Source organism: Bubalus kerabau, chromosome 10, assembly GCF_029407905.1.
Source record: "Bubalus kerabau isolate K-KA32 ecotype Philippines breed swamp buffalo chromosome 10, PCC_UOA_SB_1v2, whole genome shotgun sequence".
NCBI lineage: Eukaryota > Metazoa > Chordata > Mammalia > Artiodactyla > Bovidae > Bubalus > Bubalus kerabau.
Genome location: NC_073633.1, coordinates 17,861,431 through 17,982,793, shown reverse-complemented (window position 1 = coordinate 17,982,793; position 121,363 = coordinate 17,861,431). Strand labels below are relative to the sequence as shown.

The 121,363-nt window shown below is 51.2% G+C and overlaps 1 protein-coding gene, 1 long non-coding RNA gene and 1 other non-coding gene across 4 annotated transcripts; 1 reads left to right on the top strand and 2 right to left on the bottom strand.

Moving 5' to 3' along the window:
* Positions 1-38,887: 38,887 nt before the first annotated feature.
* On the bottom strand, positions 38,888-116,093 carry SMAD6 (SMAD family member 6). 2 transcript variants are annotated; one of them, XM_055536773.1, is made up of 4 exons: positions 114,237-116,091; positions 106,442-106,498; positions 102,653-102,730; positions 38,888-39,838 (listed from the first exon to the last, which is right to left on the bottom strand). In XM_055536773.1, the coding sequence occupies exons 1-4, from the start codon at positions 115,051-115,053 to the stop codon at positions 39,297-39,299; spliced, it is 1,494 nt and encodes a 497-aa protein (XP_055392748.1). In that variant the 5' UTR covers positions 115,054-116,091; the 3' UTR covers positions 38,888-39,296. The 2 variants fall into 2 exon arrangements, with proteins under 2 accessions (XP_055392748.1, XP_055392749.1); XM_055536774.1 differs by lacking the exon at positions 102,653-102,730 and having other exon boundaries at positions 114,237-116,093.
* Positions 87,426-87,498, bottom strand: TRNAS-GGA (transfer RNA serine (anticodon GGA)). Its single transcript has one exon. It is a non-coding gene; the product is annotated as a tRNA-Ser (tRNA).
* Positions 92,322-95,587, top strand: LOC129620929 (uncharacterized). The gene is made up of 3 exons (XR_008698875.1): positions 92,322-92,551; positions 92,957-93,073; positions 95,210-95,587. It is a non-coding gene; the product is annotated as an uncharacterized LOC129620929 (long non-coding RNA).
* Positions 116,094-121,363: the final 5,270 nt, after the last annotated feature.

The following is a 121,363-nucleotide window of genomic DNA, read 5'->3' as shown; positions in this document are numbered from 1 at the left end:
GCTGGGTACATCGCCCACTCTTTGCCTCCAGGCCCAGAGGGGGCTCAGGGTGGGGCCCGTGCTTCCCTTTCCCCACTCCCAGATCCCATCCTCTCTGGCGTCCAGTCTTCTTCCACAGCACGGACCCCATGGCCCCAGTACACTGCGACCAGCACTTCTGTGAGACATGACCAGGGGGTCCACAGGCTCTCCTCCCCCAAGCATCCAGCCCATTAGGCCTCAGGCCCCTAGGACCAGCAGGGACAGCTCTCCTCAACAGCCCCCTAAGTGCCTTAAGAGCCACCTCCTGGCCTTGGTTTATAGCATTCCCTGGCCTGGGGCCCCTTTCAGCCACCCGGCCCAGCTGTCTGGGCCCAGGTCCTTCTCCCTGAGGCCCCACCACTCACAACTCTGTCTCTTCAGTGACCACAAGCTCCTCTGGGTATCGCAGTTTCTCCCGTGGAGGCACTGGGTAGGAGGGAGCCTCCAGAGCAACAGGAGAGCTGGGAGTGAGACGTGTCTGCCTGGCGAGAAGCTGGTATAAAGGCAAGTCCATGGAAGCAGCCAGGTTGAAGCAGTGAAAGCCTCAGGAGAGAAGGAGGAAGATCCTGGAAGATCTTGTGGCGGCAGAACCCGCCATGTGTTTCATGTACACAGACCTCTGCATATGCTATTCCTTCTAGTGGGAGTCCTTTCCTATCATCTGTCCTCTATGTGGCAAACTTGGCCAGTTGTGATCTCCAGTGTCTATTCCTCAAGTCCTCCTTAGAAATGGAACCCCCAAGTGTTAGCTAGCTGGGCATATGGCCACCCAAAATAAAGAATATGTTTCTCAGCCTCCCTTGCAGTTAGCTGGGCCATGGGATTGAGCCTTGACAATGGCTTCTAAGTGCACTGTACAACTTCCAGGAGTGTCCTTAAAAACACGGCTGCTGGAGCTCTGGCAGCCACCTTGTACCAGGAGGCACGTGCAGGCTCAAGGTCAAGCATGTGGAACAAGAATATAGGAAGAACCTGGGTGCCTGTCACCATGGAGAAACTTATGAGCCCTGGGCTTCCCACCACCAGATTTCAACTTGAGTTAGACACAAGCTTCTATCATGTTTAAGTCACTGTTATTTTTGTGTTTGTTTTCATTTAGGGCCAAGTGTAAACTTAATCGATACAGTCAGAAAACTCCTTTAAAACTTTTTAAAACCCAGCTCAATTGTCACCTTCCTCAGGAAGACTTCCTAAATCCCAGATAAAATAAACCCCTCCCAGATATGACCATATTCTTATTTTTACTTTTATCCTTTCCTGTTTAGGTGTCAGCTATACATCTCCAGAACACTGAAATATCCAGCTCAGAGCCCTGCAACCTAGTAATACTAATAGTACTGAAACAATAGATGATATTTATTGAGGGCTTACAATGAGTCAAGCACTATTTTAAGAGTTTATATATATTATCTCATTTAATCCTCACAGGAACTCTATGGGATAGGCACGAGTATTAACCTCACTATAAAATGAAGATGAAAAAACCAAGGCACAGAGAGGATAAGTAAATTGCCCAAGGTCACACAGCTAGAAATTGGACTTAAATCCAGGAGTCTGACTGCAGAGTTCAAGTTCTTAGCTTATCATTCTTATCATAGGAACTCTGTTAGCTTGTGATAGGCATGCCTTGAAGTGGGATGTGGGGGAACCATACAACTCCCCTCACCTTCATTAAAATGAGGAAAACAGGAGGAGCCCTCGCCATCTGCCTGGGAACCATGGCAACCAGGGCTCAGGGCTCTGGAGGGGGTTAGAGGTCCCAGGGACTTATGGAACCCAAGCATCCACAAGGCCACCTGTTTCAGTTATCTCTGCCGTGTAACAAACCAGCCCAGAGCTTAGTGGCTTGAAATAACTGATTTACGAGTTCTAACCGTCCGTAGGTTGGTTGGGTGTATCTCCTGCTTCCTGTGGCATCGGCGTGGTGATTTCAGCTGGGAGCTCAGCCACGAGGCCTCCCTCTCAGGCCTCTGCTGGGGCACCTCAGCTCCGCTCCACGTGGCCTCTCTTCCCACATGGCTCCTGACACTCTTGTCTGCTCAGGTTGCCATGCAAGGCCGCTGGACTCCAAAACACAGAGAGAGGGGCTTCCCTGGCTGTTCAGCGGTTAGGACTTCACCTTCCAATGCAGCGAGTGCAGGTTCGATCCCTGGTAGGGAAGCTAAGATCCCACATGCTTCACAGCCAAAACACCAAAACATAAAACAGAAGCAATATGGTTTAAAAATTCAATAAAGACTTTTAAAAAATGGTCCATAACAAAATATTCTTTAAAAAATTTTTTTAAAAAGAGAGAGAGAAAGCAGAAGGCCTAGGCCATTGAAGGCTAGAGCTGGAACTGGAGAGTTACTTCTGCTGTGTTCTCTTTCCAAAGAAAGTCACAGGGCCAGTCGAGGGGAGGGAAAACAGGCCCTCCTCCTTCTGGGAGAAGCACAGTATGTATTCAGTAGGGAGAGAAGGTACCATCCTACCTCACAAAATTTCAGGAAGGAGTCCCAGAAGGACATGGCACTTGGACAGAAAGCCTGGGTCCCATGCTGCCTGGCCCCCATCTTGCTCTGCGACCCTGGGAAGGTCACTACACTTCTCTGAGCCTCTATGGCTCAGGGATACCAGCATCCCAAGGTGCAGTGAGGATCCAAGGCAGCGAGGGCTAGGGAAGCTCTGGGAGGGGACGGGGCTCCTCAGCATCATGCCCTCAGTCCATGGTGACGCAGTTTGGCCCACAGGTAGTCTCAGACTCCAGAGGTCATGGCCTCCCCAGCTACAAAGGCCTGTCCTAGAGGAGCCTCAGAACCGAGTCCCTTGACTTTAATGCTGGGAAAGGCTCTGGAGCGATGCAGTTCTGATTATCCTTTCTCTAGGGAGGGACTGTTGGGGGTCGGTCCCGGGTTCCATGTAGAGAATGAGCAAGAGCCCCACTGAGAAGGTCAGGATCAGGGCAGGGAGGTGGGGGACACAAAGGATGGACCAAATACAGAGGACCTGGCAATAGAGGGGCAGAACAGGTGTCCAGCTCCCTGTCTGAGTTTGAGCTGCTGTAACAAAGTATCATAGATGGCGCGCCTTCAAAACAACAGAAATAGACTATGTCTCAGGGTTCTGGAGGGTGGAAGATCAGGGTGCTGGCGAGACTGGGTTCCAGTGACAGCTTTCTTCAGGGCTACAGATGGCCAGCTTCCTGTCATGTCCCCACACGGCAGAAAGAGAGCGAGAGAATTCTCTGGGGTCTCTTTTAAAAGGCACCAATCGCATTCGTGAGGGCTCACCCCGCCTGACCTAATCACCTCCCAAGGCTCCACCTCCTGATACGATCACATTGTGGGGTGAGGATTTCCACGTATGACTTTTAGGGGGCGCTGCATCAGGTCTCAGTTGCAGTACACAGTATCTTCACTGTGTCCTGCAGGGTCTTTCACTGAGATTGCACGAACTCTCCAGTTGTGATGCGTGGTCTCAGTAGTTGCAGACAGGGCTTAGTTGCCCTACGGCATGTGGGATCTTAGTTCCCCAACCAGGGATCGAACTGGCATCCCCTGCATTGTAAGGCAGATTAACCCACTGGACCATCATGGAAGTCCCTCAACATGTGAATTTCGAGGGGACACAAACATTCAATCCACTGTACTCCCTCACAATTTGTCAACCTTCCATGGCTCCCTGTTGCCCACTTAGAGACCGTGGCACTCAGGATTTGCCACCATTGGGTTCCTTGATGGAGCAGTCCAGGCTCACTTCCCACATTGCCCAACATGTACTGGCCACACTGGGTGGCTGACTTGCCCTTCCCCAAACACACCTTATAATTGTCCACCTCGTGCCTATGCCTGCTTTATCTGCCTATGACACTGTCTTACTTCTTGGAGATTCACTCATACTCTTCTATGACTCATGCCCTGACCTCTAGGCTCAGAATTAACTATTCTTCTCCTGCTTTGTGCAGACTCCAGCAGAGCCCTTAGCTCCAGCATCTACAGCCAACTGGCTGCACACACATCTACATCTGTCACGGACTGCCTCAGTAATGCCACGTAACAAACAACCCGGAACCTCAGTGGCAAACATTCTCTTACCTCATGAGTTGGTTCATTCAGTTAGCTCAGCTGATTCTGGCTGGGGTCAGCTGCTGACCTACCATGGCCTTAGTCACTCAGCAAGCTAGCTGGCATGTTCTCATGACCACGGCAGAAGAGGAAACTGTGAGTGCTTTGTCAAGCCTCTGCACCACGTGGGCTAACATCCTATCAGCCAAAGCAAGTCACAGAACTGAGCTCAGCATCAAAGACTGGGCAGAACATTCCATCCTGGGGTGGAGGGCATTGCAGACTTACTGTGTAGAAGAGGTGGATACAGGGAGGGGTGAAGAACTGTGGGACTATGAATACAATTAATCTTCCATAATGTCTGTCTCTACAACTAGATCACGTGTTCATTCCTTGAGGGATGATTTCTCTTCACTGGGCTAAATTTTCTGTCCTAGGTTGATTGGACATTGGCAGGAAAAGGACCAGAGAACTCAGCCATTCCTATCTGTGACCTTGAAAAAAACTTTTTTCTCTGGCCAAAGTCTCAGTCTCCTCATTTGCAGAAAAAGGAAGAAGGAAGCCTGCCCTCCTAGGGCACAGAATCAGAGGAACAATTGAGATTTGGGCTCTGCTCAGTTTCCCCTTCTGTAAATGGAGGTAGTGATGGTTCCCACCCCATAGGGATGTGGCAAGGATCCCGTGAGTCAATATCAAGGGCTTAGGGCCCTGCCAGGCTTGCAGCAAGTCCTGGCCTTCAGGGGGAGTTGGTCTTTGCTGTGAACTTGGCAATAGCTCATCTCTTTCTTCCTGGTTCCTGGTAAGTGTTGTAATCTTTGTACTGATGCATCCAGCTATTTGATCTCTTTTTAAGGATTTTATTGATGTGGATCATTTTTAAAAGTCTTTACTGAATTTGTTAAAATATTGCTTCTGTTTTATGTTTTTTTGGTTTTGTGGCCACAAGGCGTGTGGGATCTTAACTCCCCAACCAGGGATCGAACCTGTACCCTCTGCATTGGAAGGTGAAGTCTTAATGACTGGACCACCAGGGAAGCCCCCCAGCTATCTGTTTAGGGTCTTTTCCCCCAGGTATAGTGGGCGCTCCACAAGGGCCAGCACCACACTGTGCTGTATCCCAGCGCAGGACACAGAGAGAGTGCCCGAGAAGTGTTTGTGGGATAAGTAGCTGCATGAATGAAGAGGTGGATGAGAATGAGAATGAGGAAGGGCACGGTTGGGCAAGGGTAGAAACATCTGCCTTATTGGGCCCAGGTGGCCTATTTCAAAGTCCATTAACAAATCCAATCTCTTTCCCTCCACAAATCTTAGATTTACTGAGAACCTGCCCCACCCACTTCCAGACCCCATGCCAGGGGTTGTACCTTCTCCTAGGAGTTGAGCCCTGAGGAGAGCTGACTGCTCTGCATTCCTGCTCCTTGGTTTCCTGAAGCCTGAGGTCCCTCCACCCAACCAGACCCACTGACCGCCCTCCCTGTCCTTCACAACACCCGGCCAGGGAAGTGATGTGCCTGCTGCTCCCATTTCATAGAGGAGGAAACTGAGGTTACTAAGGGATTTAGCAGGTCAACTCTGCACCACACAGAAAAAGCCAGACTAAAGCAGCCCAGATGAGTGGACCCTGAGCAGAACCAAAGCTGAGGGACCCAGGGCCCTGCCTGAGCTTCCACCCCTGGAGAGAAAGAACCTGAGGAAGGGCCAGCAGAGATGGCCTCAGCCCTGGTTTCTGCCCATAAGAGTCATGACTGCAGAGCATCAGCAGCATTCAAAGTGCCCGCCCTTGACCATCACTCCAGCCGGGAGGTGCAACACTCAGGCCAGCCGACTGGATGCCTCAGCCTGACCACTCCACCCCCAAGGGGTGTCTCCATTATTTTTGTTGACCACATTGCTGATGGACAGTTATGATGATCTTGGATTATTAGATATGGGATATGAGGATTTAATCTATGTCATCTGAGGGTAACACCAACCTGCCTCTGTGAGCCTCTGCTAGGACCTTTCATGCATATTTAAGAGCCTCCCACCCCCACTCCAAGGTGAGGCTCAGTATTTCTACTGGGAAATGAGAATCTGAGGCTGGAGATACTAAATTATTAGCCAAGGACTTCCCTGGTGGTCCAGTGATTTAGACTCTGTGCTTCCACTGCAGGGGGCGCAGGTTCTATCTCTGGTTGGGGAACTAATATCCTACATGCCTTGAGGCTAAAAAGAGAAAAAGGAAAAAAGAAAACAAAAGTATTGGTCCAAAGTTACCCAGCTAGGCAGTGGCAGAAGCTGGAATATCTTAACTGGCAGTGACTTTGAAATCATCTCTCACTAATCTGTGCAGACATAGTTGCTTGTTCTGCCCTGGGGGAGGGGATGGGGAGGTCATTCCCTTTCAGTGGAATTTTTCTCTCCTCAGTGATTTGTGTGGCAAACACAAAGCTTTCAAAATGTGCAATCCACTGGGGCGGGGGAGATAGAATGGTTCCTTGGTGGACGTCCAGCTCTCATTCGGGGCTCAAGGCTCCGCTCTAAGGGGCCCTGGCCTTTGCTCCATCCCCTGGTATCAGGTAGCCCGCCACTCTGAGGTCACACCAGGATCTGCCCCAAGTGCCCTGGACTTCACCTCCCTGGGGTCCCAGACACCGTCCTAAGTGTCCTCTGAGGCTAGCAACCTCCAACTCTTCTCTCATGCTCTGAGGCCGGTTGCCTCTCTTCTCCCAGGGAGATCATATGTGCTCACGTAATGGAGCTGTGGTTTCCACTCCAGACTCTGATGCCAAACTCCACGGGGTTTCAAATATCCCCAAGGCCTTGGAGGAGGAAGGCCGCTGAGCATGGCCGAGGAAAGGGCTGCATCTGGTCCGCGTTACCCAGTAGCCGCCACTGCCTCGAACCCTGTCTGGGAGCTGGGCCGGACGGGGCGGGAGCCAACAAGAGAAGGCTCAGCTCCCTGCCAGCCTCCCTCCAGCTGCCCCAGCCCTTCCCTTGAGACTGCAGAGCTAAGAAGGTCCCTCCCGACATTTAGGCTAGATGTCCCATCCGGGAGGGTGGCGGCTGAGGTCCGAGGTGGTAAGGGCAGCTTCGTGGCAGGACTGTGAGACATTCATGGCTTCTGATCAAATCAAGAGTTCTTTCCACTGCCCTGCAGTCTCTTCATCTGACCCTCATGCTGCCTCAGAATAGCATAGACAGGACTTCCCTGGTGGTCCAGTGGTTGGGAATCCATCTGCCAATCCAAGAGACATGGGTTTGATCCCTGGTCCCGGAGGATTCCATATGCCACAGGGCAACTAAGCCCGTGCACCACAACTACTGAGCCAAAAAGAAATTAAATAATAAGCAAATAAATTAAAAAAAAAAAAAGATGGCATAGACAGGCAGCTACTGGTGGCCAACCCAGGGGGAAGCAGAAAGGGGTGCTAGGGCTTCATGTGACTGCAACACAAGATGAGGAGAACACCAGTGCTGCAAGAAGTGATTCACAGGGGTGTGAGAGCCCTAAGCCAAGAACAGGATGAAGGGTTCTCAAAACACATGCCTTTTGACTTGCAAAAGCTACCCCCACCCAGGCTGTGGACTGCGTTCAGCCCACACTGCCCGAGCTCCTGGCCCAGCCTGGTCCTCTCTCCCACTGGGCCCCCGCGTCCTCCCACTGGGTTCTCACAACAGCCCCATCTCATGGAGGCGGGGACTGGGGCCTCCCCTCTCTGAGCACAGACTCTCTGCTGGGCTGGAGCGGGGGGAGCCTGGCTACTCAGTCCAGCGGCTTCTCTCCTCCTCTGAGCCTGAGCAGGGCGGCGGGGCCTCCCTCCTGGGATGGGCTGGATCTGCTGCCCGGAGCCCCCCAGAGCTTTGTCCTGGGGCTCCACCCAGGGTCCAGCTGGGCGAGGGGCAGAGAACAGAATGGTTATGACCTGATCTTGTTTGTGCGCTCGTGCTTGGGCCCCTGAGAAGACTTCAGCACAAAGTTTCATGTAAATAAGGAAGAAAGGAGGTGGATTTTTGGAACTGAGTTTCCTCCTATCTCCCTATCCACATGCCAATGACCTAATGACTTAACCTTTTCTAAGTAGGAAAAATGTAAGTTGTGCTAGAAAAATGCAAACACTGCTTATTCTTTATCCTCACTTTCTGTCAAAAAAAAAAAAAAAAGAGGAAGGAAGGAAGAAAAAGAGAAAGGAAGAAGCAGGGGAGGGAGGGAGGGAAGGAGGAAAAAAACAAATAAAAAGTCCCCCAATTCATGAGAGTACAGATTAGAAAACAGGGGATCAGGAAATCTTGATACTGCACGGTTCAGATCGCATCTCAGGAACACAGAATGATGTGGGTTTCCTGCTCCACCACAGAATCTTTAAGAAAATGAAGTCCTCCAGGCACACAGCCCAGCCTAAAGGTAATTCTCTAAACCTTTGGTTATATATTTTAAAAATTTCCCCCATTATGCTTCTGAAACAAAATTAAAAATATTGGGAAAACTGGAAGTCAATGGCCCATATTCATACTATCCTAAGGCAATTAAACACACACACATATACTCAATCACACACACTCAATGCTCCCATACACAATCATACATGGGTAATTCTATGTATACCTTTTTTCACTTTGCTGAAAACTCACATTTAAATCCCGGCTCTGAACACATCACTTAAGCCCTCTGTGCTTCAGTTTCCTTATCTGTAAAAGAAGACTGGCAGTCCCACAAAGAGCATAGGAGACAATGTGTATGGAACATCTGGCGACGCATTGCCGATCACTGTTCATATTGCTGATGTCTGCAGGCCCCCTCAGGAGCTCTGGGATACCCAGAGAGCTCCCACACCCTTATTTATCCCACAGCCACTTAGAGGGTATGTGTGTTAGGCCGGGCCCTGTGACAAGGGCCCAGAAACAGACACGGCCAGGGCTTGCCCTCAGTCCAGAGCTCAGTCCAGGAAAATGGGCAGATACATAAACTGATGCAGGAAAACTTGGGTGGTGAGAGCGGTGCTCATCATCACCACACAGGCCGGAGCTGTGGGACTCTGCACAGAGGGTGCTAGAGCCGCCGGTTCAGGAGAGAAGAGGGAGTGTGTAAAACTGGCACGTGGGAGGGCACCACAGCAGAGGAAACAGAAAATACAAAGACCCCAAGGTCCCAGAGAGCACGGCCCATCCTGGGATTAGCCAGCCTTCAACTCCGGCTAGAGGAGCAGATGCTGACAAGAAACAGGATGCCAGGAGGCTGAGTCTTGAATGACATTTGAGGAGATCTGGGGTTCATCCTTCCACCAACAAGAATGCTTTCAGCTATAAGGAACAGAAAACAGTGATGCAACTGGCTTAGCAAATAGGAGATGTGAGCTCCCCTGTGTCAAGAAAATGGGAGGAAGCCCATCTTGGGTTAGTAAATTCAGCAGCTCATCCACATCTTCAGGGTCTCCATTAATTCCTGCCTTTGCTCTGCCATCTTCTGTGTCAGAATTGTCTCCTCATGGACCTAAAGTGCTTGCCATCATTCCAACATCACATGCAGACACCACAATGTTCAGAAGTGGAAGAGGGGCCACGGTATATTCCATGGGTCTCTCTCTCTCTTCTGTCTTTCTCTCCCTCCTTCTCTCCTTTTTACAATCAAGGAACTCCTTGCAGAATTCCCCAAACTTCCCTCCACCTCTAACAGGCCAGAAGACATCTTATGTGTAACCCTGAAACAATCTCTTGCAGGAGGGGCGGGCCATCATGGGTGGCTCCCCTGGAGCTGGCCTCTCCTGAAGCTGCAGTGGTGGAACAGGTGGACAGAGGAACAGGGCAGCTGCTGAGAGAGCAAGGGAGAAATGCCAGGGTGGATGTGGACGAGGCAGCGGGAGGTATCTGCTGAAGTCCTGAAAGCACTGAGGACTCATTAATGACCACTCTGTGCCTCAGTTTCCTCAACTCTAAAATGGAGATAATAGTTTCTAACTCACAGGTTTACTTGCGAAGATAAAATTGCATATCCCCTGTTAAGCCCGCACAGCAGTGCCTGACGCACATTCATCAATCAGTAAGAATCTGTCCCTTATCGTCGCTACATTATCCTTCTTTCTAATCAAAACTCTCATTCTCCAAGTTCAGTGAGGTCCCAGGATGGAAGTAAATCTAGCAGTGTGACAACTGGGAAGTTTCCTGGGCCTCAGTTTCCTCATCTCTATGTCAAGATGACTGGGCTAAGTAACCTCTGCTCCCTGACCATCTCTGGGGTCCATGATCCATTCCAGCCTGCTCACCATGCCTCAAGCACACTGCTTTAGCCACCCTCCAAGCCTCGCTCAGGCTGTGTTCTCAGCTTGGAACGGACCCCCATCTTTGGGACATCTCCAAACGCTCCATCTGGGGAAATCTTCCCACCCTGTGTTCCAGATTTCAGCTGAGCTGAATCAGCCTCACACTGTACCCCCACCAGCCAGAAGCCCACGCACCTGCTCCCTGAGGGGGTGTGGAATGAATTAGGAGATTGGGACTGACAAAAACACATAACTATGTATAAAAAGACAGCTAAGAAGAACCTATTGCATAGCACAGGGAACTCTACTCAATGCTCTCAGTTCCGTCAGTTCAGTCGCTCAGTCGTGTCCGACTCTTTGAGACCCCATGCGCTGCAGCACACCAGGCTTCCATGTCCACAAAAACTCCCAGAGCTTGCTCAAACTCATGTCCATCGAGTTGGTGATGCCATCCAACCATCTAATCCTCTGTCATCCCCTTCTCCTCCTGACTTCAATCTTGCCCAGCATCAGGGTCTCTTCCAGTGAGTCAGTCCTTCACATCAGGTGGCCAAAATATTGGAGCTTCAGCATCAGTCCTTCCAATGAATATTCAGGACTGATTTCCTTTAGGATTGACTGGTTTGATCTCCTTGCAGTCCAAGGGACTCTCAAGAGTCTTCTCCAACACCACAGCTCAAAAGCATCAATTCTTCGGTGCTCAGTTTTCTTTATGGTCCAACTCTCACATCCATACATGACCACTGGAAAAACCATAGCTTTAACTAGACTCACCTTTGTCAGCAAAGTAATGTCTCCGATTTTAATATGCTGTCTAGGTTGGTCACAGTGTTTCTTCCAAGAAGTAAGCATCTTTTAATTTCAAAGCTAGAGTCACCATCTGCAGTGATTTTGGAGCCCCCAAAAATAAAGTCTGTCACTGTTTCCATTGTTTCCCCATCTATTTGCCATGAAGTGATGCGATCAGATGCCATGATCTTAGTTTTTTGAATGTTGAGTTTTAAGCCAGGTTTTTCACTCTCTTTCACTTTCATCAAGAGGCTCTTTAGTTCTTCTTCACTTTCTGCCATAAGGGTGGTATCATCTGCATATCTGAGGCCATTGATATTTCTCCCAGCAATCTTGATTCCAGCTTGTACTTCTTCCAGCCCAGCGTTTCTCATGATGTACTCTGCATATAAGTTAAATAAGCAGTGTGACAATATACAGCCTTGACGCACTCCTTTTCTTATTTGGAACCAGTCTGTCATTCCATGTCCAGTTCTAACTGTTGCTTCTTGACATGCATACAGATTTCTCAGGGGCAGGTAAGGTGGTCTGGTATTCCCATCTCTTGAAGAATTTTCCAGTTTGTTGTGATCCACACAGTCTCCTGAAAGATGAACTCCCCAGGTTGGTAGGTGCCCAATATGCTACTGGAGATCAGTGGAGAAATAACCCCAGAAAAAATGAAGAGACGGAGCCAAAACAAAAACAACCCCAGTTGTGGATGTGACTGGTGATGGAAGCAAAGTCCGATGCTGTAAAGAACAATATTGCATAGGAACCTGGAATGTTAGGTCCATGAATCAAGGTAAATTGGAAGTGGTCAAACAGGAGATGGCAAGAGTGAACATCAACATTTTAGGAATTAGTGAACTAAAATGGACTGGAATGGGAGAATTTAATTCAGATGACCATTATATCTACTACTGTGGGCAAGAATTCCTTAGAAGAAATGGAGTAGCCCTCCTAGTTAAGAGTCCAAAATGCAGTACTTGGGTGCAATTTCAAAAACAACAGAATGATCTCTGTTTCCAAGGCAAGAGCACAGTAATCCAAGCCTATGCCCCAACCAGTAATGCTGAGGAAGCTGAAGTTGAACGATTCTATGAAGATCTACAAGACCTTCTAGAACTAACACCCAAAAAAGATGTCCTTTTCATCATAGGGGACTGGAATGCAAAAGTAGGAAGTCAAGAGATACCTGGAGTAACAGGTAAATTTGGCCTTGGAGTACAGAATGAAGCAGGGCAAAGGCTAACAGAGTTTTGCCAAGAGAATGCACTGGTCAGAGAAAACACCCTCTTCCAACCACACAAGAAAAGACTCTACACATGGATATCACCAGATGGTCAATACCGAAATCAGATTGATTACATTCTTTGCAGCCAAAGATGGAGAAGCTCCATATAGTCAGCAAAAACAAGACCGGGAGTTGACTATGGCTCAGATCATGAACTCCTTATTGAAAATTCAGACTTATATTGAGGAAAGTAGGGAAAACCACTAGACCATTCAGGTATGACTTAAATCAAATCCCTTATGATATACAGTGGGAGTAACAAATATATTCAAGGGATTAGATCTGATAGACAGAGTGCCTGAAGAACTATGGACAGAGGTTCGTGACATTGTACAGGAGGCAGCGATCAAGACCATCCCCAAGAAAAAGAAGTGCAAAAAGGCAAAATGGTTGTCTGGGGAGGCCTTACAAATAGCTGAGAAAAGAGGAGAAGCTAAAGGCAAAAGAGAAAAGGAAAGACAGTCCCATTTGAATGCAGAGTTCCAAATCAAGGAGAGATAAGAAAGCCTTTCTCAGTGATCAACGCAAAGAAATAGAGGAAAACAACAGAATGAGAAAGATTAGAGATCTCCTCAAGAAAATTAGAGTTACCAAGGGAACATTTCATGCAAAGATGGGCACAATAAATGACAGAAATGGTATGGACCTAACAGAAGCAGAAGATATTAAGAAGAGGTGGCAAGAATACACAGAAGAACTGTACAAAAAAGATCTTCATGACCCAGATAATCACAATGGTGTGATCACTCACCTAGAGCCAGACATCCTGGAAAGTGAAGTCAGGTGGGCCTTAGGAAGCATCACTATGAACAATGCTAGTGGAGGTGATGGAATCCCAGTTGAGCTATTTCAAATCCTGAAAGATGATGCTGCAAAAGTGCTGTACTCAGTATGCCAGCAAATTTGGAAAACTCAGCAGTGGCCAAGGACTGGAAAAGGTCAGTTTTCATTCCAACCCCAAAGAAAGGCAATGCCAGAGAATGTTCAAACTCAATGCACTATGGTGACCTAAATAGGAAGGAAATCGAAAAAAGAGTGGATGTATATACACCTATGACTGATTCACTTTGCTGTACAGCAAGAGACTAACACAGCACTCTAAAGTAATATACTCCAGTGGGAATTAATAAAAACAAAATGGGCTTCTTATAGACAACAGATAGTTGAGTCCCATTTAGTTATGCCTCTGATAGTCTCTGTGTTTTATTGGTATATTTATACCATTCATATTTAAGGTAATTACTAATGGAATTGGATTAATATGTACCATGTTTATAATTGTTTTCTATTTGTTACACTTGTTTATTTTTTTAATCTTCCTCTTCTTCTCTTGCTTCATCTGGTTTTGTATGGTTCCATTTCTCCCTGCTCTTAGCACATCAGTTAAAATTTCTTTTAAAAAACCCTTTTAGTTGTTGCCCTAGAGTTTACAATATACATTTACAACTAATCTATAGTTATAATTTATAGTCTACTTTCAATAACTATATTGCTTCATGATCCCTTATAGTAGGGTATTTCCAATTTTTTTCCCATCCCTTATAACATTGCTGGTATTTATTTCACTTATCCATATACTATAATCACCCAATACTTATATTGCTCGGTTTTTGCTATTATTTTTGCTATTTTTACTTTGAACAGTTGTCTATTAGATCAATTGAGAATAAGAAAATGAAAGATTTTTACCTTCATTATTCCTTCTCTGATATTCTTCCTTTGCTTATGCAGATCTGAGTTTCTTACCTACTTTCCTCCTCTCTGAAGAACTTCTTTTCACATACCTTGGAGGGCGGGCCTGTTGGTGACAAATTCCCTCAGTTTTTGTTTCTCTGAGAAATTTTACTTTCCTCTCTTGAAGTATAATTTTTCTGAATACCGAATTCCAGGTTGATGCCTTTTTTTCTCTCAATACTTTAAAATCTCCACTCCATTCCCTTCTTGTTTGCATGGTTTCCTGATGTAATTCTTACCTTTACCCACCTGTGGATAAAGTGTATTTTCCCTCTGGTTTCTTTTGGGATTTTATCTTTCTCTTTGGTTTTCTGCAGTTTGAACAAGATTTGCTTAGGTATAGATACTTTTATCGGAGAAGGCGATGGCACCCCACTCCAGTACTCTTGCCTGGAAAATCCCATGGATGGAGGAGCCTGGTGGGCTGCAGTCCATGGGGTCGCTAAGAGTCGGACACGACTGAATGACTTCACTTTCACTTTTCACTTTCATGCATTGGAGAAGGAAATGGAAACCCACTCCAGTATTCTTGCCTGGAGAATCCCAGGGACGGGGGAGCCTGGTGGGCTGCCGTCTATGGGGTCGCACAAAGTCAGACACGACTGAAGTGACTTAGCAGCAGATACTTTTATATTTTGCTTACTCGGTATTCACCAAGCTTCCTAGATCTATGATTTCATGTCTGACATTAATTTTGGAAAATTCCCAACCATTACTACTTCAAAAATTTCTCTTCTTTTCTTTCTTCTCCTTCTGGTATTCCCTTTATGCATAAGTGAGTGAGTGAAGTCGCTCAGTCGTGTCTGACTCTTTGCAAACCCATGGACTGTAGCCTACCAGGTTCCTCCCTCCATGGGATTCTCCAGGCAAGAGTACTGGAGTGGGTTGCCATTTCCTTCTCCAGGGGATCTTCCCGACCCAGGGATCGAACCCGGGTCTCCCACATTCCAGGCAGAGGCTTTAACCTCTGAGCCACCAGGGAAGTTATATGCATATGTTACACCTTTTGTAATTGTCCCACAGTTCTTGTATTTTTCCATTCTTTTTTCTGTTTGCATTTCAGTTTGGGGAGTTTATAAGGACATATCTTCATGTTCAGTGATTCTTGCCTTGGCCATGTCCAGTCTACTGATGAGCCCATTAAAGACTTTCTTTATTTTGGTACAATGGTTTTGATTTCTCAGATTTCCTTTGGATATTTTCTTAGAATTTCCACCTCTTTGTTTACATTCTCCATGTAGTCTTGCATGTTATTTACTTTTTTCCATTGGAATACTAACCAAAGTTATCAATATTTTAAAACCTCTATCTGATTACTTCCATAACTTTGTGATATCTGAGTCTGGTTCTAACACTTGCCTGTCTCTTTAGACTGTTTTCTCTTGTCTTCTTGTATGCCATTTAATTTTTTGTTGAAAACCAGATATGATATATCAGGTTATAGGAACTTAGGTAATGAGGCTTTTAGTGTGGGGCTTTATGTTAATTTGGTTAGGAGCTGACCTGTGTGTGTTTTCCTCCCCTGTTATCTTTGAGCTTCCCTAAGAACTCCTTCTTAAAAAGAAGCTGTGTCTTGCAGCTCTTTCAGTTGTAATCAATTATAATACTGATGATCTGTTATATTAGCAGTAAGATGTTGGGAAGGGGAAACAGACTATATTCTTATCACTAAATCTCTGATTTTCAGTCGATCTGAGTCCCTGGCTGCGACCTTTTTAAGTATATCTTAGCCTTTATTTCTTCTCTTAAATGAGACAGTATGGCTAAAGACGGCTGCAGTTATTTAACTGCCCTTCCTCTAGGTCAGACAAGGCTCTGGTAATGTATGTTTCTCCTGAGGGGTAGGCCTTTGTCATGGCATATTTTAAAGTGTTTATTTCTGCTGCCCAAAAGAGGGTACTTTTCTCTGATCTTTTCCACGTGAACCTGGAAGGGTGTGGGGTGGGACAAACTGGGAAACTAGGATAGGCACTATACATATACACTGCTGCTGCTGCTGAGTCGCTTCAGTCATGACCGACTCTGTGCGACCCAATGCACGGCAGCCCACCAGGCTCCCCCGTCCCTGGGATTCTCCAGGCAAGAACACTGGAGTGGGTTGCCATTTCCTTCTCCAATGCATGAAAGTGAAAAGTGAAAGTGAAGTCTCTCAGTCGTATCCAACTCTTTGTGACCCCATGGACTGCAGCCTACCAGGCTCCTCTGTCCATGGGATTTTCCAGGCAAGAGTACTGGAGTGGGGTGCCCTTGCCTTCTCCGTACATATACACTACTATGTATAAAATAGGTAACTAATGAGAACCTACTGGTTAGCACAGGGAACCCTGCTCAATGATCTGTGCTAACCTAAATGGGAAGGAAATCTGAAAAAGAATGGAGATAAGTATATGTATAACTGATTCACTTTGCTGTACAGCAGAAACTAACACAACACTGTAAACCAACTATATTCCAATAAAAATTTTAAAAAAGGAAAAAAATATGGCCAGATGATCTAAATAGACATTTCTCCAAAGAAGATGTATAGATGGTCAAACAATCATGAAAAGATACTCAACGTTGGTAATTATTAGAGAAATGCAAATGAAAACTTCAATGAGATACCCCTTCACACAGATGAGAAAGGCCATCATTAAAAAGTCTACAAATGGAGAAAAAGGGAACCCTCCTACACTGTTGGTGGGATGTAAGTTGGTGCCGCCACTGTGGGAAACAGTATGTAGGTTCCTCAGAAACTAAAAAAAAGAATCACCATATGACCCAGCAATCCCACACCTAGGCATATATCCAGACAAATTTATAATTCAGAAAGATATATGCATCCCAATGCTCAGAGCAGCACTATTCACAATAGCCAAGATATGGAACCAACCTAAAATGCCCATCAACCAATGAAGGGATAAAGAAGATGTGGCACATATACACAAATGGAATACTATTCAGCCACAAAAAGAAGGAAATAATGCCATTTGCAGCAACATGGATGAATCCAGAGATTATCATACTAAGTGAAGTAAGTTAGAGAAAGACAAATACCATATAATATCACTTAAGGTAGAATATAAAATACATGCAAATGCACTTATCTACAAAGAAACAGACTCACAAACAGAAAACAACGTATGGTTGCTGGGGGGAGGAGCTCGGGGAGGGGTGGAGTGGAAGGTTGGAGCTGGCAGATGCAGACCATTAAACATAGAATGGCTAAACAGTAAGGTCCTACCGTAAGCACAGGGAACTGCAATATATTCAATATCTTGTGATAAACCATAAATGAGAAGGGTATTAAAAAGGATATACATATGTATATGTATGTATAACTGAATCACTTTGCTACACAGTAGAACTTAAACTTGTAAATTAGCTATATTTCAATAAAATTTTAAAAATAAAAAATCTTGAAAAAGGGATATGAAAAAGAATATATATACATATATACGTAACGGAATCACTTTGCCATATACTACCAACTAACACAACATTGTAAATCAACTATACTTCAATTTACATTTTTTTAATTAAAAAAAATTACCATTCACGTGTTCGTAATAGTTATTAGCTTTGGCGGCTTCTGCTTAGGTAAGCTGATCTTAGCTGTGATCCTCTATATTCACCTGTCTCTCCAGATTTTAAAGCCGCAGTCTGCCCTGGGACCTTAATTCTCTGATGGATCTAAAAGTTGTTGACTTTCAGTTTGTTCAGCTTTTTCCTGCTGTGAGGATGACAGGGACATCTTCCAACTCCTTTTATACATGGGTGTTGAAACCAGAAGTCCCCCTATTGGGGTCTTAACACATCTGCCAAAGGCCTGCCTTCCAGTCAAGGCACACAGGGACGGGCAACTGTGGTGGGATGGGGTGCAAAGCCAGGAGCAGCTAACCTCCGTGCAGGTCCACTCAGAAGACCCACTCTGGGACTTGCCTGGTGGTCTAGTGTTTAAGAATCCGCCTGCCAATGCAGGGGACACAGGCCCCATCCCTGGACTGAGAAGATTCCACATGCCACGGGGCAATTGGGCCCATGTGCCACAGCTACTGAGCCTGCACTCTAGAGCCTGTGCTCTGCAACAGGAGAAGCCACTGCAGTGGGAAGCCCGCACACGGCAGATAGAAAGTAGCCTTGGCTTGCCACTACTAGAGAAAGCTGGCATACAGCAACGAAGTCCCAGAGCAGTCAAAAATTCATTAATTTAAGAAAAAAAAAAAAGAAGACTCTCCCTGCTCCTTGCAAGAGTGAGGTACCACCAGGGAAACTGAGGTTCTCGTGAAAGAGCCTAGAACCACATCCCTAGGACCCATCTGCTTCCCAATCCTCTGCCAGTTCTGACCTTCTGGATCCCTCTATCTCCTCCAGGGACTGGCTTGAGCTGTAGTAGAGGCAGAAGCGTGGGGTTATGAGGGCAGGCTGGCCAAGAACACCCCCTCCAGCTCTAGCTCCATCCTTCACTAACTGTGGCCTTGGGTTGGTCACTGCACTTCTGCGGCCTCACAAGTCAGTCCTGCCTTCTCTACATCCCACCCCAGCCCAAGGGCCTGCCAAAGGAGGGAGGGAAGGCAGGCTGAAAGCAAGTAGCTAATGTTCCTGTAGTTATGTGCCAGGCACCGTTCCTAGTACCTGGTGTGTATTCATAGATTTAACCTGCACAACAAAAATGTATGATCCAGGAAATATTGTTAGCCTATTCCCTGGTGGCTCAGACGGTAAAAGCACCTGTTTGCAATGCAGGAGACCCAGGTTAGATTCCTGGGTCGGGAAGATCCCCTGGAGGAGGAAATGGCAACCCACTCCAGTACTCTTGCCTGGAAAATTCCACGGATGGAGGAACCTTGTAGGCTATAGTCCATGGGGTCGCAAAGAGTCGGACACGACTGAGTGATTTCACTTTCACTTTATTTCATGGAAAAGGAAAACCAAGGAACTAGAAGTTTGCAACAATAATCAGAGTAAGTGGTGAAGTCTGGGTTTGAACGCAGAGTGCATATTCTTCCTGGGTGGCTCAGCGGTAAAGAATCCACCAGCCAATACAGGAGACATGGGAGACGTGGGTTTGATTCCTGGGTCAGGAAGATCCCCCAGAAGAGGAAATGGCAAGCCGCTTTAGTATTCTTGCCTGGAAAATTTCATGGACAGAGGAGCTTGGGGGTCTACAGTCCTTGGGGTTGCAAAGAGTCATACAGCGCTGACCACACACACATGCATGTTCTAGGAGGAAAGGGTGAAGGAGTTAAGACCCTCAACTCTGGGAAGAGGGCTCATCAGAGGGAGAGTCCCTCCCACTGTATTAGTTTGCCTGTGGGTTTTAAGGGCTGGAGGCTCCCTCCAGGGTCTTCTGGGGATGCTTGTGCTAACAGGGGAGCCAAGACAATGGGAGCTGGGCTGAGGCTGGTGCAGATCCCAGATCCTGTTATCCTGTCCCTCTATGTGGCAGGACAAGGCTGGGGGACACGTCTGTGTGCCTCACCCTGCTTCTCCAACCTGAATGTGCACACGAACCAGAGGATCTTATTAAAATGCAGATTTGGATTCAGCAGGTCTGGGGCAAGGCCCTAGATTTCGAATTTCTAACTGTCTCCTGGGTAATGTTGATCCCTGCTGGCCCAGGGACCACATTTGGAGAAACAAGACACTACAGGACCCTGCCTCTCAGGCTCCACCTGCCTGATCCCTCCCAGTCCTGGAATGAGAGCTCTCTCCACCACCACCTTTCAGGAGGCAGCATAGTCTCTGAAGGGCATTTAAGAAAAGTTACACAGGGAAAGGTCAGCCTCGTAAACCCACTCCAGTCTTCTTACCTGGAAAATCCCATGGACAGAGGAGCCTGGGGGGCTACATCCATGGGGTCACAAAGAGTTGGATACGACTCTGTAAACCAGTTAATCAATATGGGCCAAATCTGAGTTGAGCCCAGGATCTCCCATCACTTACAAGGTCCCAGAACACTGGCTTCTGGCTAAAAAGCAGTGCTTATGGCACCTGTAAGATGGAGAAATGATCACAGAAGATGATGTCACGGGGTTGACGTGGGGAGTGAATGAGCAAGCATGCATCAAGCGGTTAGCCTGGGGTCTGGCACACAGAAGGTGCTCCTTAAGCATTACCTCTTAATTTGGTCAATAAATAACCAGCAGATGTGGGTTTGAAGCTGACTTGGAGAAAATGAAGTGCAGCGGTCCTCAAACCTGAGCGCACATCGGAGTCGCCTGGGAGGGCTTGTTAAATCTCGGCTCTCTGGCCTCTACCCCCAGCGCTTCTGATCTACCAGGGCTGGGGTGGGGGCCTGAGACTCTGCATTTCTGACCAGTCCCCAGGTGATGCAGTGCCACTGATCCAGGGACCAATTTGGAAACCCTCTGACCTAGGGGAACTCCTGTCCCTACCCCAAAAGGAGGGGTTTGGAGGCCAGGCCTGAGCTGGCAGTGCCAGGGCACTCACACCAGGAGGGGGTACCTTTCCAGCAGCCTGGGCTCCAAGGACACCAGAGAGGGGCTCGTCAGGGGCCTGAGGCCCCTCCGCAGGCCTCTCCTCCAGGCCGGTTCCCTCCTGCCTGGCCCTGCGCCCTGGCCCTCAGAAGGCCCCTCCACCCAGCTTTGTTTGCATTCCTGGAGCCTGCGTCAGCTTGGGCAGTGGGCATGTCTATGCGGGCAGGCCTGGCGCAGTCCTGACGGCTGGCCCTGCTCCCCAGGCCTCCTGGGCAGGCGCTGCAGTGGCCACGCTGGGCTCACTTAGCAGGCCTGGTGACTCACGCTTCCTCCCGGATTCCGGGAAATGCTTTCCTCCTGTTGCTGCTGCTGCTTTTTTTCTTGTTTAATGAGAAGTTCTCTGCAGACTTCCATGGCAACCTCAGGATGGAGAGGCAGGGGGAGAAGGTGGACAAATCCATTCCCAAGAGGGGCCCCAAGAATTCCCATCACACACACACATACACCCTTGCCAGCCCTGGCCGGAGCCCCCAACCCACCATGGAGCTCTGGTCCAGGAGGGCTAGCCCCAGAAATGCTTGCTTTTATTAAAAAGGAATGGCCTCACAAAGGCACGACTGTAGGAAAGGTTGTAATTTGCCCAAATAAAACTTAATTTGATCCATGAAATAGCTGTGGTTTATTGTGTAATAGACATGCTATGTGTTTCAGTTTAATAGAAGCCAATATAATAGGGGGCCAGCCGGGGCCTCCAGAGGCCAGCCTCTTTCCCACCACGCACAGTAGGGCCACACAGCCCGCCCTGACGGCGAGACCCTCCACCAGGAGCCGATGGAGAAGGGCTGGCCACAGACTCCTGGCCCAGACCACAGAGGCCCACGGGAGAGACAGCCCAGGGACAGAGGAGCAAGAGCACTTGAAGGAAAAGAAAAAAAAAAGAAGAAACGAAAACCACCCTTTTTCCAAAGCAAGACTGTAAGTGTGAGTCTGAGGAGGGGGCTGTAGGGATTGAGTCACTTTCCTGTCCCCTGCTGGAGTGGGAGGGCCCCTTCCAGAGGCTGTGGGAGAAAGGATTGGTCTGTCAGCTGGCACGGGTAGGGAAGGGAGCCTTTAGGATGGTCCCTGGGGAGTAGGTAGCTGGCTCGGCCTCCAGAGCCTCCGTACGCAGGGGCAGGGCAGAGGAGGTACAGGCTGGGGGGGAAACCCAGTGTGGGGGCGCTGAGTGGCTCACGTGGGTATGGCGGGGCCCCGGAGATGGTTCAGGCAGCATTCCCTGCCCCCGCCAATCCTGAGAGCCCAGACTGACGGCCAGAGGGAGTAAATAAGCTGGATGGTGGGTGCTCAGTCGCTCAGTCGTGTCTGACTCTTTGCAACCCCGTGGACTTCAGCCCACAAGGCTCCTCTGTCCATGGAACTTTCCAGGCAAGAATACTAGAGTGGGTTGCCATTTCCTCCTCTAGGGGATCTTCCCGACCCAGGGATCAAACCCGCCTCTCCTGTATCTCCTGCATTGGCAAGGAGATTCTTTACCTCTGAGCCACCTGGGGAGTATAGTAAATAAGCCACACAGGGTCAAATAGCCAGGGAGCAGCTCAGCTGGGTCTCAGTCCATAAACCCTGATGACATGCTGGAGCTGGGTCTGGGACAGGGACCAGTAGATGGTATGCCAAAGTGGTCTTCCAGATACCAGGAATATTGGCCAGCTGACAGAGACCAATAAAGAAGGGGAAGGGACGTGGGTAGAAGGAGCGGGGTCTCACATTTTTCTGCCATTCTCTGTGAGCTCGGCATTGCTCTCAGCAAGTCATGTGCATTATCTCACTTAATCCTCTTGACAGTCCTATATAGTAGGTAATATGTGTGCTCAGTCGCTCAGTCATGTCCAACTCTTTGTTACCCCAAGGGCTGTAGCCCACCAGGCTCCTCTGTCCATGAGATTCTCCAGGCAAGAATATGGAGTGGGTTGCCAGGCTCTCCTCCAGGAAATCTTCCCGACCCAGGGATTGAACTCACATCTCTTGAGTCTCCTGTGTTGGCAGGCAAGTTCTTTACTACTAGTGCCATCTAGGAAGCCCAGATATACTAGATATTGGTGGTTCCATTTTTCAGATGAAGAAATTGAGGCCAGGGTGGCTTGTCCTAAATCATAGTTACCCGTGGACCCTCTACTGCCTCCTGTGGATGAAGACAGCATCCAGTTACCAGCTCCCCCTGCCCCACCCCATTTCCTAGTTCTTTCTGGCCCCTGGGTCCAGGTTGATCCTGATTCATTCTCCCCACGAGTGCTTCCCTAACAAAGGCCTTTATTTGGCTCAGTTTGACCTTTGACAAACCTCTGAGCCTCAGTTTTCTCCAGCCAGTCCATTCTGAAGGAGATCAGCCCTGGGATTTCTTTGGAAGGAATGATGCTAAAGCTGAAACTTTGGCCACCTCATGTGAAGAGTTGACTCATTGAAAAAGACTCTGATGCTGGGAGGGATTGGGGGCAGGAGGAGAAGGGGACAACAGAAGATGAGATGGCTGGATGGCATCACTGACTCGATGGACGTGAGTCTGGGTGAACTCCGGGAGTTGTTTATGGACAGAGAGACCTGGTATGCTGTGATTCATGGGGTCGCAAAGAGTCGGACACGACTGAGCAACTGAACTGAACTGAACTGAACTGAACTGAACTGAACAATTACACATACCCCACAAAGGCTGTTGTGGAGATTAAATGAGATATCATGTAAAAAGCACCTGAGCCACGATTTCGCCTTCAGAAGATATTCCTTAAGTCCATCCATTTCAAACAACTCCATTGAGAATACTATATGCCAGGTAAATTCTGGAGAATACTATATGCCAGGTAAATTCATAGTTTAGGGGGACGAAACACCTAGATTTGAATTCCAGCTCTGCCATTTACTTGCTGAGTATCTGGAGGTTACTTTAGCTCCCTTAGTTTCACCATCTGTAAATTGGACATAACATTACCTATTTCACAGGGATGATGGGATAATTAAATGAGATTATAGATGGCACATAATAGATAGTGCTCAATAAATAACAGTTACTTCCTCCTCCTCATCCACATTATTATTCTCTTTCTAAACTCTCTTTTATGGCATGGCCTCCAGTGTGTAGCAACAACATGTCTAATGCAATGTTGCCCCATAACCCTGCTTGACCTGTGTCCCCTCTCCCTCAAAGGTGTCTCAGTCTATCTATGAACTAGGGTTTCGGTGCTGAGGCTCACAGAACCGTCTGTATCCCGAGCACCCCAGAAACCCATCACACATGAACCTAATGACTGAGAGAATGGAAAGCAGTTTCCCTGGAAGCATGGTCTTCTGTTCTTCCAAGGAAATGTCCTTTTTTTGCCAACCCCACTGTTGAGCTGAGAAGGGCGGGTCTGTGCGGCATCCAGAGGGACAGCAGCCTCATTGATCAGGGTGGGGTCTTCCAGGCAGAGCAGCCGAAAAGTCTCCTCTGAAAGCCAAGTGAGAGAGGAAATGCGCCCCATCACCTCTCTGGGAACTGCGGGCATGCGCCTCTCTTCCCCTCCTACCCTGCTAACTCCCACCTGGACCTGACAGATGGCAGCAAGGCCAGGGAGCCCAGTTAGAAAGCCGTGCTGTGGCCTGGCCACCTAAAGCCACAGTGTGGGGCTTATACGAGATTGGAGCCATCGAGACTGTGGTTTAGCTGTGTGTATGTGTGTGTGTGTGTGTGTGTACACTTTTCCCATTATGTCTTGTGAAGTTTTCCCAGGACTTTGCAGAGGTGCTATAGAGGTCCTGGGAGATAGTTGAGAGGTGAAGTACACTATACAAATGTAAGGTTCTGACTTTCCTGGCAGTCCAGTGAAGGGGGTGCCCTTCCATTGTAGGGGGTGCGGGTTCCAGCCCTGGTCTGGAAACTAAGATCTCACATGCCATGGGGCACCGCCAAAAAATGGGGGGAAAAATGTAAAATTCAATTTATTGTCATTTAATACAAACTTCAACTAAGCAGAATACTGGCAGATAGAAATGTTTAATTAAGACTTAACACCAAATCCCTTGTGGTTCAATGTTTATAGTGGAGAGTCTGGTTTTATAATTATAATTTATAATAAAGTTTAATATAATATAATAAAGATAATGCATGCTCATTGTAGAAAATTTAAAAAACATGGGAAAGTATTTTTTAAAAAACAAATGCTAAAACTACCCCTAACTCCACAACCCAGAAATATTCACTGGATATATTTTATATACATGTTTATGCATTAATATCACAATATTGATATATATGTGTCAGGGATGGAATTTCAGTGCTTACTATATTATCTATGTACATATGGAAATGAAGTACTTTACATATGTATAGATTTATCACTAGGTTTTTTTTTTTTTCCCATTTGTCATTATATCATAAATTTTCCAAATAATTGAAAAGATTCTAAAACATGATATTTTTCTTTATAACACATGCTGATGGTAGGATAAATAGTTCAGAAAAATAGAAATTGGAAAGAAAAAACTCCCCCAGCTCACTTTGATCTTCCCTCCCATTTTCTCAGGCACAATTGCCATAACAATTAAACATAAAAAAAAAAATTAAACATGATTTTTAAAAGCTGCATAAAATTTTGTCACATAGATGTTCCATCATTTCTGTAATTCCTTATATTAGACAGTTAGACTTTTAAATTTTTTACTGCCATACCAAATGAATATTTCTCAGGAAAAATCCCCAGAGGCAGAACTGCTGGCACAGAGGGCATAACATTTTTAAGGCTTTTGATCCATATTGAGAAACTGATTTCCTGTAAATTGCTCCCCCGCCCCATTTGTTGGCCCATCAGCATAGAAGTACATTCATCTTATTTACCTCACTCCATCTCAGCCCCGTTGAGGGCTATTTTTCTTATAGTCTGGCCAAGGTGATAAGTGAAAAATAACATCTTGCAGTTTCAATTGAAGTTTTGTTTTCTAAAGAAGTTAAACATATTTTTAGACACTTTCAAATATAAACTTAGTCACATTTTTTCCCTTCATTAATTTTCTTTTCATGTCCACTGTGCATTTTTTTTTTCCTATTGAGGTTCTTAATTTTTTTCTTTTTTATTTGCCAGGGCTCTTTACATATGTGTTGTTATTTTAATTCTATTTATGGGATGTTTTGATATACAGAAGTTTTTAATCTCAAGCACACAAACATATACATACATCTTTTTCTTTATAATTTCTTTATAATTTCTTCCATGACTGCTGGTGCTTAGGGACCCTTCCCATCCAGAGATTAAAATCATGAACATTTTATTATAGTTATTTCATGGTTTGTTTTCACATTTTGCAGTCTCAGCCACCTGGAATCTGTTCTGCTCTATAGTGTGAGCTGAAGGTGGAGCTATTCTCTCTCCTCCCCACTACACTCATCCATCTCCTTGGTTTCCTAGGCACCACTCATAAAGCAAAACCTCCTTTCTAGAAGTGAAAGTGTAAGTCGCTCAGTCATGTCTGACTCTGTGATCCTGTGGACTGTAGCCCACCAGGTTCCTCTGTCCATGGAAATCTCCACGCAAGAACACTGGAGTAGCCTTTCCCTTCTCCAGGGGATCTTCCTGACCCAAGGATCGAACTCATGTCTCCTGCAATGCAGGCAGATGGTTTACTGTCTGAGTCACCAGGGAAGTGCTTTCTAGGCGATTCCGCAAAGTGTAGCAGCCGCAGACACTGCCATCACCACCTGAAGACGGCCCAGCCCTCCAGTAATACCTTCTGTGCACAAAAGCACTCAACAAACGGGTGACCCAAGGGCGCCTGGATGGGAGAAGACAATCCTCACCATGCCATTTATAACACATGTGCTTATGTCCTACTGTGTTAAGTACTTATAAGATATTCTAAACTTTAAAGGAAAGGAGTTTGACAATGAAGCACCAGAGTGGGTGAAAGGCATCTAGAAGAGGGAATGGCATAAGCAGGGGCTTGGAGGGACCTCCCTGGTAACCCAGTGGCTAAGTCTCCACGCTTCCAATGCAGAGGGCTGGGGGGTTCAAGGTCTGGTCAGGGAACTAGATCCCACGCATGCCGCAACTAAAGATCCTGTGTGCCACAACTAAGACCCAGTGCAGCCAAATAATAAATAAAAAATATTTTTTCAAAAATTAGCAAAGGTTGGTTCAGACTTGGGAGGGTGAGGGGACTGAGAAGGGCCTAATACATCCCATAAGGGGCTTGGACTTTGATGGGCAGCCAAAGGATAGCTTTTTGCAGAGGAACAACTTACTAAGCTGCATTTTAGGAAGATCCATCTGGGCGCAGCATAGAGAGGGGAACAAAGGGAGTTCCTAGAGGCTGGTGGAGGGATCTGCTACAAGAGGGTGACGGCGATGCCACAGAAAGATCGTGTGACGGAGCCAAGGTGGTCTGGGGCTGCCCCTTCCAAGCCTGGAAGTCTGTCCTCGAACAAGTGAGCACTGGACTCCAGTCACTGTGAGATACCACCCACCAGGGACGATTCTGAGCCCCTTTGCCCTGGTCCCCGTCTCGGTGCGCTTGGCTTCTCTGGGGGTGAAAGTCTAGGATACAAAAACCTCGGAGCCCAAAGGCCAGCAGATTTTGAAGCAGGAGTGACCTCAGTCGAACCCTAGCTCTATGCCTTATTTCCTGTGAGACCTCAGGCAAAGCACTGAGCTCTTGCTAGCCTCATTCTTCCATATCTATAAAAGGGGACAGCCATATCTGTAGAAAGTGCTAGCATGAGAGTCCAGTGTGAGTATTCCATTAGTGGGAGGGGGACTCAGTTTATGTCAGTACCATACCACTGCCCTAAAGGTTAAGTCTCCCACTTAACCCAAAGGGGTGGCCAGGTTTAAGGGCCAGGAAGGCAGGTGGTATCGGAGCGGATAAACAATAGTTTATAAAAGAACACTGGGCCAGTGTGTGTGTCTGACAAGCCCTTTCTGCTCTGCTTTCTTTCCCTCCCAGCGCTCTGTTGCTGATGCCGCTGCTGCTGCTGCTGCTTAGTCCCTTCAGTCAAGTCTGACTCTGTGCGACCCCGTGAACTGTGGCCCACCAGGCTCCTCTGTCCATGGAATTCTCCAGGCAAGAACACTGGAGTGGGTAGCCATTTCCTCCTCCAGGGGATCGTCCTGATCTAGGGATTGAATCCAGGTCTCCTGCATTGCAGGCGGATTCTTTACCACTGAGCCACCAGAGAAGTCCTCCCAGCCCTCTATCAAGCCCTTATTCTCTTCTAGGTCATGTCTCAGACCACGTCAGTGCTTGCAACAGTTCCCATCTTGTTTTCCAAAACACTTTCCTGCTTCCAAGTTCATTTATTCCTTGCAACCACTCTGGGAAAACAAGTATTAGACCCATTTCATAGATAAAGAAATTGAGACCACTCCCTTGTAGGGAGAAGGTGGTAGGAAGCCCTTTGGCTGCTTTATGCTTCCCCAGCCTTCTCAGCCTCCCAACCATGGTGTTCAGAGTCAGGGCACCGGCTGAGAGGCATGAAATTCTATAAGCCAGGGTCTTCGAGGTACATGAAAGAATCCCAGCACCTTAGGTGAGGGAAAGCTAATAAGCACTGGAATAAGAGTCAGGCAGACTCAGTCACAACCCAGCACCACCACGTGGCTGTGTGACCTTCAGGCAATCACTTGACCTCTCCAAGTTTTTGCTTCTCATCTATAAAACAGGCATCATCCCACAGATGCTAAAGCATTGCTGGGAGTGTGAAACAAGAGAGCTGATGGTGTATCAGTTATTTACTGCTGTGTAACAAACTACATTGTTTTTAGAAAGACTATCTCCCCAAACTAGTCAGTCCAACCTGTCCTATTGGTCAACACCATCGGTTCCGCCAGATGCCTGAGTGATGGGAGCTGGGTGAGGCAGACATTCCAAGGCGCTGACAGGTGTTCTGCATAGGAGCTGCAGGAATAGGGGCTATCTCATGCTCTTTCCCATAACTTCTTGGTTTGGGAAGGTTAAGAGAAATAGTGATCAAATCGTGGTCAGTGCTATTTGGTGGTAGCTAGCTAATCCAGCAGTGCATTCTTAAATGCATGCGCACCAATGTGGCAGGCTGCACGGGGCGCTGCCCATTGTGAAGAAGGTCCTGATAGGCAAGGTGTTCCCTTCCCAGGTGCTGGGTTGCTGCTTTTCCTCCGCCACCACAAAAGCTGTGTGTTCTCTCCCAGTATCTATCTTTTCCACACTCACCCTCTACTTGTACCCAAACCTTTCACCCAGAAGGGCCAGGTATATTGAGTGACAAGGCACTTAAATAAAAACTAACGAGAATTCCATCTGAATCCCCTTTTGGTCAGACTACCAAGCACAGGGTGCATTCACTAGGCCGGCCATTTAGAGAAACTAAGAAGTCGTTGGCCCAGGAATGGTTAGGGCAGAATCTCCATAAATCCACTCCCCAACCCTTTTCATCCTGGTTATTACCCAGGAGGTGACCCAGAGTTGGGTGATCCCTTTCTGGGGACAGTCACAATCAACGACCAAGCTGCCTTATTCAGGTGTGTGGACCAAGAGGAGGGGAGGGAGAGAAAGTTGGGAATGTTGACCCAACCAAGGCCATCCCTGTGAACGGCAGGGAGCAGGGACGGTCATGAACACTTTGACCAGCAGCCCATTGTCAAGTGTCTTCTGCAGTAAGTTTGCACCATTGTTAAACTGTAAATGGCCCTGAATGCGAAAACATGACCCAGATCAGCTTCGGGGCCAAAATGTTGTGGCTGGAATTGGCTGATCTGACTGCCAGTGACAACATAACTTAAAAATGTGTCAACAGCATGGAAGCATACACCCACAGCCCCAAGACGGGGTCAGAGGTCTGAAGCAGTCAATCTCCCATAAGCAGCCAAGGTTCATGCTTACAGGTCAACTTTGGGCAGCAGTCTCAGGCCTCGTGGACTGTGTAGAAACATGCCATCCTTTTCTTGCTCAGGTCTCTGAAGGTAGTCATGTCTGGTAGGGGATAGGTTCAGGCAGCTACAGGGGCAGGCTGGTTAGGGCAGGCATGCCAGTCAGTCTCATCAGAGAACAGACCATTTCCAACAGGCGTCTGCAGGAATGACCCACAAAGTTCAATCAGCAGCCTCAATTAGTGGCAACAGTTTGTGACCCTATAGAGAGGTGTCTTTAATTTGCCAGTTTGTAATTCTCTTAGTGACAAATGAAACAGCCAGGTCATTGGTTAGATCTAAGAGACAGCAAAACTATAACAAGCTCCATCAAGAGGACTGTTGGCTGGAGCTATGAGAACAGTCATTCTGCCCACTGAGCACAGTGGCTGTGCCCATTCGCAGAGCTGGCACACTGATGCAGAGTAGATGCCACCACCCAGTGGACCCCATTGGGACAAACCCAAGCTGCAGTAGTAAGAGCCCTGATACCAGTCCATTCTCCATCTATGGTTTCCTCCTGGATTTTGTCTGAGGGAAATTTCCCCAAGAAGTCAAAATTACCTTAGAGCAGCCAGGACCCACTTATAGACTCCTGACTGTCACCTCTGCCTGGATCTAAAGTCGGTAGGATACACTGGATGAGGGGCCGAGTAATCATTCTTCCCTAAGGAGCGTGACTGTCCCACCCTCTTGTCTCAAGCGAACCAGCTGAAGTTCTAAGGATCCCTCTCTTTCCTGTCCATGTCAGTGGTGAATTTCTCTCCTTTCTCAGTGTAAGTACCCATCTCCATAACTGCTATCTAAAAGGCAAGAACAACCTCCATCCCCCAGGAGAAACTCTAGTGAGAAACTCTCGTCAATAAAAGGCAATAAAATATAGGGACATCTATTGCTCAGAGGGTATAGCGTCTGCTTGCATTGCAGGAGACTTGGGTTCAATCCCTGGGTCAGGAAGATCCCCTGGAGAAGGAAACGGCACCCCACTCCAGTATTCTTGCCTGGAAAATCCCATGGATGGAGAAGCCTGGTAGGCTACAGTCCATGGGATCGCAGAGTCGGACAGGACTGAGCGACTTCACTTCACTTTATTGCCCGATTGGCCATACATCTTGATCAATATATTTGCTACTGAGTTCCATGGACTTCCTCAAAATTCCATTAACTGCTTGTAAGACCCTCCTCTTTGCTCATCCAGAAAGCCATGTCTCTCTCAAGATCCCTCCTGCATCACTGTCAAAGTCTATGAAAGGATCTGAGACTACCCAATTTGTAAGACAATAAGTTAGCTTGCCCTGTTTCCTGGATGCTGATGGAAGACACGAGACTCCTGGTTCAGAGACAACAGGTTTCCAGTGCTCAGGGCACTGCTGGCAGCCTGTCCGCACTGGTTTTCTTGTGGTGCAAAGAGGGACAAGTGACAACTTCACACCCAGTAGGGTGCTTCATAGGAGCAGAATCCTAAGCTTGGGAACCCAAATCTTTTATAAGGGTTAGTAAAATGCCTGTCCCTTGCACCAGAGGGAGACACTCTCTCTAAGGCTCTTGGTTGTCGTATATCCTTGAAGAAAGAGTCTGGAACACAAGCAGTCTGTGCCTTTGCTGCCAAGATTCTTAGAGAGTCCCATGGAGAATTATCTCCCCACACTACAAGCTTTCTCATTTGGTCTCTACGTGATAGAGGATATCATTCTCATTTTATGTATGAGAAAACCACAGCCCAGAGGAAACACATGAAAAGTTCAGAGAGAGTGGAAAATGGTGGAGCCAGGATTCAAACATCAAAGCTTTCCACTTCTCTGCAAAACCGGCCCAAATTCCTCAGCAACTGCAGTTCAGACAGAAGGCTTGACCGAGAAGGTGGCAAAATCTCTCATTCAGAGATGGTTTTCGTGGCTCTTCTCACCCTAACCATGACAAATTCCAGAACAGACTCACCTCAAAGGCCTTTGGCTTATCCTGGTCACTTGGGAGCCCACCCCTGAGGCTTAGAAACTGTCCCAGGGGATGTTTGATGACATCGCCTGCTTAAGCTAGGGCCAGGCCGGCCAGAGCCCTCCCTGAGTGGAAGACCCCTGGGACTCTACAGCCTCAGACTCATATAGAATGGGATCCCAAATATGCAGACTGATTCCTCAGTTTAAAAATCCTTGTGTGGCTCAAGCTGTTTCTTCCTCCCTTCAAGTCGTGGCAGGGACACCCCTCAGCACAGCCAGGGCCTGGCAGAGACCTGGGCTGTGCGCCCAGATGGGGCCAAGGGGCCTAAGGGTCAGACCTCAGCCCCGGAGCCCCAGAGTGCGGAGAGCTTGGGAGCCAGCCGAGGCCTGTCACCAAGGCGCCACTCGGCTTTCTGGGGATCCGATGTGGTTTTTGACGTGTATTGACATTATATGTTGGGCAGCACAAAGCTGGGGATTCTTAAAGAGTCAAAAGAGCTGTCATGAGGGCCAGAAACGGCAAGCATCGTTGCTCCACGGGTGGACTAGGAGAGCGAAGCGGGAACGGGGTGGGGGTGGGGTTGCCACTTCCGAAGGATCTGCTTCCAGTACACATGCTCAGAAAGCACCAAAATGCTGCCCGTTTTAGACAATTTAAGGAGCTTAGCCAACATTCTATGGACAACGGAGAAGATCTTTTTTTCCCCCTTCTCTACAAAAACTCATGAATAGATGTGTTTCGTTTGCAGTGTTAAGGAAAGCCGACTTGGACCGCATGCATGTATGCAGTGTTGTTTATACGCATGTTTTCCTAGGCATTCCTAAAGCTCCATTTTGTTCATTGCTCAAAGATGAGAACTAGAAAGTGAAACTATGATCAATAAACATTCCCAATTAATGTGCTGGTTCAAGCAAAACCAACCCCCAAAAGCTGGCAATAAATATAGTATTTTAAAAATTCAACAAATGCTAAATGGGACTATAAGCAGGTCCTATTCTAACCACTTCACAAATAGAAACCCATTTAATTTCATCTTCCTAACCATCCTAGAAGGTGTCCATGCTAACAAATGAGGAAACTGAGGCACAGAGTCCTTAAATAACTTATCCGAAGTCACTTAGCTGGAGGCAGACCTGGGCCTGGAGCCCCAGGAGTTGCCTCCAAAGCTTGTGTGCTCAGTCAAGTTCAGAAGTGCACCATTCATTCGCAGGATGAGGGGGGTGGGGGTGGGTAGGTAGGAACACCAGCTCTGGAACCAGAGATCTTGGTGGGAATCTTCCATCTGATACTTACTAGCTGTGTGACCTTGCTTAACTTCCCTGAGCCTCATCTATAAATCAGGGATAAGGATTAAATGAGATAATACAAAGTGCCTAGTATATAACACTCAGATGGTAAAGAATCTGCCTGCAACGCGGAGATCCAGGTTTGACCCCTGGGTGGGGAAGATCCCCCAAAGAAGGGAATGGCAACCCACTCCAGTATTCTTGCCTGGAGAATTCCATGGACAGAGGAGCCTGGAAGGCTATAGTCCATGGTGTCACAAAGAGTCAGATATGACTGAGTGACTAACACTTTAGTATATATTAATAAGAAGTCCCTTAATAAATGAAAACTGTTATGGTTATTACTAAACAAAGTAAGGGTTCTATTACTAGCAAATGTCCCAGCTCCTCTCAGCAGATCCAATATGAAAGCACACCTTAGGGCTTCCCTGGGTGGCTCAGTGGTAAAGAATCCACCTGCCAAAGCAGGAGACAGGTTCGATCCCTTGTCCAGGAAGACCCCACGTGCTCTGGAGCAACCGAGCCCGTGTATTACAGCTACTGAGCCTGTGCTCTAGAGCCTGGGCTCCGCGAGAAGAGAAGCCTCTGCAATGAGAAGCCGGCACACCGCAAAGAAGAGTAGCCCCTGCTTACTGCAACTAGAGAAAAGCTGGCACAGGAAAAAAGTCCCAGCACGGCCGAAGATCAACAAACATAAAGTCCACCTTAGGTTTGGGGTGGGCAGCAAGCGATCTCTAGAAGCCCTGGGCTCCTCCAGAAGGCATCATCAAGACATCTGGTTTAGACCTTTCATTTTTGAGGGGAAATTAAAGCCCAGGGAGGGGCCTTTCCTAGCACCATTCAGCCAGGTCTCCCACAGTGCCCCCAGGGAGTCAAGGAGGTCACATTAAAAACCATCTGTATCCTCTGCTCAGCCCATGAGCTCCTGGTCTCACACTCAGAAATTCTAGGTATTTCATCTACACTCCACTAGCCTCACTCTGACCTGCATTGAAAACAGCAAGGCTGAGAGGCTGTTTCAACTCATATTCCCAGTGACAGTCAGCCTTCACTGGACTCCCCTTTCCCCAATATCCTCCACTGAGCCCACCTGGGCCAAAGTGACACACAGCTTCCTCTGGGTTATCCAGGCTGCCGGAAGTCAGCAAAACCCTCAATCTCAGGGTGAAGAATTGTAAAACTTTGTCTTCATTTGCCTTTTATTAAAAAGCATAGGGAACACAACAAGGAGAATATTCTTAACGCCACAGAACCACACACTGAAAAATGGTTAAAATTGCAAAGTTTCTGCTATGTGTATTTTACCACAATAATGACACTAACCACAAAAACACAGAAAAGATGAAAAAGTTCTGGGGAGGGTTGGTGGTGCTGATTGGGCAACAGTGCAAATGTACTTAATGCCACTGCAAAATGGTTCAAGTGGTCACTTTTACACTATATATGTTCTTTTTTTTAACCACAATTAAAAACAAACACAACCAAAAAATGATTTCTACCACTAACCTTCTTGCCTCTCCTCTGCTTTGGTCAGACTAATGCAGGTTTCTCAGAAGCCTTTACAGCATCTCTGAGAGCTCAGCTCTGAAAGGAGCCCCAGGTCAAGGGTTTGGCCTCCACTGGCCGTTGCCTTGCTGTGTGACCCTGGTTAGCAGCCTGACCTCTCTGAGCTTCAGTTCTATGACAGTAATATAACTAGATGCCCTCTAAGGGTCCTCCCACTCTGGACATTTTCTGATTCTGTGTTCTAAATCATTAAAGGGATGCCCCCTTCCAAATCAGGAATTCTTGCTACCACAGCCCCAAGAGGGTAAAATAAGACTATAGGACTGGGGCTTGAGGCTAGTGGAGGGCGTGAAGGTTCTTAGAGGCCTAGAAAAAGTCAGCTAGGGTTGTCATGGAGACGCATGGTACTAATAAACATGCCCCCCTCTGGATGCCTGCTCATTCCTGCAGAGTTTATAAAACACACCCACATCTAGTACTCCCATGACCCTTTCACTCCACAAACATCCAGAAAGCCCATCCTCTGTGTCCGGCACTGGGCTAGACCAAGGCCATAAGACATCTCTGGCTTCCAGGAGACTCCTAGGGAGGAGAGAGGGGACAGCAGCGTGGTCAGATCTTGCACTGGGCAGGCCAGGGCATGGTCAGGAGCAGGGGGCAGTTTGGGCAAAGGCCTAGCGGGGAGAGAGGGGTCTGGAGTGTGGCGTTTGAAGGTACTGGGCCAAGAAGACTCAGGGCAGGGCTAGGTCCTCTCAGAGGCAGTTCTATATCCTAAAAACACAGGCAGTCATCGGCGAGGTCACCATCACATGGAGGAGGTTCACTGTCAGATTTGGGTGCCGGGGCTTCCCTGGTGGCTCAGTGGTAAAGAATCTGCCTGCCGATGCAGAAGACATGGATCCAACCTCTAATCGGGGAAAACCCACATGCCGTGAAACAACGAAGCCCATGCACCACAGCTACTGAGCCTGTGCTCTAGAGCCCGGGAGCTGCCCCAGAAGCCCAGGCGCCCTAGAGCCCACACTCTGCTACAAGAGAAACTACTGAAACGAAAAGCCTGTGCACTGCAACCAGAGAGCAGCCCCTGCTCCCCGCAACTAGAAAAAAGCCTGAGCAGCAATGAAGATCCAGCACAGCCAAAAACAAATAAATTAATTGAATTATTGGTTAAAAAAAGATCTGGGTGCAGACCATGACTCTGGGTGAGGAGTGGATTGAAAGGGGCGGGAGAAGGAGGGAAGCCTATTCAAGAGGCCACAGCAGCTGTTGATGGAGGCCCGGGGATCCTGGACTATGGACGTCCAAGTGGGTCACTGACTATTCCTGCTGCGGAAAGTGAAGTTCTCCCAGGTCAGCTGACTGCCCCAAGCCAGGAGTGAGTTAGGAGATCTGAATTTGAGACCTCATACATGCTGAGACCCTAACCCGAGCTTTCCTCCACAACCTGAGCTACTTTCTAGGCCTCAAGGCACTTGCTGAGAGCTTAATACGTGCCAGTTGTGAGTGCCTGCTGCTGCTGCTAATTTGCTTCAGTCGTGTCCGACTCTGTGCGACCTCATAGACGGCAGCCCACCAGGCTCCCCTGTCCCTGAGATTCTCCAGGCAAGAACACTGGAGTGGGTTGCCATTTCCTTCTCCAATGCATGAAAGTGAAAAGTGAAAGTGAAGTCGCTCAGTTGTGTCTGACTCGTAGCGACCCCATGGACTGCAGCCTACCAGGCTCCTCCGTCCATGGGATTTGCCAGGCAAGAGTACTGGAGTGGGCTGCCATTGCCTAACAGGCATTAATTCATGTAATCCTCCTGACAACCCTAGGATGGAAATACTCTTGTAATTCTGATGAGGAAACTCGGGCACAGAGAGGTTAAATAACATGCCTCAGATCACTTTATGTGGTAAGTGGCAGAGTCTGGATTAGAACAAGGCAAGTTACAGCCAAAGACAGCCGGAACAATGAAGCCTCTGAATGTGTGGGATGGAAGCTTCCGGAACATGATAGTGGGAAGGGATGGGGGAGTTCCCAGAACTGAACAGAGGTGTGTGCACACCCTCTGGAGTAATGAGGGAATCTGTGTTCAGACATTGAGGAAGCAGCCAGATCAGGCGTTCTGAGATCTGGGGTTCAGGCTCAGTTCTGCCCTGAACTTGCTGTGTGACCTTGGGCTCCTCATAGCTCTCTCTGAGCCTTGCGTTTTCTCAGCTGAAGCCTGAACACAAGATTTCTAGGACTCCTCACCCCCCAAGCTGTACTTCTCTGGCTCATAGATCCATCCTTCCACACCCTCACCCCCAGACACTTACGGAGACTAAGGCAGGGAAGGGACAGGACGTAGGGGTGGGCTGTGCAGTAGAGAGAGAGGGGCAAAGGAGGGACTAACCCCTCTCCACAAATCTAGCCAATAGCAGGAAATCCATTCCCCCTCTGTCCCCATCCTAGGCCTGGGCCTGGGGGCAGTAAACCCCACCCACCGCACTTCCCAGAGCCTGCAAGGACCCGGCTCCCACCACGCTCTCCAGAGACAGGGCCTTGTTTAGAAAGTGTCTTCTGGAGCCTGAGTCACCAATCCCTGGGTGGTCTGGGGAAACCACAAAGTTTCTGCCGGCACCACGACTGGGAAAGGGGGAGGATGGAGGTCCTGCTGCCACTTGTGACCTCAGCAACTCAGCCTGTCCTGTATGGGACTCGGTTTCCCCCTGTGAACTGAGGGACCAGAATTGCAGCCTCAGACCCCCGCGAAGAAAGGCAGCCGTGAGGCCTCTCCGCAGCACTTGAGGCCATCCAAGGAGCTCAGGGAGGTTCTCAGCCTGCGCAGAGGGCAGCAAGACTGCTGCAAGGTTGAGGCCCCTGGGTCCCCAGAGTTCAGCCCTCCAGACTCAAGGGCGGTCCCCAGGGGGCAGGCCCACTCCAGCAAAGCCAGTCACAACCAGCACGAGAGGATGTTGGACAGGACGCCCAGCCCACATCTGAGACAGAGACATGTCCTGTCCCCCAGGGAGCTTGGGCACAGGACAGTATTCCCATAAGCTTCCATTTTTCCATCTGGAAAGTGGGACTGGCCAAGAACACCCTCGCAGAGGTTCTCGCTCCGCGGGTAGTAAGGACTCACAGACAGTTCACGTTGGTAATCACTGACTTGAAAAGGAGACAGATAGTGACTCCGAGCCCATCCTCCCAACACAGCACAGCTCTGCTCACTACGCCCCAGGAGGACCAAGGCCTGGACAGCGGGGACAGCAGAGGAAGGGGGGACTCCTGGGAAGCTCGGGTCTGGGGTGGCAGAGTGGAGTGAAAGGGACTGGGCTGGCTGACCTGGGTCTGAGACAGAATTAGAGGGGTGGAAAGGAGTCCACTGGCATAGAACTTTGGGAAATGAAGTAAAAATAGTGTAGTTCTTGGAAGATGTGGTGGCCATGATTCCTCCGGGCATTCACACTCTTGTGTAGCAACACTTCCCCCCGCCCCCCACACACACCCGCCGCCAACACACACACACCCCGTAGCAAGAATGGTTTGTGTGACCAATAGAACATGACAGAGTGATGGAATGACGCTTCTGAGATAAGGTTAGAAAAGACAGCAGCCTCACACTTGGTCTCTCTCTTTTGGATCAGTTGCTCTCGGGCAAGCCACGTCATGAGTAGCCCAATGGAGAGGCCTACGTGGTGAGGAACTGAGGCCTCCAGCCAACAGCCACGTGAGCAGGCTTGGAAGTGGGTCCTCCAGGCCCAGTTAAGCCTCAGATGACTGCAGCCCTGGCCGACAGCTTGATTGCAGCCTCAAGAGACCCTGAATCAGAACCACCCAGCTAAGCTGCTCCCGCATTCCTGAGCACAGAAACTGTGTGATAATAAATGGTAGTTGTTTCAAGCTGCCAAGTTTTGGGATAATTTATTACGCAGCAATAGATAATACACAGGACTTCTCAGAGCATTTAATAGGCTAATGTAAATCTCCAAGAAAGAAGATATACAATGTAACATTCCCCTTAGTTATTTGGCCAAGAAGGCCTTCTTTTTTTGAGTTTTCTCAAGAGAGGAAACTGATTTAATATGGCTCTGGTCCTACAATTAGATGTAAGTTCTAACCTTGGTCAGTTTCATGAGCTAGTCATTTACCCTTCCAGAACCTTTAACTTTTTCCCTTTTATAGAGTAGAAAGAAACCACCTGCCTTTGCATCAATCATGAAGACAGCCCCAGACGGGCAGGTTCTGACCTCCTTGGTGAGGGATCAGAGGGTAGCTTATTTAGGTCCTAAAAGGGAGTTTCACCCTGGGGCTCAGGGAGCTTCCACAAGGCCATTAAGTGGGTCCAACACCCACCATCTCAGTCTTTCTTCCACAGATCATTTCCCCAAAGTGGTGAGAATTAGTCTTCTAGTTTGCAGACAGCTCAGAGATGGGAGATATGGACATCAGACTGAGAGCTGGCGTAAGCCAGAGCATGAGCCTCCCCATCAGATTGGAAGCGCTTACCCAGGATGGATGGGCCACAAACTCCCCCTCCTCCTCCTGAATCCTGTGGACACCCCACAGCCAAGGGAGGGAAGGAACAATAGAACCTTCTCTGGTCTTAAGAACAAACATGGGTCCTTCCTTCCTTTTCAATATAATTCCCTCTATTCTTTAACCGCTAAAAGACTGAAATCAAGTTTCAAATGCCTGACTGGTCAGAAACCCACGGAAACCCTGCACATCTCTCTTTGTTAAAAAGAAGACAGTTTTAAAAAAAAAAAAAAAAAACTATAATGCGAATACTTTATTATCAACGAGTGACTGGTATTAGCTTTTTGTCTGGGCATTAATATTTCAGAAACCAGACACCAAACCCAGGCTTTTCCACCTGGCTCTGCTGTATCATTTTCTTTAAAGAAAAAAAACATAAAGAGAAAGGAGGAAGAGAAAGAAAATATATCTGTATTATAAGCCAAAGTGCGTCTTTCTTGTTTTGTCCATATACACACATTGCACCATACATAAATAATTACATTGTAAAAATGACTCCATAATTACAAGTATAATATATATTTCCATATAATATATAAAACTTTATATTAAATCTAGGTAGATGATATCTGGGGGGGGGGTTCGTCCGTGGGGGCTGTGTCTCTGGGCACGGGGCCCCCCCGGCGGCGGGGCAGGTGGCGGGGGCGCTATCTGTGGTTGTTGAGAAGGATCTCGAGCCAGCAAGGGCAGGAGGTGATGAACTGCCGGGAGTAGCAGGGCCCCCAGCCCTTGGCGAAGCTGATGCGGACGCTGTTGGGGTCGTAGGGGCCGTCGGCGGCGTCGGGCTCGGGGCCGTGCTGGAGCAGGCCGGAGCGCTCGAAGTCGAACACCTTGATGGAGTAGCCAGGAGGCACCTTGCGGACCACCAGGGCGCGGCCGCCGGGCGCGTCCAGCGTCGGGGAGTTGACGAAGATGGGGTGCTCGCCGCGGTTGTAGGCCCACACGCCGTCAGGCTCCTTGCTGAGCAGGATGCCGAAGCCGATCTTGCTGCGCGTGCGCCGCACCGACTCGCTGCGCTGCTCCAGGTTGAGCTGGCCCAGGCAGAAGCCGCTGCCCTGAGGTAGGTCGTAGAAGATGCTGACGGCCTGGTCGTACACCGCGTAGAGGCGGCCCACCCGCGTCCGGTGCTCCCAGTAGGCCACGCTGCACCAGTGGCTCGGCTTGGTGGCGTCCGGAGACATGCTGGCGTCTGCGGGGCAAGCACAGGGCACGCAGCTGTTATTCCTGGGCAGCGGAGGTGGTATGGCTCCCTGGCCCGGGGAGAAGGGGGAGGTGCCTGGAGCTTCTAGCACCCCACAGACATGCGGAGCGTCTACTGCGGGCCAGGCTGTCCTCAAACTTAAGCCGCAGGCCCCTCGCCCAGCCCCACCCACAAACACACACAAAGGCAGGGCACCTACTGTGCCAGGTGCCACGGGCACCCAAACACGAGCCACACCCGGCTCCTGCCCATAGAGTTTTACAAGCCGGCGGAAGAGGGACACACACCCACACACCCAAGGGAGGGGCTGAACGGTGAGCACCTACATTGTTCTGGGTGCTGTGCTCTGCACGCCTCATTCCACACGTGACTCTCTGCGTCCTCCTGAAATGGCGAGGAGGCCACCTTCTCATTTTACAGATGAGGATCTGAGACTTGGCAGCCCAAGGCCACCCGGCTGGCGGGTGGCACCACCAGGATTTGAACCCAGTTAGTCCAAGCCTCAACTTGAACAGAGTGGGGTGAAGTGCAAGTTAGTCGCTCAGTCATTTCCGACTCCTTGCGACCCTGTGGACTATAGCCCGCCAGGCTTCTGTGTCCATGTGATTCTCCAGGCAAGAATACTGGAGTAGGTTGCTATTCCCTTCTCCAAGGGATCTTCTGGACCCAGGACTTGAACCCAGGTCTCCTGCATTGTAGGTGGATTCTTTACTGTGTGAGCTACCAGGGTGAGGCAATGGAGGGGTATAAATCACCCCTTGGAGGGGACTCAGGCATCAGAAGGCAGGATAGGGTGGGGTGGGGGACGTGGCCCCCGGTATCTCTTGCAGCTAGGAATCACTGCTGCTCAATGCTGACGGCTCCCAGCCTCAGCCTTGAGCGTGATGCAGAGTCTCCCAGCAGCCCCCACCCCCAGCCCCTCAGGTTGGCTCTCTTGGCAGGAAGTGCAGGTCTTCACCAGAACTGCAGCCGCTTCTGTGAGACAGAGAAACGAAGGGTCTCTAAGTGGGAAAGGAGATCGCTCCTCAAGGGCTCCAGTTTCCCAGCTGCTCCTCTCCAGACCCCAGTTTCCCCAGTGACAGCAAAGATGTGGCCTGGATGAAGACTGGAATCCCTTTTCACTCCAGCTGGGAGCACCTCTATGCGTCTGTGTGAATTTAACAATTTCCAGGTATAGCAAGGGCCCCGTCTTGAAGGGCAGCCCCCTCCTCCCTGCCCTCAGGCATGGCCGGCCTCAGATTCTGAAGCATTTTGACGCCTGGGCTCTCCTTTGAGCTCACGGCTCTGAGAAGCAGACCGCCCGGTGGGGTGATGTGTTCCCACTCAGGCCCCCGGCTGGGGCTTTGGCAGAGGGAGAAGGTCTGCTGGAGGCCTGATGAGGACACAGTGAGGCCCTTTATGACTCAGCTCCTCCCAGAGAAACAGAGCAAAGTCCAGTCACACCTGAGGGAGAAAGCACTGCCAACAACTTCATTCAGGAGCCTGGGTGAGGTCAGCTCTGTCGGCCTTCAGTCCAGTCCCGCCTAGACGTCCCAGAGCAGCAGGGTGACCGAGCTCCTGACATTCCCTTATGTTCTGGGAGGCGCCCCCAGCAGGGAACTGTGCACCTGAAGGGCTTCCTGTTGCTCTGCTGTGGCCTGGGGCTGGGCACAGTCTCAAAGGGTGGCATTAAGGTCCCACCACAGGGCCCCAGGCTAGCCCCTGAGGATGTATACTTTGTCTCATGGTCCCTACGCAGACCCCTCTAGCTGTGGTCAGAGTGGGAAAAGCAGGCCCTGCTCCCTGCTCTCAGCTGACCTGCGCCTCAGCCAGTGGGCACTAGGCCAGTCCCAGCAGGTGGGCAGCCAGGAGTACCCCCGCCCTTGTCCCTTTCTCCATCCATCCATCTGGCACTGGTCTGAGAGTTGTCAAGATGCAGAGAAGCAGCACCGTCCCAGCCTGGCTGTGAAACTCCGAAACCAGCCTCCTCGTTAGATGAGAACTCCATCAATGCAGCCGGCACAGAGGTGCGGGGGCAAAGAAGCTGTGCCTGGAGAACGCTGCGCGACAGCACAGGCAGCGGGCACCTCTGAGTGCCCTCCGTAAGCCAGGTGACTTCCTCACGACGGCCTTGGTGCACCTGCTACCAGCCTTGTCCACAGGTGTGGAAACAGGCCCCGGGAGGTGCCATAACCGGCCAAGGGCACACTCTCAAGAGTGCTGGGGCTGGCATCAGTGCCAGGCCACACTCTCGAGGGGAGCTCTTCTCCATACTCCAGACAGGCCCCCCACCTTCTCAGAGCCTCAGTTTCCCTATCTGCAACCATGACAGCTCTCGTGGTCTGTGAGTCCTAGAAGTGCTTACCCACAAGCTGGTGAGTCACGAACGAAAGGCCTCCATCCCCTGAAGACTCACACAGTCCTCCTGAGGGAGGGAACACTGCTGTCCGCCTCCTCAGATAAGCACAGAGGGGCCACCCTAGTCATAAAGGGGCAGCTCTGCCCCAGGGTGTAGCCACTCATAAAAGCTTAAGAAGCAGTTTAACAGAGAGAAGAGTAATGGGACCCCAGGGGTGGGGCACTTCCTCCCTCGCAGCTCCTAAAAGGCTTTTAATTCAAGGCCAAGTGGGCCTTCCTGTCCCCCTCCTCTCAGCACCTCCAACCCCAGCCAAGCCAAACCAACTGTGCCCTCATCATCTAACCACCCCCCAACCCCGATCAACACCTGTGTCTCGGGTCTTGTCCCAGTCGGTGCTCCTCACGGGGGATGGAACCCTATGCATGGGGATAAACCACCCAGCCCCTGAGTTGCCCCGGGCCCCAGCCTGCCCCAGCTGTGGTGCTCAGGGACACCGCCTAGTCCAGGCCTCACCTCCTGTGGCCTCTGGATGAGCAGTAACACCTCATCAAGCCTGGGCTCTGGGCCAGGTCTTCCAAATTCCAAGGGATGGACTGCCGCCTCTGGGAAGCCCTCTCTGACCTCTCCCTCCTGTGCGCCTAGAGCCTCAAATGCAGCCTCGCTGTTGGCCTGAGCAGGTGTCTGTGCTGTTGGTCAGCGTCCCTGGCTGGCCTCGACTCTCAAGGAGGAAGGGGTGGGTCTTAGTCCTCTCTGCGTCTGTCGCAAGTCTGCGTGTATCCCCAGGGTGCTCTTGGAACACCCTGCAAGGGAAGGAGGAAGGAAACAGAATATATGCCAAGTGTGGGCACGCTGCCGTCACCCTGCCCCTCACTGGAATCCTTCCCAGTAGGCGGGGCTGATGGCCTCAGGCCTGAAAGGTGCTGGGCAAGGTCTAGGGTCTCAGGTCTGATCCTGAGACAGCAGCCCATCATGAGCCTGTCACCATGCCTGAGGCCTCCTCGTCTCCACCTAGCTCCAGGGTCTCTGGGCTCCAGAGCTTGAGGGTCCCGTGGCACTATTTCATCCAGGGAGCCCCAATACTCTGGAATTTCACAAAGCAATACACTGTTTAATGGGGGTGGGGTGGGAATATTACAAGGTCACTACAATTTTATTTTGTCACATACAGACTGATTAAAAACCCCAAGACCATCTACTGTCACTAGCGCAAAAGAAAGTATAACTTGATTCTCAAAAAATAGAGTATTTTAAAAATCAAATCAGAAAATCTAAAAATACATTTACATTGTAAGAAATTTTCTTGTTTCTTTCACCATAGACCAGTGAAAACTCAGTCCTGAGAGTGGCCTGTGGGAACCATCAATTGAGTCCAGTGTTCTTGTGACCCAAAGATGGTGCCCAGGGGTTGGGGGGGTACCAGGTGACTTGCCCAAGGACACACAGCAGTGGGTGGCAGAAGTGGGACCAGAACTAGAGACCCCAGAATTCTAACCTAATGCTTGTCCCATGATCCAAAAGGTTTCCGAGTGAGACAGACCTAACTCTCACCACTGACTAGTTTAGTGGCCATGAACAAGTCACCGAATGTCCCCAAGCCTCAATCTCCCCATCTGTAAAATGGACTTGTTCATAATGAGTACCTCAATTACACAGTCCCTCTTTGAACTTTCTGGCAACTCCAGCAGCAGATCAATTTGGAGCAGAAAGAAGCAGCTGTTTATCTGTCCCCATGCTGGCCTAACCCTTCAAAGGCCAGGGCTCCTTACGGGTGTTGGGGGTCATGACCCAGGATCACCACCATGGGGGGTTGCGACAGGACGATGGACAACAGTGGCCTTTGCAGATTGTCAAGCACTTCACCAGTGTTAAGGTTTAGCTCCCAGCCTGGTACCTGAAGTGCAAAGAGGTGCTCATTACGTGAAGAAATCAAAGTGAAGCGATGACTAGCTGAACATGAGGGACACAGATGAGCGCTCCTGCGGCTCTGTTTACACACACACGTGTATTCACATCTAATGCTGCGTGTTCACAAGCTGACAACGCTCTCTGCGAGTAAGCAGGCAGGTACCCCCAAACCCAGGGTCCCCTCTCCACTCCCCTCAGACCCAGAGCTCCACTCCATCCACCATGCCTCTCCTCTGCAGCCTGGGCTGCCTCTCAGGATGCGAGGCGACAGCCTCTTGCAGAAGATCTTTTTCTTCTCATGGCTCCAAGGCTGTGGTCCCGCCATCAGCCTAATTAGGAACCAGCTCCTTAATTGCAAATAAATACCGGGGAGTCAGACCCGAGTGAACAACATCAAAGATGACCGCTCTCTGACCGAAACTCCTGCTCGCTACCCCCTGCTCAGGGCCTGGCCTAGTTCCCAGCCAGACTCTGGGTCCCGGCTGGAAGGGTTCCGGGGGGAGGGGGAGAGGAGAGGCGCGGTCTGGCGTGATGTCTGGGGCGGACTTGGAGGAGCAGCACCAGACCGGGGGTCAGGAGTCCTGCAGCCAGGTGTCCTGTCTCCTGGCCCCGATCTGCAGGCGCGCTCTCTTCTCCCAGCCTCAGTCTTCCCCTCTGAACAGTGAGCTCTACGCATCTAAGACTTCATGAATGTTCACAGCAGCTCTACCTGTAATCACCCAAACCTGGAAAGCAGCTCAGATGTCCATCAGCAGGAGGATGGATGTTAATGGACTAAATGCTCATGTGTGTCCCTCCCCAAGTTCAGGTTGAAAATGCTAATCCCTGACGTGACAGTATTAGAAGGTAGGGTCCTTGGGATGTGAGGAGCTCATGAACAGATCAGAAAAGAGACCCCAGAAAGCCCCCTCACTCTACTATGTGAGACTATAGCAAGAATACAACCATTTATGAACCAGGAAATGGCTCTCACTAGACACCAGATCCACCAGCAAGCATCTTGACCTTGGATTTCCCAGACTCCAGAACTGTGAGAAATAAATATGTATTATTTAGGCCACCTAATTCAGGGTATCATTGTGATCACAGCCCAAACAGACTATGATAATGGATCAACAAAAATAAGGCACATCCATTCAGTACAAGAGGGCTTCCCAGGTGGTACAGTGGTAAATTCCCACCTGCCAATGCAGGAGACGCAAGAGACTCAGGTTGGATCTGTGGGTTAGGAAGATCCCCCGGAGGAGGAAATAGCAACCCACTCCAGTATTCTCGATGAGAAAATCCTGTGGACAGCGGAGCCTGGCGGGCTACAATCCATAGGGTTTCAAAGAGTCAGATACAACTGAGCATGCACGCAATATAGTGGAGCACAATTCACCAGTAAAAAGTAATAAACTGCTGAAACACGCCCCAACGTGGGTGAATCTCAGATGCATCTGGCTGAGTGAAAGAAGCCAGACCCAAAAGATGTGCTGTTTCCACTGATACGAAATTCTTAAGTAGACAAAATGAAGTAAAGTGACAGAAATCAGAACAGGGATTACCTCTGGGGAGTAATCCCTGGGGATGAGGAAACTTTCTGGGGTGCTGGAAACATTTGCTATCTTGAACAGCAGGAACTCGGGTATACACACTGTCAAAAATCATGACCTATGCACTAAAGAGCTGTGCAATTCATCGTAGGTATGACGCCTTGAAAGAAGGACAACAAAGGCCAGCCCTCTGTGGCCTGTCCTAAAAGTGGTCTCAGCAGGGCTCCCAGGGGGCCCAGGGGACAGGCCGGACAAGGGTGGCCTGGCCTCTGGGTGGCGCCCACATTCCTGCCACCAGAGGGTGGTGGATGCCTGTCGTGGGCAGGAGGAGACTGGCCCAGCGGTAGGTCCTCTCCCCTGCACTGCAGCCAGCCCCTCCGATGGCTGGCATTCCTTCCTCTGGGCCTCTTGACCAAGTGAGGGTCCTGTGAGCCCAATGTGTAATTTTGTGGGGATGCTGAGGCACCTATGGGGCCAACTGTAGTCTGGGGAAGGCGAGGAAAGCTGAAATCCCAAAGAAAGCCTTTAGCTTCTTTGAATCAGCAGCTTTCTGTCAAAACAAAGGGAGGAACGTTCCTGTGTGCTCCCCCATGGGCCGCACACTCCAAAAGCCTGAACACACGCAATGCAGCCTGTTTCCCTCGTGACTTCCCCTTTCCACCGCGCCAGACTGCCTTGGACTTGCCCACCCTGGGAGGCGAACCACAGAAGTGCCCAGATTAAAGTCTCCGGATGGCTTAGACTCCAAGGAAGGGAAATGTGAAGGCTCAGGGCATTCGCAGGAAGCTGGCCCCGAGTCCCCCAGTCTCCAGGGCCTAGCTGGGCTGCTCAGGCTCCTCCACGTTCAAAGCTTCGGCTGCTGCTTCACACCCCCTTGGGCCACAGCAGCCTCACTGCCTTTCCGGGGGCTGGCCCAGCCACACCTTAAATGAACAATGAAACCAGGGCAGACCCCACCGAGAGCTGGGAAGGGAGGCTCAGAGAAGCTAAGTGACTTGCCCAGGGTCACCTAGCAAGTTGGTGGCAGAGCCAAGGAGGAGCCTAGGGCTGGCTTTTCCAATCCCCTTTGCACAGAGCCCTGTTGGGGCCGCCTGCCCTCCTGGAAAACTCCTTTCTTCTGTCCCATGTTATGCCCGCAGCTTTTAAGTTCCCATCCAACCAGGAGCTTTTTCATCTGAGGCTCCCAGGCCTGGGAGTAATTACGTGGCCCTGCATCTGGTTAACCTAACACCCCTTTAAAAGCCTTGTTTGCCCATTAGATAAGTAGTTTTTGTTATCAAACTAAAGGGGGAAAAAGAAGTTTCCACTTAACCTTCCTTTGTCATTTTAAGCTGCAGAAATGGCTTCAGGTTTTGCAGCAAGTCTAAAGATGCAGCATTAATTAGAGACTCTTTTTTTTTCTTCGTTAAGGGAGGGGGAGACCCGTCCTTTATTCACTGGGATCCGGCAGTAAAAGCAGAGAAGGAATGTGCACAGGGCCATGTTAATGGTCAACAGCTTAGAACGAGCCTCTCCGCTGAAAGCTTTCCAAAAGCAGGGCCCAGCTGACAGGAGTTTCCTCTTATTCGCTCCCACCCGCCCCTCCCCGCCCCCACCTCAACTCCAGCACCTTTGGCCCCTGGAGGAAGCCAGGCTTCCAAGAGGAAGTTCCTAATCGGTCATTACATCACGGGCGGTCTGGCCACCACCTCCGCCTTCACGGGGTCCACCTTGGGCGCTCATTCAGCCGCTGGTCTCTGGGCCAAGGACTGTTTGGCCACCACTTTCCAGACAGTTGACTAGCCGCTCTGCTGGGGGCAGGAGGGCGGGGGGTTACCCCCTGGATAGTGGTGAAGCAGGCAAAGGGAAAACGACAACAGGAGGAGGGAGTCCAGGAAATTCGTGGTCCGTGTGGCCACAATTCAGGATTCTGCAGATGCAAAACTGAGGCCCCAAGAGGGAAAGGAACTGGCTAGGGTTACAGGAGAAACTCACAATAGACTGGCAGCTAGGACCAGTTGGGTGTCTCCTGCACAGGGTCCAGGAGCAAAGCTGCCTATGTGTGTGAATCTCAGCCCTGCCACTCACCAGCAGTGAAATCTTGGGTAAGTGATTTCACTACCTGGGCCTCAGTTTCCTAATCTGTAAAACGGGGATGCAATCAGCACTTACTGCCTTGGGCTGCTGGGATTAATTTCAAGTACATAAAATAATGCCTGGTTCAAAATAAGCACTCTGTAAGTAACAGCTATTCTTTTTCACTAATATTATTACCACTGTATATCTTATCTCTATATTGTATAAATTATTTAATAGATTGATTCAGTCTGTATAGTTCATAAGGGTATTCATATTAGGTTAGGTAATGCGCCAGTGGAGTTGAGAATCAAGGGGAAATGCTAAGAGGAGGAGCACAAGTAGTAATAACAATAAACCAGCCAGTAGTAATAATGATGATGATATACCAGCCAACATCTAATGAACTTTTACCCAATGCTAAGCAGAGTATGAAGCACTTTAAATGCACTGTCTCATCATACTGTTCATTCTCTTAGTAATTCCCATTTTTAGATGCAGCTGAGGTCTAACAGTCAGGTAGTGAGTCCAGAGTCCTCAGCTAGGAAGCTGCCAATCTGGGATCCAAGCTCACGTCCATCTGGAGACTGGAGACTTTGCATTACTCTCTCGTTGTTACAACCTATGAGCTGCAAAACCCCAGAGGCCTGCAGGGTAATGGCACAGAGTCTGTGTTGTAACAGCCCATCCATGTCCACTCCAAGCCGGCACTTGCCGGCTCTATAAAGACTAGATGTTCAAAGTGGTCTTTAGATGTGGCAATATGGAGGCCCCAGTAGACACTGCCCACCTTTTGGGGGTTTTCAAAAACCATGCCTTCTAACAACTATCTATAGACCCCTATGCAGCCCTGTGAACATGTATTTTTCCAGTGTTTCAGTACAGCTTCTCCCATGGGCTCCCATCTCCTCTCCTTGACACAAGGAGCGTGTTCTACATACACTGCAGTAATGGAGGGTGACCTCAGCAAAGGGCTGCTGACCCTGGCTGAGTAATTGGAGGGTGTGGGGGGTGCCGGGTGCTCTCTGCTCTGCACCCAGTTCAGGAGGCAGGATCACCCCCATTCTCTGAGGACAGACCCACGTCACAGAGGCCACAGAGCAAGGCCACGTGGGAATCCTGACCGGATGGCCTGACCCCGAGCCCGCTTCTCTCTGCTGGGCCCTGCGCGCTGCCTCTGATCTTCTGGGAGGCCCAGGTAGCCGCCACCCTGAGGGGTTTAGAGAAAGTAAGAGCTGTCAGTGGTCAGCCTGCCGAGTCGTCGCTGGTCTTCTCTAAGAACAGTCCTGCTGGACCCAGCGGGATTCTTTCATCCTTGGCACCCTGACCCCTGCCTGCTCGGTCCCATGTCTCCAGCAGAACCAGGTGGCGGCCTGGGCTGAGGTGGGTAAGGTTTCCGTTATTTAATCTCCTGCAGTATGTGAATGGATCCTGAAAAGATGAGCTCCTCTTGCAACCTTGGCATAAAACAAGCTCTCCTCTGGGCCCTACTACACAGGCCTGCTGAGGGTCTCCTCCACACGTAGTATCCCCGGAGCCCACCAGGACCTATCACTTCCATCAGCATCCTTCTCGCCCTGCTGCCCTGTAAGCTTTTCTCAGGTTCGCTGGGCCCGGGGGCTGTGGCTTTTCTCCCCAGGCCTTGGTGCTTTGTGGTCCAAGCTTCCTTCTTAAAAACATTCTGCAGGCAGGCCCAGCTCTGAGAGCCACACTGAGGCTGCGATCAGATCACTCTCTATCAGAGCTGAGCATCAGACTGTACCCCAGAAACACCGGCAGGGCTACCTGGCCCAGCCTGATGTTCCTAAACGAAGCCCCAACACCCTACGCCGGAAAAGACAAGACGCCAAAGAGGCAGCAAGGAGATCAAACCAGTCAACCCTAAAGGAAATCAACCCTGAATATTCACTGGAAGGACTGATGCTGAAGCTGAAGCTCCAATACTCTGACCACCTGATGCAAAGAGCCGACTCATTGGAAAAGACCCTGGTGCTGGGAAAGATTGAGGGCAAGACGAGAAGGGGGCAACAGAGGATGAGATGGTTGGATGCCATCACTGACTAAATGGACATGAATTTGAGTAAACTCCAGGAGATAGTGAAAGACAAGGAAGTCTGGTGGGCTGCAGTCCACGGGGTGGCAAAGAGTTGGGTGCGACTTAGTGACTGAAAAACAACAGCAAGGAGGCTGGGCGGGAGAACCTCTCCAACTTCAGGCAGAAATTCGAGTCTAGGTGAGAGAATTCTGGTTCCCTGTGTCCTGGAGGGAAGGACGGTGAAAAGCGTCAGTCTCCAAGGGGAGGGGAGAGCCGGTGATAAGCAGCTTATAAAATCAACCCCACGTTTTTCAGAAGGAACCAGTTTCTGCAACGAAAGGCTCTGAACTTTGCTCCCATTCCAGGTTGTCTTTTGTTTTATCACAAAGTTAGGACTCTGAGTAAGTTTGTTTGTTTCCTTAGCCAGAGACCCCCTGGGGTGGGAAAGCCTGGCTCTTCATCTTAACCCTGGAAAGATTCTAAAAAAGCACTGTGTGTGCACAATGTCGAAGCTGGGTACCTGGATCCCCAGGAGAGAGGCAGCAGTTGTGAGAGGGAAGGGGCCCCCTGTCCTCCCTGCCTGCGAGTCAGCCTTGCTGATGGCTGAACTCCTGGATTCTCACAGGAGCCAGGTCCCTGGCTGCTCTTCGGGGTTCCTGTCTTGGGGGAGAGTGGGTTTTCACCTGAGCCTTCAGGTGCCAAAGTTCATTGACTCAACCCCACCTTGACTTCCCTGTTGAATCCGAGAACACAGAGAACAAAGTCGGCCCTTTGGGGGTTCAGATGGGGACAGCCTGCGCAGGTGTCAGAAGTGGGGGAAAGCGGTCTCTGGTAATTGGTGATGTGCTTCAAGGAAGCCCATTTGGGGACACGCTCCTGCCCTGTCAGGGGAATTCAGGGCACCTCCATTTCTCTTTTATTTCCCAAATACAATATGAGTTTTATTGGCAAACCTCCTGCCTCAGACTTCTACCTGGACCTAATGTAAAGCCATAAAAGCAAAGTACCTTAAAATTGCCCTCAATCAACTTGTCTCTGAGGCAGGAACCTACGCTGCTGCAGAAACATCCCAGGGGGTAATCAGGGGAGGCCCCAACAACCCAGGCCCCTCAAATCCCTGGCTCCACCGTCCCCTGTGAGGGGGATCCTTTAGCTCCCTGTGCCTTGAACACCTCCCCCGCCACTTCCCCCCCACCCCGCCCCTGTGTGCAGTTTGTCTACTCTCTCTTGAATTGGAAAATTCCGTGAGACCACAGGCAGCAGAGAGGTGAACGAGTGCAGATCCTAACGACTGTGTTACGGTAAGCAGGTGACTACACCTCTGAGTGTCGAGGCCAGCTACAGAACTGGGGGGCCCAGTTCAAAATGAAAAGGCAGGGTTCCTTGTTCAAAATGTATCCAGAATTCCAGTAGTGAAAGCGGAGCCTTAAACTGAGCAGAGGCCCCTTCTCTGCACAAGGCCCTGAGTGGGGCACACATCCCTGTACACGCATGAAGCCGGTGTAACTCACTCCAAGGGGTCAAGGTTGGGGGGCGGGTTCATGACAGCCCTAACGACAGTAACTGGCACTTGATGAAAGTGAGATTCTTCCTCCTTTCCCCAAAGTACATCAGACTCTTACTCAACCACCAAGGCCCCAGTGTCACCTCCTTTGAAAAGCCTTCCTGAGTCCCTGGGTCTGAACCGCTCAGCCCCTCTTCCGTGATGCTCTTTGATGCCCGCATCAGGAGGGCGTGTGCCTCCACCTCACCCACCTGCAAGCAGGCTGGCCGGGGATGCGGCTTCACCTGGCCTCTGCCCTTCCCACCCTGGGACCAGGCACCCTGCCTCCTGACTAAGACACTGTCAATAACAGGAGATGACCGGAATTTCGCATCTGAGGGCTGGGCGGGCACTTGGGAAATCATCGGATTTTCCCCAGGTTGGAAAAAATGCAGCAGCCATGCCATTCCCATTGAACAGATGACACCACAGAGGCCTAGAAGCCAGGGCATGGAGCCGGGGAGGGAGAAGCAACATCCCTATTTGCTGATCTTCACGATGCAACCCAGCCAATGGAACACCAGATGAGCTTGCTATGTGCCATGCTTGTTTCAATAAAATAAAATCACCTAAAGCCTACAGTCATCTTGTTTGGCAATGGGGGCGGACTTTCTCAGGCTTGCTAGGTCTGCGAGGGTGAATGGAACAGGGAGCATGGCTCTCCATGGAAATGCCAAAGAACAGGATGGGAGCTGATTTTCTTATTTGCAAAGCTCTCAAAGATATGCCTCATCTAACACCAGCTTGTTGTTATTTACCCATGAGCCAGTATCACGTGACCTCTGCAAGTCAAATATGCCTTATTTACATTAAAGAAACGCTTTGGGATGCGTTTTGGGTGGCTCAGATGGTAAAGAATCTGCCTGCAATGCAGGAGACCCAGGTTAGATTCCTGGATTAGAAAGCCTTCCTGGAGAAGGGACTGGCTCCCCACTCCAGTATTCTTGCCTGGAGAATTCCATGGACAGAGAAGCCTGGCAGCCTACAGTCATGGGGTTGAAAGGAGTTGGACATGACTGAGCAACTAACACTTTGGGATAAACACCCCCAAATTAAAGTCCCAGGGGCAGAGGCATTCAATTTACAAATAATCCTTGCATTGAAACCTTCTCTTTAAACACAAAGGTACCTAATCCATACCTCTTTAGTGAAGGCAGGGTCCTACATACTGGATTTTCTGAAAGTGAGGCTTGCCTGGATCATTCTTACACATTTCTGGAGCAAACAAGGATGCTTTATAATAAGCAAAAAGCGAATATTGACTGGAGAGATCATTAAGCCACAATTAAATATTAATATTTGCTGTAAAGAACACAGTAACATGAGATTTAAAGGTTCCTTACAAAAATGTTGCAAAATGACCTAGGACTTGGCAGAAGCTCATCCCTGCTAGTTGGTCTCCTGTTTGCAGTCGCGCTACTGTGCGCAGCTGGAGCTGCTGGGCGCCGTCCCTGCCCAAGCTCCAAGCTGCCTGGAAAGGCATGGCTTGTTTGATATGGGGCTAGAGGTGCGGAGGAGGAGCAAGTCAGGCAACTGTCCATCACAGCAGGTCTGCAGGTGGACACAGACCCATAGACTTGCATCCCATGCCTCAACCCCAAGTCCAGGGTCAGTTTCCAAAGCAGAAGGAGGCAGCCAAGCTTACAGCCCCTATAGCCCAAGTCAGGAAGTTGGGTCTCCCCCAATCAGTGGTGATGGTAGGATGCTGTTTCTAACTGTGGCTGCTGCTGCTGCTGTCGCTTCAGTCGTGTCCGACTCTGTGCGACCCCATAGAGGCAGCCCACCAGGCTCCCCTATCCCTGGGATTCTCCAGGCAAGAACACTGGAGTGGGTTGCCATTTCCTTCTCCAATGTAGGAAAGTGAAAAGTGAAAGTGAAGCCGCTCAGTCGTGTCCGACTCTTCGCGACCCCAAGGACTGCAGCCCACCAGGCTCTTCCATCCATGGGATTTTCCAGGCAAGAGTACTGGAGTGGGGTGCCATCGCCTTCTCCATCTAACTGTGGAGGGTTTTCCAATTCTCCAAGTCCATTCATAAAGGACCCCTTTTTAGGTTATGGCATATAAAGTTGAGAGAGGCTGGATGACTGCCCACAGGGTTAATGAGGAAGGAGGATCAGGGTTCATCCCTGTCTCTGGAGGCCAAAGGTGCTCCTCCCACTGTCAGCCAAGCATCTTGGGAAAGTGAGCCATCGGCTCAGTAAGTCCCTCAGAGTAATTCTTTACTGTGTCCAGATACACATAGGCGCATGAGCTGCACGACTCCAGTCAATGCAGCAAAATGCGGGAGCCATGTCACAACACTCACCTGTGCTTCTGTTTGGTGTCCTATTCCCAAGGCTAACTTTTCAGGAGAGAGGGGTACAAGGCTTGTTTGCCATGATCCAATTCCTAATCCTTTTTAAAATACTTATCTTTACTTATTTGCCTGCGCCTGCTCTTGTTGCGGCACACAGGATCTTCAGTGTCTGTTGACATGTGGACCTTTAGCTGCAGCATGTAAACTCTTGGTTTCAGGATGTGGGATCTAGCTCCCTGACCATGGACTGAACCTGGGTCCCAACACTGGGAGCTTGGAGTCTTAGCCACTGAACCACCAGGGAAGTTTCCAGTTCATAATTCTTAACGTCATCTATGAAAGGCAAAGAGCCCAGGTAGATACCTGGGCTGAACCCAACAGATGGCAACACCCAAGTGCCTTCTAGAACTACTTCCCCCTCCTCCATAGGGCTGTTTGCAGCCACAGGGACCCGCCAGACAAGGGCGGGGAAGGAGTGCCTTTCCTGAATCTGAAGTCTGAAGCAACTCTAGTGGGGGCAGGAGGTTGGATAATCGTGTCTGCTTTACCAAGTGGCACACACCTGACATGCACGGGCCCAGCAAACATTAGCAGAACTTTGCTAAGTAATGACCCTGCCATTGCTGGGTCAATACTGAGGCCTCCATTCATCCCATGGGAATTCAGGGGCTCTTAGTGACCATCTGTCCCCACACCCCATCTCATTTAACCCCGAGAACAACTCTAGGAGGTGGGCAGAATCTTACAGTGAAGGCAATGGAGGGTCCCTGAAGTTAAGCCCTGGGCTCAAGGTCACAAAGCCAATCAGCCAGATTTTGAACCCAGGAGAACCAGACTCCATACCCACTTTTCCTCCCATCCTTCTTGCAGAGGGTCACCTGATGGGCACTCAGCTTCTAGCCTACACACTGTCCAACAGGCGGTTAGCCAGCCTCTCTCCTGGTCCTCTCCTAGGGGTTTGACCCACACCTCCTCCACCGAGGCTGGCGCCTGTCCCCCCACTCCTCCCACCTCCCTTCCCCGTGGGCACAACTGGCTCTGCATTCCTGGAGTGCAGGCCCGAGTTGGGCCCACAAAGGAGGATCCAAAGTAATTCAGCTCATAAATCACGGCCATTGTGAATTTCCCTTTTAGCCACAGGCAAAGTCAAACTTTTCCTTCCCCCACTGCAGTTAACCACTCTCGGTTCTCTGTATCTCTCCTGGCTCCTTCTGGCCAGGGGCCAGCGCTCAATTATTAATTAATCTGGGAGGTGCAGGTTGCATTCTTGGCCACCTAACCACTTCCTCCCTGGTCAGGAACTCACAGGCCAGGCCCTTTCAGATACATCAAGAGTCTCACAACATCCCAGCCCTGTGTCGTGGCCATAACTGCAAGAAAGGATGCTTCATACCAGAGTTAAAAATAACAGCAGAAAACCCAAACACTCAGAAGTCTCCTTTTCCAACTCCATCCCAGAGTGTCTACCCTACCTGTGTGCAAAAGCACAGCGTGCCTCAGTTTCCCATCTGTAAAACGGGGCTACAACATCTCCCTCAACGTGTGTGTGTGCGTGCGTGCATGCGTGCACGCGTGTGTGTGTGTATGTGTAGGTAGGGGGAAGGTGGTGCTTCTAACTTCACCTGTTCGCTTTAGCCTCAGGAAAAGGTTAAACGATGAAGAAAAATGATGGGAGCTGGGTGAGCAGAGGGCAGGAGAGGCTACAGCTGTGTTCAGGTTTATTCAAGTGGTTCAGGTGAGTTCAGGCGTGAGGAAGAGGATAGAAGTGTGAGCCCCTCTTTGGGTCAAGTCTTTGGGAGGTCTTTATACAGACAAACACCCCAAGAAAAGTGGGGATCAACAGAACAAGGTGACCAACCTCAGTGTGAAATGTAGTCCCCTGTAACAGTGAGGTTCAATTGTGAAATCAGAGCAAAGCTCTCCTGAGATCAGTGCCAAAGCCTTCGGCTAAGTGGCACCATTAATTCCTGATTAGAAGTCACGCTGAAGGGTTGATGCCAATGCTAGTGGGTGAATGTCAAAGGTAAGCTGTAAGACCAGTGAAGGACAAAAAGGATAGAGAGTACATATCAGGTTAGCCATGAAATTAAAAGATGCTTTCTCCTTGAAAGGAAAGCTATGACAAACCTAGACAGCGTATTAAAAAAGTAAGGACATCACTATGCCAACAAAGGTCCGTCTAGTCAAAGCTATGGTTTTTCCAGTAGTCATGTATGGACCTGAGAGTTGGACTATAAAGAAAGCTGAGCACTTAAGAATTGATGCTTTTGAACTGTGGTGTTGGAGAAGGCACGTGAGAGTCCCTTGGATTGCAAGGAGATCCAACCAGTCCATCATAAAGGAAATCAGTCCTGAATATTCATTGGAAGGACTGATGCTAAAGCTGAAGCTCCAATACTTTGGTCACCTGATGCGAAAAGCTAACTCATTGGAAAAGACCCTGATGCTGGGAAAGATTGAAGGCAAAAGGAAAAGAGTGTGGCAGAGGATGAGATGGCTAGATAGCATCACTGACTCCATAGACGTGAGTCTGAGCAAACCCCAGGAGATAGTGAAGGACAGGGAAGCCTGGTGTTCGGCAGGCCACTGGGTCACAAAGGGTTGGATGTGACAGCAACTGAACAATGACAAGATATCAGGTCATAAATAAAGGAGAAATATCTGTTGTTGCTGGAAACTGCTGCCAAGTATCCTTTGGTCACCTCGTCTCCTCCATCCTCCACTGGCCACATACACATCCCCCAGGAGTCAGCCTCACCCACAGTGTCCCAGTTAAGCTCTGCGAACTCAAGCCCTCAGGGTTTAGTCTAGGAAGGCACTTTGAAATCTCATGCTTTATCTACTCCATGATTTTGATCAGATAAGACAAACATTTGTCTCCCAAGCCTTCTTACAGCATTGACGTTCTGGGGAGGAAGGGACACTTTTGGCTTCCCTTACCCTATGCACTGAGGCTCTTGGATAAAACGTGCATGCTGCCAAAATAAATTATCATACACATACATAAAGTATCACTAATCAGGACCCATAAATCCAGAGTTGGTAATAATTCCGAAAGCAGCTGGGTTGAAGTTAAAAAAAAAGTTTTGATAAACAAATGCAAAATATAAATAAGGTTCAGGAGAACTGTTTATTCTACTAGCGCTGTATAAACAACGGGCATACCAATCACAAATCACTCTTATCTGTGCACTAAAGCACATCTCCAAATGACCTCTAACGGGAAACATTATCCAGTTAGCATCACCGTCTGTGGTACTAGAACATCACAAAGTTTGGTTCCCAGACGCTAACCTTTCCAATCACCCACCCCTCAATGGCCTGAACTGGTGAGCCCCTGGGTTTTCAGTGCTCCCCTTCTGTGCATCTGGAAAAGAAGCCACTTGGGGGGGCTACACTTCCAGCGCCCCCAGGTCGCTCAGCGGCCGCCCAGGAAGGAGAGGGAGCCCTTGGCTCCCACAAGCCAACGTGCCACCCAATTATCTCCGTGCCCATCTGAAAGAAGCAGCTCTTCCTAGGGCGTGTGGCCAGGGGACGCAGCCAACTGGGGCGTTTCCACGTGAGAGCGGGTGGGCAGGGGCCCCACCCCATGTGGAAACCCCTCAGGCGTCAACTGCAGCAGGGGAACCCGGGATGTTTATGGCTTCCTCGGTGATTTCTAAATGAGCCAGGCCCCACATTTCTCCCTGGGAGGAAGTGCATTTCACCTCCGGGGGATGGGGGTAGAGGGTGGCCACTGATGGTTTCTGAGAGGCAGGCTAGGTGAGGGGACCGAAGATTCGGCTCAGGGAGTCGGGGGTGGCAGGAAGAGGCCCGGGCACGGCTGGGAAGCCGTCAAGCTGAGAGGGTGTGTTGGTCCTGGCCCGGGAGGACAGACTGCGAGGCCCCAGCGAGGCGGGCAGAGGGCCAAGCTGGAAATACCGAGGGCTGCTCCAGCGCGAGGAGATGGCCCTGCCAAGTCAGGGAGGCGGCACTGACGGGGGAATGGCAGGTTCCGGCCGGGCGGGTCCCCAAGGCCACCGAGTCAGGAGCAACCGCCTGTGTCTCTGGGCACGTGGGGGCTGGAGCCGTGCCAGGGAGACCTGGAGCCGCCAGCCTCCCCGGGGTGCCCCTGTCCTGGCGCTACCCCACAGCCTGCCTGCCTAGGGACCCCAGAGAAAGGCAGAGCCTCCCCCCAGCCCGCCCCCCAAGGGGCACTGACCTCAGGCTCAACTTTGAAGCTGAAAGACTGTTCTCCCTCCACCCCCCACCTCCTAGATCCAGAGCTGCCGCCCCCCATCCTAAGACCACCACCCCACGGCTCCAGTCCTCTGCACGTTCCTGACATCTTCTGGATCACCAAGACTCTGGAGCACCCACTGGGTGATGAAGCCAGCCTCAGAAGTGCCCCTTAGGCTAGCAGGGCCTCTCGCCCGTGTCCCATGGGGAAGATGCATCCTGTGTCTTGCAGGGTGGGGAAGCCAGGTGCACTGGGGGATGCTTTTCTCCCTGTCCCTACCAATCCCTTTGCACTCCTGCACCCCTTCCTTGGGCTTCACATATTGCTATCAGGTAAGACCAACAAAACAATGAAGGCTGGGGCTTGCCATATGCCTACATCTGCCCCCAGATGGACGTCCTGCCATGGTCACCATGGGTTCTATAGTTGACCCACAGTTTGGCCAGAAGGATCTTCACCCACATGTTTGGAATCTGGGCATCCTCTAGGTTTGACCCTCTCCCTCCTCGTGGTCTTTACCATCAAACAGGCAGACCGACTCACTTACTTACAGAGACCCACCAAGAACCGGATCCTAGCAGGTCACTCATGCCAGAGTCTGACCATCTCTACCTTCCCAAGGCACCCCCGCTCCTGATTGCTCCCACCCAGCCACGAGAGCTGCCCTGCCCAGGCCTGGAATATGCAGGGCCCCACCCTGAAACCCTGAAAGCAATTCCCTGAGGGGAAAGAGTGGGAAGGATGTTTTCAAGAACCACTCATTGTGGGTTTGGGGTCCAGCCAACATAAGTGCCACGGAGAGGCAAGAACAGCATTTGCCCAGGAGGTGGGGCTCCTCTCTCACGCTCACGTCATGCCTACTGTGTGCAAGAGTGCACCAACCCGGACTCCCTGAAAGCAGGAATCATCAGTCCTGTGGCAAGGAGTGTGTGTCAAAGGAAATCAGAGAGGCTCTTGTTTCTGTAAACATCAGTCCTTCTGGTCAGTTCCAAGTTATTTAGTGGGCTACACACACACATTTTTTTCCCTCAAACCAAGAGTCCTCCTTAAGACTTCCAGTCTGAGGGGAATAAAAGAAACTGCATAAACATTCTCTGCAGCTGGCCCATAGGAAGTGAGCTCTGGACCGGGCGTGTAACTAACTGCAAGCCTGCAGAAAGTCTGCTCCCTTTCAGTTCCGAGGGGCATTTCCCTGCTCCCAGTTCAAAATGGAACCTGTCACTCGGGAAATCCACCCACCACCCCAATGGGTCATGTGAATGTCTCCGAGTTGAGGGTGAGGAGGGGCATGCCTGTCTTCGATTGGTGGAAACTCGGAAAATTACAGGGTACTCCAGAACACACTGTCTAACAGCAAAAGCATGCTGATTTCAAAGAGAAACTCGGAGGAAGTAGAAGAATCAAAAGGATACCTGGGGAGCTGTTCACTGTTAGCGCCAGAGCTTATCCAGCCCAACCTCCTCCCTTTACAGAAGAGGAAACTGAGGCTCAGAGAGCAGAAATCACTTGCCAGAGGTTAGGCAGCAGAGCTGGGCCTCGTGGCTAGGGAGCCTGTCTCTAAGGAACGACTTGCTCCTCAGTATCACTGGGCTCAAGGAACAAATCTCCTGATGAGCCTGGCCAACAGGAATTATTTTTGCAAAAGGGTCTGTTTGTTTGTTCTTGTGGGTAGCAGGCAAAGAGGTCTTCCTCGCATGGCTGTCAGAACGACTCCCCGCCTCTGCCTGAGAAGTGACCCGCCCCGGGCTGGCCGGCACCAACACAGACTCTCAGGCAAAGGATGTGCGTTGCAAAAATGGGGCAAAGTTTCCTATTCTGAAGATAACATTGTAAGACACAGGAAGTCTCCAAGCAGAGCCTGAGTTTCCAGAAGGTCTCTGCACACCCATTCGCAACCACTTCCATAGCGCAGGGTTCCTAGAGGTCCGAGGCTAAGGGCTGGGGCTGGGGCCAGGGGAGGGGAGGGCTGTGGAGGGCGCCAGTGCTGGGAAGGGGCAGCAGCTGTGGCCCAGGTAAGGGTCCAGAGAAGGCTTTTCAGGCCCCAGGCTCTCTGACCCTCCCTGCAACACAGACTCCTCTCTGAAGCCCAGCTTCTTTAACTGAAAGATAAAAGGGTTAAAAGAACCAGTGTTTCCCCTGCTTTGGGCCCTTCTGTCCAGATTCCCAGGCCCCACCCCTGGAGATTCTGATTCATGGGTCCTGGGTGGAGCCCAGGAATCTATGTTTTTCACAAGATTTAAGAGGCCCCTTTCTGGCTGATATGTCACGATCCCATGAGGAGAGGGTTCAGCAGCCTGGCATGGTAGTGACAGAGCTGGCCTCCCCAGGGGATGGATGACAGGGGCAGGAAGGAGACCAAACCGAATCGACTTCCTAGCATTAGACAGACGTGGCGGCCCCAGCGCCAGGCCGGGAGACCAGCCGGGAAGGCGACACTCTGGAGCCACCGCGGATGGTCCTGACTCAGTGCATCTGGGCGTGTTTGAGCACAGGCCCTGGGGACAGCATGCACCTCCTCGTGGGATCCTGCGTCAGGGGCCTCAGCTCGAATCCCAGTTCTGCCACTTGCTAGCTGTGTGTCAGGGATGAATGGCCTTAGCCTCTCTGGGCCTCAGGCTCCCTATCTGTGAAATGGGATCAAGAGCATCCAGGACAAAGAATCGTGGGATAGGGAACAACTGTGCCAGGAGCTGACATGTCCTGCTAGCTCACCCCATGGCAGGCATCTAGTTCCCACAACAACTCTGGGGGGGGGGGGGGGTGGAGGCGGGGGTAGGGGGGAATATTATTAATCGCCCGTTCACTGGACACTGAGGAAATTGAGGCCTCCTGACTCATCCAAGGTCACCCATTGGTAAAGGGGTGTTGGTGGGACTCACAAGCACGCAGTCTAACCTCCGCTTCCAGGGGGCGTGCGAGAGGCAGGGAGGCTCTCTCTCCATGGACGCCCCTTTCCATATCCAGTCACTGCTCAGAGCCCCCACAGGGCACAAGGCGGGTCTCCCGGGGGTCAGGGGACCGGGTGCACCTCTGCCCTCAGAACTCCAAGCCTGGGGAAGAGAGGACATGACCACCAAGAACCTAAGTGAGGGGCAGCGAGGCAAAGAAGGCTGGGCCACCAAATTCATTCAGAAGGATGCTGAGGGGGACCACGGAGGGGTGGAAGGGGTGGGGAGTGGAGCTTCGGGGCTGAGGGCTGGGCTGGGAAAGGCACATGGGCAAAAGTCAAGGCAAGAGCAGCCTTCTGAGGCCAGATCACAGAATACGGAAGGGCTCATGGAGAAAAGAGAGTCTGTGGGCATCGGTGAGGGCTGTGCCCGTGGGTGTTGGGGGCACAAGGAGCCACAGGAAGGTGGTGGGCAAGGAGAGTCAGGGCATACATCCCTCCATCCCACTGACTATTAGCTCATTCAGGGTGGGGACCCTGCCTACAACTGGGTGTGTTTAACACTGGGAGACAGGTGGATTTTGTAGGTGGGGCTTCCACAACTGTGGAAGCACATAATGCTGAAGAGGCAGAGCTTTTTCAACCTTATCTTGACCCATCAAGTCCATTTCGAGACAAGACAGACCACTCTAAACAACCTGGAGGAGGAACAGGGTCCTGGCATAGGACAATGGGACAAGCACCAGGAAATACACAGACACACACAGTGCAAAATGTTTGCAGTGGTCTTCATAAAATCCTCTTTCTCTCTCTCGTCTCCTAGATCTGTCAACTTCGGAAAGCACCATGTTACAAACTCCCATTCTTCTGGAGGTTTGTCAAATTCCCTTTTTATTTCTGTCTATCTTTTGTGTTGCTGTTCTTGTTTAGTCGCTAAGTCATGTCCAACTCTTTGTGACCCCACGGATTGTAGTCCCCCAGGCTCCTCTGTCCATGGAATTCTCCAGGCAAGAATGCTGGAGTGGGTTGCCATTTCCTCCTCCAGGGGATCGAACCCAGGGACTGAACCCTCATCTTCTGCTTGGCAGGTGGATTCTTTACCACTGAGCCATCAGGGGAGCTCTATCCATCTTCTGATTTATTAGAGATTTCAAAACTATGTTGCTAAGTGTATAAAGATTCTTGATTATTATATCTTTCTGGCCGTTTTAGCTTTGACCGATGTCAGGGGTCAGCAAACGCCAAATGTGGCCTGCCACTTGTTTGGGGTACTGAAGTTTTACTGGAACATAATCACGAGCATTGTGGTGTGTGTGTGTGTGTGTGTCTGTGAGTGTGTGTGTGTGTGTGTGTGTGTCTGTGCGTGCGTGTGTGTGTGTGTGTGTGTGTGTATGCCATGAGCATTGTGGTATGTGTGTGTCTGTGAGTGTGTGTGTGTGTGTGTCTGTGTGTGTGTGTGTGTGTGTGTATGCCATGAGCATTGTGGTATGTGTGTGTCTGTGAGTGTGTGTGTGTGTGTGTCTGTGTGTGTGTGTGTGTGAGTATGCCACAACAGCAGAGCTCGGCAGTGGGACAGAAACAGAACAGCCTGCAAAGCCGACAATGTTTATCTAGCCCTTTACGGCAAAGTCTGCCAACCCTTGATCTTTGTAAAGTTTGCCTCTTTGTTCCTTCTAATGCTCTTTTGCCTGGAATTATATTACCTTGTGTTAATACTGCTGCACTTGCTTTCTCTCTGTTTAGCACTGACTTAGATTATCTTCCCTATCCCACCAGCCTCCACCAATTCTCTTCAGTTTCAACCTCCCTATATGCTTTTGTTTAGCTATGTCTCTCCTGGAAACTGAGCGTGTAGCTGGATTTATGGAAATAGTCTGAACGCGTCCGTGATGCTTTCGTGATGGTCACTAGTGTCCGGATTTGCCGTGCTGTTATTTTTTAATCTACCTCGTCTCGTTGCTGTTTTCACCCTGCTGCGGTTAACCCTCAGAAGGAAAGTCGCAGGGAAAGAGAGGGAGACTTCTGCTTTGCCAGTATATTTTCAGTGTTATAAAAAGAGGCTATAACTACATTGCTTGTGTGATGACATGCTACTTTATATTTAGTAATAAAAAGGAGAGTGTTAAGGAACCAAGGGTCATGAATATACAAGGATCCATGTGATGAATTCTTCAGGCAACACAAGTTCCAGTCACCCTTCCCTTCCCACCACCTCCACCCGCAGACATACACAAAGACAACAACCACTTTATATAAATGGGGTTTGCATAATGTGGACTTGGCTTCAAGGAGGGTCCCTGGTCCTCTCCGTCAGCCTCACCAGAAACCAGTCCCTCGAGGCCACGGGAAACTGCTCCCTGAGGTCACCTAGCCTGCCAAGGAGGCCGTCCCTCCATCCCTGGCCCTAGCCCGGCCATCTCCACGTCTGCAGCGGGCCCGATCCCCAGTGCCCGAGCCCATCGCGTTCCGCCCGCCCGCGGCTCTGTTGTCCTGCCAGCACTTCCTTCGCAGCTCAGTGGACATTCCAGCATCTAGGGCGTGTGTGCGGAATGCGGCGATCCGGGCAGGCCCAGCCAGGCGCCTTCCAGCACTGAATCGCTGCCCCCACGCTCCCAGCTGGCCCCACCTCCAGAATCTCCTTTAGCCCACTCCAGAAGGCTGGAGCCAGGCGAGCCCTCCAAGAGACAGGGGGGCGAGGCCCTGAAAGGGGCCAGGGTCAAGATGTACCAGCCCCCAACCCAGGGACTCAGAGAGAGACCCATCCTCAGGGCCTGACCCCCCCAACCCCATCACCAAAGGAGCCAGCAAGAGTGATGCCCTGGGTTTGAGCTCTGCCCCTGGCAAGTCCCCTGCCAGTCTGGGCCTCTGCCCCCACTCAGTAAAATAATCTGCCCACTCTCTCCTGACACCACGGGAGTCCTTGTCATTCTGGGTGAGTCCTCATTAAAGAAAGGGTGGCTGGGGGCGGCGGGGGTGGGGGCGGTTCCCACACTGAAGAGAAGGGGTGTGTCCTACTATATCTGACCCAGATCCTGGTACCCACAGACCCCAGGTTCACTCGCATGTCACACCTCTCTTCCTGTGTCCTCCCGTGGGGACCCAAGTTGGCAGTGTGTGAGGATGTTGTAAAAGCATTCCCTGAACACCTGCTGGGCTTCAGGCCAGAGCTTCTCACACTGGCCTCCTCCATTAGATCCTGACAGAGGAGATGCGGACTCTCACCTACACTGTATACATGGGGAAACTGAGGCTTAGGGAGAAGAAACAATTTACCCAGGTCACAGAAGACAGCCAAGCAGCAGAAGCCCTTCCCCACAGCTCCAAGTCTCAGAACTCTCAGGGTATGTCTATATTAGCTATAGCCGCCTCAGGTAAATATGAAGCCGAACTTCCCTTGGCACATGAGAGTCAAGCCCAAACCACCCCCGCCCCAGCAGGGGGGGGGAGGGGGCAGATCTCTTCCTAGAGAGAAGAACCAGCCAAAATAGCCACAAGGCAAAAACACCCTGACCCCCCCACTCTCACCTCTGTCCAGAGGACCCAGCTTATGCCTCAAGCCACCATGCTCCTAATTTGCTGTGTGACTTTAGGCAAGTCACCTCCCCACTCTGAGCATCCATTCCCTCAAAACAAGGGGGCTGAACTGTAAGAAACTCTGGTGTCCCTTCAGTCCAGTTCCACCCATGACTGAAACTGACTGAGTCGCCTCTGGAAGAATTTGCTGTGTATGGGACCCCTCCCCTCTGTGGGCATGTGGGATGGAGGGGAGGGCAGCCAGCGCAATGGAAAACAAATATTTTCAAGGGCTGGGAGTAAACACCATGGTTGGCATGGCAGAGCCGGCGGAGTTGCTGAACTAGAATCCTGAAACCGTTAAAAATAGGAAAAGAAACGGTACAGTTCACATATTTTGCAAAGCTAAGTTAAATCAACATCTGCAAAAAATATCCCCGTTAAACGGAATAGCAGGATTTCATTAAGTAAATTGCAAGTTGGCAAAAATTCTGAAAGAAAGGGGAAAAGCCACGGGCTGGCCTGTAATTTAAACCTTATTTTAACTGTGACAGCATGACTGCAAAGGGCTCCATTTCCAAACGAAAGGAAAAAAATAAAGCCTAAAAAAAAAAAAATTTTTTTTTTTTTTAAAAAGGGCCTCCTGCACTCCCAGGCATGGGGCCCCTCCCCCTAGCTTCCACGGACCCACAGTATTTTCAGTAATTATAACGTTACCTAGTTTTCCCATGGATGTAACAAATGAGGGACAGAGAAGGGGGAGGTGTGGGGAAGAGGGAGGAAAACGTGAGCACACAGACAAAGTCACCATTGTCGCCGCTAATTAGGTTTTTTTTAACCAAAATGGCTTGAAGCACAGAACTCTGGGAATCTTTTCCTTCCTCCAGGAGGCCTTTCTGTTTAACCCCACTGTGGGTTCTGCTGGCTGGAAGCCCCATGCAGAGGTGGGGGCCAAGCCCAGCCTGGCCCTTGAGCGGGACATTACCACCCGGCCCCCACTGTGATGGCCCAGCCTCTCACCTCGGGCAGGCTCTTCCTGCCCCGAGCCTCAGTTCCTCATCCCTAAAATGGAGGTGGCAACAGCAGCTGCCTCACCCGGGCTAGTGCTAGGAGGTCAGCGCTGAGCACCCTGTCAGCCACAGAGTACCCACAAAGTCCGGGGACATGCTGCGGGTTCTTCCACCTGGAGCCCAGGTAGGGCCATTTCTGCAGGTGAGCAGAAGGCTCCAGTGGCGATCACAGCGCCCTGGGGTCATCCAAGGATGACCTTAGCAAAATAATATTCTCCTCACAATGGACTTGAGCCAGAAGGTATCATCTACTCGGTTCTTAACGCTTGTATCCTTCTTTAGCAATGGAACATTCACTGCCCTTTGTCTCCCATATAGAATCTTACTGTTAATCTCAGGATCTAAAACAGGCAAAAGGACAGCTACTCCTTCCCTCATGCTTTAGAGCAGCACCTGAAAAAGTGTGAAAAATACGGATCCACGCTGTCCCCTCTCCTGGTACAAAAGGGGGAAACTGAGTAACAGTCATAGACCATGATTTGTTAATTTCAGGGCAGGCGGGGACTCTGGGAAGTGTGGTCCTGCACGCTGCAGGGGCCTGGGGATCCACGCGGGCATGTTTGGGACCATCCTGTGAGCAAACAGGAACTTTCTGACAGCTTCCCAGCCTGATGATGACTCCTCAACATGAAGGTCACCCTCAGAGCTGGGCCATGACCCCCCCACAGTCCTAAGGAGTTTTTGAAAAGTAAGGACGGCACTAGAACCAACACATTTGATTAGCTGCCCGAGTTTCCAGAAAATTCAAAAATAGAGTGAATGAGCGAGCAGTCCTTATAGACCCAGAAAGGGAAAGACACTTGCCTAAAGTCACACAGCAAGCAAACAGCAGAGGAGGGCCTAGGCACAAGGACAAAGTAGCCTATCCCGAGCTCCAACGGAAGCCTTCTCTTCTGGACGAGGTGAGACACACGGCACCCCCAGACCACAGGGCTCCCCTTTCCCTCCCCCAGCACCTCACTGCTGCCTCTGCAGGCAGCCATAAGGCTCACCCTGTCCTTTGTGCCCTCTTGTCTTAAATGGACTTTATTTTATGAGATCATCTTTTTAACACGAGTTTCTTATTTTTTAAATTGAAGTACAGTTGATTTACAATGTTTCAGGCATACAGCAAAGGGATTCATACACACACACGTTTTCAGATCCTTTTCCATTATAGGTTATTACAAGATCCCTGTGCTATACATCAGATCCTTGTTTTTGTCTATTTTACATATAGCAGTATGTATCTGTTTATCCCCAATTCTTAATTTATCCTCCCCCCTCTTTCTCCTTCGGTAACCGTAAGTTTGCTTTGTATGTCTGTGAGACTGTTGCTATTTTGTAAATAAGTGCATCTGTATCATTAAATGGACTTTTAACCCCTGCACTACTGCCTTAAGTGGACATGTGCCTTTTCTCTGAGCCTTAGTGAACCCGCCTCTAAAATGGGGGTTGATGAACTATACTGCCCCCACTCCCAGTGCTTACAAGAATCATGGGAAAACACTTTATTAAAAATGCCCAACTCTGTGCTGAACAGCTGCTGCTGCTGCTAAGTCGCTTCAGTCGTGTCCGACTCTGTGTGACCCCATAGACGGCAGCCCACCAGGCTCCCCCGTCCCTGGGATTCTCCAGGCAAGAACAGCTAGTAGGCACTTATTCTGCTCAACCCTCTAATGCTTAGCACCGAGTGTGCGCCTGGTACCACCACCACCAAGGGGCAGAAAATAAAACGGGCACATGCATTACCTGAGCTCCTACCACGTGCCACCGGTGGTGTTTCGTGAGGATTTGCATGAACTGTGTGTGTGTGTTCCTGTGCTAGGGGAGCACAGCCAGGGAAGACGTGGGAGTGAACCCCTGCATACTGCAAACTGCAGCCAACTCTCTGAGCAGTGCAATGAGGCAACACCTCAGGCAGGGTCACCTGGAGCCTGGCAAACTCCGACCTTTTTGCAAGTATGACTCTGAACTTGACCCTGCCTTGATTTAAAGACAGCACAAGCAAGAGGCCAGTCAGTAAGAGTGAGCGAGTTCAGAGAACACAAGAGAGTCAAATGGAGACAGAGGAGGGATGAGAAGTGCCCTCCTTGTCTCCAAGGACCAGATAACAATATGACCCATTCATGGAGCTCTTCCTAGAGGCCTGTTATTAAATCAGGCCCCTGAGGTAGGGCTCCCATTATCCCCACTATTATAGAGGAGGACAAATGAGCCCGTGACCACCCACGGTGACTGTGACATTTGACCCCAGAGCTTGAATCCCTAAGCACCCTGCATGCTGCCTTTCGGGCCCTCTGATGGTGAAGGCAGGCAGTGCCAGGAAGCATCACCTGGCTGGGGCTTTTTCCCTCAGCAACACCCTGTCCCCACAAATCTCCACAAGACCAATGAAGCCCTTGCAGCAAGAGGAGGAAAATGTTCTAAGTTTCCATCTCAAGTTCACGAGGCTGTTTAGGGTGAGGCACCAGAGTCATAAAAGGTGGGCAGTGTGTACTGAATCCCGTGAGCCATCCTACCATGGCGGAGGGCTGCAGAGTCCCCAGCAGTCACTCCGGCCAGACCTCGCCAGGAGTTCTGGCCCAGCCCCTAATGCAGTGTGACTTTGAGCGAGTCACTTCCCTTCTGAGAGCTGGGGCTACCCCATCTGTGCAAAAATATCTTGAGCTGAGTGACCCCGATGTTTTACACCCATAACACAGGACCCTTTAAAAAAAGGCCACCCAGAGAGCTGAGAGGGGAGCAGGCATGCAGAGGCAACATGCTCACCCCTGGTGTATGCTGGAGGCACCTCGAGGGAGCCAAGGCAGCAGGACGGCAGAGGTGGAGAGAAGGCACCCGAGGGGCAGTGCTGAGGGGTCTGGGGGCAGGGAGGAGCCCCAGGGGCTCCTTGTAGATGGATGCCTGACTCACAGAAGGTTCAACTCTGCCCAGATCCCACAGCTGGGATGACACATGGGCAGGCTGGGGAGGCTGCTGGCACTGCGGTGGACACTGGATTGCCACTCCCCACCTGGGCACACCATCTGAACCTCAGCACCTTCTGCAGACCTCAGATCCTGAAAGTGCTGAGAACGTCTAATCGGGGCCTCAGGGCCTTTGTGGCAGTGGTGTGGGAGGCTTCAGAGAGGTAGAAAGAAGACAAAGGGGCTTTACAACCTGCTTCATGTGGCCCCCAACTAGCTCCCCGCCCTCTCTGGGGCTCCATGACCTCATCTGCCAAATGGCAATGATTAAACAACCTTCCCAGGGCAGTGTGTTGTAAGAATTCAACAAGACAATACATGAAAACACAGTGCATGTGGTATGCCTTTGGCAAAGGCCACTGGCATCCCCCTGTACTCCTCCCTGGAGTGTCCCTCACTATCCCCAGCCAGGGCGAAAGGTCACCTCCTCCAGGAAGCCCTCCTGCACTCGCCTAGGCGACCCCCACTGGGGTCCCAGAGCAATCCATTCAGATCTTTATAATAAAGAGTTCTGTATGTGGCTTTTAAATTACATGCCTGCTACCATCAAACTGTGAGTACTAAGGGTGATGTGACCACCTAGCCAAGTGTAAAGAATTCCAAGCACAGAGGTGAGGGGACTCCCTATAGTGACACAGCAAGCCAGGCCAGAGGTGGCCTTGAACCCCTTCTGGACACCAGCCCGGGGTTTCCTCCCCAAATCCCTCCACCCCAAAATGTCTATAGTCTGTCAGAAAGTGGGGAGAGCACCTCCCAGCCAAGACTTCCAACACTGACCCACTAAAATCCATGTACGGCTCAAAGATCACTGCCCTGGGGGACTCAAGACCCTGGCAGGCTTGCTGAGCCTCAGTTATTACAGCTTGCAAACGGGCGATGCCTGTTTGGCCCTCAATGGGTTTCCTAAGAAGCAAGTGAAAAGCTGGGTTGTAAACTGCTTTTTTTTTTCAAAGGCACCACTAAATGTAAAGGATTTCTATTATGTTTATAAGCAACTATAATAAAACGGACTTTACACAGCCGCTTCCTACGGAAGGCGTAGGAAGAAAGCACGCCAGCCATCCGGGGCCTGGCCGCGGTTCTGGTCGTCAATAAGTCACTGTGTCTCGGGGAAGTCACTGGTGTCTCTGGGACCGTTTCCTCTTCCCAACAAAACAAAGGTTTGGTTGGCTGACCGCCATAGCCCCTCTGGCACTAAAAACCTGCTCCATGCCCAGCACGGTCAAGGCACTGAGAAGGCAGCGTGCACAGATCAGGGGCTCAAGTCCCAGGGAGCCTAAATGTTGGGTTGACCAAAAAGCTCATTTGGGGTTTTCCATATGATGTTACAAAAAACCCAAATGAACTTTTTGGCCGATGAAATATGTTGATGCCAGGACCTGCCTGAGACAGGTGAGCGCAGCGGCCAGAGCGCGTGGCCAGCCCATCGCCTCCCCGCTCCCAGGTCGGCTTTGACCTTGACGCACACCTGTCACGTCAGGAAAACACTGTGACCCAGGGGGCTCGGTGACCAAGTTCAGTCTCAGTTCTTGCGAGCCTCAGTTTCCTATTGTGAAAGAGGCAGTGACAGAACCCTTCCCACTGGCCATGGTCCAGCACGCTGGAAAGGCTGCACAAGCTCTCAGTCTGTGAGGGATGGGCATGGGAGTGGCCTTTTCTTGAGCATCTTTATCCTGGGCAACAGGCTGAGCGCTGTACTGGCTCCCACTTCAGGCTCATGGTAAGTGGGCAAGGTGGGTTCAGTAGCTTCCCCAAGGCCATAGGGTACCGACTGGCCCTGTCTTCTGATTTTGGAGTAAGGTGGTCTGAGCCCTCTATGCAGAGCTATGATCACCTGATCACCTGATCCACCATCATCCTCCAACCCCTGCTCCCCCAGCCTCCCACCCTCCCCCGCAGAACAGAACTCAACAGTGTGCAAAGCACTTTCACCCAGAGAACTTCAAACCCAGGGCCTGTCTCAGTGTTGGCCCTGCAAAGGGTAGGGGCTTGTCAGGCTCTCCTTTGCTGAGAACACACTTCGGCCAAGGGCGGGGTCCCGGGGCCACCAGTGGCCTGATACATGGAGGCTGCCCATGAACACTGCTGGTGTTCTGTCCATGTCCCCCTCAGCCTGCACCACTTCAGTGCACAGCTCAACTTCTAAACGCCAGGACCTGCTTTTGTCCCAGGACACTCCTGAGAGGTTGCTGTGGGCTTCCTCTGCTTGAGAGCTCGAAGTAGCAGGAATGAACACCCCAGGAGTGATGGACTGGTCCCCCTGCTCAGATGGGATAACCCTGAGGTGAACTACATGTTGTTTCCCAAAGTCCCCAGGAGGATTCCACTCCGAGCGTCCACAGAGCTAACTGGCTTCATATAATACTCCCTGCCCTGGCTTCTCCCACCCCATCCCTTCCCCACTCTCCACTGCTATTTCCTGGGTCAACCCCCTGCTCCAATAAACCATGCACTCAAATTCCTATCTCACGGTCTGCTTTCGGAACCCCTCAAAAGAAGAAAACCTTGCCTTAGCACCAAACAAATCACAGCTACAGTAGCTGTTCCCAGGCCCAAGGTCCTAGAGAGACAAGAAGTGCTGTGGGAACCAGGGTTGGGTCTTCTCTGTTCTGCATCCCGACATCAGGCACAGGCCGGGCTGCAGGGAGGTGCCCGTAAATGGACCAGAATGAACGCGAGAGATGGCTCGTTCACGGGGTGGCGGTCACGTGGGACGCTCATCCTTGTCCTGACAAGGCCCCAGTCTAGATGGGAGATAAGATATAAAACAGTCCGAGAAGATGCTCACACAAAAACAAGTATTTGGTACTAGGGGCTTTCCTAGGTGTCAAGATAAAGGTCACAAGTCTTACTGCGAGCTGACTTACCTAAGGTCACACGGCTCTTCTGTCTTAGCGTGAAAAAGATTACGAGCTCACCAAGGGTAGGGGTGAGCAAAGCCAGCCTCCCTCGACCCTGTGTCCCACACAGCGGCTCAGAGCATGGTCTGAACATGGCAAGCCATCAGTAAAGAGCCACTGGTGAATCTTTAAGGAGAGCCCGGGAGCCCCAGCCACGCTGAATGTTTGAGGCAGTGATCGCCGGCGTGCATGGTGTGTACACACTAAAACCTTGACTGACAGCCCCCGGCCAGGTCTGCAAAATGTGCTGCAGACCCAGGGTCTCCCCTCGCTCTCCCGGATGCCAAACCCAGTCTGTCAGCAGGCCCCGGCTGGCTCCGCTGACCCGGCACCTCGGAACCACTGTCCACACACAAAGACTTGACTCCAAGACGTCACCCGGGTCCAGGCCTCCCAGCATCGGCCCAGCCTACCCCGAAATTCAAACCACAAAGTCTCTAGACCTGAGGATCCAGGGAGGCTGCGTGCAGCAGGCCTGGCCCCAGGAGGAGGCCTGTCGTCACTGCGTCCCTGCCCTCGGGCTTCCTACACCTGGAAGGGCTTTCAGGCGCGCCTACTCCAGAAAGTCTTAATCAGGAAGGCACAACGTGGGCAGGCGGGGAAGCTGCTGAGTCAGACTGGGCACCAGGCACAGTACTGGTGTACCATGCACCATGCGTACCATGACAAAGCCTCGAATCAGAGGCTCGGATCCAAGCCCCTCATTAGACAGAGGGGGAAACAGCCTCTGGGGAGAGGCACTGACGGACAGGGCTCCAAAGCTAAGACCTCCTTCTTATTGTCGCTGTTTCAGTTGCTCGGTCGTGTCCGGCTCTTTGTGACCCCATGGACTGTAGCCCACCAGGCTCTTCTGCCCACAGGATTTTCCAGGCAAGAACACTGGAATGGGTTGCCATGCCGTCCTCAGGGGATCTTCCAGACCCAGGGATGGAACCCTCATCTCCTGCATTGCAGGCAGATTCTATACCACTTTGCCATCTGGGGAGCCCAAAGCTAAGACCAAGTCCTCGCAAATAAAGCTTGTGAAAAAGTACATCCCACACACAGGCCTCTCTCTATAGCTTTAGAGGAAACTCCCAACCCGTCGCCTTTTCCTGATGATCTCGGGCAAAAGCGAGTTAGGGCGCAGCAGGGAAGGGAAAAACCTGTGAAGGGGCTGGAGCGCGACCCCTCCCCCAGGAGCCTTGCCATCTAATGAAGCGAAGAGAGAGATTCAGGTGGCGGTTCAAACGCTGGCGTTTTAAAGATGAAAGTATGCGATTCAATTAAATGTTTAAGTAGTGTTTTCTCATACTAAATCACTGAATCGTTGGTGCATTCCTTGAATTTCTCAGGGCACTGTTCATTTTTATTTATTGTTGTAACCCAATGCCCTTAGCTGCGTGAATGGTGCTATTCGAAGGAAACTTGTTTTGCAACGGGGAAAGTTGTCCCAGGTCTCTTAAAAGGTTCATTATGTGCCTGGTAACTCCGTTCTATTAATAATTCCGGACTATATAGGCAGGGCTTACTTTCCATTTAGCATTATATTTTCCAAAATTCTGTAAACAGCTCCTCTACACAAACCCTTTTGATATTCAATTCCTCCCTGTTTTTTTTTTTCCTTAACCACTCTTTTTCTCTGGACCTACTCCTTATGAAAAAAGAAAAAAAAAAAGATGGAAAGAAAGAAATCACCAAGTCCACATATTTTTTCAATTAAGCCATGCTTGGTGCCAAAATATATGGATCGCACTAATAGCCATAAGTAATCTTAAGGTCTTTCCCCCAAATATTTTGATTATTTTACAAATCCCCCAAGGAATGTGCTCTTCGGGTGATTTATGTAGCTCAGGCAGGATTCAGGGAGGGGGCTGGCTGCAGTGGGGCAACTTGGGAGACGGGGGCAGCTGTGTGATCCTGCAGAACCCAAAGGACTCTCAGGGGAAACTCTAGGCCATCTCTGCAGGGGTGAGAAGGGTGAGTTAGTGGTTCCTACACAGAACAAGTGGCTGCACTCAGCCCCCTGAGGAAAAGGTGGCTGGAGCCTCCACCGATAACCCCAGCGTCTGATGATCCCCAAGCCACCTGCATTCGCCTTGCATCCTAAGGTTGGGTGTTTCATTTGACCTCTATCAAGTTTACGCTGCTCACTTTTCAACTTTTACTAAGTATATATGAGTAGGGGGGAACCCCAGTGCCAAGGGAAAGTAATCTGGACTTAACCATCTATGAATATACTCTTCAGGTGAAGAAGCAATGTGGGCAGATGAGGCGGTATCGTTGGCCCAGTGGGCTCTGTCAACAGCATCCCCAGTCCCGACCATGAAACTCTCCCACTCCCAAGGAACAAGAAGATGAGGACAGGGTTCCTCAAAGAGCAGCTGGCATGGGCAGGCTGGCTTCCCCACAGGGGAGCTGAGGCATCTGGCCAGAACTTTCCACTGACCAAAGGGACCCTAATCAAGGACGAGCTGGCTTAGAGGGGCAGAAGAAGCTCTCAAGGGAAGGGCAGGTGTGGCGGCAAGGGCCAGCCTTGGCAGCCAGAGGCCCAAGGCCCGTCCACACCCCACTGGCTGGATACATGCCCTCAGCAAACTGCAACTCCTGCCAAGCCTCAGTATCCCTACCTGCCAAGTGGAGCTAAGAATTTCTGTCTTCCTGGCTGGATTTTCTCACGGAAGATCAAGTGGATCAACTGGGTTGTTCTTTGTAAATTGAAAATCAGGCCAGAAGGAATTTTGTATTAGTACTGTCGTACCAATAACTGACGTAACAAACGCCCAATTGCATAGCGTTCACTGAAAGTGACTTAAAGACGCCTTTCCTTTCCTTATGTGTTAAAACAAAACTAAACCTACAGAACCAAGGTCTCTGCATTTTGAGATCCTCCTCCCAACGCTGGAGAACGCAGCTCTTCACAATGAACTCGGACTTGAATGACGCCGCACTGGGGGGACACGCTGGGACTCGAATGACGCCGCACTGGGGGGACACGCTGGGACTCGAATGACGCCGCACTGGGGGGACACGCTGGGTTTGCTAGTGGGCCGTCATCACCGTTCACATCCAGAAGTGAGTCCTCTCCACAATGCCGCCATCAGCTACTGTCACACTGAACCTCGTCCTTGACTGGCCACCCGAGCAGTTTAATTATCATGCCCACCAACGGCGCGGAATCAGCCGCAGCCACAAGTCACCAAGCCTCAGTTTGACAAAACTCAAAAGACACAAAAGCCTGGCAGTTGCTGTCTCAGCCTCCCACACAGCAAGAGGGTGTCCCCAAATGAGGTTTTCCCTGAATGAGAGGATGCCTTTTCACAAGCAGGTAAGCACAGATCCCAACCCCCAGGCCCCCACCGCCAACACCAGGAACCCCCCACCCCAGCCCAAGTCCAGAGAGGAACTCGGAGCCTCTGTGTCAGCAGCAGGAACAATAGGCTGAAGTCAGGGTCCTTGAGGATGTGGAACAAAGAGCTGGCTCGCCGGGAAGGGAGACCTTTAACTTCCAGAAACCACACACGTCCCATCCCACACATTGTCCCACGACCAGGAGAGAGCCTCAGGGTCACGTGGCCGTTTGAAGCTCCCAGGTTTGTTGGGGCCAGAAAATCCCAGGCTTGCAAACATTAAACAGGACAAGAGTCAGCACAGAGGCACCGCTGCCGGGGTCCCTTTCTGTCTGCCTGTGCCCTGAAACCTCTCACCTGAACGAGGCCCCAGAGGGTGCCAGCCTGCCCTATCTCCCCCACCCCCAGCACCTCCAGCTGATTCATGGGGAGCCTCGGCCTCTTATCAGAGCCCGCCAGCCAGGCACCAGCACACATCCCTACTGGCCGCACCTTCCGCCCAGAGTACGCTTTTGTCTCTGGCTCCAAACTGGCTGCGGGAAGTGGGGCGCAAGGGAGGGGTTGGGGTGCCACAGGCCTCCGGAGGCACTCTAAGGCGCCTCCCCACCTGATGTCAGGTGACTCTCACTTAGAGAAGCAGGGGTGGAAAGGAACTCAAGAGACCATCCATTCACACTGTGTAGGAGCAAGCTGAGGCCCAGAGAGGGAATGAGACTTGTCCATGGTCACACAGGAAGCTGGAGGCAGAGGCTGCACTGGAGTTCCAGCTTTCCCAGCCCAATTCTCTGTCCTGCGCTAGGCTGCTGATGGGCCATGTGCCCTGAGCAAAGGGCTTTGCTTAAGTCCTCACCAACAAAATGATCTTGTACTCAGAACTTGAAGACACAAATCTAAGATGGGAAAGTCTTTTGCTAAAATAATTACAGTCCCTCCTAGAGTAGGAAGCCCTTCTTTTAGCCTGAGCAAAGGGGAAGTTTAGGGAAAGGAGTGGAAGGGAACAGAGCAGGAGGGAAAAGAGAGCCCCCCAAAAGCTGTTTTACTGTGGGCCCCAGGTAGGCAGAAGAGAGGTGGGGAGGGGATGGGGGAGTCAAGCTGAAGGGCAGAAGGCATGCCAGTCGGGTGGGTGCTGCAAAAGCAGGGCCTCTTGGGTGGTAGGGTGGGGCTGAATGGCCTGGGGCTGGAGCTCCAGACTTTAAAAGCAGGATGTTTGGCTGGGGCCTCTCTTCTCTCAAATAAACAATCCACAACCTTATTCAAAATGGAGGTGCTGGGGAAGGGCCTGATCACCTCATTTCCATATCCCCTCCCCTGAGGACCAGTGGGTAGGAAGCAGTGGCAGGGACCAGGCTGGGACAGGAGGTACCCTCCATCCTGAGGTCACTGGGGGACCCAATCTGGCTGGATATGTGGGGCCAGTCTTGCGGACTGACAGACTCTTCACCCACATCCTGACCACAGAAGGGTGCCCCTGAGAACAAAGTCTAGTCCCTTAAGAAACAGGCTAAGGGACTTCCCTGGTGGTCCAGTGGTTAAGACTCCAAGCTTCCACTGCAGGGGGCACAGGTTCGATACCGGGTTAGGGAGCTAAGATCCCACATGCCACTGAGTGCTGGTGCTGGTGGTTGCGGGCACTGAGGCTCAGTCAGCGAGGCAACTGCCCCTGCTCACACAGGAGGGGAGCATGAAACTGGCATCCAGACTCCCTGTCCGGCCCTTTCCAGCACCCAGGAGCGGGGCAGGGGATGCATGGGGCACACAATGGGTCATCAGTTCCCTTGTGGAGATCTGGACCATTCCTCTGCCAAGTTCTTGGATGCATTTGTCCCTGGGAACCTTCGTTCACCCAGCCAGAGTTTATGGAGAAGGGACATGGTTCTAGGCTCGGGGCGTAGCCAGCAGTGAACAAGACTCAAACCCTACTTCAAAGAGCTCACACCAGCTTCCGCCGGTAGCAAGCTGCTTTCTGTTATTCAACAAACATTCACCATAGGTCTGGTCCACGCGCCTGCATCAGACACCAGGGTCGGCCCAGGCACACGTCCTGCGCTCACGCTCCTGTGGCCTTTCAGGTGGTCAGCATCCGCCCCATCCAGGGGGAGGAGAAGCCACCTGAGACATGGACAGGTCTCAGCTCTTTCCTCTGCTCCCAAGGCAGGCCGCAGAGCATCCACTCAAACACTGGGAGTGGACTATTTACCAAGTGCCTCCCTTCCTCTGGCAGGAAGTCGCTCCCAGCACCGTGGTTTTTTTTTCTCCCCCCCCTCAACTCTTTCTGGGCTCGTGGTTTGGAAAGAGCAAAGGGTTGTGAGTTACAAGATCCGGGCCCTCTCATTCACGGCTGCTGGGAGAGAAAATGGGTACAGCCTTTCCGGAGAGCACTCTGACCTTAAAAGTGCGTGGCCTTTGACCTAGCAGTCCCACTTCTAGGAATTTGTTCTAAGGAAATAGCCAGTGATGTGCACATGTGCACGAGGGCCCTTACCAGGAGGCCATGCTTCTGAGTTAAAAAAAAAAAAGAATCACTGCAACAACCAGGATACTAGTAAGGAAATACGGTACATCCATGACACGAAACGCTAAGCAGACATTAGAAAGCCTATAGAATATATGTTGAATTAAGCAAATGTTCTCAATATTGCTAAGAGCAAAACAGAGCACTACAAATGGCTATATATACTTTTAATTCAGTTCAGCTGCTAATAATAACTCCCTTCTTTTCATTTGGCAGTATGTACATATACCTATATAGCAGATTTCTATAATACTTCCCATTTTTTGCTAAGAAAGAGGATGACAAGAAAAATACTATTGCAAGCTAGTTAGATGATAATAATTTCCTTTCAGGTGGTAGAGCTAAGGGTAACCTATTTTTCCTCTGTGCTTCTCTTGTTTTCTAAATGCTCAAAAAGGAAGAAAGAGGAAATGCTACTGGGGCGGGGCTTGGGCCGGCTCCTTCACTAACAAGCCGTCTAATGTCTGTAGGCCTCTTCGCCTAAGGAGGACGTCAGTGACACTGATAGCTAGATGGACAATCCCTGCACAGCCACTGTACATCACTCCCATGCCACACAAAGCCCTTCCAGGAAGACACCCACTTTGCAGACACGAAAACTGACTCCATGCTAGACCCCCTGCTCACTGTCTAAGCCCCACCACCAGCCACCCCAAGAGAGCACAGCCCATGTCAACCCTGCAGCATTGGCTGGGAGTAGGGGGTGGGGTGGGAGGCTGGGAAAACCTGCCCCACTGCAGAGCCACCAACCCTTCTGAGAAAGGGCACTCTCAGCTGCTACATTCTCACTGCAGGGGACGCTCAGAATGCCATGGGAGTAGGCCCTGCAGGGTCTCTGGCTGGTGCATGCGTCCACCCATTCGCTCAGCCTTCCCTGGGCAGCTGCCACAGCCAGGGTGACTCATGGAAGAGCAGAGCATGGTTACATCCCGAGGTGGAAACTGAGGCCCACAGAGGGAAAAGTCACGCTGCCAGGGCATGACCTCCCGTGTGCTGACCGTCAAGGGGCAGCAGCTCTGGAATGCAGGATCTCCAGGTTGGGGGGCTCCAAGAAAACAAATCTCAGGGCTGAGGATTCAGGCAAGAACTCAGTAAATGCACCCCCACCCCAAGGCCAGAAGCAGAGGCAGGTCTCGGGACAGAGGGCTGAGTGGGCAGCTCAGAGGATACCATGCCCAATGACCCACTGGGCTTCCCTAAGTAAGGCCGGGGTTCCAGAGGGGGCACCGACTGTGGAGAGGGTCAGAAATGCCAGGCATGACCTGAGACCCACCAGCTGCATGGCGGGGATGGGGGGGGGCGTGCCACAGAGTCTTCCACTAGGGAAGGGACAACCAGTGAGAGCATCATGGCTGAGTCCCATTCTTGGGATTAAAGTTACTGCCCAGGGGGCTGGCTAGACATGCTGTGTAGGCCCCTGAGACTCCAGGCATTGGGGCTGCAGAGGACCCTTTCCTGTCTTGACTGCCCCACACAGAGTTCACAGGGAAAAGGCATCTACCATCTCCCCACCTGGACCCAAAAGAACCAGAAGGCCCCAGGAGATGGAGATCCATTTTTTTATTATTGTTATTTTTTAAATACAAATTCTTTCCAGCCGGAAGGCAGAAGGGTGAGGGCCATTGGAGGCCTCCGGCCGCCGGCACCCAGCCAGCCTCATAAATGTCTGGCAGCTGGAGGGAGACTCAGCTCATTGCTATCGAAATGAGCTCGTTACTGCTAATTTCCCTGGCTCACCAACTGATGCATCCAGCGTGTTCCTGAATCTCCAAAGCCGTTTCCGAAGCCACCCTCATGGGATCCGCCAAGAGACACCGAGTGTAGGCGGAACTTCAGGGTGGCCTCAGTTTCCCCAACCAGAGTGTGGGCAGGAGAAAAGGGAACAGGGGTGTAGTTCATTCAATTGCGGCTGAGTCAACCACAGGCGAGGCCAACCATTCCACCAGGGCTGCTCATTCCTGCGGGCAAATGGGGAGACGGCAGGACAGCACAATTTCTCGGGGTCACTCAGAACAACCTCCTCCACTTACCAAACACCCAGCAGGCCCCCGGACGATACTAGGCACCTGACATATATTATCTCTCTTCATTTACACCACAACCAGGCAAACAGGACCTTAGTAACCACTCTCGTTTCCAAAGAAACCAAGACTCAGAAACGTTCAGGAACCCACCCTGAAGTACACAGCTCGGGAATACTAAGGCCTTCCCCTAAAGTCAGCAAGAAAAGCGGCTAAACGTGGCAGGGTCGATGCCCACTCTGGAAGCACACACAATCTAGGCAGGGTGTGCAAAGGCTCCTCCTTCCTGGGAGTTGACAGAGGAGGGCAAGCACCCATTGGCCACCCCAAGGTGGGGTTACCTGAGAAAGCTTCCAATAAGATGACCTGAGACAGGCACTGAAAAGGAGTGTGTCAAGGCTATATATTGTCACCCTGTTTGCTTAACTTATATGCAGAGTACATCATGAGAAACACTGGGCTGGAGGAAGCACAAGCTGGAATCAAGATTGCTGGGAGAAATATCAACAACCTCAGATATGCAGATGACACCACCCTTATGGCAGAAAGTGAAGAGGAACTAAAGAGCCTCTTGATGAAAGTGAAAGAGGAGAGTGAAAAAGTTGGCTTAAAGCTCAACATTCAGAAAACGAAGATCATGGCATCTGGTCCCATCACTTCATGGGAAATAGATGGGGAAACAGTGGAAACAGTGTCAGACTTTATTTTTGGGGGGCTCCAAAATCACTGCAGATGGTGACTGCAGCCGTGAAATTAAAAGACGCTTACTCCTTGGAAAGAAAGTTATAACCAACCTAGATAGCATATTCAAAAGCAGAGACATTACTTTGCCAACAAAGGTCCGTCTAGTCAAGGCTATGGTTTTTCCTGTGGTCATGTATGGATGTGAGAGTTGGACTGTGAAGAAAGTTGAGAGCCGAAGAATTGATGCTTTTGAACTGTGGTGTTGGAGAAGACCCTTGAGAGTCCCTTGGACTGCAAGGAGATCCAACCAGTCCATTCTGAAGGAGATCAGCCCTGGGATTTCTTTGGAAGGAATGATGCTAAAGCTGAAACTCCAGTACTTTGGCCACCTCATGCGAAGAGTCGACTCATTGGAAAAGACCCTGATGCTGGGAGGGACTGGGGGCAAGAGGAGAAGAGGACGACAGAGGATGAGATGGCTGGATGGCATCACTGACTCAATGGATGTGAGTCTCAGTGAACTCCGGGAGTTGGTGATGGACAGGGAGGCCTGGTCTGCTGCTATTCATGGGGTCACAAAGAGTCAGACACGACTGAGCAACTAAACTGAACTGAGACAGGCATGCCATCCATATCTGGGGCTGCCCAAGCACAAAGGAGGGAGTGGTTAGCACCACCCACTCAGGGTGACCACCTCCCTGGGCCAGGCCCAGTTAGGGAGCAACAGAGCCCAGAGGAGCAGTAGAGGAAGAAGCAAGAACCACTGCCTGCCCTGTAGGCAGAGCCCTCCGCACACCTGGGTTCATCTTCCCCCCTGAGAGGCCGGGTGTCCTGCTGAGGAGCGAGAGAATCAGCCTTGGGAGATCCATAGGCTGGAATAGAAGCAGCCATCAAAAACAATGTTTAGGAAAAGTGCTGAGGGGGGGGAAGGCAGAACACAAAGTTGCATTTTTTAACAGAAAAACAATTTAAACAGAATAAGCCAAAACCTTTCCCAGTAGTTATTTCTGAGAGGGGGAGGATTACCTCTTTGAGCTTTTCTATGCTTTCCACATTTTCCATTAATGAGCTATATGCTTCTCTGAAAAACAAAAGCGAATGGCTGTGTTTTAAGTGAACCCAAATGATGCCACTGCGGACCCCTAACCCCCGACCCTCATCCCTCTGTGCAGAGGAGGAAGGCGCTGCACTGGGAAACAACCTGGCTGAGGCCCTCTTCTCCTGGAGGCCCTGGAGTGACAATCCGAAGCCCCAGAAAGACGGACACATCAAGCTGCACATTTCTCAGCCGTCTCTAGTGTCCTGGAAGGCTGCTGGGTTGAGCAATCCACACCTGGGTTCTGTGTGCAGCTAGGTAGGGGCCGTAGCTCCCCACAGGTGATACAGGACTGAGAGAGGGGTGCCTGAGAGTGCAATGCAAGGGCCCAAAGATGCTGCATCAATAGTCCCAGCATCCACCGTCCATAAGCTTGCTCAGAAAAGGTGCCCCACAAGCTGCCAAAGCACCTGGGCTGCTCCTTCTACAGTTCAGCCCCTCCATTCGAGCTTGTCCTCTGGCCCCAAATGGAGCAGCACCCCACTCCCACCCCACCCCTCAGAGGGGGAACAGTAGAACTGCCCCCTGGAGAAAGCAGGGTTATTCATAAGCATTCCAAAGCCTGGGGTGGGAGGGGGTGCGACACTGGAGAAGCGATTCTAAGATGCCAGTAGGTGGAGGAGGGCAGAAAATGTTCTCTTCTTTGCCACTGCACTGCAACAGTGTGAAAATACACCCATGAGACAAGCTCCTGAAGGCCAGGGGGAAACAGGCATGGCAATTGTGGCTAAGAGTCATTTCTCTCCTTATTTCTGAGCTTCGTGGGTCATCACGACGCTCGTTTCATGCAGCACCACCCGCCGTTTTCATGGGAAGACATGAACAGGTGTATCCACGAGTAGCCCACGTACACCATCACCCAGGGTCCAGTTCAGAGTCCAAGACCAGCAACGTCCGCCCCACCACACACATCCAGCCGTGCCTCACCACGCGTTGGAGCCCACCTCCCTTGGCTCCTTGGTCCTAGCTGTCCCACAAGAAAGAGAGCTCCCTAAGGGCCAGCAGCTGTTTTATTCATGTCCCCAGTCAGTGATGTGAAAACAGCATCTAGGTGTGCATTTTCAACAAAATTTAACACAAGACTTTAAAACAGCCATTCTCCTTTTGTGAGACAGTCTATGGATGGATGGAGATGCATAGCGTAACAACGTGAATGTATCTGATGCTACTGAAGAAGACACTTAAGAATGGTTAAAATGGTAAATTGTATATTCTGTGTATTTTGCAACAATTTTTTTCAGAGCCATTCTTCTCATGCTCAAAGAGCAAGTGCCTTAGGGCTCCCTCGTCTAAGAGGGGTCCTGGCTCCCCGTCCTCCTCCCCAGCTCCTCCGCCCCCTTCTGGGCCATAGCCCATCTCAAAAGCGGGGAGGCCATGCGCCTCACTTCCTTGTTTATCCAGAGGGGAGTTCTGGGCAGCGGAGGCTCAGCCCAGGCTGGCTGGGGCCTGGCTCCAAGGCTCCAGGTTTGCCATCGGGGCCTTTTTCCACCTACCCAGGTCCAGAGCTGGCACTACTCAACTTCCTGGCTCACTTGCATTTTTTTTTTTTTTTTTTTTACCTCCCTCAAGTCATTTAAACCTATTTACCTTTAGGCTACAAGGAGCCTAGGCTCCAGGCACATGAACTCAGGTACCAGCCAAGACAAGGAGGGTCAGGAGAGGGGGGCCTTTCTGGGGACAATGGGACGGGGAGGAAAGATGGAACTCCACTCCCTCATCAAGATCCTTCCTTCTGCCTTCAATTCAGTACCCACTTACCAAGTTCCTCCCCACGCCAGGCACGACCTGCAGACATGGAGAAGTACCGAGCTAGCAGTGGAGGGGCTAGAAGACCCCTCGCTCATTCCTGCTAAGACGTGAACTGCTATCACTGAGTCTGCACCATGAGTCAATGAAGGATAGGATGACCAGCTCTGCCCTGAGGGCCAGGGCAAGTGCCGGAGAGGAAGTGACATGAGTTGAACCTTTGGAAGGAATAGGAGGAGCTGGCCCAATGGACAGAAACAGCCTGGCAGTGCAGTCCAAGTGAAGGGCGCAGCAAAGGCTCGGGGGCCGAGAAAGAGCCTAGCATGCTGGCAGTCTGGGCCAGGGTCCGTGTGCCAGGCTGAACTTCCGCCTGCTGGTGGCAGGGAGCCGTGGGAGGATGCTGAATTGGGGAGGTGATGAACGGGGGCCCCAACTCTCTGCCTCACCCCAGCACATTCCTGGGCCCAAGCCAGGGCAGGGACCCTGGGTACTTTCCAGGTACCAGACCACGGTTCCCTCTCGGTCTTTGTGTCTTCCTTTCCACACTCATGAATAATGAAAGCAGCCTAGGCATCATCAAGATTATTCAAAGCTGCCCAGATTGATTCTAACTGGGCTCTGCTGTCGGGCAAGACTTCTCTCTTTTTTAAAAATCTCTTGGCCATGCTTCGTGGCATTTGGAATCTTAGTTCCCCAACCCAGGATCGAACCCAAGCCCCCTGCATTGGCAGCACGAGTCTGAACCACTGGACCACCAGGGAGGTCCCAGGGAAGACCTTTTTGACACCCTAGCAAGATACTGCCTCCGAAAACCTTTTGTTAGTGCTATACCCATCCAGGCTGAAACACATAAGCTTTGGTGTCTGTCCCATATGAGTATGAATCTTAGCTCCACCACTTACAAGATATGTGCTCTAGGTAGGGCTGTCAGGTAAAATACAAGAGGCCTGCTTAAAATTTGAATTACGAATAACTTCTAGTGTAAGTATGTCCCAAGTCAACTTCTCAAAGTGCATCAGGAAAATAACCCAGGTGAAAGAAGGCAGTGATATGCTTGGCATAAAGCCAGTACTCACTGGGGGAACGTTACCCTTTTCTTCCTTTCTTCTCAGAACCTTGTCCCAGAAGAGATTTTTTTTTTTTTAATGTTCACTATGAAAAATTTCAAGCACACAGCTAAAGTAGCAAGAATAGTAACAATAAACTCCTCTATACCTATGGAGAGGATGCTGTTACACGCCCAGCCCAGATTCCCTTAGTCCCCAGCTATTGGGAGGTTTGGGCTGCTAATGGTTCACAGATGCCCCTTACTGGAAGCACTGTCCTGGTCAGGCAATTATAGTCCCTCCCAGTGTGTGTGCATGCATGTCTGTGTGCACACCTACCCGCAGCCAATGAGATGGGAACAAAAAGCTGACCCCTTGCCTCAGGTGTGCCCAACTCTGAGGTGCAGTGCCTGTCCCAGAGCTCCCCGTGGAACAGGCTGAGGCTAAACCCCAGTTGAGCCCACACCCTTGCTGCCCCATCCCACTTCCCTCCCTCGCTTCTCCCAAGGACACGCCACCTCGTAAGCTAAGCGTGTCCAAATCCCTATCTCAGGCTCTGCTTCTCAGAAGCCAACCTGAGCTAACTCTCACTCGTGCAACAATGATTAAGATTGCTTCATTTAGCCCCTTTTATTTATTCGTGTGTTTGTTTTGGCTAAAGTACCTCCCATCATTTCCCCTTACATCCTTCATTATGTGTGTCTAAAAAAAATGTCAGCCTCTAAGGTTTTGACTTCCTTCCCTAATTTTCCTCCCAAAGGAGAAGGCTCTTGTGGGGGAAAGAGTCATAACTTTCAGCAGTGCCAAGGGACAGAGATCAGAGGCCAACCAGGCAGGCACCAGGCCATCTACTCTGGCTCCGGCCCAGCCCTGGACTATGGCGTGGCTTTGGTGGCCGGCAAGCCATGGTCACCCAGGTCCCACCTCTTTTGTGTGGATCAAGAGCTCTGGGACAGTGTCCCAGCACCTTCTCGGGGATGCCGCCAGGGTTTAAGTGTCTCTCTATTCTTAAAGAAGGGGATGGCATGGAAAGGCCAGCCCAGTCACGGCGAGCCACTGGCCAAAGCCCCCACCTGCCCTCCTGCCTGGACTCCGGGCAGTCCTACCAGCCAGAAAGCACAGCAGCAAAAGTCCACACTCTCCGACACACCAAGGAGTCTGCTATGCGGGAGGCAGCATGGATGGGGGAAAGATCACAAATACACATAATCAACGTTAACTGTTATAACCGTTTTAAACATACAATTCAGTGCCATTAAGAACATTCACAACGTTATGCAGCCATCACCACTATCTGGTTCCAGGACTTCTCCATCACCCCAGCAGAAACCTTGTGCCCATTAGTGGCCTTTCCCCTCACGCCAGCTTCTGACTTCAGAGAAAACTTGGGTCTGAGTCACAACTTCTTTACTCTGTGACCCTGGCAGGTTAAGTGAAACCTCTCTGAGCCTCAGTTTCCTCATCTGTACAATGGGATGAGAACTCAGAGAGGTGCCATGAAAATCAAAGCTGTTGGGGATAAAGTGCTTAACTGCTCCTGGGGCTGTTAGATTCAGGCCAGGCAGGGGCCTCTGTGGCAGAGGATGCCCATGCCCTCCACTGCCCATCCCTCCCCGCTGGTACTCTTTAGAATCTGGGGCTGCCTGCAGTGATGAAGGCGAGAGGAAGCTGCTTCTGTCTCCCACAGGCAGAGCGACTGGAACGAACACTCATGGGTTCCAGCGTTTTCCCTTTTCTGTGCCCAGACCCGGTTCCAAACCAAAGAGTTACAAAGGCCTTTAAACTCCACACTCGAGGCGAGGTCAGCCAAAACCCGCATTTCCAAGCACGGCGCTTTTATACTCTGAAAACAGCCAAACGTGAACTGGCTACTTCTGAGGGTCACAGCTCCTGGCGGCCTCTTGGCTGCTGGCAGCGAGGGCCGCCTCGCCAGCCTCTCCCTCCCTCCCCATATCCGTGCTGGGCTGTCTTTCCCCGTCCAAGTCTGAGAAGAGGAGCCCTGTCCACTCATCAACTACTGTGCAACCCCAGGCAAGTTCCCTGCCCACTCCGTTCTGTGAAGTCAGGGCAGGATTCCCTGAAGCAAGGACTCAGTCCTCTTCCAAAGCTCCCAGCCTGTGGCTTCAGTGAGCAGCAGGCTCAGAACTGCAAGGGATCTCTCCAGGTCGCCTGATTCAGTCCTCTCCACTGCCTTCCATGTCATAGACAGAACCCTGACGCCCAAAGTTTGAGGCAACTCGCTCAGTGTCACATGCGTCTTGGTAGGATAAATTCACACTCGACTATCTCAGGGAAAATCATGGGGCACAGGCGATGCTCCGAAGAGCCCAGGAGAAAATAATTCTCCACTTTGCAACTCTCCCTCTGCAACATGGCACCAAGCACCAAAGCCATTAAAATTCTCTGCATACCAGGTCAATGCATAAACTCAATACTAGTAATAAGTAATAGGAAAATGCTTTACAATTTATAATAGTAACGAGAAATGTGAACAAAACTGGCATAAATTTAATAATAAAGTGTATGATCCATATTTTGAAAGCTACAAAACACCAATGAGACAAATCAAAGACCCAAATATATGGAGAGATATACCCTACTCATTGACTGGAAGACTCAATAATATCAAGCCGTCAATTCTGCCCAAACTGATGTATAGATTCAATGCAATTCCAACCAAAATCCCAGCAGGATTTTGTAGAAAATCAACAACTGATTCTAAAATTAATATAGAAATGCAATTGTTTGTAATAGCCAAAACAACACTGAAAAAGAAGAAAGTGGGAGGACGCATGCTACCCAATTTCAGAACTTACTATGGGGCTTCCTTGGTGGCTCAGTGGTAAAGAACCTGCCTGCCAATGCAGGAGACGTGGGTTCGAGCCCTGATCCGGGAAGATCCCGTGTGCCACAACTACTGAGCTTGTGCTCCGGAGCCGGGGAGCGGCAACTACTGAAGCCCGCGTCCCAGAGCCCATGCGTCACAACAAGAGAAGCCCCTGCACCAAGAGGCCTGGGCACCACACTGAAGAGTAAGCCCCTGCTTTCTGCAACCAGAGAAAGCCGACACGCAACAACAAAGATCCAGCACAGCCAAAAACAAACAAAAATTTTTAAAAACTCACAATGAAGCTACAATAATCCGGACAGTATGGCATTGGTAAAAGGATAGACACATAGACAGTGAAATAGAATGGAGTCCAGAAAGAGAACAGACATAAATGATCAACTGATTTTTCACGAAAAGGCCAACATAATTCAAAAGAGAAAGGGTAAGTCTTCTCAACAAATGGTACTAGAATAATCGCACCTCCATAGGCAAAAAAAAAAAAAAGAAGAAAAAAGAAACTAGACGCTTATCTCTCACAATTTGTACAAAAGTTAATCCAACATTGATTACAAACCTAAATGTAAAACTTTTAGAAGAATACATAGGAGAAAATCTTTGTGACCTTAGGTCTGGCAGAGCTCTTCATACAGCACAAAAACATGAAAAGAAACAATTAATCAACTGGACGTCAGCAAAAATTAAAAACTTCTGTTCTTTAAAAGACTCCATTATGAAAAGGAAACGATAAGCCACAGACTGGGAGAAAACATTTACAAAATACTTATCTTTTAAAGGACTGATAATATATAAAAGAACTCTCAAAACTCAATAATAAAGTGATCAACCCAATATTAAAAAAATGTGCAAAGACCTGAACAGACACTATATCACAGACATAGATGGCAAATAAGCACATGAAAAGAAGTTCAACATCACTCATCAATAGGAAAAATGTGAATTAAGACTCTCTGCGACCCCATGGACTGTATGCCACCAGGCTCCTCCCTCCATGGGATTCTCCAGGCAAGAGTATTGGAGTGGGTTGCCATTTCCTTCTCCAGGGGATCTTCCTGACACAGGGATCGAACCCGGGTCTCCTGCATTCCAGGCAGATGCTTTAACCTCTGAGCCACCAGGGAAGCCCACATATATCTATTAGCATAACTCAAAAATAAACTGCCCATACTAAGAGCTGGTGAGGATGAAGAGTAACTGGAACTCTCTTATGCTGCTAGTGAGATGGCAAAATGGTACAAACTTTGGAAAACCATTTGGCAATTCTTTATAAAGTTAAACATACCTTTAGCCATATACCCAATAATCTCCTAGGTATTTACCAAACTTATGTTCATACAAAAACCTGAGTACAAAATGTTTATAGCCAAAAACATTGGAAATAATCCAAATATCCATCCATGCAACACCACAAATGAATCTCAAAGCAGTATTCTGAGCTAAAGAAACAGTTACAAAAGGCCACTTCCAATGTGATTACATCTGTAGGATGTTCTGGAAAAGGCAAAACTAGAAAGACAGAAGACATATGAGCTGTTGCCAGCAGCTGGGGAGAGAAGTAAGAGTTGACCATAAGAACTACCAAGTAACTTCTGGGGGTGATGAAAATGTTCTGTCTCTTGATTATGATAATGTTACATGACTGTCAAATTTCACAGGACAGTACACTTTGAAACAGTTTTACTACATAGATTGCATCTTATTAAATCAAACCAAACAAACCCTATTCAGCCTCAGGAGGGCTTGTCTTGTTTCTCCAACCGGTTTGATCAATGTGGGGGTTACTCTGACCCAGAGAGGTCAGGTGACTTGCCCGAGAACACAAGCTCTGAAGTCAGGTGGATTTGTGTTCAAACCTCAGTGCTGCCGCTTATTAGCTTGTTTGCCACCCCTGGGCAAACTGCTTCTCCCATCTGAGCCTCCGTTTTCTCATCTGAAAAATGAGAGCAAAGTCGTAACAGAAGCCCCCTTACTGGGACCAAATGAGCTTAAGGAAGAACAAACATGTTTTGCTATCCTCAAAGTTTAGCCATTATTATTACTTCTCATATGGCTACTGTCATTATTACTGCCAGAGAGCTAAAACTGAGTTGCAGGAAATGACTTCAATCCATATCTTCCTGCACGAGGTGGGCAATGACAAGCACCAGCACCATCAGTTTCCCTTGAGAGGCAGGCCTAGGCCCTACCCAGAAGGCATTCACAGTGTGGCTGGAAACAGCAGACAAAATCAGTGCAAAATCAACCCAGAGCAACAGAGTGCTGTAGGGATGAAAGCTACAGGAAGTTCAGAAAAGAGAGAAGCCACTCAGAACTACACAATCCTGAAGTCTTCCTGGGAAAGGCAGGCTTCCACTGAGCCACAAAGGACAAATCAGAGGCAGTTAAACCAAAGGAGAGGCACCATCGGGAAGGGGGAGAATGAGAAAACTCTCTCCACCCCTCTCACCCTTACTCCTGGTAAAAGGCAACAGGAAGCCCACAGCCTCAGCAGGTCCTACCAAGGACCAGCCCTGGGCCAACGGGAGGTGCAGGCACGACAGCAGTCAGTCCGGGTACCATGCGTCATCTGGGCACTCACATGTGTCCCCACATCTGAGCAGGAGGGTCCCACGGACGGTTGCCCAGGGATGCTAGGCTTTCACTCCAGCCCCTTCTTTTTTTCCAGGGACTTGAATTTGGGTTTGTCTGGGGAGTATTTGCTTAAGTCCAAGTGTTTTTCCCGCAGCCCAGGCCAGCCCCTTCCCTGCCCCTCCTGGCCCTCGTCTGGAGCTCCCGGCCAGGGAGGGCTGCCTGGCGGGGCCGCGGGTGCCTTTGATGCACACACCCCTCTCCAGACTTCAATGTCGCTGTGTGCACCTCCCCTTTAATAAGTTATTTCCGTGGAAAACCCTGGTAACTCGGTCATGAATCAAGCCTATAAACACCTCCAACCCATCAAAGCACCCAAGCAAGAGAGGGGGCGGGCAGGCGAGGAAAATCTTTTACGGTAACTCTCACACTGCTCCCTCAGAAGGGCCCGGCTGCCCGGCCCGTGGGGGCCAAGCCAACCCAATGAAAATGTGACATGTCCCCCCACCAAGCCCAGGGATCCAAAGCCCCCAAGGACACTGTCCATCTGTGTCCCCAGACAAGGCGAGAGTCCCAGCCCAGTGCCTGCAAAATTTACAGCCCGGAGAGGCAGAGCCGACCGGCTGCTCCCGGGGTACAGGAATGTAATGTTTTGGCTACCGGTGAAAGGCCCAGTTTATTGGAAACACACTTCTTTTCCAATGTTTGGTTTCCTTTCACTCTTTTCTCCTTTTTGTTTTTCCCAGAGTGCACTGCCCAGGGCCTTCAGAAAGGATATGGAGCCAGAATCCTGCCTGAGGGGAAGCAGGGAGGTGGGGAAGGGGCCCTGAAGTCAGATTATCTGAGTGGTGGGCTGAGTACCCTCTCTCCCTATGTGGGCAGAGGCCTGGGCACAGAGTGGGGAGACCCCAGGTCTGGACCGGGCTCTGTCACCTGGGAGCTGTGGGGCCCAGAACGGGCACTGGCCCTCTCTCTGGTCTCATCTGTAAAGTGGATGGGACAAACGAAAACCCCCTTAGAAGTGACTGACTGAGTGTCCTGGTCTTGGACGGCAGTCGGGCACAGTGTGGACTACAGCTGACAGTGTATTTGATGGAGAGTTCAGCAAGGCCACTCCCAGGTATATACCCCAGAGAAGCATGTCCTTATGTCCCCAGAAAGGCCTGTCCAAGAATATTTATTCGTAACATCACAGGTAAGAGCCAGAAACTGGGAACTGCCGTAGTACCCATCAGGAGTAAAATGGATACATTAGCCTGGGAGAACCCTGGCTGTGCCCAGAGTATTTATTACCCAAAACGAATGAGTGACCATCGATGTTCCCAACAGTATGGGTGAGCCTCATAAACATTCCATTTTTGGAATAAGGAAAAGCCCACAGGTCTAGAGGCTACCAAAGGCATGGGTCGGGGAGTGTGGATAAAGGAGGTCAAAAGGTCCAAACTCACAGCTATTAGATAAATAAGTCCTGGAGATGTAAGGTACAGCATGGTGACTACAGTTAATAATACAGTATTATATATTTGAAAGTTCCTAAGAGTAATCTTAAAAGTTCTCATCATGAGAAAAAGTAAAAATCATTTGTCACTATGAGGCGATGGACGTTAACTGAATTTATGTGGTAATCATTTCATAATATATACACATATATATCAAATCACTACCTTGCACACCTAAAACTAAAACAATGTTTCGTGTGTTTGGCCCTGCCATGCGGCATGCAGGATCTTAGTTCCCTGACCAGGGATTGAGCCCATGCCCCCATGCAGTGGAAGCCTGGAGCCTTAACCACCGGACCACCAGGGAAGTTTCACAATGTTATAGGACGATTATATCCCGATTAAAAACGAAAAAGGAAGATCCTTCGGTGTTTGCTTCCATTTGCAACAATTTCAAAAATAGGAAAACTAGTCAATGATGTTCCAAGTCAAGACAGAGCCATACAAACCTTTCCTCTAAAGCAATGGTCAATCTACCCATCAATCAAAAGTATTTCTGGGATTGGCAACCATGGCCCACCCTAGAGACAACTGTGGACTTCCCTGATTGGCATTCAAGGCCCTCCCCGTGGGCCTCACTTCTTACTGCCCCTCCAGGACTGCTCCCTTCCCAGAACAAGCATCTTCCCATGGCCCTGTGGTTGTGCAGCACGCCCCTGGGCCCGGGCTGCCCCTCCCCACCCCCAGCCCGGCGACACACCCCCAGCAGCCACCCTGGGCAGCGGCTGTCTCTCACCTCACACTGCGCACTTGGAAAACAGCATTTTCCCCGCCTCTCTAGGAAGTGATTTTCCCCCCAATCTTTCCAATTAGATTCTAGGTTTCCTGGGAGGGTCCTACCTTGGGTATGTGCTTCACACAGTCCTATCCCTCATGCTAATATGTGGTTACCAATTCATTTAATTACCCTTTACAAAAAGCTAAATGTGCTCCAGCTGCCTCACTACCTATGGTATAGGTGGGGTCTCCGTGGCATCCATGAGGGGCTGCAAAGCCCACCTATCAAGTGGAGTCAAGTGAGCCTGTAAAAGGGAGGCTAAGTGATTTAAATCGCAGGTCTGTTCTGGCTCCAAGGCCTGGGCTTTGCACCTCTGCCCTCTTGTGTCTACGAGCATCCAGTCATTCATACCCCCCACTCCACATCCCTACTCCAAGGTCTAGAAGCAGGACAGGGCAGTACTAAGAGGCTTATTTTATTTTTTAGTGAAGCTGTTCAGACCCAAGGGAGGCATGAGGGCAACAAGGAGAGGGACTCAGGGCTCAGGTGGGGCTGCCTCCAGCTTTCCTGAGCAACCACATAGAGCCCACTTTCCTGCAGAAGATGCAACAGGCAACCTCCTCATGGAGGTGCTGCTCAGACACTCGCCGTTAGCTAAGTGTCTTTAAGCATCGAATTAACCATCTCCCAGACTTGTTTATCTCCCCTGAAAACTGGAGGTCACAATGCCCACTTCACCAGGCTGTGTGGAGATTCCAACGTGCAGGCACCTGGCGACTTTCAGAGGGAGGGTCAGACGTGACGCACTGGCACTCTCCCACTGCCAGCCCCCAGATCACATGTGGCAGCTGATGGGATGAGAGCTGAGCAGCCAACGAATGGATCCAGCTGCTCAAAGCTGCCAGGCACGCCCATCCCAGGAGTGATCAAGTGATCGAGGCTCCTGACTTGAGGGGAAGATGGCCCAGGCACTTCAGATCCCTTCTAGGTCTGTCGAGCTCTGGGATCTTAGCCCTGGTTGCATATTAGAATCACCTGGGGAATTTTTAAAACCCCTGTTGCATAGTCCCTCCCCAATCATTTCTAGAGTGAGCTCTGAGCTTTTCAAAATCTCTTCAGAAGACTAATGTGCAAAAGAGGGTTGAGAACCAATGTGGGAGACCAACTGACCCATCTTACAGATAGAGAAGTCAAGTAGAAGCAGGTTGAGACTACCAGGAGATGTTGGACAGAGTCAGGACTGGGACCCGGATCTCCTGGCCCTCGGGTGAAATTTGACATTAACTTTTGACTCAAAGAAAGCCCTGGGGGCTCTGCCTGACCTTTGCCCTGCGAGGAAGAGGGCAAGGAGCTAAAGACACAGCTGGGCAGCCAGATCAGAGGAGGCAGGTCTGTCTCTGCAAGTACCTGGACTCTCTCTGCCCTCCTTGGCTCCTCTCCCAGGTCAAACAACAGCAGAAGTCCCAGAAACAAGGCTCCCCTCAACCCAAGTAGGGTCTCCTTGGACCTGAGACAGACAACATGAGCTGAGGGTCCCAGGACGTGAAGCCAGAGCCTCTCTGTGGAATCTGTTCCACCTCAGGGGACAGCGGGGGAGGGGGGAGGGAGCGCTCCCGTGAATCACAAAACAATCCCAACACCTTTTGCATGCCAGGCCCTGAGCTGGGTGCCAGGTGGGGTCGACCCAGGCACAGCCCTCACAGCCAAGGCCCCCAAACCCCATTCCCAACCTCTGCCCTCTGAAAGCAGCCTTGTTTTGCAAACACTGTCCCCTCTTTTCCTGTGACCCTGCAGATGGCCCTGGGAGGACCGTGCATACGCCTCGGCTCAGGAGGGCAGAATCTGAGGCCCAGAGCAGACGAGCAGTCTGTGGAAGACCACACAGCAGCTGAGGGGAAAGAAGGCCGGGATGTAACAAAGGGCTGGGGAGCCTGTGGGCAGAGATGGGTGGAGGGGGAAGACCCCACCTAGGGCTTGTCAGGTGCCCCATTTCACCTCCAAGAGATTGCAGACTGGAGCTGGAGCCAGACCGGCCACACTCTGCCCCCATCCCTCTCCCATCACCCCCACTCACCGTGCCTGCCCCCAGCAAAGCCTCCTCCCCACTCAGCTGCTTCCCAGGGCTGCACTCCTGGCTCGGCCTCACCCACCCGCCCCTTCTCCTCCGGATTTCATGCTGTGTGACTGTGTGACCGAGTCCACTCTCCACCGTCTCCCCTAACCTGGCCCAGAAGGCCAGGCAGCCCAGGCCCTTCCTGCTCTGTCCAGAGCTGGCACTACTCTGGATGACTCTGAGATGAAAACGGCTTCCAGGCTATCTCTGAGCCTACCCCTTGCCTTTTAAAGATCAATTAAAGCCTTGGCGATGATTCACCTTGCAGTCTGGGACAGTGCCTTTGATGTCTGCTCCAGACCTGAGACCTCTGTTTTTCCAGAGACTTCTACCACGGGGTGAAGGTAGCGTCCCTCCCTCGGGCCAGGGCAGCCACGGCTTTGCAGAGGTGCCAGCCCCTTCCGGGCTTTACCTTCTCAAGCTGGGGGTGCCAGGCCTTGATTGCGGGGTGGGGGAAAGGCACAGGGAAAGGGCCCGTGAACACCAGGAATTCTTTCCACAGAGGACAACTGGAAAAGCGATGAATCTCTGCTTCCCATGGCGGCCAAGGGCCATGGACGGAGAATGTTTAATATAAAAACATCTGACAAAGTACCTTCAGGATATATTTTCTGCATCAAAGAAGGAGCTCTTGGCAACAGGCGCTCTACCCTGACAAGGAAACTTTCGAGCACGGCTCCCGATTGTTACAGACACCGGAGGAAAGCGTGCCAGCGGGGACAGGAGGGCGAGCGGTGCGGCCCGGCAGACAGATGGTTGTGATTAGGCTGGATGCAACCAAGTGCGTTTTCTAGAATTTCAGGTCTCCTCAGAAAACCTGCCGGTTCCCCCGGTGACACAGGCCACCAGAGGCGGAGTGAGGGGCAGGGGCCATCTGCCTCCAGCTCAGAGGCACACAGCGCTGGACAGATGGGCACAGGGCTCCCCCTCGGCCCAGCGGCCTCCACTCACAAGCTCAACTACTCGCCATCTCTCTGATGTACTCAGATACTCATCCAGCAACCACTGACGAGCAGAGGCTCTCTAAAACCCGTTGACAGCTGTTCATGTTGAACCTCGGAGACCCAGGAACACAGAAGCCCCAGAAGAGCAACAACCGGAGAGTCCTATATCTTTCAGGGGGCAGAGAGGGCACCATGCCAGACTCCAAGGAACCCAAAAGGGGCTGGACCGCCTGGGTCTGATCCCAGGTCCACTGCTTTCTAGCTGGGTAACCTTCGGAAGTTGGTTAACCTCTCTGAGCCACAGTTACTTGTCCTTTAATTTGGCTCATAAGTAGCTACTTCATAGACCTGTTGGGATGCATAAATGTGATTATTAAATGTGTTATGATCTGTCTTTATTTTTATGTGTTCTCTCTCTTTTCTCTTTGTCCCAGGCAAAAATCCATTCATTCATTTATGCCATGACCATTCATGTCAATTCATTCATGTCATTAAGCCAATGACCTCTGGCTATTGGCTAGGACCTGTGCTGGATGCTAGGCAAGGTCCAGAGCCCCTTCAGTTCCAAGTATACGCCAGAGGTCCCCCAGCCCCAGTAACTACTACCCCTCTGTTCCAGCCATTCTTCCAGATTCAGGACATCTTTGGATTCAACTTACCCTATTCCCCATTTCTCATGTATTAACCTTCCGCCACAAATAAACTCAGAACACACAATGCTATTTGCATATCCCTCTGCTTCTGCACAAGCTCTTCATTCCTTCTGACAGGCTGTCTCCATCCTATCGTCCTCCTGGCGAACACTGAGTCATCCTACAAAGCCCAGCTCAGAATCACTCTCTCCTTGAAGCTTTCCCTGAACACCTCATTTCCACCCCAAGGGAGTCCCCCGTTCTTGTTTCTGTGCTGGTACAAAGGCTTGTCCACATCTCCACAGTGCTTAGCACAACCACTCACCATTCTCTGCTTGCTATCTGCCTCTCCTTCTAGACCATCAGCTCCTAAGGGAAAAGTCCTGGCTTTCTTCACTTAGAGCACCTGCACCGGAATGCTGCTGCTGCTGCTAAGTCACTTCAGTCGTGTCCAACTCTGCGCGACCCCACAGATGGCAGCTCACCAGGCTCCGCTGTCCCTGGGATTCTCCAGGCAAGAACACTGGAGTGGGTTGCCATTTCCTTCTCCAATGCATGAAAGTGAAAAGTGAAAGTGAAGTTGCTCAGTTGTATCCAACTCTTCGCGACCCCATGGACTGCAGCCCACCAGACTCCTCCGTCCATGGGATTCTCCAGGCAAGAGTACTGGAGTGGGGTGCCATTGCCTTCTCCGGCACCGGCATTCAGCAGGCTCTTAATATGCATTCAATACACTGACTCGTCATCCCAAAGCCTACAGTCAGGAAACACGCCAGCCCTGGGGTCCTTTGTCAGGGACCCTAGAGGGTGTAAAAGCTGTGTGATTTCTGGTGAATCAGTTGCCTTCTCTGGGCCTTGGATTCATCTCGGATTAAGTGTACCCCCAACTCTAGTTCCCAAGTTTTCATACTCTGGGACTAGGATTGCCAGGGTGGTGAGTGGTGGGGAGTCCAGGACACCAACCATCTCCTTCTGTGTGGCCTTGTTCCAGGCCGTAGTTTTACTTTGATGAGACAATGATGAGAAGCTAAGATGCTGCAGGCCAGAAGTCCCAGCTCTGCACAACCCCTCAAGGTCCAGGAGCTGGTACCAGGGAGCCCTTGAGATCAGTGGTCCAATGGGCCCAATGTATAGGGAGAAAACTGAGACTAGGCAGTGAGGAGCTTACCAGAGCTCATACCACAGGGCAAAGGGTAAAGGGCAAGGCCAAGCCTGGGACCCACAGAGGCGCACTGCTCACCACCCCCACGTACTTCTTGGCAAATGATGCTGGCCAGGCCTCCTCACACGGCCTGGTCCTCCCAGGACTGCTGACATCATCTCTGTTGCTCCAGCCCTCGACCCCCTCACTGCTTCTCTTCTAACCCCAAACCACCAGCCCAGGAAGAATGGGCTCCTCTGTGAGATACCTGGGAAGCTTTAGGGAGGAAACAAGGCCTTTTTTTTTTTCTTTTGTAGGTCAAAGCTATAACAGGAAGAAAACATGGCAGACAGACCTCCCTGGTGGTCTAGCGGTTAAGAGTCCACCTTCCAGTACCGGGGACACAGCTTCGATCCCTGGTCCAGGAAGATTCCACGTGCTGTGGGGCACATAAGCCCGTGCACACAACTCCTGAAGCCTGTGCGCCCCAGAGCCTGTGCACCACAACAGAAGCAGCCACTGCAAGGAGAAGCCTGCTCCCCGCAACTAGGGAGTAGCCCCCGTTCGTCACAACCAGAGAAAGCCTCAGCACAGCCATAAATCAAAGTTTCTAGAACCTTTAAAAAAAATAAAATTATAAAAAAGAACCCATGGCAGAGATATGATGTTAAGATCCAAATGCAGCTTATTTTGGAACCAGAGGGGAGTACATCCCACCCCCGCCCCAAGAGGAGGCAAGGAGTCTGGGGCCATTTCGGAACTGGAAACGGCAAGCTGGTCCTGGCCCAGAAGCTCAGCGCCAGCCCCCATCCACAAATGTCCAAGCTGGTTCCTGACCTGGGGGGCAGGCAGAGCAGGAGTGGGCCACACCCAAGAGCACCTCCGATCTAGGTTCAAGGCAAACTAGTCAGGTCACCATCTGCCCCAAACTCTAGTAACACATCCTTCCTGCTCTCCAAAGCCAAAGGAAACCCTCTTTTCAACTAAAAGTAGATCCCCTTGCCCTCCTGCTCTCTCTTCTTAAACCACTCACTCAACACACGGCCCCCGAGACCCACAGGCCCTGAGCGCTGTCACATGTGAAGGCTGAGCACAGTCATGTACAACGATGCTATCCAGGCCCTGCCTGTCACCAAGGTGCCATCGGTTGGTAAAAATCCACCAAGTTGGACACCGATCTGTATACTCGGTATACTACAGAGGAAAGTCTTTTAAAAATATATATATATTACCCAGGCCCTGACTCCTCACACCTCATCTCCCACTAACATCAGGTACTTTCCTTTCCAACCCTCTACCCTCCTTAGGCTTCTCAATATCAGACTGTTTTTCACACCTCCAGGACCTTGCACTTGATATTTCTTCTACTTGGACTGTATCCCTCAATCCTAAACCTTGTTTCTTTGGTAAACTCCTATTTATCCTGCAAAACCCAGCTTAGATATCACCTCCTCCAGAGAGTCTTCCTGGGCCACGTGGCACACCAAGAGTGAGTCACCACGCCCTTCTCCCTCTTGACTGCCTCTGACACCACTTTCCATGGCTACTAGCTGTGTCTTCACCAGTTTGTGAGCACCTTGAGGGCAGAGATGATGTAATTTTTATGTCTGTGTCTCCAGCTCAAGCACAGTGCCTGGTACATTGTAACAGCCATACCTACCACATGTATGCCAAGCCTTGGCTGACTCACTTGGCATCACCTCATTTCACCCTCACTGTATATGATACGTTGTCATTTCCACCCTGATTTTATAGGTGAGAAAATTGAGGGTCAGAGTGGTTAAATGGCTGCCCCCAGTCCTACAGCTAGGAAATGGCAGAGCCGGGACTTGAACCCAGGGCCTGCTGGTGTGCAGCCCATGCTCTTCAGCCCGTCTTGCTGTAGAGGCTCAGCACACACTGACGGAGCTGAGCTGAGGACCTTGGAGAACGAGGAGGTCCAGGGTCTGTGCTGGACCAGGGCCTCTGAGGCGAGCATGCTCGAGCCCAGAAACAGCAGAGGACGCGATATTGCGTTAACTCACTCCCCTACTGACTTCTGTAGGCACTGACACATATCAGACAGCACGGACCCCAGAGGGGAACCTCCTCGGGGACCAGTGACAGGAAAGGAGGCAGGTGGGCGGGCAGCATGGACCCATCTGAGTTGTCACCTGGCTCCACCTGCTATATGCTTGCTGTGTGGCCCTCAGCCACTCTCCTGACCTTTCTGAGCCTTTGAGTCCAGAACAGGCAGCCTCTGTTCTGCCAATCTGCAGAATGCACAAGTCCTAGAGAATGATCTGTGCCCTCGAGGCGCTTACAGTCTGACTGGTGGAGGAAAGACATCCACATCCAGCTAAACCTCCAGTCTCCACATTGTCCTACATAGCTCTCTTCCTTCCCGGGCCTTCTCTGCAAAATGAGAGGTTCAGCCTCACCGACGCAGCTCTGAAGAAACCAGCATGCTCCAAGAGATGAGATGCTGGTACACAGGGTCAGGTACCAGACAAAGGACTGCCTGGTGCCCATGACAGGCAGCTCACACCTGACTCACGTATAGTGGGTGCTTAATAGAGCACCTGAACAGTTATCCAGTAGGCACTGGAATGGGATATTCTATCCTAGAGGGGAGTCACTGGTTCCTGCAGAACCAGTGCTCCACACCCCAGCCCCCAAGCACTGGAGTCAGGCAGGCCTGGCTTCTAAGCAGCGCATCACTGCAAGCCTTGGTCAACGCCCAGAGCTCACTCAGCACCCAACACCGAGTCTGGCCTGGCCGCCCCTCCTCATCCAGGGCAAAAAAGCTCCTTATGTCTTGCTCATTCTGTGCTTCTAACCTAGAGCCCAGAGAACCCAGTCCTCAGAATGGTCATTCCCGTGCGGCCCTTTATCTTACAATTTCTTTGAATTATCACATATCTTGCCTTTCAGTTGCCAAAAAGAGTTGCCTACCAGCCACTCACACTTTAGTATGAATTTAACTAGAGCAAATCTTGCTTTCCTCCCCAAACTAAATCAAAATCAAGGGAAAGGGAAAGGGAAAGGGGTGGAGATGTTGTAGAAAAGAAGAGGATGACCTGAGGGGGCTTTAGGCAGTCAAGGGGCAGCAGTCAGGCAAGGAAGCCAGAGTGTCAAGGACCTAAAGGCACGCCAGAAGGGACGTCTAGGCTTTCAGTGTTTCCTAAATCTCACTGAAGACTCTAGGTGTAAGGGTCCTTTACTCAGTGGCAGCTCCACATTCTGGCCCCTTACTGGGTGATCTTGGTGAAGTCACCTGCCCCCATGAGCTTCAGTTGTCGATGGTGTGGATCACGTATCAACATGGGGAGGTGATGTACAGATCAGACGAGAGAGCGTCAAGCATTCAGCAGAAGGCTGAACCAAGACAGACGTGTGTCCTGCTGCTCCCACGACACCCACCGATGTGTCCTCAACTGCCCCAGCTATGACTGCGCCTCAAAACCCCCACCCTGTTCCCCCTAATGCGGCCTCAACAACAGGACAGGAAAGTGAAGCAGAGAGACCTTGGAGCTGGATAAAAATAGCCAGGCTCGGGCCGGGTGCTGGCATTGTCACTGTGCAAACAAGGGCGGTCTCCGGCCCGGGCTGCCGACACCCCGCTCCAGAGACACTGGTCCCAGGATGCTGAGAGGGGCCAGGCTCTCAGGGGCAGCGGCGCCCCCTGGGATGCAGAGAGACACAGGGGACTGGGGTGGTGGCTGAACTGGTCTCTGGGTGGTTGGCAAGGTTCACCCATTAGGGAGCTGCCTCTTGCCAGGCCCCAGCCCTGTCCCTGGTGCTTCAATCAGCACAGGCTGACCCCAGGTGGCTCAGTCTACCTGGCCAGGTGTGGCTGGGGGAGGAGGCTGGGATCGCTGCCGTGGGAAGCTGGGTGGGCCCTACACGATGGGTGAGCTGGGCAGTCACACGGCTCAGGCTCCCATCCCAAGCCTGCCACCTCCAGTTTGGGAATTTGGGGCAGTGGCCTGGCAACGAGCCTCAGTGTTCTCACCTGTGAAACGGGGGGAATCACATCTGTGTCACTGGGTTGTGGTAATGAGTCAACGAGATAGAGAACAACCAGCAGTTAGCAAAGTGTTAACTGTGAACATCACACGTTAAATAAATGAAGGTCAGCATCAGCATCCTTATCATCTGTCCTCGAGCGTCACGGGCCTGGCCCAGCGCATTCTGCCCACTTGGAGCCCTCACCTTTCCCACCTCACCTCCCGCCCTGCCCTTTACATCCATCTTTACAGGATGAGTCTTGTTTTACCATCCACTGAGACCTCTCTGGCCATTCTTCTCATCCTGCAGGGCCTCCCTGCCTGAGCCTGTCCTCCAGGGTGACAGCCACCCAAAGCCCCAACTCTGTGTGCTCCCAGCATGCAGGGGCAGTGCCAACCCCATTGGTCCTGGGGTCCCCACGGCACGAGTAAGCTAGGAAAGCTGAACCATGAGTCCCCCAAGCGGGAAGAGACCTGTGCCATCCCTGAGGCAGGCTTGGATGATCACACTGGAGGGGATGCTCTACTCACCTACTGAGACCACCCGCAACTCAGACCAATCACCCCCCAACAGGAAATCCCAAACGTCCTCCCCAGTTCCTTCAGCCCCTAAGAATCCCAAGGCGCTGGGTGCCAGACTTGCTCACGAGAGCCACGTGACCCTCATCCACAGTAAAGGGCATCAGTGCTACCCCACCAGTCAGAACCAAAGACCGCGCTGGGGTAACTGGGTGGGAACCCCAAACACGGGCCCACTGGGCCCCAGGGCAGCCAGATCTAACGGCCTCAGGGTCTCCAGAGACCTCCCAGCCTCTAGAGGGTGCTCCCTCCCGGGAAACAGGTAAAGGAGGGGCCTCCAGCAGGTTCTCTGGGCTCTGCTCCTTCCAGCCTGAGCCGCACACCAGGCCAGCACTGGGATGACAGCGATCAAGAGAGACGACGTCTGCGAACATGCCATGAACCCATAAGGCACCTCCATACACGCAGTTTCCACCATTAACAAGGGGAAGGGATGCTGAAAAACTATCCATCCGACCATGCAACTGACGCCAGTGTGATCCATCCAAATTAAATACACTCTGACGGTTGGCACAGACATGGAATCATGCATTCAGGAATACTTTTAAGCCTCTTGCTTCAAAATATATGTGGCTTCCATCCACACAGGCAGAGAGGGAAAAGAAGGGAGTAAAACAACAACTGCTTGTGCTGCTCTAGTTAGGTTTTTCAGGGCAAGACATTTTAAGAAGTAGGGTCAAAAGGCAGGGGTGAAGACAAAGCGGCCCAGTCAGAGGGGCCACCAGAGACCAGAAGGCAAGTGGGGCCCAGAAGACCCGGGCCGCAGTACCAGCTGTGTCATGAGCCCCTCTGTGCCCATGGGCAAGTCACTTCCTGCTCTGGCTTCCAGTTTCCCTGCCTTCCAAATAGACACACTCTTGCGCTCTCCCGCGGTTGTGACAGAACATGGAATGGATGCGGAAGGGCTCTGGACATAGGAACTGAGCAAGCAGCCCTGAGCAGCCAACATCAAGACACCCTTCAGTCAAGGACAGAGTACATGAGCAATGACAGAAGTCCGTGGAATATGTTCATTGGAGGTACATCCAGTCTTTACAGAGAAGTGGGGGACAGAGCCGTGGTCAGGAGCACAGAGGCACGGTGGCAGATAGCTCTGCTCCTGTGTGACCTGGGCAAGTCACTTTCCTACTGTTGTGAGTTGATGATCATAAAAGGGCCTGAGTACAGGATGTGGCCCAAAGTAAACACTCAATAAATAGCTACGATGGCTGTTGTTGCCATTATGACATGGGGGTGGGGTCAGGGAAGGATGGTTCAGATGCAGACAGAGGCCTTCTTGCAGAGATCCAGCCATGCCCGCTCTGGAAGCATCTCCAGCCCAATGGGCTGTCACTCAACGCAGCAGACAGCTGTCCTCACAGTGCCCCCTACACACCCTGCTCCCAAAGGGCCCCACAGACCTCGACACCTGAGTCCCTCCTAGGCCTTGAAACCCCTGGCTCACCACTAACCTGTCATTTCTCAAGGAAAGCTTGATCTACGTCTTCCCCAGAATGGGAAAGACCCTATGGCCAACACTTAAATGCTGGGGGTGGGAGGAGGCTCTACAGCAGAGTTCTCCCTACTTCCTAGCCCAGCATCCACTGCCCAGAGAGAGACATGGAAACCACAACCTCTGGAAAACTCCTCACTGCTCAGACTTCATGAATGTTCTACCCACTCCACTTTCCCCCCTTCTGACCCTTCACATCAGTCCTTCCCTAGAGGTGGGGATAAGAGAAACCTACAAAGACAATGAAAACAAACACATCCATTTTGCTGCCTCTCGGCAGCTGGGGGAAAGGATCCCTTCAAAATCGGGATGGAGAGGTGGGCTGGGTTTTTATCATTTCCACAAGAGACAACTGGTTAAAGCATGGATTGCCAGACACTGGACAGGTTCTCACCCGTAGGCCCCATTCATACAGACTGTTCTTCACCCCAAGAACACCAGTGATGAACACATTGGCAGTCTTCTCCTTGAGGGGTAGGAGGCCCAGGGAAAAGAAAAGGCGGAGGGACAACAACAAGACCTCCATCAGGCCCCTGCCACCGGACCCCCTCCTGTAAATTCAACATAACAGTAACATGCAAGGAAAAAAGAAATGCCAACCTGAGAATTCACCCGGAGCTGTGATGAGGGAGTTGGTGGCCTCTGTTTCAGTGTAAGACAATGTGGAATCAGATAGATCTGCAGGAGGGAAGAGAAAGAACTTAGTTGGCTGTGGGGTGTTCCTCTCTTATTTCTCAAGCATGCATGTGTGTGTGTGTGTGTGTGCGTGCGTGCACATGTGGGCATGCGGGTGCTTGCAAAGGGCAGCCTGTGCCTCACAACTTTCTGCTGCCACTCCCTGTCCCACGATCGCACGAGACCAGGCCAGCCAACCCTGGAACTCTTGTGGAAAATGCTGACTGCTGCAGCCCTGGCACCTGAAAAAGTTTCAATTGCTCTGACCACAGAAATAACCCAAGTTCAGGGGACCAAGCAAGTAGGAACTTGGAGCCTCCTTGGGTAAGGTTAAATTAAGCCCCTAAACAATTCATAGCTGCTGTACTTAATTACAACCATTAAAATTCTTGAAGCTGTTCCTTCTTGCTTCCTTCCTTCCTTCCTTCCTTCCTTCCTCCCGCTGGAGCTGGGGAAACTCTGTTTTAACAAGTTACCAGCCATCCTCACTCTGTCCCGCTTACACCCCTCTAATTAAGGGCTCAAGCATTTGTCCCAGATTAACTGTTTTCTCTCTCCCTTCCCCCACTCTCTCACATCCAAACCTGCTTGCTCCTAGAGGAACTTTCAACGTCTGGACTGTTTTTTTTTTCTTTTTTCAAGGCATTCATTTGTTGTTTAAGTAGTTTTAAGGACCTCATACGGCGCACACTATTTGTTTTCCCTTATCTGCAGTGCAATTTAGATGGGAGATGGGAAATTCTTTTGCATGTTTTCTCCTGAACACTGAGCTGCTAGTGGGACAAGCCGGTGCCTTTCGGGACAGGCTGACTTGGGAAGTTTTTCCTGGGCCTGCGCCTCTGCCACCAGCAATGGGGTGTTGTCTCTGTTAAGGGACAGGTCTGTCCAGGAGTCAGAAAGCATGCTCCTCCTGGAAGGCCTGAGCATCTTTTATCTTCTCACCCAGCACAGTGTGGCTCAGCTGGTCCCACTGGCTCAGGAGAGCCACTCCAAGCTGGGGAAACCCTGAGACAAAAACCGTTAGCCTAGGCCCTCGCGAGCTAGAATTCCATTCGATCCTGTAGGAATTTTTTTCCTTTTACCACATGGCTTGGGGAGCGGGAAGATGAAACATTAACCAATTTGGCTTTTCTCTATTTTTTTTTTTTCCCTTTTTCTTTTCCCACTTGCCAGATGCTGACTGGGTGTTCTGGGTTTTATTTTGTTTTTTGGTTTCATGTGATCACAGCAGCTTAGAAGTGAACTGACTTTTTGTTTATGAAAAACTAACAATGCAAGGAAAAGAAAATAATACAAAAAATAACTCAGACTATTTACCAGGGCCTGAGAAAGTTATCTGCTGGTCAAACAGGTTTGGAGGAAAATAGGGACAGATGGAAAATCTCTTTTAAAAAAAGATAATAACCTTAATGCCTAAGTAGGAACCTCGTAAAACAATTTTGCTTTTCATACCTAATCTTCCCAAAGTGTTCAGTCCCCAAGTCTCGTTGCCACTTCTTGTCTGAAGCAGTAACATCCCAGGCTGTAACCCTGTTTCTTCGTGGAGCGCTGTGGAGCCAACACAGCCAGCTTTGTGAACTTGCCAGGGGTTGGGTGATGGGTGTTTTCCATCCCTTGCAGCTACAAGTCCTTGCCATGCACTCTCCAACCCCTCGCATCTGGTGCTTCTAGTGAGGCCCTCCAAGGCCGCCATAGGAAAAGAACACTCCCTGCCTCGGTCACTGCTCAAGTCCCAGGGAAGAACCCCATTTGGAAGCTGGAGCCCAGGGTTCGAGTCCCACCTCCACTCTTAGTCAAATCAGGGGTCACCAGCTTTGCTTGCCAGGGGCCCAAAGTGAGTATTTTCAGCTTTGTGAGCCATACAGTCTCCACTGAAACTCTCCACCTCTGCTGTGGTCCTGAGGCAGCAGCCACAGACAACACGGCCGGCTTCCAGCAGAACACCGTTAGGGATGCTGAAATGTGAATTTCATATAGCTTTCACATGCCACAGAGTCTTCTGCTTTGGGTGGGTTTTTGTTTTTTTGGTTTTTTTTGTATTTTTTTTAAACCATTTTAAAAAGTAAAAACCATTCTCAGCTCATGAGCCACACACAAATGGTGGACTGTCGTCTTCTGACTCCTGAGCACCAGCAAACGTCACTTCCTCTTTCTCCATCTCAGTGGTCCCATTTGTAAATTAACAGGGACACCTGTTCATCTTCAAATGGTCACTCTACCTTGCTGGACAGGGTCCTGATTTTTTGTGGCTTTATCACCAGCTGACCCACGATTCCTCAGAGAAATGATCCTCGACACTCAAACTCAGGTGCTACATTTACTAAGAACATTTGAGGGTTTTGGTTTTTCTTTCCCCCCATCTTTTGAATTAGGGATCTTCTAAGCAACTAGTACAGTTATGTTAACTCAGAAAATGCTGAGACAGGCCTGGGAGGGAAGGGTGGGGTACCGCTGAGCTGAACAGGGGCTACTGTGGGTTTGTGCCTCAGCCCCACTGCTTATCAGCTGGGCAGCCTTTCCAGCCCCTCAGCCTGATTAGCTATTTGTCAAGTGACAGGCTACCCCCAGATGACCTTTCCAGTTCCTCAGAGAACTAAATCAAGCTCCTCCATCCACGAGATGACCATACTTCAGGAAAAGCAATGAGGAAGTTGCCACCGTTAAGGCACTGACTCATACCCGATCCTGGGACAGCCTCTGTCGTCCTAGACGGAGGAGGACCAACTCCCAAAGGGAACCAGTGGGCACTTCTGTCTCCACAGTGGGGGGGCCTGGAAGGAAAACTGGACTGGATGCCTGCAAGTTTATGACACTCAGAAGTGACCTCCCAGATGGTGCTGACACACGCTACCGGGAAGAGGCCTTTACCAAAAACAAAACAAAACCCACTTTTTGTGGTCACTGGTGGAATGTGTTAGCATCACTGCCACGCCATCTGACTTTTAAAGCTCAGGTCTCATGGAGCTGCCTGGGTCACCAAGTCGCTCTCCCGGTGCTACTAAGGCCATACTCACTCACCCCACACAGGGATTCTCCACTGGAGGAACCAGGAGGGCCAGAAAACAAGCCATCTCTACTTTTAAAACCATATGCATCTTCCCCAGCATACGGGCTAAGCATTCAGCCCCAAGGCTTTACAGAAAACATGTCCTACCTCTGAATGGGACCTGCCAACAATGACATTACCACTGAGGGGTACCCTCCATGCTTGAGTGTACCAAGACACTTGCTTTCTAAACTTTTCAACTGTTCTTTCTCCCCAGGTGAATTTCTTGGCTTAATAAAGCTGGGGGGTGGGGGTGGGGAATGACACATACAGCTCCTTTCGACAGTGACTTCATGCTCAGCCTATCTGTCATGGTGCTAATTAATACACATCAAAGGAGAACCACCTAAGGCTGGGAGAGAAGGAGAGGAAAAGAGACAGAAACCCTAAGCCACCTCCAATGAGATGCTGAAGTCAAAACCCATTCATCTCCCACAGGCTCATGTTTAAAGGTCACAGAGAGGTTAATGATGAGCGAGGAATTTCTAGATGTAAATAGCCCGCTGCAGAGGCTGGGTCGGCTCTGGCCCAACTGGGAGTGTTTGTAAAACTTCACCCACCCCATTTCAAAGGCAACCAGGCTGGGGATCCCTTCCTCCCCTTGCACTGAGGCAGGGGAGCCTGGGATGGACACACCTCCCCCAGGGTCGGAAGGAAGACACACTTACCCAGTGGCTTGTACTCGTCGCGAGGAGACAGCCGAGAGTAGGGCGGTGGCGGTGATTCTGGAAGACAGGAGTCAATGTGTCATTGCTGGGAGGAGAAAGCTCACACAGAGGGGTTCTACGTGTTTTTGATAATTGATTTCCTCAAATAATAAACCCAGCTCCCAGGAAATCAGCACCTCTGCTGCCCAAATCCCCTGGAACAGCACAGGGAAAGCCACAGTCTTAGGCCACAAACCTGGGCTCAATGCCCACTCTATCACCTTTGGCTGTGTGACAGCTGGCAAGCTACCTTCCCTCTCTGAGCCTGTTTCCTCAGCTCTAAAATGGGGAAAATAATCAGAGAGACTCCCTAGGTTTGCCAGGAGGACAAAAGCAAATAAAGTACGTAAAATGCTCAAGACAGTTCTTGGAACTGCAGAAAAATATGTAGACAAACAGCAGCTATTATTATTATAATGAGAGAAACACGGGTACAGGTAAAATCAGAGCTAGGCTGCTCAGTTAAATCTGAATTTTGGATACACATGGCATACACTTTTAGTATAAGTATGCCCCCTGCAATATCTGGGACATACTTATGCTAAAATAGTATGTGTTGTTTACCTGAAACTCAAATTTAACTGGGCATTCTGTGTTTTCCTTTGCTAAGTGTGGTAACTCTAGCCAAAACTGGGTGAGTGCAGAGGCCCACAGAGACACGGAAGCTCACTTACAAACAAGCTACACGAGAGCAAACGTCCTTCAGGGCGAGGCGGGCACAACTGGCTAGGACCCAAAAAGCCAAACCCAGCTCCCCAGATGGGAGACCATACCCCAGTCACCGCTAGCTCTCAGCCTCAGTCTCCCCCTCTGTAAAGAGAAGGGGCAGAGCACAGCCTCCACGGCTGCCCACCTCAGCCTCTGTGTGATTCCTTATTGTCTATGGCATTTTTCTTTGGGTTTCCTTTCATTTGCCTAAAATACTTGTCCTTAAAAACATATACTTTGTCTTCAGAAGAATTCCTTAGCCTCTTGCTTTCTGGGAAGTAACAATTTGCTAAACTAAGTAACAATTTGCATGAATGAAATGACCCTTCATTTTCTGTAAATGAAACTAAACACCATCAAATCCCAAACTAAAACAAACTCTCAGTGGTAGTAAAGCAGTAATAACTATTATTAGGCAGGTATCAGGAATGACACAGGGGTAATAAGTGTTTTTCGCAATTATAATAAGGCACAATTAGTTGTAGGAGCAGGCAGCTTCACCTCTTCCCCAACCCGGCTTTTCCAGCTAGAAATGACTTCAACAAAGTCCAGAAACAGGGAATCTTTTGTGGACTGGATTGGGGAGAAGGAAACTGAATCATGGATTAGCCACTGGGAGCGAAGCAAACATTCGCTGAATGCCTACCCTGTGTCTCTCTCTGTGCTGGGGCCTCTCCGTTTCATTCACTGTATTTCATTCCTTTGGACCTTAGGTACAGAGTGGTTACTCATGCTCATTGGGTGCCTACTTTCATTTCATCCTTTCTCAAAAATAAAGATGACCATTATCATCCCCATTTCACAGATGAGAAAACTGACTTTTCCAGTGCCTCCCCAGCCAATCATGGTGGAGCTGGGATCAGAGTCCAGGCCTGCCTCTATTCTACACCCCAATGAGACAGGCAATCAAGAAGCACCCTGTTGGGACTTCCTTGGCAGTCCAGTAGTTAAGACTTTGCCTTCCAATGCAGGGGGGCGTAGGGTCAGTTCTTGGTTGGGTAGCCAAGATCCCACATGCTTCGTGGCCAAAAAACCAAAACACAAGAGAGAAACAATAGTGTAAAAAATTCATAAAAGATTTAAAATGGTCCATGTTAAAAAAAAAAAAAAAGCAGCACTCAGTCTTCCACTCCTTCATCCCAGCTGGGTCTGGTACATCCCATGCACAGAAAGCATTCAGGATAATGTGGACAGAGACAACAGTGATAAGGTTAATGGTAAAGCTGGAGGGAGAAAGAGGACATACAGGGCCAAAAGGGTCACCCAAGGGAGACCTCACACAAGACTCAGGGAGAGGAACTGCTTCCATCAGTAGGAGCCCCCTTATCCACCAACCTTGGAAGAGCTAAAGACCAGACTCAAGTGAGGACTAGACTCTCAGAACAAGAAGCAAAACACAGGAAGGGCTAGAGACCCATGGGGAAAGAGAACTGAAGCCAGTGCTCCACTGTACAGAGGAGAAGGCTGAGGTCTGAATAGAAGTGACTCCCTCAGAGTCTGACAGGGAGCTGGTGCAGAGGCAGAACCAGAGGCCAGGTTTCCTGACCCCCAGCCTCATGCCCTTCCCACCACTCCCCACTAACTTATCAGGAGGCCTCCGACTCCTGTGTCAGGGTTCCTCTTGCAAACACCTGATTGGCTGAGGCCCAGGCTGCACATGGTCAGGAAGTCTGGACATCTGCCCCGAGATCTGTCCCCAAAAGTGAAATCTGGCAGCAATGGGCTGTGCTGGCTGGAGTCAAGCCACTGTAATCAACCCCAGCATCTCTTCCAGTGGCTGTAACCTGGGACCTGGAAAGGGGAAGAGGGATTCAAGAAGATCCCCCCTCACGGAAGCCACTTAGGCCTTGAGTTACGATACCACCCACAGACACACCTGGGCTGGGGGCATCTAACACATGGGTGAAGCAGAAAGCAAGTCCACAGACCTGGGAATTGCAAAGCTTTCAGGAGGGACTTTACCAGCACCCCCATCCTCCTCCGTTCTAGCAAAACCATCTGCACAGAGACTGGAAGCACATCACTAACTTCCATCCTAGGCAAGTAAAAAAGAGACTCCACCCCCAAGACACCGGGATTCAGAATATCAGAGGTTCCTCCCAACTCAACTTCTTAACTGATGGGGCAAGTGGGGTAGAGGCAGGTAAAGGGCCCATCCAAGGCCACACAGGAAGGCCGACGTTATTCTACTTCAACTAAACAAAGGCAAAGGCCAGTTCAGGACCAACACCAAGCTACTTAAAAAAAAAAAAACAGTTATCATTCACACACCCTAAGATCCACTCTTTTAAAATAAACAATTCAGTGGTTCTTAGTACATTCAGAGTTGTAAGACCAATACCACCACCTAATTACAGAACACTTTCATCACCCCAAAAGGAACCCTGCCCCATTCGCAGTCATTCATTCCTCCCAATCCCTAAACCTCAGGCAACCACAAATCTACTTTTTATTCTCATGGGTTTGCCTATTCTGGATATTTCACACCAAAGGCTTCCTATAACATGAGGACTTTTGTATCTGGCTTCCTTCATCTAACATACTGGTTTCCAGGCTCAACCATGCTGTCCTCTCATACTTCACTCTTATTTATGGCTGAATACTATTCCACTAGATGGCTATACCACAATTTGTTTATCCATCTGTGAGCCAATGGACATTAGGTTGTTTCCACTTTTTGGCTCTTAGGGAATAAATGCTGCTATACACAAATCTCTCACTGGCACCTCCAACACATCGACCCTCCCAGCATGGATCTGGGAGGATGGAGCCCCAGGTCAAGAACTCAGGTGGGACAGAAGGTCCGAAGAGGAAGTATAAGGTGCCTCCAGGCCCTCTGTCCACACTCCCCTCTTAGAAGCTACCTTAGTACTTAGAAAATTTGTGCTGATTTCCGAATAATAACTTTTGTGCTCTAAACTTTAAGGGGAGCGCTCTTAGGGCTCTACAGGCCCCTTGGAAAGAAATGATCATGGGCGGGAGGGAGGGAGGAAGTGGAGGAGGGGAGAGAGCGAAAGAGATCAGAAACTCCAGCCTCTGCAGACAGCCAGCCTCAGACATTAACTTCAGGAATCTCCTCCAACTTCCTTCAGAAGTGAGAGCAGTCAGCCAGGGGCCGAGTGTATCAGAAGGCTAACACTCAGCCCAGTTCAGGTCAGCTCGGCTCAGCCCAGACAAGCCTCTGGTTAGCCCCCAGGGGGTACTGAGCCTTTGGGATCTAGACCCCAATTGCAAAGCCAGAAGAGTTCACAGCCTCTCCCACTGCCTGGTAAGGTTTCAACTGGAGACGTTACCTTCCACCCCATCTGTGCAGCCTAGCATCTTCTTAGGAAAGGTTCATGTGCCTCCCTTGGCCTCCCAGTTTTCACCCTCCGGAGGAGTGGCCTCCCGGGTGCCTGTCCCCTCCACCCCCAGAACCTGAGGGATCAACCCCAAGCCCTGGGGTGGGAGATGCCGAAAAGAAGCTCTTGGCGCTTTAAGGCCGGCGGAGCCTAATTGCCCAGATTCCCCCGGCAGCCAGATAAACAGCGCAGCCGGCTGGCGCCAGCAAGAGGCAAACTGCACATTATCACCCCTTCCTCACCTCCAAGGAGGAGCTCCGAGGAGCAGGGCGGGCAGGCCGAGGGGCCGCCAGAGGGGCGGGGCGGGGGCTTGGAAGCCCAACTTGAAATTGATCTCATTTCAAAGGGATAATGCCAGGCCAAATAAAAGGAAAACTTTCTAGCCCATTCTAATTCCTATAGTCCTGGCCTGGGAACCCTGTGTTTTCCTAGGCGGCCTCCTCCAGTTGTTCAGAAGTTCTCTCCCTAACTCTGTCTCTTTCCCTGGCGCAATTTGGATAATAGTAATTTACTGAATATAATTACAGAAAAAAAAAAGTGGTGAAGCAAAGAGCAGGAGATTTATTCCAAAGTTAATGGATACTTTCGGGAGAAAGGAGCTCTATAAACACAGGTTAGAACTGTGATTAAAGTATTTCTCCACATTTCCGTCCACATAGGCACCAAGCTCAGCGAACTGGCTTTTCCTGGGACAGAAAGATACACCAGAAGGAGGGAAAGCCAGGGCTTGAGTCCCATGGGAACAGGAAGCCCAGGGCACAGCTAGGTATGGGGGACCCCACTTTCTGAGACAAGCATGAGGGAGAGGGCAGGCCTGTGTAAACTGGAATCCGCCCATCGACCTTAGGGATGCTGTTCGCCCCCTGGCTTTACAGATGAGAAAAGAGGCCCAAAGAAAACTGGTCCCAATGCCCCAAAGCAAGCTGAAGGATGGAGCAGCAGGGAGCCACACTGCCCAGAGAGGGACCGCCTGTCACTAGGGATCCCTCTGCTAGGGGGCACTGGGGTGCGGGTGGGTGTCCCTCAGTTGGCCTGCTGCGTATTCCAGCCTACTTTCTGTGTGTCTGCTGTGTGTGTGGATCTGTCAGTCTGTCTGCCTGCGCCGGTGCCCCAGCCCTCTCCCCCAGGGGCCTGGAAGGAGCAGTCTCCTTATCAGGACGCGCACGGCTGAGCTCCAGCTATGCACCCGCCCAGCTCAGGGAGTCAGGCTGGCGGCCAGGAGGCGGGGGTGGGGTGGGCAGCAAAGAGCACGGTACCGCCCCCCCGCGCCCCACCCCCCGCCAGACCCCCAGTTCTCAGTCCTGGTGGCCTAAGCCATCAGGCAGAGGATGAAGCAAAAGGGTCAATCTGGTGCCTATAGGACACTCTTCCCAGACCACCAGTGCTCTCAAATGCCCCTGGAGTGGCTTGAATGGGGGTGGGGGGTGGGCCGGGTGCAGTGCTGAGCTAGTGAAGAAGCCGGAGAACAGGCACAGCTCCTGCAACAGCGCCTCCTTCTGGGACAAGGAGAGGAGTCCAGTGCCAATGCTGAGTCTGGAACTTGATGTTGAGAATTTTCTAAAGCCAACCCCACTGACCCACAGGGAGATAGAGAGGGGAGATTACTCCCCCTCCAAGGTCAAGTTGTCATACTGGCAGGACAGAGCCTAGGACCAGGTCTGTGGGTCAGAACCATTCCACTGCAGTTTGCCCTTTAACTTAAAACTGCTCAAGTTCAACAGATTCAAACCAAGACCCAAGTTGACTTATCCAAAAAGTATGGGCAGGGTGGGTCCTGCCTGTCTCCAATCTCTTCATCCCGTCTCTTCCCACCCACACACTTGAACTTGCTTGGCACCTTAACTCTCAGCAGGCCCCCTCCTCCTTCCCTTCAACACTCATCTCCCTTTACCACCCATCCTGCAAGGCTCCTAGAGGTGCTCCTGTTACATGCACACCCCAGACGCCCGGCCTGGCCCTACTTCCCCCATCTCTGTCCCATCTCTCCTCCGACCCCTACCCAAAGATTCTGTTTCTTGAGGGCATGGATCCTACTCATATTTCCACTCTCCCCACTACATCACCCAACGTGGTCCCTGGCACAGAGTAAGTGCTCAACAAATATCCCCTAGCAGACTGACATGGTGAGAAAGAAAATGCCCAGCGGGGCCTTCTGAAAGAGCAGAGGGAACCCCACATATTCTCTCCCACTGAAAAAAAAGGGACCAGGAACAGGGCAACCACAATTAGGTCCTACTCCTCAGGGGCAGGGAGGAGTCAGAGAGGAAGAGTGGGAAAATCCACTTCCAGGGGAAGCAGTCAGAGAGGAACAAGGAACACAAAGGCCCGCAGTGGGCCACAGATAAGGGACTGACCAAGCCCCTGACAATCCGGCCTGGAATGACCATACGGGGAGCAGGCAATCAGATCAACGCTGCCTCTCCCCAGCCCGCTTCAGGGCTCTCTCTTCAGGAACCACCGCTGAAGCACCGTCCTTCCCCTCCAGCCACCACCCCAGACATAAACAAGACACCTGGGACACATCCATGCTTCTAGCCCCGCCCTTCCCTTCCACACTGGGAGTCAGGAGACCTGTGTGATCTGACCCTGTTAAATGCCCCCAGGCTGGGTGTTGTCTCTGCCCAGAAGGGCCAGACTGGAAGAACTCAGGGCCTGCCCAGACCCAACACCCCTGCAGAACACCCCTCTCCCCCCCACCCCGAGCCCCCCGCCATGCCACCTAAGATGCATACACCCAGACGATGCTACAGGCTAAAATGTGTGATCCCTGTAGTGCAAGGGGAAGGGGGTGAGGATGCAGGAGTCTCCATCTGTCCTCCCCTCTGCTCCAGCATCCAGAGCCTGCTCAGGTAAGCAGGACTGGGTAGATCACGTGTACAGAAAACCCCAGGAACAGAACAAAGAAGGGGAGCGGTTCTCGAAGGTACTAAAATAGCCCGCTTCCTTCCCTACCTACACACCTCCAGGACTCCTGATTCTCTAGAAAAGCTGGACACAGAACTGAGAATGATGATGATGGAAGGCCCTGGTATTTGACACCCAAGGGATGCTGGCAACAATCAGAAGAAGACGGTAGTCTTCACTCTGAGAAAGGCTACCCTGCAAAAGCTTTGCTCCAAAGTATAGACAGGAACAAGTGGGACAATTTACGAACACCTTTGACTCCAGCCATGAAGGGTCTACACCAGAATTTACAACTTGCATTTACTTGGATCCGACAAGTATACCATAGGTATAGGCATATGCACACAATGCCTCAGGCCGCGGCTCGGACTAGGGGTAAATGAATTGGGGGGTGGGAGGGTGTCTTTGGCCTCTCCTAGACCTGCCCTTCTCTCCCACTGTCTACAAAGTTGGGGTCTGCCTTAAGTCCCTGAGGCCGCACAGAGAAAAGTGCAACGTGCACCTTTCTGAGTTTGTTTAGTCGCCGAGTCGTGTCCGACTCTTCGCTACCCCATGGACGGCAGCGCGCCCGTCTGAGTTTGCTGAAGCCTTGATGAAGTTGCCATTTGATGTATGCGCCCACATACCCACTACCCGGTTTTGCTGCCAGGGTGAGGCGCCTCCACTGGGAACTCCCACGCCCCGGGGCACCCAGGGGAACACCCGCAGCTTCGCCCTCCCTCCCGAGTGTCAAGGGGAGAGAGAAGGCCACGGAAGGTGGCTGGAGGGGAACCGCGAGGACCCGCCGGGCGCGGCGTGCTCACCTGGCCCGCAGAGCCGGCTGAAGTGGTAGGGATTGCAGCACACGGTGGGGCCGTCGGCGGCGGCGGCGAAGCTGTGGCAGCCGCACAGGGGCTTGAGCTCCACTGCGTGCTGCAGGTCGGGCCAGCGGAAGAGGCGTCCGAGCAGCAGCTGCGGCGGCGCGGGCTGGCCGCCCAGGCGGAGGTCGGCGCGCGGCACCAGCACGCAGCCGCCCGGCACGCCGCCGCGGGACTCCACCGCCTCCAGCAGCGTGTCCAGCGAGCGCTCCTTGAGCCGCTTCAGCAGAGAGTACGTGACCGTCTTGAGTTCCTGCTCCAGCAGCAGCAGCCGCGAGCGGGCTTCGCGACTCCGCCCGCCGCCCTCTGGCTCCTGGGCCGCCCCGACCAGGGGTTCGCCGGCTTCTCGGGGAGCTCCGGCGGCGTCCCGCTCCGAGAAGAGGCAGCAGGTCACCGTCTCGCAGTCACTTTCGGGCAGCCAGCCCTGGCCTCCCAGCTCCCCCACGTCCAGCGAGGAGCCTCCAGAGCCGGCCCCCGGCTCGGACATGGGCCTCGGGGGGCCCCCTGAGCGCCGGCGTCTCCCAGCGCCTTGGGCGCCTCGCTGTCCCACCGCGTCCCGCGGCCGCCGCAGGGCTACCGGGCGGACCTCGGGGCGGCCGCAGCCTCCGCCTTCTCGTGCCCGCGCGGCCGGCTCAGCTCGGCTGCCCACGCTCCCATCCTCGTCGCCACCGCCGCCGCCGCTGCCGCCGCCTTCCTCCCGGTCGGGGACCACACGACTTCGCCAAAGTCGCCGCACCAGCCCCGAGCGTTTGGACCTGAACATACGATATCCTTTGGCGCCGGGGGAGGGGGGCGAGGCGGTCTCCGGTTACCGGGGGTCCGTTTCCTCAGCGAGGCGCCGGCTGCGCGGGCCGCAGCCCCACATGAAGCTCTGCCGCCGGGCGCCGTGCAAACCGCGCACAGCTTGTCGTCGAAGGGGCACCGCAGGGCTGCAACATGAGGGAGCTCGCCGGGGCTGGACGGCGTGGAACGCGCGCACGCCGATCCGCAGTCCGCGCCCGGCCCGCGGCTACATGGACCCCGGCGGCCGGGAGGCTCAGCAACTCCAGCCCCGGCGCTTTAGAGGGACTGCAGGCGGCGCGCCGCCAGAAAGACCCCGCATGGGCCGGCGAGCCTTCAAAAGTTGCGCGGCTGGTCCATGAGCACAAAGCGCTGGAGCTGAACTCCCCAAATGTGTCTGGAAAGCCCTGCCTTTAAAACCCAAGCGCTTCACTACATGGGTTTTTCCTGCAGGATCCGAAAGGCAGGCTTGTTGATGATACCCTCGGCTTCCTTCTTACTCCCTGCAAAAAGAAAAGAAAAAAAAAGGGGGGGAAAGAAAAAGAACCCCAAACAAAACCAAAATCCCTGGAATTGCATGCACGAAAGGCCAACTCTGTCTCAGGTCCCAGGCGCTAGATGCACTTGGAGCGAATTTCTCCTGAACGCGGTGTCAACACATGAGTGGAAACTGTAAAAATCCCAAAGAGCTGCTGGGAATCCTTAATTAAAATGCAATCCACCGAGGCAGAGGTCATAGCCCGCCCCACGCTGCACTCGGGCGCCCAGGACGCTGCGGCTGCAGAGGTCGCCCCCCTCCCCCTCCACAAAAAGTGCCTCCCGGTGGCCCCGCGGTCCCGGCGAGGTCTGGCGAGGCAGCGCCCGGCGGCTCTTTCTCTCGGCTCGACTCCCTCGCTCGCTCCCCGACTCGGCTCTCTCTCTCTCTTTTTTGTTCTCCTCAAACGCACACTGAGGGCCCCCGGAGGAGCGCCGCGGAGTCATTGGCTGCCTCCCATCATATGCCAGTCTAGACACTTTGGCGGCTCCGCGGCGCTGATTGTTGCGCAAACAAGGTTTCAAGTTTCTTAACTCTTAAAGGAGAACACGTCCCATTGCAGGGCCCGAGGCTCCAAGGGGCCGGCTCCCGGGGCGGGCCGAGCCCCGGCCCCCGCCCCACGCTTGCCCCAGCACCACCCCCTCCCCCGCCCAGGGCCTGACAGCGCCCACGGCCGGCTCTCTGGCTCGCGTGCGCCGCGGGCACGGATGCGAGCGCGCGCGCGCGCGCACACACTCACACACACGGTTGCACAAACCACGGGCAGGCTGGCTGCGCGAGAGTTTGGTGGACCCACTGAGACTCGGACGCAAACGGGGCGCTTTGCCTCTCCTTGGCTTGTGCACAAACTTCAAACACACGTTGCACTTTAGAATTGGTACAAACCCCCATCCCAGGGAAGGCTAATAAAAACGGGTGTGCGTGTGTGCTTTCCTGGCTTACGTTTTTTGGCAGTAGGGGGCGGCTGATTTGTTGGGGTGGTGGGATCTAACGTGGTAGCACGAGGTTTCCACACCCCCTGCTCAAAGTCGGGGGTAGTCTGCTGGGCCAGCCGGGGGGCGTGGGATACCTCACGCAGAGGGACTCTAGGCTTGCTCGAGGTAGGGAGTTACGGAGGGTGGGGTGGAGGCTGGGAACGTCTTCTCTCGGGCTCCTCTCGGTCGCCAAGTCTTTCCCTCAGAGCTAGGCGGGCCGCCAGCCGTCCGGGCCCCCTCGAGGCTGGGTGACTCCTCCACCCCCTTTCCTTCCCCAGTTTATTCTCTGCACCACAAAGAGGGATGTGGGTAGGGCTCGTGATTTCCCCAGCGACGTTTCACCATGGAAATGGGGGTGAGTTGAGGGCCCAGATCCCTTCTGATCCTGGGCAAGCTGGTGGGGGCGCGGTGGCAGCAGCGGACCGCCTGGCGCGGGAAGGGTTAAGGCCGCTCTTGCCCCTGGAGCCGGCGCGGCGGGGTACCTCCTCGGGCGCGCTCTCTCGTCCGAGGGTGGCAAAAGTTCAAGCTTGTAAAGTCGGGATTGGCCCCGCGCGGAGGGAAAAAAGGCCTGGTCCCCCCTCCCTCTCCGGGCGCGGCGCCGATTGGCCCGGCCACGGGGCGGGCGCCGCCCTCTCCCGGGCGCGCGGCGGCACCGCCCCCGGCGTGGCGTCCCGCCCCTTTCCGGGCAAGAGCCCGGCCCCGCACTGAATGAAATAAATTCCGCTACTCTCATTGGCCCGGGGCTGGGCGCCATTCCCCCGCAGGGGCGAAGGGGGCGCCGGCGCGCGGGTCTCGCTTAGGGGTTCCCACGTGTGGGGCTGGTCTTGTGAGGTAGCCGCAGTGCGAGTCCCCGGGGCCGCCCCGACTTAAGTGTGCGCTGGGGGAAGGGCAGTGTTTGCTGGACGGGCTCAGCCTTTGCTAAGCTTTACCTGGACCAGGTACTGTTCAATCTGCGCCCTCTGGGAGAGGCGGTTACTCTGGCGAATGGAGGGCCGGGCTTAGAAGCTTCCTCACCCGCATCCCCTTCTGCGTTAGCCAAGACAGAATAGCTGTCTTGGCTTCCTTTTCTGGTTTGAAAAACGGAGATGATGATGCCTGTCCTGCGTTCTGCACGGGACCATGAAGCCCCTATGAGATAAGTGCATGTAAAGTGTACAAATCGCAAGCAAACAGTGAATTTTCACAAGTGAACAAAACACCAGTGTAAGCAACACGGAGAGGACAACGGACCTTGAGGCCTCTTTTCAGTCACTTCTGGCCCCTGGGGAAACTAGTGCGTCTTAAAATAGGAGAAGAAATTTGATGTAAAGTGTTTTATCAGGGTATCCTGGTTTGACTTGGATTACAATAATAGCTTGCGCTTACTGTGGGCAAGGCCATGTTTCAAGCATTACAGAGATTTTAGTCATTCGCACAACAGCCCTGATAGATACTATTACCTCCATTTCACAGGTAAGTAAACTGAGGAGCAGGAATTAATCATTGACATGAAAATAGTCTTCAAAGTGCTAAAATGCTACCGCAGAAGCATCAGCCGGTATGTGTGCTCACCCTAATAGCAAGGAAGTGATGTGGGTCTGTGTTGCCAGAGCATATGCTTGAGGACAGTGCTTTTCACACTGTGGCCCATTGGACCTGCTGAATCAAAGCATTGTGGGGTAAGGCCCCAGACTGCATTTAACAACGCTTTGGGGGTAGGCATAGTTATTAACCATTAACTTATAGTTAAGGACACTGAGGCACAAAGACCTAAAGTAACTTGTACAAGCTCGTATGTAGTGGCAGAGGCTGGATTTCAACCCAGCCAGTTTGGGGGAAGGGGTGTATGTGACTGGAAGCTGAAGGGAAAGGACAGCAAGCAGACAGATTACCCCTCAGGGCTTCCACAAATGCTCAGCACCTACCCCTGGAGTCAAACCATGTCTCCTTCCCTCTCGTTCCCCAATTCCTCCCTGAGGTACCAGGACATTCCTTTCTGAAGGGTTCCTGGGGGAGCACCCTGAGGGACGTCAGGTCTGTGTTTGGGGCCTCAGACTAAGGAAAGACTGAAGCAGTAACCTCCCTGGGGAGGGCTGCCTTCTTCCCTGGGCAGTAATTTGGACAGAGTTTGCCTTCTGCTCACCCAGAGATGAGGCATTGGGGGTGGGGTGCCTTCAGGTGCCAGCTAGATGACACCTAAAGAGCACGGAAACCGGAGTGTGCCAGGCCTGAGTTCAGTACTGATCCTGCTTAACCTCCCTTGGCTCTATAAGCCTTGGGCTTCTCAACTGTAAGATGGGAATAGGAATCATGCAACAGATGGTAACCAAAGTTCGGTGACATGAGGTCCCAGAGTCATGCCTCATTCCAGGAAGACCACGTCTCAATAGCGATACTATCAGGAAGGGAAGGATGGTGACAGTCAGTGCCCTTGTCCTTGGATTTCCAGGGCCTATCCAGCCTGGCCTGCGCCTGCCTGCGTTGTGACCACTAGAGGGTGCGTGTGGCAGTGCCCAGAGGGCAGGGCTTCCGAGCTTCAGCCTTAGGTGGTGGTGGTTCGGTTGCTGAGTCGTGTCCAACTCTGCGACCCCGTGGACTGTTGCAGCACCAGGCTCCTCTGTCCTCCACTTGTCTCCAGAATTCGCTCAAATTCATGTCCATTGAGTTGGTGAAGCTATCTAACTGTCTTGTCCTCTGTCACCCCCTTCTACTTTTGCCTTCGAGCTTTCCCAGCATCAAGGTCTTCTTCAATGAGCCGGCTCCTCCCATCAGGTGGCCAAAGTATTGGAGCTTCAGCATCAGTCCTCCCAATGAATCTTCAGGGTTGATTTCCTTTAGGATTGACCGGTTTGATCTTGCCTTCTCAAGAGTCTTCTGCAGCAGCCTAAGGACACCTTTCTAAACCGCCCCTCTGGAGAACAAGCTCAAATTTCCTTGGGGTGCGGGAGGGGAGAAATGTAGGGTCCTAGCTGCCGCTCCTCAGGTTTCCACAGTCATGTTACTCACAAAGTAACTCACAAAGAAGTAACTCTGACCCCTCAGATTCAAATCTGCTCCTTCCCTGTTGTTCTAACATTCCCCCAAGTACCCTGTGTTTTCTCACGGTTAATAAACCCATACAACCTGATGGCAATTCTCCTCTGTCTCTGGAATGTAAGTGCCGCATGGTTAGAGATGGGGAAACTGTCAGGCACAGGCCACCCACAGCCCCACTGGGCGAGTTAGAAACAGGCCATTTGATGCCCCTCTGTCTGTACCATCGGGCTTCCCTGGTGGCTCAGACGGTAAAGCATCTGCCTGCAATGTGGGAGACCCAGGTTCGATTGCTGGGTCGGGAAGATCGCCTGGAGAAGGAAATGGCAACCCACTCCAGTACTTTTGCTTGGAAAATTCCATGGATGGAGGAGCCTGGTAGGCCACGGGGTCACAAAGAGTCAGACACGACTGAACAGCTTCACTCTCACTCTATCTGTACCATCAGAGAAGCTAATTCACACAGGACAGCACTTACCCCATTTCTTCTCCCCAGTCCTTAGCATAACACCTGTCGCATAGTGGGCATTTTTTATCTGTGACATGCTTGGTTTAAAACCCCTTGCTTCACCAAGCTCCATGCTCAGGATCATCTGGACCAAACACTTATTTGCACTATCATCAAATCCCCCCAGATTTTGTTCTTGTTCTTACAAAATCATTTTTAAAGCAAACAGAGAGGTTAAGTAATTTGTCTTTGGTCACACAACCAACAAGTGACAGAGATGGGACTTAAACCCAGGGCTGCTTGAGTTGAGTGTTCTTCTTCTTAGTATCTGGCCCTAAAAAAGGAAACACGGTCTTTTGCCTTTGGGATGTTTCCATGCCTCTGCATGCTAAGTCACTTCTGTTGTGTCTGACTCTTTGCGACCCTATAACCATAGCCCACCAGGCTCCTCTGTCCAAGGGATTCTCCAGGCAAGAATACTGGAGTGGGTTGCCATGCCTCCTCCAGGGGATCTTCCCAACCCAGGGATCGAACCTGCAACTTTTATGTCTCGTGCATTGGCAAGCGGGTTCTTTACCACTAGTGCCACCTGGGAAGCCCGGATGTTTCCACATTAGCTAGGAATTCACAAGGCATGAAACAGCAAAAAGAATACAAGGCAGAGCTTGGTGGTGGGAAGTGCCAGGCTCTAGAGGCTACTGCTTATGAACAGAGGCGTCAGAGACAGAGTCTGGCTGCCTCTTGCTATGGTGAGATGGACTGGCAGGGAGACTGAGTCATCCTAGTCCACTTCACAGAAAACTAATGGATAAATCAGGGCTTCCCTTATTAATTCCCAGGAAAACAACTATAGGCCCAACAACAACTGGCTAAGTGGTATCATCTGCCCCTTTAGAAGGTTAAATCTCATTGGTCAATGTGGTCCCAAGTGGGAGAGCATGGGTACCCTTTGGGGATGGATAACCCTTCTGAGACTTTGATGAATGCTGCAGACCCTTTCTGTCTTGAAGAATGCACACAGGCACGTATTCACCCACATGACACATACTCATCTAGTTCCTACTGGGTGCCAGGCCATGTTCCTGGTGCTGGGGATACTGCAGTAAGCAAAACACAAAAATTCCTGAGCTCAAGGAGTCCAGTGGGAGGACAGATAGACCATAAACAAAATAATCGTATCCAGCATCTTGGAAGATAAACGTGCCAGTGTTAAAAATAAGAAGAGACAAATGCCAGGAGAAAGTGGATGTGGTTCAGAGAAAGTGGTCAGGGGATACTTCTCTGGGAAGGTGACATTTGAGCAAGGTCTCGATGGTGACACTGT

Coding starts and splice junctions, on each gene's coding strand:
- SMAD6 (XM_055536773.1), bottom strand. CDS start 115,053: ATGTTCAGGTCCAAACGCTCGGGGCTGGTGCGGCGACTTTGGCGAAGT. Junction 106,499..114,236: donor CAGCCGGCTCTGCGGGCCAG/GTGAGCACGCCG, acceptor CCTGTCTTCCAG/AATCACCGCCACCGCCCTAC. Junction 102,731..106,441: donor CGACGAGTACAAGCCACTGG/GTAAGTGTGTCT, acceptor TCCCTCCTGCAG/ATCTATCTGATTCCACATTG.